Below are 130,899 nucleotides of genomic sequence, written 5' to 3' on the forward strand. Positions count from 1 at the left end.
CATGGAAACATTAAGTACAAAGACTGCTAATGTTCTTCTAGGGTCTGGCAAGCTTCCTGTTGTCTTTTGTCACTCGCATCTTAGGACCAGCCTCAGAGACTCCACGGTAGTCATTTTCTTCCACAGTCTATCTGAAACATTGCAAGTGCTATTTTTTTTTTTTTTTTTTTTTTTTTTTTTTTACTTATTTTTGAGAGAGCGAGAGAGAGAGCATGCAAGAGCATTAGCGGGGAGGGACAGAAGGGGGAGAAAGAAGATCCCAAGCAGGCTCCGCACTGTCAGCACAGAGCCTGATGCAGGGCTCAAACTCACAAACTCTGAGATCATGACCTGAGCTGAAATCAAGAGTTGGACGCTTACTTGACTGAGCCACCCAGGCGCCCCTGTAGGTACTAATTTTTAAATGTTATATGCCCAAACTACTTTGGTAAAAATTAGAAGTATAATAAAAAGAAAATATTCATAGATAAGGTAAATGCATGATTGTTAAAAGAAATCCTTACTTTTATTTATGACATGTATATGAAGGTAGTATGGTCATAGTTAAGAGCAGAGACTCTGGATGCCTGCCACTTACTAGCTCTGTGATCTTGGGCAAGAAACCTTTTTGTGTTTTGGTTTCCTGAAAAATAAATGGAGTCAATAGCACCTACGTGTTAAATGTAAAGATTCAATGAGCTAGTACATGCTCGGCATCGGGAGCTTTGTCTGGCACATAGCAAACACTCGGTGAATAATAGCTGTGCTGCTGCTGCCACCATTGCTTGTGACAGGAAAACAGCACCGTATGTAGAACTTTAACTTCAGAATCAGAAGAGTTGAGCTCAGCTGCCAACTTTAAAAGTTAAGAGTTTTATACCACAGCCACAGTAGTTAATCCTTCTATGCTTACACTTTTTTCAAATGTAAAACAGGAATATGAATACTTTTCTCTTTCAACATCCATCTGTCTATCCACAAACATCGCCTGAGCATTTACTATACACCAGCTATTGTCTAGTGGCTGGAATAAAAATCTGAATAAGAGCTCACAGTCTAGTGAGCTCATAGTCTAGTGAACAATACTCAGGAACCTTAGTTTCCTTTCATGTGAGCATTTCTTAAAGCTCCCTTTGCTTTAGGAGGTGAAGAAAGGACCACAAGGGTAAGTATGCATTTTAGCAAAAGTACTATGATTAAAAAAAAAAAAAAAAAGATAAAAAAAGGCAACATTAATGTTGTTAGCAATTGTTGGGCAAAAAATGTGGCCAGGTCCTGAAATTACTGTGTGGTGGTATTTTAAGAAAAATACTATCGAGCAGTCGGGTCATTGGCAAGTAACTCCTGTAGACCGTATGGCAGTCTTAGGACTGAGGGAGACTGGAGAAAAGCAGAATCGCACTTCTGATCAGAGAAGAGGATAAAACATCTCGGGGAGACTCCTCTGTCCAGAGGCTGGACCATGTAGTAGACAATTTGCCTCTCTGAATGATCTTTTGAGACATGAGTGTCCTTTGAATAAACAGCTCTCAAGCCATTGTCTGAGAGGAGCTACTATTACTGGATTCCTTGTTGACTACATCGGTCCCCTTTGAGAGTGTCCTGCCTTGGCATATAGAGTGGGGGATTAAAGCGGGAACAAGCTCTTGGTATCTCTTCCATGTCGTCACAATAATAAAGACCTTATCCTAAAGCTTCCTGGCATTAAGAGTGCTTGTTTTGATCATCCCAAGGGAGCTGTCTATAGGAAGGGGTGGGACAAGTTGTTCCCCTGTAATCTTTTAGTAAACTCAGGGGGCTTTAGAATGTTTACACTGATAACACCAGACAATCACTAATAAAAAATTAAACACAAAAGAGACTGAATTCACAGGAGAGCCCAAATGCCCATTCTTTATAAAGAAACAGTGCGGGACAACATGTTTTCATCTGTCACCATCAGTTGGCATTTAATAGCTATAATTTAAAATTCTATATTAAAAGCCTCACAGAAATTAGCATCGCATCATACTTGAAACGGTATTAAGTACATTGAGACATTTGGAATCTTTAGAAAGTATGTACTTATACCATTATTAAAAATTAATATCCAGAATATTTTCCTTGATTATATATATATATATTATATATATATATATATAATATATATATATATATATATTATATATATATATGGCGCCACAATGTAAAACAAATTATATGGGTTATTCAAAATCATGTATTTGGCTCATAATTGGCCTAGCTTTATTACAAATTCACTTAAATGGTGGCTATAAACAAGATTCTGGTTTCTTTTGTGTACGTGAAAAACATTCTAAAAACCAGTATCATTTAAATAAGTATTAAATTAAACTAGAGCTAAGTGGAAATTATCTGGCAAAAAGGAATACTGACATCTATATCTTAAAGTTGCAATTGGATAATAAATTATATTTTAAAAATGTACATAAAAACTCTACTACTCCCACCCGTAAATTAAAGTTTATTTATTACCCAATCATGTTTTAGACTTAAAATCCTATCACTTATAGAAAATAAATCCAACAATTTATCCAAACATTGTTACATAAGAAGTTTTAAGAAACTGTAAATAATTCTTAATACTCTCATTTTGATTCTCCGACTTTTCAAGACTATGTTGTATTTCTTTCAAACATACTTCCTGGTGTTGTGCTTTCTAAATAAAAAAAGAAACAAACATAATCAATTATGGCATTCATATCAAAGGATCAATTAATGACATTCATATCAAAGGAGAGTCACAGTGTAAAATTTATATATACAGTAATTAAATACACAATTTTAATTTTGAAGAGAGAATTCTAACATCTGATATGTTCATTATTTACTTATTTTAGAGCTCACTTTTCTTTAAAATTCAGCATGACTAAAGTACATACATGGTTGATCTTTACTGTGATACTATTTTATTGAAACTATCATAATTAATTTTCACTACCTTTAACATGACCTATTTTAATACTAGTTTTTGCCATTTTCTCTGCCTAAAAATCTCTATTTTATACCATAAGACTTCTGCTGCCTTAAAAATTCCAGTTTTTATGATATGAACATTTTTGGAAATCTTTAAAAATAAAAAGAATTCTAAATATTATAGGTGTTCTTTATTTGAGGAAAAAATTCAAAGCCCAATATATATATATATATATATATATTTTTTTTTTTTTTTTTAACGTTTATTTTTTTTTTGAGACAGAGAGAGACAGAGCATGAACAGGGGAGGGTCAGAGAGAGAGCAGGAGGCACAGAATCTGAAACAGGCTCCAGGCTCTGAGCTGTTAGCACAGAGCCCGACGCGGGGCTTGAACTCACAAACCGCGAGATCATGACCTGAGCCGAAGTCGGACGCTTAACCGACTGAGCCACCCAGGCGCCCCTCAAAGCCCAATATATTTTTAAAAATATTCAGCTGCACACAAATTCCCAAATCGATCTGTTCACTGAAAATACTTCAGATAGATAAGTTGCAGATACCATCTAGCTTCCAACTAAAATGTACACACCTTCAAAAGAGAAAGAAATCTTTGCATTCCTTCCTATCAGGTATTCAATGATACCTGACACCTTCTGAAACTGAGTAATGCCCCTTGGGAGAGGGAAGTGGCATGGGATGAAACAATGTGTGAGGATGGGCTACACAAAATCATAGAATGAATATAGTGAATCTTTGCAGAACATCAGTTTTACCCAACAGTTTGGAGGGAAAAATATTAACATGAACACACTTATATTGTAGGGTAGAATGTGAAATGTTTGTGGATTATAGGATAATGCATTAGACTCCAGAGACATTCAGGCTTCAGGAAGGATGGCCTGGGTTAAGGGGGTGGGGCCATGCCTGGGTCTGCATATCCACTCTGCCCCAGGTGAAGCACTTGGGCAGGAAATCTGAAGAAGCCTGCTACCCTGGGCGGGGTGCTGTGGAAGACACCAGGATATAATCAACTATGGGACAGGCTCTCAGGGTGCTTCCAATTCAACTGGAGCTAAGATATGTATATAAAATAAATACTGACCTGCCCACAGAACTGTCCCCTGAAAGGACAAAATACATAGACTCGTTTTTCAGTAATGTCTAAACCAATGTTTAGAATTCTAGATTTTTATCCTGTAAAAATTATCAGATTTAGCAGAACCTCAGATCTTAAACTTCTTTCTTTTGGAAGCTTTAACCAAGTACTGGGAAATTGTAGAGAAACCCAACTTATCTTACTATTTTTTTTAGAACTTTAATTACACATATTTTATAGTATCAAAAATTCTGATGGTGGGAAAAACATTAAAAAAATCAATCTATAAATAAAAGAGATTTAGAATAAAGGGAAGGCCCATGCTACATTAAAACTGAGAAACGTTTGTTCTGATTAAATTGCCATGGCACTTTTGATGGTGATAAAATGAAACCAAAATTGGATGCCAAAAATCATTTAACTTTTGAATCTTTCACGTTTTCAACTTTTAGACACTTGGGAATACAAAAATAGTTTTCGTGGTGTCTCCGGCTCCCAGAAAAGATAAAGTATCATCATTTTCTATGTCACCAAGTAGATAGTTTTCAAGTAATTTAGTCACGACTAGTGCTAGCTCTCATAGTGCCTTATGCCAATTGACTACTTTCATGAATGTTTAGGAAAAGACATTAGAAGATTAATTAAACACGGCCAATTTGGTATTCTCATCTCATGGCTGAGTGGCTCAAAGCACCCGTCTCATATGCAGATATAACAATATGAATATTTACTTAACACAAACTCATCACCTTCTAAAATATAATATTCATTACTCAAGACAGATATCAAAATCTAACTCATAATAGTTTAAATTGTGTATCTTAAAAAAATGAAAAATTCATACCAGAAATTCCTAAGTAGATTATATCTGTAACTTTCATTAAACAGTCGTCATGCAAAAGTAATATTCAGGAAAGGGCCTGATGAGACTTGGGGAAATGTAATAGAAGCTACCAAGGATGCAGTATAATAATTCTTTGGCATAATCATGACATCTTAAATTTTTATGATTTATATAATTTGTTATTTTTAATATTACCAGTAAAGCAATCCCCTCACTTCATACTTTAACTATACAGTAAGAATGTTAAATGCTAATTTACTTCTTATGAAAATATATTAAGCCCTACAAATACTTACACTGTTCATTTTGCAAACAAGTTGACTTTGTTCTTCATTTTTCTTTCTAAGCTCAGTTTCCAGATCTAATATTTTAATCTGTAAAGCCCTCTCTCTAGATGACATTTTCTCTATTTCTTCAGAAACCTATAATTTTCATTAAGAGAGTAAAATAACTAAATATGCTTTCTTTAAAGTATGACTTAAAGACTTGACATAGTTATACTATACCTCTTTTTTCTGAACAGATATTAACTGTATACTAGCTTAATTAGAAAATGTCTAAAGATGTTCTATCTTGAAAAAATACATATAGCATAAGTATGCTTATTTCTCTTTGCATTAAAAATATCTGCAAAATTAGCTTCAGATGGAAGAAGTACACACATTTGCACTCCTCTGTGACTTGGGTAGGTGTTTTTCCCAATACTGTATTTTTTTAACCTACTGAGGCCAACTTGCCAGTTGCCATCCTACTGTATGGATATTCACCGTGGGGTCTAGAGTGCTGACAGAGCATAGAAGGTTCTCATCCAGTGCTGCTCACAGATTGGATGGATGAGATTGGGACAGAGCAGGAGATGTATACACGTCACTCACACACAAGAAACTGTTTTTCATTCATTCACTTACAAAGTGGTCTGAATTTGAGTTTTCTACTTCTACGATGGTTTATTTTAGCAGAAAGTCTAGCTGGGCTATGTTCATCCAATGATTCAGATATGTGGGAGCCTTTCTGCAAGAATTCTGAGTTGGAGCCAGAAGAGTAAGAGTGGAGGCAGGGCTAGTTCAGGAGTAAGGAGCTAGTGGGAAGGACTGTCCTCTAACTATATTCCTACTGTAAATTTAGTTCTAAGTTATTGTAAAGTAATTTACAAAAATTTCTTCTGCACAAATTCCAAAGGTGATTGTGAGTGAGGGATGCTCACAGGATGTAAAGCTGTAGGAGAAAGAGCCCTTGACAATGTCCTCAGTTGTGGACAACGGTGACAGGGCAGTGCTGGCACCCTCACCTGGCAGGAACTAGAGACAGCCCCATGTTCCAGTGCAGCAGGAGAGAAAGGAGAACGTAGACACATCTCTGGGGAACTCTCAACACTTCTGAGAAGGAATCTGAGAACACCTACCATTTCTGAAGTCTACCTAGGCTGAACCCAGGATAAAGGCATTTATTTTCCTCTCAAAGGTTGATGGGGCTGAGAAATCTGGATTACATTCCTACCGTTGGCAATACATTTTGCTACCTAGTTTTTATTCAATGTTGTGCCTTTCAAAGTCAATTTAAATTGGTTTCCCACAATTAAAACAAATCTAGATAGATAGATAGATGACACTTGCAATGTATGAGCCACACTTTAAGGACATCAGATTTTATCTAACTTATGTGGAATTGCCATTCACAAGTTCGTGAAAGACATGGGTGGAAAACAGTTTAGAGGGAAAGATTCAGAATTTTGTAGTGGACATGTTAAGGTTGAGATGTTAAGTAGAGATGTCAAGTAAGTAGCAGAAAATCTGAGTCTAGATTTCAGGGGAGAGAGAAACCTGGGGAAGAGATACACATTTGAGAGTCATCATGGTAAAGAGGATCTCTTTTTAGCACCATTTAATCTGATGAGGAAACACATCCCCATTTTACTAATTAGGAAACTAAAAGTTTAGAGAAGTGACTCACTCTGGGTCAGGGTGTAATGTCACCCTGAATTCAAACCCAGTCAGAGCCAGAATTCAAACCTAGTGCCTGTTGGAATCCAAAGACCACTTTATGCCCTTTCAAGATTACATTTTCAAATCATTTGATAAATGTATTTTTTCCTTAAGACCCTCCTGAATCATTTCCCAACGCCCCCAGTTAAACTAACGACATCCTCTGGTGTACCTTGCACCCTCCCTCTGTTGTAGCACCTACATGCTGGATGACGTTTGTCTGCTTGCCTATTATCTCCCTATTGGACTATGAGTGTCCTGAGAGCTGGGGCGAGGTCTGTTGGAGATGGTAAAAAAGACATGACCTCCAGGTAACCCATGAGCTGGACCTGGGCAATTGGAAGTTCCCCACCTTCTCCCCTGTCCTTGAGGTATGTGTTTTGCTTTCCTTCCCTGCTCCCAGTAGCTGCTCCAGGTAAAGAGCCTTGAGAATGAAATGTGACATTGAGATTTTCTGGTCTGGGTGCATGACTGAACCTAGTTAAAGGGCTTCTTTATAAACTTAAGAGTCTGTCAGGTGGCTGTGGAAATCTACTCATCTTGTGGCTGTCCAAGACAACTCTCATGTTCCCTTGCTTATTAAACCTGCCATTTTCCAACCAGGAATGGTGCATCTCTTTCTACGGTCTCTCTCTGCCCTCCACATGTGGGTTTCTGATTACACCAGGGAAACTGCCGATGAGCTTGGGAACTAACAAGGTCTTATTCATCTTTGCATCTCGAATACTAGCAGAGTGCCCAACACACAGTAAGATATTTATTAAATGCGAACCAAATGGATTTAACTGGAATTCAATTTTTCTTTAATTCTTGTATGTATTTATGCAATAATATTAGGCGAAAAGAAAAGGGAGTAGAGCTTTACACCTCACCAGATCCTAACCAAAATGTTCGATAATTTGCACAACTGCTTTTTATTCAAAAAAACAAAACAAAAACAAAAAGGAGGGGGGAATTCTTTCCATGTTTTCCATCTCTGCCCTCTACCCTGCCACATCATCATTCACCTAGTGAAGTAATTCTGTACCAGTAATACAGCTGTTTAGCTCCAAAAGGGAAAAGTAGGTAAAAAACAAAAATGTAATTGCTCTCTTCACCCTGTCATCAGGATAAAAACAATAACTGTAGGTTTGGTAAGATGAGATATTGTCTGTTTAAAAAGACGACTCTTCGGTAAACTAATTAAAAAGTTTCTAAATAAAGGCCATCTGTACCTTTTGTCTTCCTTCTTCTAAAGCAGCTTCCAGCTGTCTGGCCAATGCTGTATGTTCTGCAGATTTCTCTTCAAACTTAAGATTGCTGTGCTTAAGACATTCTTCTTGGTTTGCCAGTTTCTTTTCAAGCTCTTTATTTTCTGCATCCATCTGTTCTAATTTTCTTTTTGCAGAAAACATATATTTTAAAATTATAGTGTATAGAGAAAAATGTAACACCAATTTTAAGTCAATTTAATACTTACTGTTTAAGGTTTTCACACTTCAACTGAATAAGATAATTTTCCTCTTCCAAAGAAAGCTTTTTTAGAAGATTATGATTTCCATCAACCTAAAAGAAGGGGGGAAAAAGTTTTCTTGGTTATTTTCTTTATAAGCAACTTCCAAAGAAATCTATGTACTTTAGTGTTAGAATAATCATTAATGAAACAAGAAGGCCTAAATATTATTACTCCTACACAGAGAGACTCAAAGAAATAATTACATTTTTAAAACATAAGTTCTTAAATTCCTGATTAAGTTTTTTTAAAAAAAAAAAACTATGCTGTCTCATAGGAAATCATCTACTAGAAGGTTTCTTCTGAAAGATGGCAATTAAAACATTCTGAACAATGCTTTGTTGAAAAAGGGTGTTTATTTTATTAAGTAAATTTGAAGACTAAAAATCATTAATCTCCTATTGTTGCATATTTAGAGTTACTCTTACAGTTTCCTGCTTCATCTCAAGATAGTGAATGATAATTGAACATCTATGAAGTTAACTATGAGTGAAAACTGTATTTGTGAGAAGCAAAATAAAATGAACAAATCAACCAAAGACAACTTGTTCATGCCAAGACCAAATACTCTTCCCATTGCTTCAAAAGCTATACTTATTTTAAGAAGCCTTGAAAATAATTTTTTTCTCATAATTTAATTTATAATTTGGGTTATCTATGTAGATTTGGCATTCTCCTACAAAAATCTCTTTTCGGGAATTTAAATTTAGCAAAGTTTTATTTGCATGTTTTTTTCAAAAACAGGATGCATTTCAAAATTAAAATCCCGGTTACATTTGGAAGATAGACAGGGAGTTGTTTTTGCAAATAAACAAAAAGACTTGCTCCCTCCTTGCATATACTTCTTTGAAAGAGTAATTAATTAAAAAAATATTTGTAACAGCTTACTCTGTGCTAGGTATTGAATTAGAAGATGGTATGTGGATTCTCTCTCTCCGTCTCTCTCTTCCCCTGCCCTGCTCATGAGCATACTGTCTCTCAAAATAAATAAATTAAAAAAAAAAAAAAAAAGGAGATGGCTATGTGGTGACTAACAGGGCATCGATGATCCCTGTTCTGATGGGAGTAAAAAAAATAAAAATAATTGAGAATAATCCAAATGAATTTGATGCACAATTCTAATGAAAATAAATTCTAATTTTTGTATAGTAAATTATAATAATTTAGCTTATCATGATATCAAAAAGGTATATGTAAACATAGTATTGCTCTTCTCATGCTATTACTGTGTTCTCAAATGTCTAAATACAGATTTATACAAATAAAATGAGCTATTTTAGTTACCAATTTTCCACGATAAAATACTATAAGAATAGGTTGCAAAATATTACAGCATCTGCAATAAACTGATAAATTGACTTAAATGGGAGTTAAAAAAAACAAAAAAGCAAAACACATCAACCCCTGACATGAGTGCCCTCAACTGGTGAAATCACTCCAGAGTATTCCTTTAACGTATCTAGAAGACAGCAAAATGACAGCCGGACACCTGGCCCTGAAGCTCCCTAACGGTGTGCACCTTGTCCGCACATCTCTCCCTGTAGTGCTGCACACTCTCCTGACACTCGTGAAGCCTCCGTTCCGCCGCCGTCACCGAATCGCGGACGTGCTCTAACTCCTTCAGATGAGACTCCGTCTGGCCTCTCATCTGAGTTGGAGCATTAGGGAAATAAGTGCAAGGTCATACATTCAGCATTAATGTCTTCACTACCTTACATACTACATATGCTCGTAATACAATGAGTATTTTAGGTATAATCGTTATAAACAAAATGATTCAACCAAATAAATACGAATAAACATGAACTTGGACTCTGCCAACTAAGAACATATAACTCAAAAGCGGGCTGCAATTTAGTTTGCAAAAAGTCTGTTGAGTAACTAATATAACACTGTATGTTAATTATACTGGGATTAAAATTTAAAAAGTAGTTGAAAATAAGTTTGTTGAGTAAATGCATATAATATTAGCCTGCAGGGAGAATGTTTAACGTACTGAGGAAAGCAAACTTCCTGAATCCTGTAATTTATACTCAGGCATAGTTATTACTAGTAAAGCTAGTGTGGTAGTTTTCTACTACCCAGCCATCAGTCTAAAGTAATCGTCACTCTCTGTCATTCAGTCTTGTAACTCAGATCTTTTAGTCAGAACAGCCTTGCTGCACTCATCTTCGTTCAGGTTGGTGGGGTTTACTATATATTATTTGTAGTTAGCTAATGTCATCAGTACTCAGTAGACTGTAACTTCATCCTTAGTGTTACTATGAACAAGTCTCCCTAATTTTATCTACATTCATCCCTTTGGCTAGTGCGGTACCTCACTGTGGCATTTTTGTGGAAATGTGACAAGAAGCAAACCTAAGAAATGCTTACATGGCTAATTAAGAAAAAATAACAAGACATATGGCATTTAGGATGTTTATAGGAAGGAAAAAACAAGAGCCAGACTCTGTCCCTGAGACAGGGAACACCTAGAGCTACCGTGCATCACCTGGCACTCTTGATCACAAAAGGTCAAGCAAGAACAAAGTGTACCTCTGGGTCCCCAAACATCTAAGAGCCCATGAGAAAACCATGAGAGTCAACAGTGGAAAAGGAAAAATCTCATCTTAAAAAATGACTTTTCTAGGGGCACCTGGGTGGCTCAGGCAGTTAGTGTCTGACTCTTGATTTTGGCTCAGGTCATGATCTCACATTTCATGGGTTCAAGCCCCATGTCAGGCTCTGTGCTGACAGTGCACATCCTGCTTGGGATTCTCGCTCTGTCTCTCTCTCTCTGTCCCTCCCCTCCTAGTGTTCCCTCTCTCTCTCAAAAGTAAATAAACTTAAAAAAAAAATGAATGGAAATTTCTTAAAAAAAAAAAAAAAAAAAAGACTTCTGGTTTAATACCAGTTAGAAGACATTGTGACCTCGTGGTATCTGAAAATTACAGGCTTCTGCCCCATCAGCCTTTTGAACAGGTTTTTTTAATAGGATTTTTATTTACAGTGCTGCTTAGCAAAAGAGACCTTTGCAGTGGTATGTCTCATGAGAAAAAGAGACCAGAACACATGAAATGCTAGACATGCTGCTAAAAATAGGTGAAAAGTAATCCCAAGAAAGTAGTCAGTTGCATGTTAGGTGGGCTATCTTTATCTCTGTTTAACCAGCAGAATGCCCACTCTGGCTGACCTCTTCTTCACACTCATGCCGCACTCAGACATCTCGATCCCAAATGTGGGGGCAACCCAGAGATAGTCACCTTATTATACTCAGTTGGAAGTGACTGGTAACATCCCATGATCTCTCCAGCTAGGAGTCAGTGTCCTAGGACTTCCACTGCTTCCTTACCAAAACAACATGACAAGACCCAAAGAGGGATGAGGTTTCACTTAAAAAGTTAAAAATATTCGCAAAAACATCCTAACTTGCCAACACTGGCCTTCCCCTCATTCTGTTGCAATGGGGTGACAACGGGAAATGATGCTGTTTTTTTAATATTATTTTTCCTCCAAATATTCTCTGCATTTAGCAGAGAATATTTACTTTGCTTTTTAGACACAAAAGATTTAGTACCAGAAACAAAAAGGTAGGATTAAAAATGAGAGATATTCAAGTTTGCATATTTATGGTTGAGGAAGCTCAGGGATTACGTGATAACCATTTTTTTTTTTTTTGAGCTATGTTAAGTCTGCTCTTATATCAGAAAAATTAAACATTTATGCTGTTTTCAAAATATTAAGGAAAAAGTAAAAAAATAAAAAAAAATTCATACAAACATTTCAAGCCTGGAAGAAACATTATCTCTTTAGAAAACAAACTCCTACAGAGATTTAAGACAGATAATTCCTAGGTCTAAACTAGAGAAAACAACCACAATGAAAGAATAGGTATAGTACTCATAAAGTACAAAACATATAAATAAAATATTATTTTATTGCTTAAAACATCAAACTCACCTTCTCTAACTTTTTATTTTTGTTTTTTGTTATTAGGTTATTTTCATGTAGCAAATTTTCACATCTGCTTTTCACCATTTCAGCTGCTTCCTGCAACTTTTGTATCTGAAAATAGAGTAACATATTTTATTATTAAGACCACAATGTAAGGGCACCTGGGTGGCTCAGTCTGACTCTTTGTTTCCGGATCAGGTCATGATCTCAAGGTTCGTGAGTTTGAGCCCTGCATCAGGCTTTATGTTCATTGCATGGAGCCTACTTTGGATCTTCTGTCTCCCTCTTTCTGGCCCTCCCCTGATCATGATCTGTCTCTCAAAAATAAATAAATGTTAAAAAAAAAAAAAAGACTATAATGTAAAATAAAAAGCAAATCATTATTTCCCTATCAATACCCTCAGTATCTTTATCTAATGTTATTCCTGCTTTAATATAAGAATAGATCAGTGCTCTATTCCAAACTACAATCCTTTTATGACTTATCTGTCTTTTCCCATCAATACTTCTAGTCTCTCCCCTTAAGACTGAATATTAGAGAGATCTATACTTGCAGGTAAATGAACTTTAAGGAGAACTAAAAAAATAATAATTAAAAAAAATCTGAAGACTAAGGAGTAATTGAAATATGCTGACATGTATGTCCACATGCATATTTATTTGGGAAGAGTCAGATTTATTACAACAAAATAAAATACGTTGTTTTTTTTTTTAAAAAAGAACATTTGATCCAAACTATACCAATTATTTTACCAATTCCATACCAATTATTTTACACTCCAAAATTTAAAAATTCTCAAAAAAAAAAAAAAAAAGAAAGAAAATCTAAGCACTTCATACAAAGCCCAGAGCGTAGAACATGCACAGTATTCTTGCTGAGGGATTAAAGCCAAACACACAGCTGGAGGATCCAGATGTCATTCTCCATAATGTGTCCCGCAGTCCACTATGGCCTCCATCTTACCTCTGGTCTGGTAAGCTCCACATGACTGCAATATATATTCTTTAAGTTTATTTTTATTTATTTTGAGAGAGAGAGAGTGCAGGGGAGGGGTAGACAGAGAGGGAGAGGGAGAGAATCCTAAGGAGGCTCCATGCTATCACCGTGCAGCTCAACGCAGGACTTGAACTCATGAACTCTGAGATCATGATTTGAGCTGAAACCAAGAGTCAGAAACTCAACCAACTGAATCACCCAGGAGCCCCATGACTACAAGATTCTAACTGGATGTCTCAACTTCATTTTCCCATCTAAACCATCCAGATGTACTTCCTTCCTACCTATCTACACAATGCCCTGCTTAAGCTTTTACCTTTAGTTCATTATTCTTTAATTAAAATGCTCTCTCATCCAGTAAAATCAAGCTTTTTATTGACTAGTCTGTTACCATTGTTCAAGGACCTGCATAAGTCTCATCTTCTCATACATATTTTCTTGAATACTACATTTCCAAAACATAAGGTTTTCTATAAATTGCCACTGAACACATGCTGTATTCCATATATATTTTCATATGTTCTTTTCCAGGTCTTTCATGTGAGTAAATCAGAATTTTACTTTTTTTATTGGGAAAGAGGGAGTGTTGAGCTTTAATGACCCTAGAAGGGAGTCATTATTCTACATCAGTACCATTACATATATAAGATGACAAATAAATATAACTAAGTGTAACAAGATTGTACCTAAGGTTTACATTACACCTACGTAATTAATTTTAGATTGACTTTTAATTTTTTTTAATGTTTATTTATTTTTGAGAGAGACAGAGCGTGAGCATGGGAGGGGCAGAGAGAGAGAGGGAGACACAGAATCCAAAGCAGGCTCCAGGCTTTGAGCTGTCAGCACAGAGCCCGACACAGGGCTCAAACTCACAAACTATGAGATCATGACCTGAGCCAAAGTCGGGTGCTTAACCGACTGAGCAACCCAGGTGCCCCTAGATCTACTTTTAGGAATACCCAGTATATACACAGTCAATGTATGAATCAGGAATCAGCAGAATCATCTACTTATAAAAATATACGAGGCGTTAAGAAATAGATGGGACATATATTCTATCACAAAATAATAGCTCCACTTTAATTTAGATCATTAAAAATGCAGTGTTTTAAACTGTCTACAAAATTTAACATTAAAACAAATGCAATAGTCACCTGAGTTTTATATACTTCAATAAGGGCTTTCTGTTGTTTTTCTACTTCTTGCAATTCTAAGAGTTCATTTTCAACAGAAACAACCTCATCCTTCAAAGCAGCAAGTGTAGTCTAGCAAGGAATATATAAATAGATTTTATAAATCATTAGAATTCACTTATACTCTGGTGCTACAGGGTTATAAAAACATAACTCATTTATCAACAAAGTTAATAACATAATTATCTTTATTGCATAAAATTACCATTTAAATTTAAGAAGTTTAAAAAGTTAGTAATAATGAATAACTATAACAAGACTTATGTAAGACATATATTTTTAAAACTTTTAAAATTTCCTGAGAAAGAAAGACTTGGAAAATAGAAAGACCATGTTCTTTGATGGGAAGACTCAATACTAGTGACATATCAGTTTTTTCAAAACAATAACACTTTAAGTGCAATTTCAACCAAAAATACAACAGTTGGGAGGAGGGGGAATATAACAAAATTAATTTTAAGATTCATATGGAAAAATAAATGGGAAAGACTAATACAATTCTGAAAGAAATACTAAGGTAGAGAATCTCAGTACTTACTAGATATTAGGATGTATAAAGAACTAAACTTTTTAAGTTTACTGTGTGTGTATGTGTATGTAAATATACATATACATATACATATATATATATATAATATATATATAATTTTAGAATTTAAAAGTCAATGGAAAAGACAAAGAAAAATACACCAAACTTATATTTAGTATATGATAAAGGTTGAATTTTTAAGTCAATGAGAAAAATGTGGATCACTAAATAATGGTAATAAGACAACTGTTTAATTATTAGAAAGAAAATAGATTAACTATTTAGCTCCAACCAATATTATTTTTTGTATTTATTTTTACAAAATATATTTGTATACTTACTTAAAACAAAGCTTTAAAATTTTTCACAGAAGATACAGCTAAAGTTTTGATTTTAGGATAGCAAAACCCCTACTAAGCATAGAATCAAAAAAAGATATCAAGCATTCTAAGGGTTTGGGATTTTACCTTCCAAGTTTACAGGTTAGCCTGGAACAGTTTCATGGATGCTAGCAAAGGATGTGAGACTCCTGGGTCAGAGACACAAAACTTCATTGCAGCAATAGCAGTAGCCAGATGCCAGATTTGCGGTAGCTTCCTAAGCCCCAGCTCCCACAGGGCAACACAGTGAGGGTCAGATGACACTCACACCTTTCAGGGGAGGCACTAGAGAGGCGCAACCCTGAGTTTAGGGAACCCAGATCTCTCATAACAGGCAGTAAGCATGTCTGCCCTTTGGTAAGGAAAACATTGCTATCTCCAAGGATGTCCATTATACAAACATCCTTGAAAAGATAGTCTGGATCTCAAGCAGTCAGTCCTTTTTACTTGTAAGATATGCAGAAATGTGACAGACTCAACAGAAGCCATAAAAGAAAAAAAATATGTATACATACATATGTGTAAATGCATCTCCCCGAACTTCATTGCCCCCTCGAAAAATTTAAGAGGCAAACAAAATGTAAAAGAGAATAACTAATTATGACAAAAGATTAATACCTGAGTTCTTACATGTTAATTAGAAAAAAGACCTAAAGGATAGTGAGTAGGTAATTCATAAAGGCAGAAATGTAAATCATCAATAAATACATGAAAAAATATATTTACTGGTCATTAAAACCTACTCTGGGCACTGGATATTCTTCTATTAATGAAGAAAAGAAACAAAAAATCCCTTCCTTCATGGGGCTCACATACCCCATGTATAGAAAGACAAAAACAAGGGATAGACGAACGCAAAACAAGAACATGAAGTAAAATACACCATACACGAACTATGGATGGGCCAGGGAGGTCTCCAGAAGGGACTTTTGAGCAAACACTGAAAGTGTGGGTCTTTGAGGGGAGGGAATTCCCATAGAGCAAGGCAACAGTGGGAGAAGCCCTGGGCAGTCAGGGAAAAACTGTAAGAAGGTCAGTGTGGCAGGAAGGGAGAAACCAAAGGGGATAGTGGAAAGATGAGGCCCGAGAAGTAATGGATAGCCAGGTGGAATAATGCTTTGCAGGTATTTATTAACCAGGTATCACTGGAGGGTTTGGGTGGAGCAGTGACATGGTGTGACTTACATTTTTATGGGAACGACTCTACTGCTGCACTGTAATCTGAGTGCAGGTGCAAGGGTGGAAATAAAGAGGCGTTGGGAAGTCACTGTAACTGTGAGACATGCTGGTGGCTTAAACCAGGACAGTAGCAGTGGTGCTGGGGAGAGATGGTCAAATCCTAGATCTATCTGTAGTAGATCTGCTGACAGACGGGAAGCAGATGGGAGAGAAAGGAGTCAAGGATGACATCAGGTAAAAGAAGGGTGATTGCTGTTACCTGAGATGAGGACAACTGTAGGATGAGCTATTTGGGGAATACAGAAGCTCTATTTTTGTTGTTGTTGTTGTTGTTGTTGTTGTTGTTGTTGTTGTTGTTGATTTTCCAGAGGGGTGGGGGGGATGGGCAGAGAGAGAGGGAAAGAGAGGATCTGAAGCAGGTCCTGCACTGAAAGCAGACAGCCCGATGCAGGGCTCAAACTCACGAATTGTGAGATCATGACTTGAGTGGAAGTCTGACACGTAAGGGCTGAGCCACCCAGGTGCCCCTACAGGAAGTTTATTTTAAACATGCTAACTTTGACACACCTATTAAATACCCAAGTGGAAATTTCAAGTAGGCAGTAGAATACTTGTCTGGAATTCGGGGGCAAGGTCTAGGCTAGAGATATAAATTTGAGAGCCCCCAGGATATACCTGGTACTTAAAGCCCCAGCACTAGATGAGATCATCTATCAAATTTGGAGAGATCTCTTTTAAAATTGTCTAGTACTGGAAAAAATATAGGGACCCAATTATGATGGGTAATTTGGAAATATGTAACACCAACACTAAAAATGAGCCTTCCTTTTGACCATATAATTACAATTCTATCCTAAATGTATCCTAAGAAAACAGATACGCAAAAAGACTCAAGGAAACTGTCCACATTTTTATTTATAGCAGCAAAACACTGGAAGTGGTCCAAAATCCCCAAAACTATATGCTAAAATAGTAACTTTAGTTTCAGTTATGAGATCACAAGAGATTTTTAAATGTTTCCCTTTATGTGTTTCTGTTTTTCCAACTCTTTATAATGAACAAATAGAACTTATAACCATCCAAATAAACTCTTGCAATTTCAAGAGAAGAGGTCACTGGGTCTTGAAAGCAATATCAGCTCAATTTTTTTTTTTCATTTGAAACATTAAAATCTAAAATTATTCTGGTCACTAAAAGTAACAAAATACATCTAGGCAATTTTGCATTGCAAATAACATATGCCAAACACACCTAAACTTCTTTCCTTAAACAAAACCCAGAGAATAATCAATTAAAAATACATGTTTGCAAATTATTCAAAGGATGTAAGATGTAAATTTTAACCCAATGATTTTTATACCAGGTAATTTAAAATTAATTCCATTTACCACGTGATTAAAAATTAGATTCATAATGGATGAAATATTGATTATGCTAATCCTTTCTCTCTGAAGACTATCAAGGAAATTAAGGAAATAAACATAATAAATAAAATTGTTTCCTCTTCCAAGAAAAAACATTTTAAACATTCATTCAATAAACATTGAGACCTCAGTGTATGTCACACCTTCCCTGGGCATTCTGGGCACACAAAGATGGGAGCTGAAAAAAGAGATATTCATCCTAATTGAAAAGACTGTGGGGGAAGTAGCATTTGAGCTGAACTAAGGCAGTTCTGAGATATCACCAGGAAAAATAATTGCAAACTGGAAATACAGTAAAACTATAGGAACAGATAGAGGAAAACATGAATAAATTGCAGAAAATAATGAGTATTCATATTTGGCTAGAGCCCAGGATAACCAGAAGACTATATTCCCCAGTCTCCCCTGCACCTAGTTGGGGCCATGTACCTGAATAAGTAGAAGGTAGAGTGGTACGGAACTTACAGGAATTCTCCCTGAGAGGAAGTGAAACAGGAGATGAAAAAAAAGGGAGGGAAATAATTCATCTTTTTCCCCTTGCATCCTTCTGCTCGAAACTTGGCTATAATGACTGGCGCTTCAGCAGTCATTTTGGATCATGAGGGTCATAACCTAGGAATGGCAATGGGGAGAGCTAAAAAGAGGCTGATGCCATATCAGCTTTGAGCTGCCAACTCTGGCCTTCTTTTACATAAAGAGATTCTTTTCTGTGTTCTATTTACTATCCTCCAAAAATTGTATTAAAAAACTGAAAAGGATGCCGTCATCTTTAATCAAGTCTCATCTGGTTACATGTATCTCTAATTGAGAACTCAAACATTTTTTTCTCAGAAAGTATAAAAAAACTTCTCCATTTTTCTCTGGTACACATACAAACCAATCACCCCTTGGATTTGATTAAGTTGGAAAATTCTTTCTGGTTATGAAGCAGCCAAGAACATACTTTCTGGTTTCAAACAAACCAGGCCTGAGGTTACATCCTATCGTAACCATGACACCTAGAAAAAAATCTTACACATTAAAGTTAATGTAATTTTGGATGATTCAACAGATAAAATTGGAGAACAAACAGTTTTTTAAAAAGTTGAAACAGTTGTTCAACCTCACAAGTCTTATTTAATATTGCTGAAAACAACTTTAACACATATCTGTGTATACAACTATAAACACAAATCTATACACAAGTACGTGTCTACATGTGTATGTACAGATATATAGAATATGTATATATCTATGATATATATCTATGATATGAATATATAGTTTTATAAGTTGCATATTATAATGATACTCTAATACCCTGACAAACATAAAGGACAAAATGACACAACAGCACTATCCTAAGCATGCTGTTATTTCCAGCTACTTCTACTATGTTGTCATTAGACAATATATACACATACACACAGGAACACATATTACCTTTAATTTTGTATTCTCAAGATTCAGAGTTTCATTTTCATATTCAACTGAGTGAAGTTTTCTAAGAATTTCTTCACATGAATTTTTACCAACGTCTTCTACTTTCTTTAGGTCTTCCAAAAGATTAGTAATTTGCCTTTGTGAGATAAATGATATATTTCATAAAAGTCACAGAAACTTTCATTTAAATAATGCTTTTTAAGTGTGCTTATGAAATTATTTTGGTAGGGTGCACTGTTTCAAAAGTTAATACAAGCCATGGACCAAGGTAAACAGGAAGCAGTTATCTATCAGGTTACTACCTGAATAACACTGATTAGCAATTATTACCCATCGATGGAGCCAATGAGAAATTACACAACGTTCTCTTCACTATTCAATAAAATGTCTAAACTGTCATCCAAAGGTAGTCTGTCTGTCTCTCATTCACACACATGCACATACATATACACAATCTCAGGGACAAAGTTAAATAAAAGGCTCAAGTGAGGCAATACTTCACCTTTAGAAGCAAATGATACATGCTAGTTTACAATGATAAAACTGAAGAGAACATACAGAACATAAAACATTTAAAAACAGATATTCAGGGTTCATTATTGTTAATCAGTAATAAATTTGAATAAAAGATATGCATTTTGAATCACTGATTTTTCTTTGTTACATAATTCAGGCACTTAAAGGAACAATAACTTTTAGGACTTTGAAACCATTTATGTTTTTATTGTAAACTCCGTTATATATTTTTATACATTCTTGCTCAGTAGAGAAATATTACTTCCATTTTAAGACAAAGCAGTGTTCACATTTACTGCAAATAATAGATGACACATACTCAGATACTAAATATTAACCTACAAAGTTCAAAATGTGAACACCAATGCATTTTTTTTAATGTTTATTTTATTTATTTTTGAGAGACAGAGAGAGAGCGTGCACAAGCGGAAAAGGGGCAGAGAGAGAAGGAGACAGAGAATCCTAAGCAGGCTCTGCACTATCAGTACAGAGCCAGATGTGGAGCTCAAACTCCCAAACCATGAGATCATGACCTGAGCCAAAATCAAGTGTCAGACGTTTAACCGACTGAGCCACCCAGGCCCTCTAGCCAATGCACTTTTTAAAAGGTAATCATTTTATTGCATTTTTGTAATAGAATAAGAAAAGTTTACAAAATTATAAATAGCAAGAATATCAAATCATACGGACAACCTTTACCACATGTAACCCAGAAGAACCAAAATGCAAACCACTTAAAAGAGGAAAGAACTAAAAACACTTATTAAACACTAAAGAGTTTCTAAACTTTTTTCTTACTTTTTCATTGTTTCAATCTGAACTTCCAATTCAGTTTTTTCTATTACAATTTTCTCATAATGACTTTTCCAGGCATTGGAAGCTGAAATTGTTTCGGACAGCTTGGCTTCCTAAAAAAATACATCAAGTACTCATCTTGTAATTAAATAACACTTTGGTTTTGTGCAGAGCCTTAAACACAAATAAACATAAACAAGGAAATGCTCATCTTATAAAGGATGGAACTCTTGATACAGAAAATTTTAGAGTACAACTCCGAACATAGGAAGCTTTTAAAGTAAACGTTGATAGTATCTTTAATTAGTATTGCTTTATATGCGCACAGTGGTAGTTCTAACACATTTTAAGGATGTTAATATAACTATTTTCAAACAATGTTTCATAATTAATGAGGATAATTTCCTTCCTACTTCCTGAACTTTCATTTTGCATTCTATGTATAGAAGATGTTGACAACCACATAAGCATCAGAGGAGAAAGAAGTCCTCAATGGTAAATACAGAAACTCTCTGCAATTCCACAATTCCACAGCATTTAGTAATGCTTATTATGGATAAATAAATGCCTTATTTCTCATTGCTATGATGATGTCAAGCTGTTTGGTAGAGGTCACTCCCATTGGCCTTCAGATACTGTTACTGTTAGCAAAGAGATGAAAATTATAGTGATGGCTTTATCCATTTTGAATGTGAGCTCCCAGACATAGATTTTTGTCTGTTTCATTCATTGCTAGGGCCTTGAATAGTGCCTGCCATAAAGAAGACTCTCAATAAATAGCTGTCAAATGAATCTACCCTTTACAAACCCACCTAGTGAGCTACAGTCTTTGTGCCCCCTGCCCACATTCTATAGAACAACAAACTCACTAGGAAGACAACAGCGCCAATAATTATTAATCAGAAGATCCAGAAGAAGCAATGATAGCCACTGATATTTATTGGGGGCTTTTTTTCTTTACTTCCATCATTCAACTACTTTTTTGGCTTACACTTTTTTTATAGTAATATTGTTGATACACTGAATAAAGCCTAGTATTCTGCTTTCATATTTTGTGTAAAAAGAATTTTAGGTTGCACTATGAAGTTTAAGTTGGACTGTGTGTGTGTGTGTGTGTGTGTGTGTGTGTGTGTGTGAAGTGTAAGTTGGATAATATACTATAACATAAAGATTCTTAGAAATTGTATCCGTAAAATAAATGCTATGAAGAAAATTTAAGACATGATACGATAGTTGGGGGACTACTTTAAACAGAGTGGTCAAGGAAGGCCCCTCTGAAGAGATGTCAATTACAAAGATAACTGAATGATTAAAAAAAGAACCAGCTATTGTGAACCCGAGAAGAACATTACAGCCAGAGATAACAGCAAACAACAAATCTCTATGCATTAGAGGAATAGAAAGTAGGCCAATATGGCAAAAAATGTAGGACCGCCAGGCAGTGTGCTTTGACATGTATTTTCTCACTTATTCCTCCCTACGGTGATATGAGATAATGATATTGCCCACCTCCTATTTTATAGTTAAGGAAACGGAAGGTTAGAGAGGTTGGGTGGCTTACCCAAAGTCACAAGGTTCGCAAGTGGAAGAGCCCTCCTATACCGTGATCTGGAGCAGGAGCGACATGATGCTATTTAAATAGGAAAACCCCGAGGATGTGAAGGGCTTGATTGGCTTTCACCACTCAATAACACTTCAGGTATTCAACTAAGTCTTATAACCTTCTGGATTTTGAACTTATTCCTCAATTCTTTTTGTCTAGATAAATTCTTCTGAATGTAGATCATCCTTAAATGTTAACACCTGAGCTTATAAAATATTAAGCTGCTTTGTTTACACAGAGTATATACAAGTCTGCTTTCAATTCTAAAAGATCCTAATGCTATAAGCCTTAACATAAGTTCTTACGAGGTCCAATACCAGTGAGACATTAAAAAGAGTAAATATTTTATTAACTGCTAATTGAAGAAATATAATAATTCATCAAAAACAACAAAGTACTAAGTCCAATTTTCAACTTCGTACTACACCCAAAGATAACTTTCACATGGTGTGTTTACGTCAGTCAGCAAATGGTTTTAAAAGTGCATTACAGAGTTCAAACGAAGTGAATTACTGAATAAAGTCATATGGTTTAATAACATAAATCGGCATTTCCCAAACTGGTGTTCCTTAGAACCCATTCCAAGAGTTGTTTTGTGGGTAAAACAAGAGTTCTGTGGTTAATAAGTGGTGAGAAACTATGAGTTCAATACTCCTCATTATTGTTTTACTTTACTGAAGGCCTACTCAGGGCCTTTAATATGCTAATGTATACTGTCCGCTTCCAAGGGGGAATATGTATGAAGCATTACCCTTAGTTTGCATTAGATGCTTTGGGACACATTTAATATATCCTTTAATAAAGTTCCCAAGGAAAGACTGATAAATTTCAATATGCAAATGTGATATTCTATATAATCTTTCAAAATAAAGACTAAAGCAACAGAGTAAAGTTTTTCTACTGTCAGTAGCATTAAGAGAAGAATAAGATTTATATTAAGCATTATGACATTAACTACATAAACTAAGAACATAGGACAGTAAACAAAGAATGTATATATACTTACCCGATCTCTAATTTGGGAAGTAAGGTTTTCCATGTCTCCAGTAAAGTGTTTAAGCCTTTGTTTGTAAATTTTAGATGCCTTTTTTAGAGCTATAGTTTTTTGCCTACTTGATTCTTTCATTGCTACAGCTTCATGCTTATTCTTTCTCAGTTCTAAGTTCCATTCAGTTATCTTGGTTTCTAAGCTCTAAAAAAATATATATTAGTAATATTTAAATTATTTTGGAACTTGATCTTTATGTAACATTATAAACATATATAATCTTCCATGGATTTTATCAAAAGGATTAATCATAGGATTAATAACAAGCATAACAGTAAAGAAAGGTAGTTTTACCATTGTTTATTTGTAACCAGTTGTAGAATGAAAATTTAAAATATATAAGCCTACAGAAAACTAATCCTATTCTTATTAAAGGTACTAATATTGGTGATTATGGCACAAGCATTTTCTTAAAACTTTCGTAATTAACTAGAACTTTTAAAAATTTCACATCTAGAATATTATACATAGTACTAGTTATGAAAATCAAAAAAATATAATTGAGCTGGAGACAATTCAAACAAGATACACAAAGCTTAAAGGAATCAGTAGCTCCCTACACACATTAGGACTCTTTAGTTGCAATGATAAAGGCTTAAAGGACATATGATCAAAATCTATAGACCACAAAAGATACAGATGAGATAAACACAGGCTTACTTAGCAAATTTTAATTTACTAGAATTAGGGGGAATGCCTTGACACTTCAAAGAATTACATCAAGGGCAATAAAAGTGTTCCTTTATCTAGTAACTTTGTGGGAGTTATTAATCCAAGACTAAAGAGGCTTAGAAAGGTAAATAACTATCAGATCCATAAGAATTAGTAAGAGTAAAAAGACATCTGAGGGGCTGAGGGATGTGTTTCTGTCCATTGACTTTAATAGTGTTAATTGGCATCACAGTTTCCTTACATATCTCTTGGTGGCATAACTAGAGACAGAATATTAGGATGGATGGATGATGGATACGATTTAGTATAACTCTCATGCTTTTATTTCAAATTATTTTAAGACTTTGTATTTAAAGTAATTGAATACTAAATATCTAAGAATTTAGAGACAAGATTTTAATGCTTTTACATTTTTTCAAAGTTGTATAATACTGAAAAATAGTTAAATTATTACAGAATTTAGGTTTCAGTGTAACATGTTTTGGACAATCATTTTAATAAAAAAAATCAAAGGAGTCACAGTAAAAGACTGGGTTTTCTATTCAACTCCATGATCAATAAAAACTATGCTTCTTAACTTCCACTAAAATTGAGATTAAGAAGTACAACTTGGGGTGCCTGTGTGGCTCAGTCATTTAAGCATCTGACTTCGGCTCAGGTCATGATCTCACGGTTCGTGGGTTTGAGCCTCACGTCGGGCTCTGTGCTGCCAGCTCGGAGCCTGGAGCCTGCTTCGGATTCTGTGTGTGTGTGTCTCTCTCTCTGCCCCTCTCCCCCAGCTCACGATCTGTCTCTCTCTTTCTCAAAAATAAATTAAAAATTAAAACAAAATAATAATAAATAAATAAATACATCTTAAATAAGATTTAAAGACTTGTTTTCTTTGAAAAGTAAACTAGGTAGATTATGAAAAGTAGCAAAACACTCTTAAATAGTCTTTAGAAATGTATTTAAACTAAAAACAAAAAAATCCCATGAAATGTTTTCATAAGTAGTTGGAGGAAAACAAGAATAAAAGCAGTCCAAGTCTACTGAAGACTCCACAGGAAATACAGCTGTCTTCCTCTAAGAAACCACAGGGTGTCACCATCACACCATAAATAATTGCTACACTTTCAGCAGTAAACCATTTTCAACACCAAAGGTGAAATAATTTTTTTTTTTTGGAATAAGGTTCTAGCCAGGACATTCTCACTAGACTTATCCTATCTCACATTTGATCACTATTAGGGAGTATACCAAACTACCAAATTATTTTTATAGTTTCAAAATAAATAACTCCTCACAGTCTTTTGACAAATGGACAGAAACATAAAGTCAACTACTTGTCTTTCCCTATTTCCAAAGTACTATACATGCTGCCCATTATAAAGATACTTATTCTGTGTCTTCTAAATTGTGAAAATATTCTATATCTAATTGTTATATAAAGATCCAGAAAGAACTGGGTTCAAAGGATCTTTGGGATAGTTCTCACAGAACTAAAATACAATTAAAAAATTTTTAAAGACCTACATAACAAACTGACTCAACTGAGTCAAAACTAAAATACTAAATAACTGAAATTTATGTTAACAAAGTGAGTTCATTATCTTTGAATTCAAAAAAGAACCTTGTGAAACCTAATGGAAGAATTCAACTCTGATCCCCCAATTAATGCCTTATATTCCAAAACTGTGTTGGAGGAAATGTAGAAAAATCAGTAACCTAATGCAACCTCTTTTAATTATTTCTAATCAGCGGTATTTTTGTAAAGGAATTTAAACTCAAAGTATTGAGAGAATGTCACAGCAAAATCTTAAGATTTTGTCTTATATTCGCTCTCTAAATTATCATATAAAAATTGCTAAAATTAACTTTAAAAAATCATTTAATATTCCATTTTTAAATTGAAGAAACATATTTTCAAAAACTTCCCCAACTGCTCTTTGAGGACCGAATTAAAACTTGTGAGATAAAGTGTGATAGATGCTTATCTGAGGTGTCAGACCACATGCATGCTATTGTAAATACCATAACAGCGGAAGGCAATATCAACTGCCGCTCATCTGGGATGCCCTAGAACACCACGCAAAGGACAAAGGGGATCCATGTGGGAAAGTGCTCAAAAGAACATGTAGGAGGACAAAAGACAAAATTCGCATTCCGCATAAGCCTGCTTAATGTCCCTTTACTGGGCAAAAGCTCTTCCTCCTTGAAGAAAAAAACCTAAAACATCCCAAGTGAAGTCTTGAAACATGCCACAAGTTGCAAACACCTGCAAAAGCAAACAAATTTAACACAGATGTGCTCACATTCAATAGGGGCTATCTTTGCACACTTTCCTGAAAATGAGAACAGTGTCTTTTCCTTCAGCAAAAAAATAATGACAATAGATCCAGTTAGCTTGTGTCATATCACAGAACCTCAAATTCTTCTTTCAAAATGCCTGTGAGGTTTCCAAAAGAATATTTAAACCAGAAACCAAGTTTAAACCAAAAAGTTCCCCTTGATTACACTGCTAAAAAAACTGCATAACAAGAATGCTACTCAGTTTTCTAAATACCAAAGCTGGGTCAACTGATTTTAAAGTTGTTACCATTAATGACAAAAACAAAATAATAAACGTTTACTGACTGCCTACTAATGTGAAAGTATATATTTATGTGTGGATGTAGAAAATAGATAGAATTCTATATACCAAAACATTAACAATGGTTTGGGTATTTTTAAGTTATTTTAATTTTCTCCTTTGTATGTTACAAATTTTCCACAATAAACATAAATTAACTATATAATGGGAAAGATTTTTAAAGATATTCAAGCTCTAGAAATCCTTCCTAGACTGGTACTAAAGAGAGAGAGCATTTTTATATTGGGATTTGGAATCAAATCTTTGGATGAGCCATAAATCTTAAGATTTGCCTCAAATATGTATTTCCCATGGCAACACTTAGATTGAATTTTTCCAAAACCACCAAATTCCAGAACTAAGGAAAGGCTTTATAGTTGTTCATTAATTTTATCACTTAAACTATAAAAGTGAATGAATATTTATAACCTTTATATATTCTTTTAATTTATCATTCTCTGCTTCCTTTTTACGAATTTGGAGCTGTAGTCGTTCATGTACTACTTTTACTGATTGTGAAAAACGGTTTGCTTTCAAAGCATTTGCCTATAACAGAGAAAACAAACAAAAAAAATGTGTTACTTCTCAAAAATCTTTAACTTTATCCATACTTAGACATGATCTACAAAGTTAATAAAAAGCAAAGTACCACTGTAAATTAACCCTGATCTCCCCCATTATAAATATATTTTATATAAACTATGGGGCTATTTAATCCTCCCCCCTCTTACTTAATGGTTCCTGATAATCTCCTTTTGAAAAGTCCTATCTATCCTAAGTAAATTATATCTAAAATGCTTCTACAGGGGCACCTGGGTGGCTCGGTTGGTTAAGCGTCCGACTCTTGATTTCGGCTCAGGTCATGATCTTATAGTTGTGAGATCAAGCCCCATATTGAGATCAAGCTTCACGTTGAGAGTTGAGAGTGGAGCTTCCTTTAGATTCTCTCTCTCTCAAAATAAACAAACATTTAAAACTAAATAAATAAAATGCTCCTACAAACACCAAAATTCCTCAGTTTATACTAAAATTGAAATACAATACAAATTTATGCATAGTTCCTAATATATAGTGATTTATGCCAATTAATCTGACCTAAGTATCATAAAAATCTTTAAAAAAGAAACTGAAAAAAAAAAGATATTTCATAAAAACTTGTAAAATATCCAAATAATCTAAAAACATTTCTGGGTCTATTTTTGAGGATATGGGCGCCAGAATGTAAAGAGGGAAAAGAGGGAGTCAATATTGAGAAAAATGATAAATTAAGCTCAGAATCTGCTTACCTTTTCATTCTGAAACAAACAAGAAAGTTCTTGAATATAGGTCTCCTTTTCAAGTAGCTTCTTCTTAAGATTCTTCAGCAAATATAATGTAAGAGTTAGAAATATCACAATTTGGATAATGTTGACTAATTTTATAAATACAAGCAGCACATACATAAAAAATGTCAGAGTAGACACAAAGTGTAAAAAGACTTACAGTATTTTCATTTTCATTATCAGTTAGCTTCTCTAACATGCTGGATAAACTGTCCTCTACCTATAAAAAAAAAATATTATAAATCAGTGCTCACAAACATATTTCTCTACATATAAAAGTACAAAGAAGAATAAGCATCACTAAAGAAATTAATATGGACAACTTTTATGCACAGTTTAGATTTTTTAAAAGGTCATCAGATGGATTTTTGCCTGAGTGTTCCAAATCATTTTGTGTCCACAATTTATGAAATTAATTATATACCTAATTTCTAAATAACACCTCAGACAGTAGAAGCCAATGACATAAAAACCACAAAAATCTGGGGTGCCTGGGTGGTTCAGTCAGTTAAGTCTCCAACTTCAGCTCAGGTTATGATCTCACTGTGGGTTCAAGCCCCGTGTCAGGCTCTGTGCTGACAGCTCAGAGCCTGGAGCCTGCTTCGGATTCTGTGTCTCCCTCTCTCTCTCTGCCCCTCCCCTGCTCACACTCTGTCTCTCTCTCTCAAAGAAATAAACATTTTTTAAAAATCTTATACACAAAGACACTCATGGTGCTGTTTACAAATAGGTTAAAAAATATCAGCAAACTTAATTCTATCAAGATTTTTTTTTAAAGAATTACAGCACATCAGTAAAAGAATTCTAAGTAGACATTTTAAATGAGAACATAGGAAAATGTTTATTTATTTTAAGGGTCATATTCCTGCTTGAGAAGGTGAAAAAGCTTTGAATTTCTTTCACCCAAAGGCATTTATGCCATGTACAAATAATGCAAAATTGTACACATACTTTCAGAGGGCTCATGGACTGCATAGAGCCCACTCTTGGATTCTGTAAAGGTACACAGTGGATTGCCTGGCATACAAATATTTTCATTTCTGTTGGGTATATACCACTTGTAAGTGAATGTTCACAGCAGTTTTATGCATTATAGCCAAAAAGCAGAAGCAACTCAAACGTCCATTAATTGAGAAACAGACAAATAAAAATGGTATAGCCATACAATGAAATATTATTCAGCAATAAAAAGGAAGCGCTGACATGTGCTACCACATGGGTGAACCTTGAAGACTATATTAAATGAAAGGCAGTTATGAACAACCACATATTATAGGATTCTATTTATGTGAAATGTCCAGAATCAGTAAATTCATAAAAACAGAAGTAGCTATTAGGGTAAGAAGGGGCTGGTGGGGGTGGGAGATAGACGTGGTGATGAAAACGCTCACAGTGTGGTGACTGCTACACAATTCTGTGAATACACTACAAATCACTGAATTGTACACTTTAAAAGGGTGAACTGTATGGTATGTGAATTATCTCTCAGCAAACTGTTACCCTCAAAAAATAAAAGAATATATAAACACAGTGGTACAAAGTAGCTTAAATTCTAAGAAAATTTTACTGTAATCAGCTGAAATGAAATATAACAAATGAAAAATTTTGAGATAGAAGATACATTTTGTATAAAAACATGCTGCTTTCATGTAGAACAATTTGTGAAATACTAAGAGTCAGGGTTAGTTTAATGACTGCCATTTCAAACAAAAATTCAGGAATTCTTTCCATTTCAAATATACCAAATTTCAAGTTTCAAATCCTAAAACAAGTATTTAGGATATAGGCCAATGAAAAGTATGCTCATAATTTAATTTCTACAGTTTCAGAAATAGTAAACCCATCAAGTGAGAAACAAATCTATTAAATTAGTGCTTAGGGTCCTTACTTGTTGGTATTCTGTCTTTCTAAGAAGATGTTCTAAAGCTTGTTTTACATGTTTAAAAGTGTCTAATTCTTTTGTTAATTTTTCTTTCTGTTTAGCAATCATCAAATTGAATGCAAAAAGATTAGCCTGACAAAATATAAGAACCACATACACATTTTAAGATACAGTATTAAGACACTCTAAAATACAATGTTGCTATTATCAAATAATAGTTTTTTCTAGTAACAAAATCATTTTTGCACATAGTAAATTTTGCCAAGTTTATTAATAGTAAATAGGATTGTATATCATACATTAGAGTAATGAAATCAAAATAGGGCTCAAGCCCTAAAGTATTTCAGGCATTTATTTTAATAAAACTAATAGAATACAGTCTATTTTGTCTCTAATTCAAAATTTAGTACACTGAAATTAGAGAATACAGGTTTCTATTCCCTATAACACTATAGAAAACAGATCTGTTCATCTCTCAGAATATTTTAGTTTACATTTACTCTTGGAAAAGTTGACTCTCTAGTTCAAATTCAGGTAAGTCAAGCACCAAGGTATACATTTTCTAGCTTAGCTTCTTATCAAGGGCATGCTTGAATTATCTTTGAAGGAAAGAATTGCAGTTAATGACACAGGAATAAAGAAGAATCATAAACCTGCAATTTTTTATATCAAATACCAGCATATGAGCATAACTACGTTAATAAGAGGCCACAGGTAATGCATTCTGAGTATTATGCTAGCTTTCCATTTTATAAGATGTTCACAAGTCAAGTACTCACATTTTCAAAACTAATCTCTTCAACGGTATCCTTAAATAATGGCAAAAATAATTCTACAGAACAGGTTGCCAATTCAGCTTCCTTAAATGTTGCTTCCAGTTCAGTCTTTTCATTTAGGATGTCGTGCTTTCCACTAGATGTGTACAAATAAAATTTAAGTTAAATCTGTCACATATTTATGCAAATATAGCACAGCTTGACTAAATATTACAGTTCTACAAACTGCTCTCCAAAATGTAACAGTAAATTGTCACTGAAAATGTATGGAATTTTTCCTATACTCCCCTATTTTTCTATACCTAATATACACAGACAGTTTTTAAAACACTGAGATATGTGAAACACAAAACCACCAACAGCAATGTTTCACTGTGCTACCTGATAATTATTGAACATCTCTTTTCTAGTTTGTAAAATGACTTGTGAGAATGTGTATGTCTTTTTTACTTCCCTTCCTTCTCCCTACTCTAAACCCAAAAGATTTGCCTTACTCCCAAACTGTTTCTTTTAATTTACTGTTCAAAAAAAAAAAAAAAAAAAAAAAAAAAAAAAAAACTCCAAAGAATAAATAAGCTAACCAAATGAAACACAAAAAAACTGAGCTCTCCAGATCTCAAAAACTCCTTCACACTTGACTTTATAATGATCACCATTCAAAACAAAACTGTTAACATTTGCCTTCTTGATTGCATAGGCATTACTGTGCATCACTGTAAGAAACGTTTCTTTAGTCACATTTTACACCCTGAAATCAGGATGCTTCTTGTAATCTTTGTTAGTCGAGAGGCAGTCCTGAGCAGTCTTTCCTGCACATGCCCAGAACTTACAGAATAGATGGCCAGTGCTTTCAAGAACACATGCCAGAGATGGGATGCACACTTTTTAACCCCTAAGAATGCAGGGTCATAGAGGGATTGAAGGAGCTGGTGAAGCAAGAATGCTTAGCAACATTCCAGAAGCAAGACTCTAATACAGGCTTACTAGATAGCATAATTAAGAGCCCAACACCAATAAATTTTATTTCAGTTAAAGATGCTCCTAAGAAATGCCATATGACCAATACTCTCAATAGCAAGGAAAACTCTGAGTCAAAAAGTGACCCAGAAGAGTTGGATTTTGAGTATAAAAAAAAATTTTAAGAATACCATACATTTCATTTTTATATAAGCACAGAGTTACTTGAAGTTAAAAAAAAAAAAATCTAAGTTTGAAGGAGTTTTTTCACGATCTATAAATAAAATTCCATGTGATAAGAAAACATTGTGTCTTTCTTTAATAGGCAGCTTTTTTCTTTCTTTACAAAACATAACATAATGGCTCATCAACAACTGATGGCATCTTAGAGGCTATGTCAGAAAGCAGATTGCGTTCTTAAGCACTGGGCCTAAGGGGTTAGTTATAAATGACAACTGTCCATTATTAAAACCCATGGGCAGAAGAAAGTCAAGAATGGTTATATATGACCAAAGATCATCGTCATTGAAACAAGCTAAACTAGAGGCTGGATTATACTAGCAATAGTCACAATAATGGTGTTTTAAGACTGTCATTTTGGTGAGCAATGAATCATACAAATAACAAGTATATTCCTGCTCTAAAGAAGACAGCAAAATATGACAGCTATTTGTTATATGGCAATGTTCCAAATGACAGTGAATTGATACTCATCAACTACATTTCCAGTGTTCCACAGTATTTATACTTTCATTTACCTTAGCTATAATAATTCTCAATAGGTAAGGTTTTCATTTTCATTTGCTTTCATTAAGATCCCAAAAAACCAGCCAAATTCTGCCAAATGAGTACATTTGTGATGAGGTTAAATAAATACATGAATTACTAGATTTGAAGAAGATACTCTTGGAAGAACGCTGTATTTGATTCAAATAATTTACCCTACAGACAAAACATGAAACCCTGAAATTAGAAAATTAGATATCCCCTGCTAGCATGGAGAATACCAGCTGAGGGGCACCTGGGTGGCTCAGTCAGTTAAGCGTCCGACTTTGGCTCAGGTCATTATCTCGCGGTCCGTGAGTTCGAGCCCCGTGTTGGGCTCTGTGCTGACAGCTCAGGGCCTGGAGCCTGTTCCAATTCTGTGTCTCCCCCTCTCTCTCTCTGCCCCTCCCCTGCTTGCGCTCTGTCTCTCTCAAAAATAAACAAACCTTAAAAAAATTAAAAAGAAAAAAAAAAAGAATACCAGCTGAGATGACTTTCACTGGCAGGCTGCAATAAACGTTCATTCTCTGGGGTACTTTTAAAATGAGGACATAGTTTTTCTGAATGACTTCCATCAATTGCAGATTTCTCCATAAATCTGGTAAATGGATTTATAAGTGGCATCCACAACAACTTCTCATAAACTGAAAGTTATGAAATATTTTAGTCATTAAACTTATCATTTCAGTAGACTCTTTTTTCTGTCATTACCCTGTAAAATAAAAATCCTAAACAAGTATAAAGAGTAATATTTCACAGACAAAATAGAAATTATAACTGCTACTCATTGTGATACTAATTCAAAAAGTATCAAAATTGCATTGCACAACCATTCAACAATTGCCAGTCCCCACACACGTTTTCCAAAAGGCCTGTTATTTTCTACATAACAAGAATGTAGAAATTTTTATTAATCTATTTCTTGAGTATTATAATATTTTAATTCAGTCAAACTAGAAAACAAATATAAAAACTATGGTTAACTCTGGTCCTCAGTTTCATTGTATCTACCCAATAGGAAATGTAGGTCATTTACACCTAGAATAGCAGAAATTTAATATACTTTTAAAGTATTTGCAACAATAGCCACAAGGAAGATTAAGTTATTCTTTTGAAAGTAGATCTTTCAAAATTAAATTTATTCCTATCTCCCAGCTCAATCTAGGATATTCTTTAGTGATAATAGATGACAATACTTCTAAGTTTTACTAAACAACTGTTTTCACTCAAACTTAGAGATGTCATTTTTAAAAAATTTTTAAGTTTATTTATTTATTTTGAGAGAGAGAGAGAACAAGTGGAGGAGGGGCAGGGAGAAAGAGAGGGAGAGACAGAATCCCAAGTAGGCTCTGTGCTGTCAGTGCAGAGCCCAATATGGGGCTCAATCTCATAAACCCTCAGATCATAACCTGAGCCAAAATCAAGAGTTGGACCCTTAACCAACTGAGCCACCCAAGCACCCCAGATGTCATGTTTTTAAATATGAATACTCATGAATATCTTCAGAACTGTTCCATTTTAAGTAATGTTAGTGCTTTAGCAATCATTAAAGCTGTGTTTTCATAACTCCATTATATGATCATGTGTCTCCCTGACTTCATCTGTCTCCCTGATCATGTGACTCCCTGACTTAAATCAAATGTTATATTTAAGATTTTCTGCATGTTTTCAGAAATATGTTACCTCTTTGTAATTTATTTTTATAAATCTGCATTATACAATACATATGTTCAAGAAATTTCAATACTTTGGGTAGATGTGAAGAAATTATAGGTTGAAAATTACTCATAATAAAAAAAAAAGAAAATTACTCATAATATTTCCAAATTACAGGCACTTCTAAAGTGTTTGTAAAAATGCATCTACTTTTGTCTGAAGTTTCTATTTATCACCGAGACAAATATTTAGGATATAGGCCAATGAAAAGCATGCTCGTATTCTTGAAATACCAGCAACTCATGTACGAGTGGAACTGCTAACTAACCTACCGATAGTCCCAGACGATCTACTTAAATGCTGCAAACATGAAACATCTGTTAGTAGGCATAATGATATTGTGAGCTATCTGAAGTCTAGAAGAATTTAAAAATATACAGATACACAAAATCAAATGAAAAGCCAAACGTAACAGTGAAGAAGACTATGATCTGGATAAGGCACTGCAACCAGTAGTACGATCATGTACTGAGTTGTTTGGTTCCAATAGCTACCCCACTCACAGAGGAACTGGTCTTTACTCTCAGCCATTCGCTTGTTTAGAATTTGTCTCTCTGCACATTGGCATCTCAAGAAAGAATACCTTATTTATATTTGAATCCTCAGCACCTACAAGCCTTATAACAGCAAAGCAATAATTGAAGGAGAGAAGACTCAAGGTTTAGAGCAGTTAATGTGATGAATCAAGACAGTTGCTTTTTAGTTATTCACCTCACTGATCCATCTTTTTAGGGATCATTAAAAGAAAAATGTTTCCTATGTTTGGAATAAAAGTTTGAAAATTAATGTAAGAGGATTAGGGGTCTTCAATTTGTAGACATATTTTAAAAGATTCAGTTTGGCATCAGTATTTTAAAAGTAAGTTCTCACTTGGCTTTGTGGGTTATTGGTAGCTACTTATACATTTTTTCTAAAGTTTTATCATAAGATGAAATCATACAACATTTTTCTGCTTCACCTATTAAAAAAAAGTAACCATGTCTTACCTTAAAGAATAAACAAAGTTAACACATTGTAAAAAAAGAGATTTTAGAATGACATTTAGCCCAACATTCAAAAAAAAATGTTACCTTCATTACTGATTCTTCAAAACATAAAGAACTGTGTAAGTCTCAGACATTTCCATAGATGATCAACAATGATATTCTTACAACGTAGAAGTATTTTCTAGGATAAAAATTGTTCAAAGGTTCCAAGGCATTCCGCTATTTTTGTGTTGTGACAGTATTATAATAACCAAAACCATATGAGTGCCGAAAAACAATGTAATAATTTTCTTTAGCATAGAAAGTCCCACCTTTATAAAAAGTGCTATCATTTTAGTGGACCAAACGTATTCTTGTATGGAAAAGCAGAGGTTTCACAAGAAAATGCTTTCAATTACGTGGAATGTACTGCCAAATGACAAATACATTATACTTCTGTACAACTTGGTGGTGAGACAAAGACATACTCTGCACACATATTTAATAATCAAAGCCCTAAAGATTACCAATTTAAATATATTTTAATGTTTAAAGAATTGAATTTCCTATACAAGGATGACTTTACCAGCCCCCTCTCAAAAGGGCATGTACTTAAAGCTTTTTCCAGGCGTGGTCATGGTTTATGCTGACCCAGCCACACTCATTAAACTATGTTCCATTTTGGCCAACAACCAGCATTTGAGGAATGGCTGTTCAGGGACTGTAATGCTGGCCACGGTCAGGGAAAAGAAAGATCCCAGTTCATGACCTTCCTTAGCATCTAGATTGCTCTAAGTAAGCAAACCAGCTGCAGACAAATATGTATTTAAAACTAATCTCTCTGGAGAAAAGCATAAGAATCTCACAGATTTGAATTTGTTTTGCCAAACATTAATTCTTGGAAAACCAGCTCCCATTGGCCTCAAACAAAAGCACACAGCTCCTATTGAAAAATTCACTGAAACAGTCAGCAAAGAACACAAAGTAGATGTAGGAATGCTGCTCGTTTCTCTCACTATATCTACACACTAGTCAAAGTTCACTAGAGAAGAAATTGTAGAGTCCCGCAGAACAAATGTGAGTGTGGCAAAAAGGAAGAGAAAAAGGCATTCTAGGTAGAAGGTGAAGCACAAGCAAGAGGAAGGAATCATGAGGGGACATGATTTGTAAGCACAAGTGACAAAGGATGAGACTGGACACACTGACAGTGGTCACTATATGCCAAGCTCAAGAGCTTGAATTTTTTCCTAAGCGTTCAGACAGACCATGAAATCAGTTTAAGCAGGGTAATAACAGACCAGAAGTACCTCTTTAAAAGGTAAATCCAGTGGTATTTTGGAGAATGGGCTAGGTATATGGAGGGGGAGAAACGTAGAAGCAATGAAACTGGTTACTAGGGTCTCAGAGAGATGAAATTCCAACATTCATTTCCTAGAAAAAATTTTGAAGAAATCAAAAGTTGTTTCCACTGGTGATAAGAACATGAAAAACAATGAAGGAATTAGAATAGCAAGAGGTCAGCACAGACCAAATATAACACCTCATTTACCCACAACCATCTGAATGGATTGTTCCACATATCTGTTCCAGAAAATGACAGCTTATCCCTTTAAATACCACAATTAACCTACTATTTAAAGAAAATCTTCTGGAAGTATTACTTCTTTTTCAAACAGAGTACAAGTAGCCTAAATGCAATTTAACCACTCCTTAATGACTCAGAGGCGGCATATTAAAATGAAAGAATACTGGGCCAGACTCACCCGTTCTTAGTCTTGGGAGCCACCCAACATGGACACCTCTTAGCCACAGTGAGCATTAGTTTTCTCTTCTACAAAATGAGAATAACCTTTGCCAGCCAAAGCTGTGGGGAAGTTTGAACAGATGAAGTAGCACTTACAGGTGGGGGTTTTGTTTGTTTGAATGTTTTTTTAAATGTAAGGTCCCTTTGGCTCACTATTGTGGCTGCTTTTCCCACCAGGTCTTCTTTTTAATTTTTTTTCATCTTGGGGCGCCTGGGTGGCTCAGTCGGTTAAGCGTCCGACTTCAGCTCAGGTCATGATCTCACAGTTCGTGGGTTTGAGCCCCACATCGGGCTCTGTTCTGACAGCTCGGAGCCTGGAGCCTGTTTCAGATTCTGTGTCTCCCTCTCTCTCTCTGCCCCTACCCTGTTCATGCTCTGTCTCTGTCTCAAAAATAAAAAATAAACAGTAAAAAAAAAAAAAAATTTTTTTAAATAAATTTTTTTCATCTTAAAAAAAATCATCCTGACTCAATCACCATTCCTTAAATCACTTGTAGGCCTGAGTTATCTGTATAAAACCAACTTTTCAAAACAATTCAAGATCTATTCTTTACAGAACCATTACAACTCTTCAAGGTAGTCATAATTTGAGTACTACTAAACCAGATCCCAAGGGGGAACAATGGACTTGCAAAAGAACTGAGCCCAGGGGGTAGATGTTACATCAACCTCATTGTTGTGCTCAGTTCCTTGGGTCTCATTCATTTGTACAATATAAACAAAGCCATTTTCTCATACCTTTGGGGTTTTGGTGATACAAAAACTATATTATTTATACACATAAACTGTGAAAGTAGAAGAAAAAGAGAAGCAGAAAATGGTCCCTAGCTGTTAAAGAATTACAAACATGAACATGACATGCTTATTGTAAGCGTAAGGAAATCAAACTAATTTTAAGACAGGTTTTCTGCAATTTGTTCCTTTAACTAACCAAGTGGTGTTTAAAAGGACTCCAAGAACCTCATTCATTCCAAAACACCTGAAGCCTTACTATGAGTGACAGGGAAACTTTGTCTCCGAAATAGACTTTATCCCAAATACCAGCCCCACCGTGGCTTGGTTTTCTCAATCAACAACAAGCACTCCTTACTGACTATACTCAAAACCTGGCATTGGTTTAATCTCCTTTATTACAACCACTCCAAAGTGATTATTTTTACCCTCATTTTCCAGATAAGGAAACTGAACCTAGGAACGTTAAGTGGTCGGTCCCAAGGCCACACATTTTAAGGGGTTTCCTATGGAGTCTGGAAACCTAGAAGGAACATGGAGGCCTTAATTTCCGAGGCTTCCTGGAGTATTCTTCACTTAGGTGCCCCAGGGCCTACTACAGTCTGGTATATTATATAGTGGTCGCTTAAAAGCCAGCCAAAAGAGTAAGAGAGCCGGCCGGGTATGGGCTTAGTTCTGGATAAAACCATCGACTAAAACTTGCCCCTGTGTCCCAAGGATCACACCCTCCCTAGTAGTACGAGCCTCGATGCCTTTTTCCCAGCCCAGGCAGTCAAGTCTGGGGCAAGTGGCAGGTATGGGCAAAAAGGAGCTAAAGTCTAGCGAGAGACTTTCACTTCCGGGACCCACCACAGCCCCGGCCACCAGAAACCCGAAAGGGGCCCGCGGTAACCACAAAAAAGCGGTCCAAGCCCAAGCTTCCCCCTCCCCAAAGCGTGCCTACGCCCCCACCCTTGCGTCAGCACGCCCCCGTGACGTCAGCCCGCCGCCGCTCCGCCATGGAAGGAAGGGGTCCGAAGGAGCTGGCAAGATGAAGCTCAGGGAACGTTAGTGGAAATCACGGCCAGCGTACCTGTGCTCTCCAGCCCTGGGTCGGCTAGGAGAGAGCGGGACGCAGGGGGAAGTGCAGTAGGTGAAAGCTAGAAAAGAAGTCAAAGGACGCGAGGTGGCAAGCAGGCGAATTCCTAGAACCGCTTGCGTGGAAGAGTGCCCATCCAGGTGCAACTGGACGAAAACGGAGCTAGTAACCATCAAGTAGCTTCTCTGGCAACGGCTGCCCCGCCCCTTCCGCCGAGCCGCAGCCGGCGCAGCCAATTGGCTGGGCTCGGGAAAGCAAGTGCCGGCGTCTGTTGCTATTGGTGGGAGTGAGGGAGGGGGGATGGGGAGAGGCGCTTTGTCATTCAGTTGCTGCCCTGGGTCAGATTTTCCCGCCCGCCGCCCAAACCTTTTGTTTTACGAAAAGGCAGCACTTGTGTGTAGTTACCAAAAATCTTAACTGAGTTCAACCTAGAAAGGGAAATAAGGCCGACTGGTTCCGAATTTTTCTGACACTCGGCCTGGAAGTGCTCTGCTTTTGCTTTTTTAAAGAGATTTGAAGAAGCCAAAGCAACCGCGACTATAAGAAACTTAGTTTTAAATTAAATATATGGTACTGCCGTTTAGCTGAGATCCTTCCCCAGGGCTCTTTTATTCTCCTGTTAAATGTGGGAGCCGGACCGTGATCTCCAAGGCGCCTTTCAGATCTCCGATCTCTGACCTACAGCCAACTGGTATGATTTATAAACTCCTGAAGAAGCAAGGCGAGATTTAAATTGAAAAGTAAAAACTCTCCACCTCAACTTAATGCTCATGTTAAGTATGACACACCATCATATGAAGTACACAAATAGAGCAACTATCAACTGAGCAATTTAACCATGACAAGGCATACCTCGTTATTGGTTTTACTGAAGAATCGTTTCCATTGATTCCAGCAAAGCTTTTTTTCCCCCAGTGCTGAACGTCCAGCAAAAAGTTAATGATAGTTAAAAGTTCATAACTGTTCCATATGTGCAAATGCTAAAAAGCACTGAGGACTGGATCCATCTCTTACTGATGGGTCATGATCTCTGTCAAGTCATCTACTCTAGTCTGGGCCAGTTTCCCATTCTTTAAAAAAAGGAGGTAGTTGGACATGTGGAATTGGGGCAAGGAACGTAATTTTGAGGGTCTTTCCAGCACTTACCTAGGATTCTAGCTAACCTTGCTAGCCTGTCATAATAAGAAAAATAATTGTACACAGAAGTTAGACTTCTTTTATTAAAAATACTTAATTAAATTGCATTGGTATTAGACGTGACCACCTTTATTAGCCATTCAAAGGGAGAAACATTCACAAAAATCTCAAGATGATTACATTAGACTCAAATTGACTATTTTAACCAAACTGTCCAGGTAAATATGGTATCCTTCATCCTCTAAATCTAATCTGTTCTAATCTAAATTTGAAATCTGTTGGATAGTGAATTTTGGGGTAGAAAGCTCCCTTATTTTATATAATTTAAATGGAAAAAAAATTTCATTCCAGCGCAACCTAAACTGCCAATCAATTTCCCCAAATATCATTAAATACCGACTACCTATGAAATAATCCATCAAGGATTTCTTCATAATTTAAAGTAGAGGCCAGCATACTTTCTCTGTAAAAGGCCACATAGTAAATATTTTAGGTTTTGTGAATTATACAGTCTCTGTCATACTTTACTCTGCCAATGATGCATAAAAGATGTCATTGGGGATATATAAATACATGGTTTCTCTGTGTTGCAGTAAAACTTTATTTACAAAAATAGATACCAGGATAGATTTGGCCCAAAGGACATTGTGTTCAGACCTCTAATATAAAGCATTTAAAACATCAAGTATGTCATAAACATTAAACTCATTAGTGTGTGCAGGATGCAACAATGCAATATTGGAGAAGTAATTTTGTTTTCCTTCCTCTTGGGAAGAAATATATAACGTAAAAATAGCAAATAGTGAAATATTAAAGATACTTGATAAATACAAATAAAACTTAGCAAAATAAAAAAGCCATTTAAAACACAGTTTGGTTGTGTAATAAATTATTTTCATAGGGTTTATCCTCCATTCTGAATCACATTCTTTCCAACACGTTTTGGCTTTCTTTTGCTATTTTAATGAACTTAGTGGTTTAAAATAACAACCATGTGGCAACAGCTGGTGTCTCTCATCCAGTTGCAACCAGACTGCTGCTGAGGCTGGAATATCCAAGATTATTTATGTTTGGTGACTTGGTGGGTTCAATTGGGAGGCTAAGGCCTCTTGTATTGTATCCCTGTGGCTCTGCATGTGGCCAACTTGAGCTTTTATTCATGGCAGGTGCATCCCAAGAGTGAGTGTCCTAGGCAACAAAGGAAGAAGCTGCAGATCTAAGGCCACACAAGTTACACAGAACCACTTCTGCTGCAGTTTTCTATCTAAAATATATCAGAGAACCAGCCAAAATACAAGGGAAAGAGTAAAAGATTCTGCCTCTTTTAGGACAGTGTCAAAGTCACATCAATGGAAAGAATTTACTGCACACGGCATCTAAGGTATGTGCTATTTCCTGATCATCAAGTTCTATCAGCACGGTATCCTAAATGTAGTAGACTAAAGTGATATCCATAAGTTGATGAAATGATCATGGTCCCTGTACACTAAAGTAGGACAGAGAACTAGAGAACTAACATAGCCCTTATGTAAGGCAATAAATTCTCTGACATTCTCTCACTTCCAGATAAAATCAAACAACTTCCTCTGTTCTGTGCATACTAGGATGAGTAAAAGACATTTGCCAGAGTGATACCTGCATGCTAGGTGTTAAAAATTGTGTTTATTCCGGGCACCTAGGTGGCTCAGTCAGTTAAGCGTCCAATTTGGCTTAGGTGATGATCTCATGGTTCATGAGTTCAAGGCCCGGGTCAAGCTCTGTGCTGACAGCTCAGAGCCTGGAGCCTGCTTCAGATTCTGTGTCTCACTTTCTCTCTCTGCCCCTCCCCTGCGTGCGCTCTCTCTCTCTCTCTCTCTCTCTTACAAATAAATATTGGGGCATCTGGGTGGCTCAGTCAGTTAAGCATCCAACTTCAGTTCAGGTCATGATCTTACAGTTTGTGGGTTCGAGCCCTGCGACCAGCTCTGTGCTGACAGCTCCAAACCTGGAGCCTGCTTCAGACTCTGTGTCTCCCTCTCTCTCTGCTTCTCTCTCTCTCTCTCTCTCAAAAATAAACATTAGAAAAAGAATTTAAAAAAATAAACATTAAAAAAATTAAAAAATAAAAAAGAAGTTGTGGTTAGTCACCTGATAAAAAGACTGCATATGGATCCACATTTTAGATGACCCATTCATCTTCTACCCAGACTGAATAGAAGGTTAAATGGGAATGTGGTGAGAATCACCACTCAAGCATCTTTAAAGTCTTTGATGGTGGCAATAATCACTAGAATTCCCCTAGAAATATGGTATGGATTTTGGTTTACTTTCTCGGTAGAAAAGGGCCATTCGAGGGCCTACTAATTGGCCTTCTGATTATAATAGCTATGAATGAAGAAGCAATGCCAAGATGTTGTAAATATGAAGTTCAGGTCTCTTTTCATCAGATCTAGCAATTTTTCATTTCAAGTATAGGGACACCATAATCAATCACCCACTGCTAAAGATCCCTCCTAGTCTAACAACTATGGTTACTGTTCTGGCCCTGCTTCCTATAATGGTAACCATAGCTATCTCATCCCTGATGGTTAAGTGCTCTCACTTGGCGTCTGCCACTTTGAGAGCCTATTATTTCCCTTAGGGAATTAGGGATCCTATTTAATTGCAGCGTGTCCTAACTTCATCCCTGGGCTCAGAGGACAGCAATATTTTCTCTCCCTTACAATATTTTCTCAATGCATTAGTGAAGAGAAGGTCCTCCAGGCCTTTTTAGGACACAATTGGCAATAGGTGACTGGGTCACACATGATAAATCCATTCCAATCATTCTATCTCCTTAAGTCTTCTAACTCAATCTTCTAAAATATATCATGAGATTTCTAGCATCTCAACTGGATTTAATGCAGGCCACCATTGGACCCACGTTTCAACCAACCAAGCAAACCTTTAACCACTCCCAGATGCTTAGGCAAGCATGGTGAATCCATGGTCTTTGGTAAGTATATCCATACTGATAATTTCGATCTCTTCGAAAATTAAATTCCTTCATCACTAGTCTAACACTCTTGAGATTCATTATCATATTCCATAGGTTTCTGCCAATATAAATAAGCAAAATCTTGCACATTTTTTTTGTATGAAAGACTTCTCCCAGGTCAGACTTTTTACTTGTGCCCTGGAATATATTGAGATCTAACTCTGTAGATCTATGGATCTAATAATACTGGCATCTAGTAGGTAGAGGTCAGGGATGCTGCTAAACATTCTACAATGCACAGAACAGCCCCTACAACAAAAACTTATTCAGTCCAAATGTTAACAGTGCTAACATTAATCAATCCTGCCCCCACATAGAGGCCACTAGCAACTTATGGCTACTGAACATTTAAAATGTGAGTAGTCTTGAGACATGTTGTAAGTGCAAAACATGATTTTGCATATGAAAAAAGAATAAAATATCTTCATTTTTATAATAATCATTTGTTGAAATGATAATATTTTGGGTATGTTGAGTTAAATAAGATATATTATTAAAATTTAAATTTTGTTCTTTTTTACAGCTTTTAAGTTTGCTACTAAAAAATTAAAAATTATGTATATGGCTCACATTGTATTTTTACTAGATGGTACTGGTCTAGAGATGTAAAGAAGTGATAGCAGTGAATTATGGGGAGAATCAGGTACTCTTCACAAGGTTAATTCCTCAGATGAAGTAATTTCTGAATTTTCAAAGAAGACAAGACCAGCTTTATAAGATAGAGAAGGAAGACTTCTTCAGACAGCAAAGAGCTCTTTAGGGTCTATCAAGGTGATAGAATTATCTAAGTACACTCTAACGGGTTATTACAATTCTCAAGATCCAACTTCTCAATCAGTGTCTTAATTTTTTACCTAAAAGACCTAGTGAGTCTGTTTATTCAACTTACCTTGGAGTTCAGTCTTTGACAGCATTAATAATTGATTCGGATGTGTCATTCTAGCAACCCATAGAGATATATTTCTAAGGAAATCATAGAAGCTCTCTGGACCTCTGAGCTTCTAACATTTTTAAGCATCTTAGTGCATTATAAACAGCAAAACCACCCCTCAATCTTTGTATTCTTCATTTCTGCCATTCCCATGAAAGACTTCCATCAGTAGCTACTTAATTCCCGAAGCCTACAGGCCACTTTTAAATTCATGTATAATTTAAATTCAATAAAGTGTGCAGATTAAGTGTTCAGAATATGAGTTTTGACAATTATACACACCCATGAAGCCACTACCTAAAACAAAATCTAGAACATTTACATGAACCCAGTAAGTTTATTTGCATTTCTTTCCAGTCCATTAACCAAAACTACCTTCACCCCCATCACACATGCATACTCTAAGACAACCACTTTCTAACTTCTGCCATTAGATGTTAATTTGCTCATTCTTGATTTTCATATACATGCAATCATACAATACATATTCCTTTGCATCTGCCTCCTTTCACTCAATATATATGTTTTTTTAGATTCATTTATGTTGTTGCCTATTTTGGTAGTTTGTTCTTTTTTATTACGAAGTAGTAGTATTCAGTTATCTGAATATATCACAATTTGTTTATCAACTCTGTTGACAGGTATTTAGTTATTTGCAGTTTGGGATTATCATGATTAAGGCTGCTATAGATATTCTTATGAAAGGTAGTTTATGAATATACACTTTCATTTTCTTATCTACAGTAGATAGATTTTCTTATCTTATCTACATTTTCTTATCTACCCAGCCAGTAGAATTGCTGGGTCATGTACCTTTACACATGTAACTTTACATACACATGTAACTTTACAAAAAACTTTACAAAAAAATGCTATATCTATCTCAAAAATCATTGTACCAGCAGTGTATGAGGGGTTCAAATGCTTTAATCCTTGCCAACATTTATTATAGCCACTTTTTCTGGTTAATTTTAGCTGTTCTAGTAGGTGTGAAGTGACATTCATTATACATTATTTGCATTTCCCTGATAACTAATGATGTTGAGCACCATTTTAATAGTTATGAACCATATGTATATGTTTTATGAAGTGTTATTTTCCCCAATTTTTTATTGGGCTGTCCTTTTATTATTGATTTGTAGGTGTTCTTTATGTTTTCTGAAACAAATCTTTCGTGAAATATATATGATAATATTTTCTCCCACTTTGTACCCTGACTATTCATTTTATTAATGATACCTTTTAGTGAGCAAAAATTTTCAATTTTGATACAATCTAATATATCAACATTTTTCCTTTTATATTTTTGTGCTTTACAACTCTATATTTGTGAATATATTATATTTTTTCTAGACCTTTTATGATTCTAAGCTTTTATATTTAAATGTATGATCCATTCTGCATCACTTTCTTATAAGGAATGAAGCAGGTGTCAAGGTTTACTTGATTTTATATAGATATCCAGTAGTTCTACCATGATTTATTTGAAAGCCTTTCTCTTCCACATTGAATTAACTTATTGCTTTTCCTGAAAATGATTAGACCATTCATGTGTGGGTCTACTTCTGGACCTTCCATCCTATCCATCCAGTAATGGATAATCAAAACATATGCCAACATCATATTCTCTTGACTACTGTGGTTTTATTTAAGTTTTACAATTAGGTTGACTTCATTTACCGTAAGGTAGGTTGTCCACAGGGTAAGTTAAACAAGGACTGAGCAAAGTCTTGGGGAACAAAAGGCATCACTTTTACTAAAGAGAAAGTGGGTGTCTTAGTTCAGGCAGCTATGACGAAAGAACTACTAACTGGGTGGCTTAAACAACAGAAGGCTATTGCTCATGGTTGTGGAGTCAGAGAAGTCCAAGATCAAGATGCCAGCCAATTCAATTCCTGGTGACCTCCTCCTGGTTTTCAAATGGATACCTTTTTGCTGTATGCTCACATATGAGAGAGGGAGGGAGAAAGCGAGAGAGAGAAAGAGAGAAAAAGAGTGCTCTCACGTCTCTTCTTGTAAGGGCACTACTCCCAAGAGAAAAGCTCCACCTTCATGACCTTAATTACCTCTCAGAGGCCCCACCTTCAAATATCATCACAATGGGGATACAAATTTGGGGAGAATATAAACATTTAGTCTATAGGAGTGGGCAACATATTACCTGTTGTTGAAAGAGGTCCTTACCAGAAACCACTGAGACAGGCAACTACTCCAGTTCTGCACTAACTAAGCCATTGTAGTTTGGGCTGGACATAAATGTGGGGTGAGGTTGATATGAGTTGTTATATTAACAGTGGCTACAGCAAGGGCTTTGAAAACAAACCAACCTGTATTAATGTTTTCTAGCTACAAGTCTTGGGCAAGTTACTTTACTTCTCTAAGCTGTGTTTTTCTTAAAAAAAAAAAAAAAAAAAAAAAGAATAGTTCTCCCTGATAGGATTGTTGTGATGATTGAGGTCATATTTGTAGAGCACATAGCCCTGTCTCATTAAATCATAGGTGTCCTATAGGTGGTAGATATTAGTAAACAATGGTTGTTTTAAGGTGTAAAGCACATGATATAAAACCAAGAATTCTATCTCTCTTTTTTTAAGACATTTTTTTAAAAAGAAGTTTTAGGTTCATAGCTAAATTGAAAGGAACACTCAAAGATATGATATATATATTACCTGTCCACACACATACATAACCTCCTCCATTATCAACATCTCTCACCAGATGGAAAATTTTTTACAATTGATGAAGCTAAATTGACACATCATTATCACCCAGAGTATATAGTTTACATTAGGATTCATTCTTGGTGTTGAATATTCTATGAGTTTGGACAAATGCATAATGACATTATAATGCATAATTACAGTATCATAAGAGTATTCTCACTGCCCTAAAAATTTCCTGTGCTCTGCCTTTTCATCTCTCCCTTCCTGCAAATCCTTAGCAACCACTGATCTTACTGTCTCCATAGTTTTGCCTTTTCCAGCATGTCCTATAATTGAAATCATACAGTATGTGTCCTTTTCATATAGGTTTCTTTTAGTTTGTAATATGCATTTAAATTTTCTCCATGTTTTTCATGGTTTGACATCTCATTCCATTGCCTGGATGCACCATAGTTTATTTTTTCATTTACCTACTGAAGAACATCCCAGTTGCTTCCAAGTTTTGGCAATTATGAATAAAGCTGCTATAAACATCCACATAGAGGTTTTAATGTAAACATATGTTTTCAATTCCTTTAGGTAAATACCAAGGAGTGAGACTGCTAGATCTGATTATCTCTTTTCATCCAGATATTTTCCACAGAGTTTGAGGCCTCAGACATGAGTCTTTTTAAAAAAACTGTAGTAGCATAAGTGAATCTACTTTTCCTTCTCAACTATAAATGATTCCTGTAATTACCATAATTTGCAAAAATCCAGGATGTTTGACTAGTTAAATAAGGACTTTCAAATTCAGCCCAAGTTGTAGCATATGTTCAATATTTACTATCACTATAACTATTTCATGTATGGAACATTTAATATATCATATAGACAATTTTTAAATCAAAATAACTTGTTTTAATATCATACAGAAAATAACATTGCTTATCCTTATATTGTAAGCTCAGTATTCTATCCTACAGACATTATCATTTCTTTGGCTGACTAAGGGAAAATGATGCATGAGTGCGAAATTTCCTTCTTAAAATATATTATTATTTGGCTCTGATTAGGTTTTAAAAGCTTTAAGAATAAATCTAAGCAATTTAGTTCTCATGGCATAAAGATGTTATGTGGTCATAGAGAGTAGAGACACTATTTTATTATTCTTGTATTGTTTGAAAATCTATGAATATAACTAAAAGTTTATTTAAGAATTAGTTAACTATTTAAAGAACACACATAATTGCATAGCAAAGGAGAGCATCAATAACAGAAAAATGCACCCTAGTGAATGAGAAAAGATATTTGTAAACGATATAGCCAATAAGGGGTTAGTATTCAAAATATTCAAAAAATTCAAATAATGTATAACTTGACACCAAAAACCAAACAATCTGATTTTAAAATGGGCAAAATAACGGACTAGACATATTTTTAAAGAAGACATATGGATGGCCAATAGACACATGAAGAAATGTTCAACACCACTAATCATCAGGGAAATGCAAATCAAAACCATGATGAGGTATCACCTCACACTAGTCAGAATGTCTAATATCAAAAGACAAGAAATAACAAGTGTTGGAAAGGATGTGGAAAAAAGAGAGCCCTCATACACTTTTGGTGGAAATGTAAATTGGTGCAACCACTGTGTAAAACATTACGGAAGTTTCTCAAAAAATTAAAAATGGAAACACCATATTATCCAGTAATTCTACTACTGGGCATTTACCCAGAGAAAATGAAAACACTAATTCAAAAAGAAACATGCATGCCTATATTTATTGTAGCATTCTTTGCAATTGCCAAGATATGGAAGCAGCCCAAATGTTCATCAATAGATGAAGGTACAAAGAAGGACACACACACACACACACACACACACACACACACACAGACACACACAAAATGGAATATCATACAGCCATAAAAATAATGAAATCTTGCCATTGGTGACAATATGGATGGACTTAGAGAGTATTATCTTAATGAAATAAGTCAGAGAAAGACAAATACCATATGATTTCACTTATGTGCAAAATCTAAAAAAACAAAACAAATAAACAAAGGCAAAACAGAATAAACTTGTGGTTGCCTGAGAGGTAGTGGGTGGGGGATCAGTGAAATAGGTAAAGGGGATAAAATGGTTCAAATTTTCAGTTATAAAATAAATAAGCCACAGGGATTAAAAGTACAGCATAGGGAATATAGTCAATAATATTATAATAATGTATGGTGACCGTTACAACACTTAGGAACGTTGAGTAACTTATAGAACTGTCAAATAAATATGTTGTACACCTGAAACTGACATAATATTGTATGTGAGTTATACTTCAACAATAAAACAGGAAAACAAAAACAAAAAAATAAACAACACTCTGAAAATGATGAACTCCTAGGTGTCAAATATGAAGAAAAACATTCATAAGGAAATAAAATGTGGTCCTTTGGAAACAGAAGATTAATAATGCAGGGATATGATATGAAATTGGCATAGTTAGCACATTTGGTCTAGTATACATTTTAAGAAAAACTTAAGAAAGCTGAAGGATTAGTCCTGTTGTTTGCTTTTTTAAAAATCGTTTTCTTTTAGGGGCGCCTGGGTGGCGCAGTCGGTTAAGCGTCCGGCTTCAGCCAGGTCGCGATCTCGCGGTCCGTGAGTTCCGGCCCCGCGTCAGGCTCTGGGCTGATGGCTCGGAGCCTGGAGCCTGTTTCCGATTCTGTGTCTCCCTCTCTCTCTGCCCCTCCCCCGTTCATGCTCTGTCTCTCTCTCTGTCCCAAAAATAAATAAAAAACGTTGAAAAAAAAAAAAATCGTTTTCTTTTAGACCCGTTTACTTTGGATGGGCTTTTGTCAGTAGGTCTTTTCCCCCTAGTTTATTGAAGTTCAGCGTGATCCTTTTGTATGGAAGAGAAAATTGCTTGGTCAAAATTCTACCTAGAAGATGAAAGTAATATTAATTTTTTATCAAAATATCATATAGTCCACATATTAAACCACTTATATACATGTTTCCAAACACTGATTGGCACTTTTTAGAAATATCAATGCTATTTTTTTAAGTGCCTTTATCAGTTGTAACAGTTTGGGTTGGAAGTAACAGAATACCTGACTAATGTTGGCTTAAAGAACCGGAGCGTTTGTTACCTCACACAATAAGATGTCTGGAGTTAGGCACTCTCCAGATTGGCACAGCTGTCACCAGTGTCATCAGAGACACAGGCTCTTTCTAAAACCTTTCCGCTCTACTACCCTTTACTTTTTGGTTGCCCTCTTCACCTTCTACCTAAGGGCCACAGAGTCTCCCTCAGCTAAGTGCCTTCTTTGGAAAGAAAGGTGGGATTTTCCTAGACATTTTTCATTTATTTCAGGGAAGAAAATATTATCTATAAATGATCTCAACATCACCATCTCCTTCTCCTCCACCTCCCTCCTGCTAGCAGACTAATCCTTAGATCACCGGCTTGAGTCGGGTCACAGAGTTGTGCCCCAATATGAGGGAGGCTTGGAAAAATGAGCCTCAGACATTTTTGACCTCCATCTTGGAAGACAGCTTCTGCCAGCAAGAAAGTGAAGGAGGCAAGCTATTGTCCAGGCAACTAATAGTGCCCATAAAGGTGCCACACACACCAGAGAAAGGCCATAAATTAATATAGTTTAATATTTATTTTCTTAAGTTTATCTGTTTTGAGAGAGAGAGAGCAAGAGAGAGAGCAGAGAAGAGGCAGAGAGAGAGAGGGAGAGAGAGAGAGTGAGAGAGAGAGAGAGAGAGAGAATCCTAAGCAGGCTCTGCACTATCAGCACAGAGCCCCATTCAGGGCTCGATCCCATGAACCATAAGATCACGACCTAAGCCAAAATCAAGAGTAGAGGCTTAACCAAGTGAGCCAACCAGGTGCCCCTGTATTAATATTTATTAAACTTTTATTGTGACCTAAATACAGTTTTAATCACTACATGTACTCTTTTTTTTAATGTTTATTTATTTTTGAGAGAGAGAGAAACAGAGCACGAGTGGGGTAGGGGCAGAGAGAGAGGGAGATACAATATCTGAAGCAGGCTGCAGACTCTCAGCTGTCAGCACAGAGCCTGACATGGGGCTCAAACTCGTGAACTGCAAGATCATAACCTGAGCTGAAATCAGAGGCTTAATTGACTGAGCCACTCAGGCGCCCCACTCCATGTACTATTTAAATTTTACAACAATTTTACAAATGTGGAAAGTGAGGCATGGCAATATTGAATAACTTACCTAAGGCCACACAGTCAGTAAAAGCCAGAGCTGGAATTTCAATCCAGTTAGTCTAATGTCAAAGCCAAACTCTTAACCATTTAATTGCTGTTTCCACATGATCATTGCAAACAGGATTAAAGGTGAATGCCAATAAAAATTTATGTAATTGAAAACAGAAGTGGCAGACATTTTTAACATATTCTTAGACTCTGGAATTTTACTATTTTACTATTTTGCTTTATCCCCTGCTTAGTAAGTAATTTACAAAGTATGACTCATTCCTATTATCTATATTATAACTCATCCAAGTGGAGATAAAACATGTATATGATATAATGACATTTAGGATAAATTATGACACTAAAAAATTCACTCCTTTATTCTTCATTGAAAAATACAAAATGCTTCCCAAAAAGTTTCTTTTAAAAATCTGTCACTTGCTCACAACCATTGCTTTTTTTTTTTTTTTTTAACGTTTATTTATTTTTTGAGACAGAGAGAGACAGAGCATGAATGGGGAGGGTCAGAGAGAGGGAGACACAGAATCTGAAACAGGCTCCGGGCTCTGAGCTGTCAGCACAGGGGCCCGACGCGGGGCTCGAAGTCACGGACCGCGAGATTATGACCTGAGCCGAAGTCGGCGCTCAACCGACTGAGCCACCCAGGCGCCCCCAACCATTGCTTTTAAAATACCCTCGGGGAGAGGGAGGTAAGATGGCAGAGCAGCCTGGAGACCCTGAGCTTGTCTTGTCTGTGAAACACAGTCAGCACCAAACCATTTTGCACACCTAGAAAACTGATCTGAGGATAAACACAATAATCTGCATAATTTGAGCTACAGAGCTCGGCATTTAGGCAGTTACGTGCTGTGGAGAGATGAACTGGGGGAGAGAAAAGCCACAGAGGGTAGGGAGCTGTTTTTGTGGATGGAGGACAGAGAAAGGGGAAGAATGCAACACATCGGGAGAATGCAAGAAAAACACTCCCCTAAAAGTAGCTGGAGTGAAAACACGCAGGGGACTGAATAAGAAATCTGTTCCCCAAAACCACTGACGGGAAGAAAGGAGAGGGTTTCAATACTACCAGGATTCAATAAACAGTGGAGTGCAGAATCTGAAGTTCTGGAGCTCAGTGCCTGGTGGTGCTCTGGTGAGGAAGTAGGATGAATCCCCAGAGCAGGCAGCAGGGTCCGTGTGCCACACGGAGAGAAGTGGTTCCCCTGCTTAGAGAGAGTTTGGTAGAGGCCATACGGCCTCCCCACAGGCAAAGGTCACAGTGGACCTGGAGAGCAGCCACGTTTGCTGGTATTGGGACAAAGACAGCAGAGTGCAGTGAAACCTGGCACTGGCTATGTTGTGATTTGCCATAATCTCTGACCCTCTGCCACTGTGCGATTGCGCAAGCGTTTTCTGGGGCAAGCCAGCACCCAGACATTGCTCAGCGAGACCCTCCCCCAGAGACTCGAGGCTGGACCAAGCCACAGGGGTCCCTGAAATGCAAGATTTTGAAACATAACCCCATCTGAAATAAAACTCTGGAGGGAGGTGCTGCCTGGTAGGTGGGACGGCTTAGACATGAACAGGGCAGAGGCCAGGGGTGGACAGAGGGCTGAAACAAAGGAGAGGTGCTTGATAGTGGGTCGGTGAGAGCAGAAGCTCCTGTGCCAGAGACTAGGGACCTAAGTGAAGCCATTTCCACCTCTCCCACGCATGCGCATATGTGCCACCTTGATTCACCCCACTAAGCTAAGCAGCGCCCCATAGTGGAGAACGGAGCCATTACACCAAGCCCTACTCAACTGTGCCCTCCAAGCACATTCCGCAAGACCAGCACAAGTCCCTCCACCTGCTTAGTGTATGGACTATAGAGGGCTCCATAGTCTCAGTTCTAGGGGAAATGATGTAACTTCATTTGGTTTTTATTTGGTTTGCTGGTTCATTTATTAGTCTGGGGTTTTTTTGGTTTGTTTTTTTGTTTCTGCTTTTGTTTAAGTTGGTTTTTTTTTTCCTTTCTTGGATACAGAAAGAAAATTTTATTTTTGTTTTTTAATTTTAATTTTATTTTTATTAATTTTTTACTTTATTTTTAATGTTTTATTTTTTATTCTATTTAATTTTCTTTATTTCATTTTATTCTATTTTATTTTATAATTTTTAAATTTTTTTAACATTTTCTTACCTTTTTTCTTTTCTTTCCCTTTTTTCTCTATCCTATCAAGCTTCTTGCAACGAGCAGACCAAAACACGCCTAGAATCTAGCTTCCTTTATTTGAGTTTTTGTTTTGTTTTTAATTTTTTAATTTTAATTTTTTTCCTCCAAAATGACAAACTGAAGCAATTCACCCCAAAAGAAAGAACAGGAAGAAAAGACAGCCAGGGGCTTAATCAATACAGATACAAGCAAGATGTCTGAACTAGAATGTAGAGCCATAATATTAAGAATACTAGCTGGGGTTGAAAAAAGCACAGAATCCTCTTCTGTGGAGATAAAAGTAAAAATCTAGCCAGGACAAAATTAAAAATGCTATAACCGGGGCGCCTGGATGGCTCAGTCGGTTAAGCGGCCGACTTAGGCTCAGGTCATGATCTCACAGTCTGTGAGTTCGAGCCCGCATCAGGCTCTGTGCTGACAGCTCAGAGCCTGGAGCCTGTTTCAGATTCTGTGTCTCCCTCTCTCTCTGCCCCTCCCCTGTTCATACTCTGTCTCTCTCTGTCTCAAAAATAAATAAACGTTAAAAAAAATTAAAAAAAAATGCTATAACCAAGATGCAGTTTCAAGTGGATGCCATGACAGCGAGGATGGATAAAGCAGAGCAGACAATTGGCAATATAGAAGATAAAATTATGGAGAATAATAAAGCAGGAAAAAAGAGGGAAACAAGGCAAAAGAGTGCGATACAAGACTTAGAGAACTCAGTGACTTATTAAAAAGGAATAACATCCAAATCATAGGAGTCCCAGAATATGAAGAAAGAGAAAAAGGGCAGAAGGTTTATGTGAGCAAATTATAGCAGAAAACTTTCCTAATCTGGGGAAGGACGCAGACATCAAAATCCAAGAAGCAGAGAGAGCTCCCATTAGATTCAACAAAACCAACCATCACCAAGGCATATCATAGTCAAATTCACAAAATACACAGACAAGGAAAGAATTACGAAAGCAACCAGGGGAAAAAAAAGTCCTTAACCTATAAGGATTACATTCGCAGCAGACAGAAACTTTGCAGGCCAGAAAGGAGTGGCAGTATATATTCAACGTGCTGAATCAGAAAAATATGCAGCAAGTATTCTTCATCCAGCAAGGCTATCATTCAAAATAGAAAAAGAGGGCCACCTGCATGGCTCAGTTGATTAAGCGTCCAACTTAAGCTGAGGTCATGATCTTGTGGTTTGTGAGTTTGAGCCTCATATTGGGCTCTGCCCTGACAGTTCAGAGCTTGGAGGCTGCTTCGTATTCTGTATTTCTGTCTCTTTCTGCTCCTCCCCCACTCGTATTGTCTCTCTCTCTCTCTCTTTCTCTCTCTCTCTCAAATAAGAAAAAATTAAAAAAATTAAAAAAAAATAGAAGGAGAGATAGAGTTTCCCAGACAAACAAAAACTAAAGGAGTTCATGACCACTAAACCAGCCCTACAAGAAATTCTAAGGGGGACTCTTTGAGTGGAGAAAAGATGAAATAAAACAAAAAAGACCAAAAGCAACAAAGACTAGAAAGGACAAGAGAATATCACCAGCAACAACTCTACAGGCAACACAGTGGCACTAAATTCATATCTTTCAGTACTGACTCTAAATGTCAATGGACTAAACACTGCAGTATCAGAACAGATTAGAAAACAAGACCCATCTATATGCTGCTTACAAGAGACCATTTTAGACTAAAGACACCTGTAGATTGAAAGTAAAAGGATGGAGGGGCATGTGGGTGGCTCAGTCGGTTGAGCATCCGACTTCAGCTAAGGTCATGATCTCGCGGTTTGTGAGTTCGAGCCCCGCATCGGGCTCTGTGCTGACAGCTCAGAGCCTGGAGCCTGCTTCAGATTCTGTGTCTCCCTCTCTCTCTGCCCATCCCCTGCTTGTGCTCTGTCTCTCAAAAGTAAATAAATAAATGTAAAAAAAAAACCTTAAAAATAAAAAATAGAAAGTAACGGAATGGAGAACAATCTATCATGCTAATAGTCATCAAAAGAAAGCTGGAGTAGCTGTACTTATATCAGACAAACTATATTTTAAAATAAAGACTGTAACAAGAGATGAAGAGCATTATATCATAATTAAGTGTCTATCCACCAAGAAGCTCTAACAATTATAAATATTTATGCCCCAAACATGAGAGTATACAATTATATAAATAAGTTCATCACAAACATACAGAAACTCATTGATAATAACACCATAAGAGTAGTGGACTTCAACACTCCACTTACAGAAATGGACAGATCATCTAAGCAGAAAATCAACAAGGAAATAATGGCTTTGAATGACACACTGGACTAGATGGACTAAACAGATATATTCAGAACATTTCATCCTAAAGCACAGTACACATTCTTCACAAGTGCACATGGAACATTCTCCAGAATAGATCACATGCTGGGACACAAATCAGCCCTCAACAAGTACAAAAAGATTGAGATCATGGTTTGCATATCTTCACACCACAATGCTATGAAACTCAAAATCAACCACAAGAAAAAATTTGGAAACACCATGAATACTTGGAGACTAAAGAACACCCTATTAAAGAATGAATGGGTTAACCAAGAAATTAAAGAGGAAATTAAAAAGAACATGGAAACCAATGAAAATGAAAACATGACAATCCAAAACCTCTGGGATGAAGCAAAGGCAATCATAAGAGGGAAGTAAATAGCAATCCAGGCTTTCCTAAAGAAGGAAGAAAGGTCTCAAATATACAACCTGAACTTACCCTAAAAGAGCTGGGGAAAATAAAACCTAAAACTAAAACTAAAACTAAAGCCAAAAACTAGCAGAAGAAGGTAAATAATAAGATTAGGACAGAAATCGATGATATCGAAATCAAACAGTAGAACAGATCAATGAAACCAGGAGCTGACTCTTTGAAAGAATTAACAAAATTGATAAACCCCTAGCCAGATTGATCAAAAAGAAAAGGACCCAAATAAATAAAATCAAGAATGAAAGAGGAGAGATCACAACCAATACCGCAGAAATGCAAACAATAATAAGAGAATATTATGAGCAATTATATGCCAACAAATTGTGCAATCTGGAATAAATGGTCAAATTCCAAGAAACACATAAACTACTAAAACTGAAACAGGAAGAAATATGAAATTTGAACAGACCCATAGCCAGTGAAGAAATTGAATCAGTAATCAAAAATCTCCCAACAGGAGCCCAGGGCCAGATGGCTCTCCAGGGGGAATTATACCAAACATTTAAAGAAGAGTTAACACCTATTCTTTTGAAGATGATCCAAAAAATAGAAGTAGAAGGAAAACTTCCAAACTCATTTTCCAAGGTTAGCATTATCTTGATTCCAAAACCAGGCAAAGACCCTACTAAAGAGGACAACTACAGACCAATTTCACTGGTGAACATGGATGCAAAAATTCTCGACAAGATACTAGCAAACCGGACCCAACAATACATTAAAAGAATTATTCACCATGATCAAGTAGGATTTATTCCTGGGATGCAGGGCTGGTTCAATATCTGCAAATCAATCAATGTGATACATCACATTACTAAAAGAAAGGATAAGAACCACATGATCCTCTCGGTAGATGCAGAGAAAGCACTTGACAAAACACAGCATCTTTTCTTGTTAAAAATCCTCAAGAAAGTAGGGATAGAAGGATCATACCTTAAGATCATAAAAGCCATCTTTCATAAAAGATATGATAGAGAAAAGATATGAAAGATCCACCGCTAATATCATCCTCAATAGGGAAAAATTGAGAGCTTTCCCCCTAAGGTCAGGAACATGACAAGTATGTCCACTCTCACCACTGTTTTTCAACATAGTGTTGGAAGTCCTAGCCTCAGCAATCAGACAACACAAAGAAATAAAAGGCATCCAAATCAGCCAGGAGGAAGTCAAACTTTCACTCTTCACAGATGACATGATACTCTATGTGGAAAACCCAAAAGGCTCCACCAAAAAAGTGCTAGAATTGATCCATGAATTCAGCAAAGTCACAGGATATAAAATCAATATATAGAAATCAGTTGCATTTCTATACACCAGTACTGAAGCAGGAGAAAGAGAAATCAAGGAACTGATCCCATTTACAATTGCACCAAAACCCACAAAATACCTAGGAATAAACCTAACTAAAGAGATGAAAAATCTATGTACTTGTAAACTATCGGAAGCTTATGAAAGAAACTGAAGAAGACACAAAGAAATGGAAAAATATTCCATGCTCATGGATTGGAAGAATAAATATTGTTAAAATGTCGATACTACCCAAAACAATCTACATATTCAATGCAATCCCTACCAAAATAACACCAGCAGTATTCACAGAGCTAGAACAAATAATCCTAAAATGTGTATGGAATCAGAAAAGACCCTGAATAGTCAAAGAAATCCTGAAAAAGAAAACCAAAGCGGAAGGCATCACAATTCTGGACTTCAAGCTGTATTACAAAGCTGTAATCATCAAGACAGTATGGTACTGGCACAAAAACAGACACAGAGATCAGTGGAACAGCATAGAGAATCCAGAAATGGACCCACAAACATACGGCCAACCAATCTTTGACAAAGAAGGAAAGATTATCTAATGGAATAAAGACACTCTCTTCAGTAAATGATGTTGGGAAAACTGGATAGCCACATGCAGAAGAATGAACTTAGACCACTTTCTTCACCATACATGAAAATAAACTCAAAATGGATGAAAGACCTAAATGTAAGACAGGAAGCCATCAAAATCTTAGAAGAGAAAACAGGCAACAATTTCTTTGACTTTGGCCACAGCAACTTCTTTCTTGACATGTCTCCAGAGGCAAGGGGAACGAAAACAAAAATGAACTATTGGGACTTCATCAAGATAAAAAGCTTCTGCACTGCAGAGGAAACTATCAGCAAAACTAAAAGGCAATCGACGGAATGGGAAAAGATATTTGCAAATGACACATTAGATAAAGGGTTAGTATCCAAAATCTATACAGAATTTATCAAACTTAAGACCCATGAGACAAATAATCCAGTGAAGAAATGGGCAAAAGACACAAACAGACATTTTTCCAAAGAAGACATCCAGATGGCTAACAGACACATGACAAAATGCTCAAAATCACTCATCATCAGGGAAATGCAAATCAAAACCACACTGAGATATCTATCACTTCACACCTGTCAGAATGGCTAAAATTAACAACTCAGGCAACAACAGATGTTGGCGAGGACATGGAGAAAGGAACCCTTTTGCACCGCTGGTGGGAGTATAAACCGGTGCAGACACTCTTGAAAACAGTACAGAGTTTCCTCAAAAAATTAAAAACAGAACTACCCTATGACCCAGCAATTGCACTACTAGGTATTTGCCCAAGGGATACAGGTGTGCTGTTTCAAAAGGGCACATGCACCCCAATGTTTATAGCGGCACTATCAACAATAGCCAAAGTATGGAAAGAGCCCAATTTCCATCAACTGATGAATGGATAAAGAAGACGTACACGTATACACACATATACATACAACGGAATATTACTCAGCAAACAAGAAGAATGAAACCTTGCCATTTGCAACAATGTGGATGAAACTAGAGTGTATTATGCTAAGTGAAATAAGACAAATATATGATTTCACTCAGATGTGGAATTTAATATACAAAACAGATGAATATAAGGAAAGGGAACCAAAATAATAAAAAACAGGGAGACAAACCATAAGAGACTCTTAAATACAGAGAACACCCTTACTGGAAGGGTATTGGGCTAAATGGGGAAGTGGCATTAAGGAGGACCCTTATTAGGATGAGCACTGGGTGTTATATGTAAGTGATGAATCACTAAATTCTTTTCCTGAAATCGTTATTACACTATATTGTAACTAACTTGGATTTAAATTTAAAATAAAATAAAATACTGTTAATATTTTTATATTGTGAACATCTGATCTTAGCTAAAATGTATCATCCATTGTACATTTTTAGTTTGTAAGATGACTCTATTTCTAGTAACCAATTATATTAAATTTATGTTTAATTATATTAAGGAACTGATAGATTTTTCCTTTTTCCTAGTTACGTGCCTCTAAAGAGACCCTACTCAAAAAAATTCCTATTACTTTCTAATGGAGAAAAAAAATAAAAACAGCTGTGTAGTGAAAGACATACACTGTACTAACCACGTTTTTAAGTTTCTCCCTATTTTTTTTTTTTTTGTAGGAGAATAGAAAAAAGCAGAAGAGAAAATACTCATATGGGAGACACAAAAAGAATTGATGAGTAGTAACCGAAAAGAAAGGAAATCCAAGATGCTCTCAGTTTAAGCAGAGCATTTATTGGAATTTTCAAGCAAGTCACAGTCAAATGTGGAGGTTATTCAAGAAAACTGGGATCAAAGTAAGGGGCTAGGTACTGCAGATAGGGGAAGAGCTCGGAGACCATAGCTATGCCCAAGCTAGTCAAATGGAACATAGCAACTTTAGGGAATAGAAGTGACATATCACAAGAAAAAGAATGTTAGCAGAATAAATACTTTAACATCTAATTTAGAGGAGAAGAAATAGAAATGAGTTGAAGTGGCTTTTGAAGCCATTCAGGATGATCAGTGACTAAGCCAGAAGAGTCTTTAAAAACCCTCCTTGGCCAGAATCCCTCCTGGGCACTATATAACCTTCTGAGGTTGAAAGGGATCCCTTCTAGCCCTCCCAGGCTGCCTGGTTTCTAAGTGGTGCTAAGGACTCTGAGGGGCAGGGCATTGGCTCTGCATGAGACCAGGCAGGGGTTTTGTGGGTGGTGGTTAGTTAGTTGTTAGCTTTTGCTGTTGAAAGTAAGGAAAATAGAGAAAGGAGGAGAGATTAGATCCCTTGGGATAGAAAGAGACGGAGGCGAATGGGGGGCCAAGGGCACTCCACATTTGTGGAAAATTACTTAAGGAATGCCGATGCCCTCAGTGATTGGGAAGTGTTTTATTTTATTTTTCTGTGACATAAATACCTCTCTAGGTCCACCTATAAACTAATAAAGTCTCAATTGTTCACCACCTATGTACATGTTTCTTTGGAAAACTCAAAACATTATATTTGGAACAAAATAGCAAAGCACAGTGACAGCTCCTGTGGCTCCAGGAAACAGGAATTTTAAGAAGTTGTGGAAATCTAGGAGGGGGACCTGTCGTCCTCAGGTATTGAATTGACATGGATAAAAACCAATTACCCATAAGTCTCTGAGGAACAGGGGACCCCAGCTGACAACAGCAGATAATTAAATTAATAATAACTGTATCTACCACTTACCAAACACCTATGGACAAAGCATCAAGAACCACAGCTTTATGTTATAAACTTGGACTATATTTTTTATTTAATTCGACTATAGATAAACTCATATCATTTTCATGTCATTTCTCCTCATTTTATCTCTTCTGTTGTCAGTCAGCATTATGTGAGGCATTTCTGGGCAAAGTATTCTTTGATTCCTCTCTTAATAATCCTACAAACTGAACGACTTTTATTTCACCTTAACAGCAAAAAGGATTCCCTGTAGAGAAGAAAGGAAACTCCTAGAAAGCTGAAGGAAGGCTAAAGAACGACAACCAAGACCATTGTCTGAGGTCCGTCCACTCCATTGCCTCACATGTGGTCAGCGATAAACCCCTCACTGGCCCCTGCTACCACCCTTGGCCTCCTCACAGAACGGAAATCTGGAAGGAAGATTGTGTCACTGGTCCACATCCATCACTGATGGCCCATTTCACAGGTAAACTCCAGTCTTTCCCATGAGCTGCCAGCCTATGTGGTATGTGCACTGGACCCGGCCTCCGTGTCACAGCCCCTCCAAGCTCAGGGCTCCGTTCATGGCCTCTTGTGCCTGGCTCCACTCCAGGCAGCTTCCAGCCCCAGGGGCTTCCCACTCGCCCTTCTCTTTGCCTGTGCCACTTCTCGCTCAGATATTTGCCTGTTTCCTTCCTCACTCCCGATAATCTTATCTGTGAGGCCTCCTGCTCCACCTGATACGAAACAGCAGATTTCAACTTCTACCCTCTCATTTTTTCCTCCCCTTACCTGATTTCTTATTTTCCATAACACTTTCACTAGATATCCCATCACATTTGTGGGTTGTCTCTCTCCCTTTTCCATTAGGACAGAACGTAAACTCTATTTTGTTCACACACATCCAGCAGTTAGAATGGTTCCTGGCACCTAAAACATGATTTTATGTTTTTAGCACCTTTATTGAGGTGTATTTGACACAATTTTGTTTTTGAATGAATAACTGACTGAGGGAGGAGAAATAACAGTGAAGGAAACAGTCCCCTGTTTAAATAAGGTACATCCTTGGCAATTACTTGTTTGAAACTACATTTTGGAGATCGTTGAAACAATCTTATCATGGCTCATATAATGATCAATAAGAAAATAGACTAAATTTGAGGCAGGGGCTCTAATCATAGAAAGGTGATTGTGACTTTCAAGAATCTAAATTCTGTGCTGTTGGTTTATTTTTAAACTTTAACTCTGTACTCTATAGCTGTTTCTTTACAAAGAATATTTAAACAATGGTGTCACCATAAAAAATGCATAATTAATGCAATGTTTTTCTCCTGAGGTCTGAAGAAAGCACAGGCTTTTCCCATAAGAAAGTAAAAAATATTTTTAAAGACTACATAGACTGCTACAATCACAAAGCAAATCCTTGGATATCCCCCAAGAGCTTTTCTGAGGCCAGCTACTCCAGGTGTGGCCCAAGGACCAGCAGCCTCAGTATCATCTGGGAGGTGGCCTCACCTTGCAGAATGTTGGTCTCACCTTGACCTACAGAGTCGGAATTGAATTTGAACAGGTGATTGTTAGGTACATTAAAGTTTGAAAAGTACTACTCTGATAGCTTTTGGTGTACTCTGGGAGGGAGGTCTGTGCAGGTCGATTCTGTTTGCTGCAAGTTTTGTCTGGAGATTCAGAGCCCCAGGTAGCTGCCCCCTGAGAACAGAAGGGGGAGCCCTACTCCCCCAATTGCCAGATCTTTCAGCTGGTTGGAACTGTTCTTTGCAGGGCTGGTGGGGTGAAGTGGAGTAATAGAAACAGCAAAAGGAGAGGAAGGAAAACGCAAGGACGTGCTGCTCCATGGTGGGATTGGGGGCAGCAGGGGAATCCGGCAGAGCCTTGGAGCTTCACAGATGGACAGAATCAGAGCAGAAAGAAAACAGGACCGGAGGCTCGGGAAGAACTATGTAGCGTTTGTGCTTCTCATTTCATTTATTGTTCTCTGAGTCTCCATGTTTATGTTTCATCTCTTTAAACACTTTCCTTTACATGTCTGCTTTCTCTTTGTGTTCTTCCCTGGAAAATAATGATAATAATGAAGATAATATCTTATATCCACATGATGCCATATGCAATCTGGTACATAATACACATGAGTGTTTTATAGAAGGCGCTTTTGTGCCTATTTTGCAAATGAGAAATATTCCATACCCTTTTCTCCATGTTTTTTTTAACTGAGTTATCAGTAAAAGTAGTTGCTGTTTCCCATTCATTTTGGCAAATTTTAGTGGTGGTTTTTTTTCATGCACAAACTCATCTGCAGAGTTCTTGTCACAGTGAGGGTGGGGAGGAGGCTTAATAGCAAAAGTCTGGGGGTGAAAGACCACATAGGGAGAATGAAAACAATGAGAAGTATAAGAGTCTCATGCTCTGACATGGTGGTAACTCAACAAAACACAAATGACTTCCCAGACCCTATCTGTACCATCCACTTCACTCCTTTACTTGAAAATGAGTCTAAGTTTGAAGAAAATGGGATAAGGGAGGTATGAAACGTGCCATCCGAGTCGCTAGCAAACTATGTTTTATTCAAAGTCTTACTTCTCTTTTGATTTATTGCACGAATGTTGCAAAACCAAAGTGGTCCATAAGCTTTGTAGCCCTGCCACATAGTGAACTTTCCTGCTTTAAATGCAATTGCTAAAGAGTTGAAACAAAAGCCTGAGAGGAAATAATCCAAAACTTCCTTGGACTCCTCACGATGCCAGATGTCCTGACTTCTCTGACACCAATTGGATGTTCTAGTCACTTTGACTGTGGGTCTCTACCTGCAGACTCCATGAAAATGGATAGAGAGGCCTTCCAGGGCCAGGATGAACTGCAAATTCAGACAACGAACAAAGATGTGCTTTAGATTCTTCAGTTACTGAAAGTGAATAACTCTTATTTTCTTGAAAGCAGATAAAAGCAGAGCAGGTTCTTAGAATTTATTTATAGCTTGAAATAAATGTCTGAACCTTGTATTCCCACTTTTCTTCACTTTAGGTATATTTCATTTTTCAGAAATCATAAAATCTATAGACATGTGAAATCAATATTTCTTGGATGCAAGGATAAATTGTGGGGTTTTTTTTTTGTTGCTGACAAAGTCACACTTTATCAGAAGTGGACACTCCGCTCAGGAATGACGTTTAAGTCATTTAGACGTTTAAGATGTTCAGAAGACAGTTTTTGAGAGCTTTTTACTTTTGTTTCCTGTGCGGTCAGCCTGGTCAGAGCAGAAGGCGGTAAGAAGAGACCTTTAGTTGGCCTGGCCCCAGGTCTAGTTGCTGACAGCAAAAGGGTGTCGAGAGTACGATGGAACAGAAGTGGGGGAAAGGCCTTCAAGAGTGAATGTGACACTCTGACATGGTCAGAGAATGGGTCAATGACTGGGAATCTTGTAGGGTCAGATGATGAAAGTAGATGCCAGTCGAGTGGCCAGACCTGGTAATCAGGTTCCAAAAGCAATGGAGCAAAAAACAGGTAGACAAGAATGGATGTCATATCTAGGCCCTCAACCTAGGAAGAGCAAAGCCTGAGTGTCCTTGTTCAGGTGAACTGGACAAGACCGTTCACATACGGCTGTTCTTTATAAAGCTACCCACAGTCGCTAGCCAGCATTCCACCTCACATGCTGTGGCAGCTATTGTAGCTGTTGTTAAGGACAGACAGAGAGAGAGAGCCCTCACTGGTACCCTCAGCCAGAGAACAATTCACACAAGTGTGGACAGTGGCGAGAAGAAACTCTTATCTGATTGTTGGTGGAAAGCTACTCTTAGTATGGCTTACGATTTTAATTTTTGAGCATATTGGGTTTTTTTGTTTTAGTTTTTTTGTGTGTGTTTGTTTATTTTTAAGAGTGAGAGAGACACAGTGTGAGCAGGGGAGGGGCAGAGAGGGAGGGTGACACAGAATCCAAAGCAGGCTCCAGGCTCTGAGCTGTCAGCACAGACTCGGGGCTCGAACTCACAGACCGTGAGATCATGACCTCAGTCAAAGTTGGACGGTTCACCAACTGAGCCACCCAGGTTCCCCGAGCATATTGTTTTACTGATGCCAATAATCTCAGCACAAGAGATTGGCACAAGAAAATAAACTGCCAAGAAAAGTTGAAAATAAATTTCACTGTTTATCGATGAGTCACAGTTACAGGCAAATCCTTCAGAGTCACCACACCTCTGGGCTTCCACTCTGTAACACAGGGAGAGGTGTGGGGGAAAAATCCACAGCTGAGCATTAGCCTGGGAAGACAAGACAGCTAAGCTGACCTCTAGCTGTACAATGAGCAACTCTGACAGCTGTGTGGTTACCAGAGACATTCCCTTCTCCTACATACCCTGGGGAGCACCAATACCCGAGCCCCTTCTGACAAGAGGGAGCAAGAGGAAAACTGCTTCAGAGAAGAGGTACCTTCTAGAAGAGATACTTATAGAAGAGATACTTCTAGAAGAGATAAAGTTGCAGGGGGGAGCATTTCCACACTATAATCCAGGGCTCTTTTGCAATCAAGCTTTTATTTTCTTCTCCTGACTCCATTTATTCCTTCATTCAACAAATATTGATTGAGAGTTTACTGAGGTAGGTGCTCAGGAGGTAGTGATAATAACAGGGCATGATACCTTCTCTCATATGCCTTTCATGGAAAGCAGACAACTATGCAAATTACACAAAATGAATGTGACACTGTAACTATAATCACACTTCAAAGGAGAGGCATTTGATGCTGTGAAAGCATGAAAGAGGGGATTTGACTTAGGAAGCTCAGCTCAGGCTTCCAGGGCAGGACTGGAAACAAGTTTCCAAATAGAGAGATAGCAGGAGAAAAATTTCCTTTACTATCCCTCAATGCAAGAAAACATAATATAGTGAAAAACAATGAAATTTGGAGCCAGTCAGTCTCATTCTAGCACTATGACAATGCTTGTACAATCTTGAACAAATTAGATTTTCTAAGCTTTAGCTTTTGTCACCCATAAAATAGACATGGTAGGGGCACCTGAGTGGCTCAGTCAGTTAAGCGTCTGACTTCGGCTCAGGTCATGATCTCACGGTTCGTGGGTTCGAGCCCCACATTGGGCTCTGTGCTGACAGCTCGGAGCCTGGAGCCTGCTTCAGATTCCGTGTCTCCCTCTCTCCCTGCCCCTCCCCTGCTTGCGCTTTATCTCCTTCTCTCTCAAAAATAAATAAACATTAAGAAAATTTTTTTTTGAAAAAATAGGCATCGTAAAACCTATCACACAATAAAAGTTAGTTCCTTCCCCCATTGGCTAATTTTCAATCCTTCTGAGACTCAGTGTCTTCACCAAAAAAAAAAAAAAAAAAAAGAAAAATAGAAATAAGAATCATGCTTGCATCAGGGAATAGATATTCAAATGGGTTCATTTGTAAACTCTAAAGCATTATTTGGTAGTTATCAGGTACTATTAATCACTTGCAAAATAGGTATGATGCTTACTATGTGCAGACCCTGTGATAGGTCCTGGAAAAATGGAAGATTAGACTGATTCACAGCCTTGTCCTCAGGAGAGGGTTGCTGAAGGAAAAATTTATTCTCTTCCCTGGTCCAAAGAGAAAAGGCAGCAAGGGCGGAGGAAAAGGCCTCTGTGGTCCACACAGGCATCCAGGTTCCTGGCACTTGGCCCTCCCTGGGGGATATCTGATACCTTCCCCTCAGCCATCAGCTGAGAGATTGCCCAGACGACCTATTCCAAGGGCCCCAGGGACAGGGCTGCAGGATGAATTTCTAAATATTCAAAATAAGCAGACAAGGGAATCTTGCAACAATCAAAAAATGACTTGAGTGCAATAGAAAAGTTGTTGTGCTGATGGAAGGGATTGTCAAGGATGAGGAGAGAAAAATCACTACGGATTTCTGTGTTTCTGCTGAAAGTGGACCGAACAATCCAATTCTCTGATTTTCAGCCCAACCAGGCCTCCCTCTTTCAAGCGCCTTTTGTCCTATTTCCCCTCTTCCTTCTGAGAAGATCTACAATGAATAAGGAGTAATTTCTTGCCCAACCATGATTTAAAAGGAAGTTCAGCCACAGAACAGGTAAGTGTGGCTTTGCCTAGAGAAAAAAGACATGCAGAGGCAGGTCTCAGGGAGATCCACCCAGGTTTTGCAAAAAAAGGCACCTCCTTCATTGCAAGTTCTGGGACCTTCCAAGTTCAGGAAGAAACTATCCGCTTCCCCACTGACAACCTGGTGCAATGAACCCAGGAAGACCAGTGTGAGTAAACTGGACACTTCTCTACAACATGACCCGTCGGGACAATGTGGGTCCTGTTTGCAGCCTGAAGTTTGTGACTCTCCTGGTGGCCCTAGTTCCAGAGCTCCTATTCCTGGGAGCTGGAGTGCAGCTTCAAGACAATGGGTATGATGGATTACTCATTGCAATCAATCCTCAGGTATCTGAAGATCAGAACCTCATCCCAAACATTAAGGTGAGTGGCAAGCGTGAAGTCAATACCATTATCCTATTAGAACAGGACTGTAGCCTTCTTTAAAAAGCTAACAACCTTCCCTGATTTGTATTTGAGTAGTAAAGAGACCAGCATTTCTTTTAAGTACCCAAAATTATAATTACGGCCAAACCAGTCTGTTCATCTAATTCTGCACAGTCTCGGCTCAGAGTGTTGATCTAGCCCTTCTTGATTTGTTCTTGTTGGTTACTACTAATTTTAGCCTTTTTGTTTTCCTAACATGACTGCTTTTGGGGTAGCAGCTTAAAAAATAACCCATTGTGGTAACAAAGACCAGATGTTTGACTGATGAATAAGCATGATTGTGCTTATTAAAATCAAATTATTGGATTTCATCCTGAGATGGAGAATTCTCAGACAAAAAGGGAATCTGAGAGCAAAATTCTTTTCACCTGAATGTTCTGTAAAGTAATTGACTATTTTCACCTTAATGTGGTGCAGAAGGATCATAGCTCCATTACTTTAGAGCTTCCGTTGGTATTGCTTAAGAGAAATTGGTATCATCATAAGGTGTGGTCTTGAACATGCCCATAGGAGTGACATGAAAGGGATTTGTCTGGTAAAAGCTTGAAAGCCTTTCACAAAACTGGGAAAAATTATTTAGGCAAGCCCAGACTCACTATTAGTGTCCTAAAAATCTCTTCCAGTTAACTATTTGAGGTTTATTTATTTTGCTCCCAAGGTTTTCCAAAGTCTAAAGGCTGTCTCTAAAAGAAATGGGCTCCTTTAAAATCTTTTCATTATGCTTTACTATTACTCACTCAAGTATAATCAGGAAACCAAAACATGAAAGATTTACATGTGCCAAGGTAAGCTTTTCTTTTCTTTGGTTATAGGAAATGATAACTGAAGCTTCTTTTTATCTATTCAATGCTACCAAGAGAAGAGTGTTTTTCAGAAAGATAAAGATTTTAATACCCACCACGTGGAAAGCTAATAATTACAGCAAAGTAAAACAAGAATTATATGAAAAGGTAAGAATTCAGGATTTTCTTAACTGAACTTAACTTGGGAAAAAGCAACCAATATACATGGTGTTCAAATGTTAAAAGTGAGAACTTAAGCAAAAAACAAATAACTGATGTTAATATACAAGTAATATTATTAGGAAGATTGTTGTTCACAAAATACATGGAAGTACAACAAATGAGTGCAAATTATGGAACAAAAAATAAGCAAAATACCATTGCCCAAGTAGCTTCTCAGAAGGTCTCTGCTTTGTAACTTACAGGTTCCTTTCTGAAATTTCTGCTTAAGGCCCAAAAGCAGGTTTTATCCTCCTGACTATGAGCTGTGCAGGGAACAGTTCCAGTTACGACTACCTTCTTTTCCCATCCTGTCTGGGGCAGTAGACACGCATGTCCAGACAGAAACATAAGCCATAAAAATATGACTGACTTCTCCCGCCCTGGAGAAGGATTGATTGCAGCAAGTAATCCGTCACACCCATTGTCTTGAAGCTGCACTCCAGCTCCCAGGAATAGGAGCTCTGGAAATTCACAGAATTTCACATGAGCCCAAGTCCAGGACACTTTTTAGGAGTATGGTGATAAGGAGGAAGGAAGAAAGGGGGGAGGCGAGGAGTGGCTACCTTTTCTTTTCCAACCTAAAAGAACTTAACCTTCGAAGGACTCTCACAGGCTGTCGATCAGAGTCAGGCATCCATGATTATGTCTGCACGCTGTAAACAAATGTTAAACACATTTGGCAACTGGCCGAAGTTACTGTGAACAGCAGCCCTGGCAGCCACGAGGAGGGGCAGGAACAGAGGCAGTGTGCACTTATTTAGCTCAGGTCTTCAGCAACGGAGTGGATTCCAGATCCACAACCACAGCTCAGACAGAAGGGCTGGGACATGTGGTGTAGCTTTGCCTTTTCTTCATGTGTGCCATTTGGCATGAAATTTCCTGAGATTATTTTAATTCTCCGTTCTTCTTTGAAGTCACTCAGTAACCAAATGGACTAGCAATCTAGATAGCATGCTGGTGTCCTGAAGAAGTTAAAGAGGCTCTTCAGACACTCGATTTATGGCCAGGTGAAAGCTTTTGACAATTTGCTTGGCCATGGAGCTAGGAGAAAGAGAGGAACTGGGATAAACTGGAAAGAAAGCTAGTGTTTTGAAGCTTCAACTAAGCACCAGGCATGCTATGTATATTGTTTTGTCCTCACACACCCTAAAATTAGTTGCTATCCCAAATTATTATCACAAGTTAGGAAACAGACACTCAAATAAGGGAAGGATTTTATCCCAAGTCAAACAGTAAATTACAAAGCCAGAATTTCGATCCACGTCTATTTGCTTCCCAAACCCGTGCTCTCTGCACCAAGCTATGCTGTCTCCAGCTATCTGGAGATGGCATTAATCAATTTGACTTTCCGTGAAACAAAGAAGCATTGGAGACAACTAACATCAAAACCAGGTCATACTCCTGTTCCTAATGGAGGGCTGAGAAATAAAGAATTAAAACAAAATGAGAATAATACTGGACCAAAACATTAAAGGAAAGAATAATCATTGAATGCTGTTCATATGTCTATTGGATGCCAATTCCTTTAGCCTCATAATGTCAATTAAGCAAACAGTGAATGATCATCATATACAGGGCCATGCTACGTCCTATAGAGGACACAAGGACAAGCAAGGTAGTTCCTGTCCCTGTGAATCCACAGTCTAATATAGATGGGGGGGGGGCAGTTAGAAAAAGGTAGGCAAGAACTGTATTACTATGATCTATAGTAGAATGGACCCCCAAACAGCCTCTGAGTATTTCATCCCTAGTGGAGCACCCCTTCCTTTTAGATTCAGGACAAATTTTGAGACACAGGAATGAGGTTTTGTCCATATGAAAACTATCCAAGGGCATAAGGGCATGACATCTGTGGCCCTTTTTGCAGGTTCTGCCTTACAAAGGCCCTGGCTTTAATTCTTATCTTTCTAAAAATAAATGTTGATTATTACAAAAATAATTCATGCTCGTTGCAAAAAAAACTCAAACACTGTAGAAATAATGCAAAATAAAACTGAAAATATTACCTTCTACTCAGTGGAATGCACACACACACATAAAACATTACACATATGGTACACATAGTGACAAAGTGATTTATATTTATAGGATCATATTAGATCTATAGTTCTAAAATCAGCTTTTAAAAAAAAGTCAACAACATACTTCTAAGGGAAAGTCTTGAGACAACATGTTATCTTTCTTCCTAAAAATAAAAGAAACAATTTTGTCTGTAAAATTATATTCTCTAGATGGTTATTTGAATAGATATTCACTTTAGTTTTGGACTTAAAATACTGTGTTTTAGCAATAATAACTGAAATTGTCAGGGTACAAGATGAAATGCAACCTCATGACAGTGACTGTTTTGCTGATCTAATGGGAATGGGAATGAAAGGGAAAGGCTTAAAACAAACACATCTTATTGTCTCCTACTGATGAAGTAACCCACAGAAAGCTGTTCACAAAAGGCTATAACACTTTACAGTGCAATTATGAATGACATTTGTTGTTTCTAAACATTTGTGCAACTTTTTGTTACATTTTATAGTGTCTTATAATGTCAGAATTTTACAGTGTTGACTTTTCAGAAAATTTTAATCTGGAAAATGGGAAGGTCAAATGGAAATAATAAAGCTCCATGGGCATTTGCAAAGCTTTGAAAATAGGGATGTTTTTGAAAGTGCCAAGTAATTTTATTGACATTTAGTTGTGCATGCATTTTAAACTCCATCTAATAAGACATACAATTTTCTAAATCTGTTATCAAATTAGAACACAATTCATACAATAAAATGCACAGACCACAGGAGTGCAGTTCAAAGTGTTTTAACAAATGTATATGTTCATGTCACCAACATCACTGTTAGGATACAGAGTGCTATAAAACGTTTCTTTTAATATAGGCAAATGTCATCGTGACTGACTGGTATGGGGCACATGGAGATGACCCCTACACACTGCAATACAGAGGGTGTGGAAAAGAGGGAAAATACATTCATTTCACATCTAACTTTCTACTAAATGATGACTTAACAGCTGGCTATGGACCACGAGGTAAGTGCGACCTATCCAGCAACAGACATTGGGCAGTACTGTTTGCAATATTTTGTGCTTGAGGCTGAAAAGCAACTCAGAGAACCTGAAACCTTCTAAGGTCTTACCATTTGGATGGGGAGATAGGCAACATGCCCATGAAAAGATAAGAGACAAAGTGAGCCAGAAACACTTGGACACCAGATTCGTAGCCCAGACAGTGAGTGCTATGAGAATTCAGTGAAAGGAGAGAATAGTTTGCACTAAGGGCCCTCAGGAAAGGCCTCACAATGGAGGGGATCTTCAAGGTTAATATCATGTTGACAAATGGAAAGATGGCAGAGAACAGTGCCAAGAGTATGAATAAAAACAGTGGCAGCAGAAGAATCTAGAGCATATTTGAGAGATGGGAGCAGTCATGGCCCTGATAGTGCAGAAACCGTGGGGAGTGAAGCAGTGGAAGAAAATGCTGAAATGCACATGGGGATAGGTGACGCGGAGCCTCAAACGCCCAAATTAGCAAGTCACTGCTGAAGGTTTAAGAGCACAGGAGTGAAATCAGTAAAAAAGTGTTTGTGTAAGATGAACCTGGCTGTATGGATGATCTGACTCCTTCAAATCAGTGAGAGGGAAAGTGAGTATCAGGAGAATAACTAGAAGTCCAGGCAAAAAGCAATAAGACTTGAAAAGAGTGGGGGCAGTGAGATGAGGACACGAAAGAGTATTAAGAATGAAAAACATATACAGATATATAATAAATGATAAATATATGATATATATAATGGAATATTACTCAGCGATCAAAAAGAATGAAATCTTGCCATTTGCAACAGCGTGGAATGGAACTAGAATGTGTATCGTGATAAGCAAAATAGTCAGAGAAAGATAAATATATTATTTCAATCATATAGAATTTAAGAAACACAACAGATGAACATAGGGAAAGTGAAGGGAAAATAGTAATAAAAACAGAGAGGGAGGCAAACCATAAGAGACTCTTAAATACAGAGAACAAACTGAGGGTTGCTGGAGGGTGTTATGTAGCGGGGGGGGGGGGGCACTAAATGGGTGTGGGCATTAAGGAAGGCACTTACTGGGATGAGAACTGGGTGTTATATGTAAGTGATGAATCACTAAATTCTACTCCAGAAACCATTATTACACTATATGTTAACTAACTTGGGTTAAAATTAAAAAAAAAAAAAAAAAGAACAATGAGAATTTTCTATGTGCCAGATGCTGTGCTGTTTGCTTCTCTTGTTATTTAATCCTAACAGCTCTAAGTGATGGGAGATATTCCGGGGCGGGGGGGGGGGGGGAGCGGAAAGAAATAGAGGTCTGACTGCTACAGAGTGAAAGGCCAGGGATGGGGTGGGGGGGGGGGTGTATAGCAGCATTAAGGAACACACCAGGTTTATGACAGAAGTAGGAGGGACCTGTTTAAAGGGGAAATTCACAACTCTGGATCTAGGAAAGTTGATTGTGGGGAGCAGTGGACTGTTGTGATAGGCTCAACCTGTGGTGATTGTAGACGGCTGGAGTTTGGGAGAGAAGTCAGGGTCATAGCTTTGGAAACTGGCATTTAGTGGATGAGATCTAAGGGAGAAACTGTACAGAGAACAGATCAGCAAGTCAAGGGCTAACTATCCCATGCTTGTTTTTTGTTTTTGATTTTAACATACAGTAGTGCCTTTCAAATTATGTTTTCACTTTACCCCCATTTAAATATAAATAGATTTTATTATCCTCTGTATAGCGAACAGGAGCTGGAGCGACACACTGTATAAAATACACTTTGTAAAACACTTTATAAAAATGTCTTTTCCCCAGTAACTATGAGGTGCTGATAATCTCTGCACAAATAGATGATGACTTCATCAACACTTCTAAATTCCATGACTAGGCACAAACTTTTCCCTAATACTTTCAGCTTAGATGGTTCCCCTCCCTTCCTTTGTCCCACAGTCCAGAAATTGCACAATATGCTGCAGCCTCAGTCAACTCTGTAAACAATTCCTGGGTTCCCAGAACTTAAAAGAATTCAGAATAAAAGAAAGGGCTTTGGGAGGGAGTTAATCTGGAAAGCTTTTATTGGGGAGTGGTTTTGATTGGGAACAATGAAGGAAATGCAAGATTTAGAGAAGTGGAGATAAAGATATAAAGAATTTGATGCTGAGGATGGGGGTTTCCCGGGCCAAGAGCTGGAGACAAATATAAACATGGAGGATCAGAGATAAAATAAAAGATAAAGGACCATCCAAGCTGGAGAGGACATTTAGGATCTTTTTTACTCCTTCATCCCTCCCTGGCCCCAGAGTTTCAATCACTGCTCTAGAGAGGAGAATTACTTACAAGAAAAAAATAGGCATGCTTGGCTAACCCAGACTAAAGAATAGGAAATCTTTATTTGCTTGTTTGGTATCTTAGTCTGTTTGGGCTGCTCTAACAGAATACCCAAAACTGAGGGCCTTCTACACAACAGAGACTTATTTCTCACAGTTCTGGGGGCTGGGAAGTCCAGAATCAAGGCCCTGGCAGATTTAGTGTCTGGTACCCACTTCCTGATACATAGACAACCATCTCCTCTCTGTGTCCTAACATGGAAGGCAGAGGAGGGAGCTCTCTGGGGTCTCTTTTATAAGGGCACTAATCCCATTCATGAGGGCTCCACCCTTGTGATCTAATCACCTCCCAAAGGCCCCACTTTCTAATACCATCACATGAGGCAGTAGTGTTTCAACATATGAATTTTAGGGGGATGTAAACATTCAATCCACTGTACTTACATATGCTTCTTTCCCTCTCCCCTAAATCCTGAAACTGTAGGCCTGTATGAAGCTAAATATAAACATGTTAGGCAGCTTCACTTGGGGAAATGAGAGAATGTGGGACTCATCACAAGTATCATATAGATGTGCACAAAGTAAATCACTGGTTTGCATCTACAAAGACTAAGCATAATTTCAGACTGCCTCTTTTATGACAGGGGTAAAGTAGGGGATGGAAATAGGTGAGGAAGAGAAAAGCGGGAGGCAATTGCACTTCAACCTTTTGTAGTAAGTGTATATGGTCAAGTGATGTTACATGTTCACTAGTTAGCAAAGCCCACTGCTGAGATTTTAGGAACTTAAAACAAAAGCTCTCTCTTCCACAGGTAGGGTGTTTGTCCACGAATGGGCCCATCTCCGTTGGGGTGTGTTTGATGAATACAACAATGAGAAACCTTTCTATATAAATGGGCAAAATCAAATTAAAGTAACAAGGTTGGTACTTTTTCTCATGTTTAAAATTCCTTGTTTATTTTTTTTACTCTAAAATGAAGTTGATAATGGCAGCTAAAACCTAATTGACAAGAAAGAGATCCTTTTATTTTTAAATTTTATTTCATTTTTTAAAAGTTGGTAAATACTTATGTGGTTCAGATATGAAAACAATATAAAAAGTTATACTCTAAGTTATCTTGTTACCACCACTGTCTTCACCCGGCTCCCTCTCATCCCCTCCAGTAACCATTTTTATTAGTTTCTGGTTTATTTTTTAGTATTTCTTTAAGCAAATCCAAATAAATATGAATATATATTTCTCTTCATTAATTTTTTAATTAAAAATAAGTGCTTAATGTTCCATTGTATGGATATACTATATCTTTTCAACCAGTCTCCTATTGCTGGACAAGTGGGTTGCTCCCAATTTTTTGTTGTTACCAACAGTACTGCAGGTCATAATGCCATATATATATATATATATATATATATATATATATATATATATATATATATAATTTCTCATGTATGCAGGCAGATCTATATGTCTGTTGAGTAGCTTCCAAGAATTACTGGGTCAAAATGTACCCTCTGCTGTAATTTTGGTAGATATTGACCAATTATCATTTGATCATCAATTGGAAGATATTCCTCTTTTGAAGGTTGTGCTGTTTTTCATTCCCTTTGGTAGAATTTGAGATTGCTCATTTAGGAAAGAATCCTTTTTAAATATCCTCATCCCACGTTCATTCTCTTCTGCTCTCTTGTCCAATGGCAATGAGCTCAAAGACACTGTGATTCAGGATACTATTGGTCATGCTGTCTCCTGGGCCTCTAAAAGTTCACGTCCATTTCCTGGTATCTTTTCCTTTGACCCTGTTTAGTTGGTTAAACCTTTGGTGATACAGAATTTCTTATGCAGCTCAAATGCTTTAAAACAAAGTGGAGTGTATTTCTAAATTAATGACCTTTCTTAACAGAATAGTTTTTAAAATGTTTTATGTGTAGCTTGTTGCAAGCTACAAGCCTTGCAACAAATTATTATATGAACCAAATGAAGAAGAAACAGAAGTATTTCTAAAATAGACCAATTTCTCTTTCTATTTTCAGGTGTTCATCAGACATCACAGGCATTTTTGTGTGTGAAAAAGGCCCTTGCCCCCAAGAAAACTGTATTATTAGTAAACTTTTTAAAGAAGGATGTATGTTTATATACAATAGCACCCAAAATGCAACTGCATCGATAATGTTCATGCAAAGTTTATCTTCTGTAAGTATGGCCTTGGAATGAAAATCTCCTACAGCCTTCATCTCTTCCCAAGATGGCCTGAAATGTTTAAAGTGTTTAAACAAAAAGACATTAAGATTCACTATGTTTTAGAGCTTGAGGGCCTTAGAGTTCATCTAGTTTTTATTTCACAGATAAAACAAAAAACACTGAGGCCCCAAAGATGATTGCCAAAAAATATATTCCTTTAGAAAAGTGATTATTTGCTTTCTGGGGAAGGTGATTTAACAAGGGTACTCTGGAAACCTCAAAATAAACTGCTCATATGGTGGTGCTTTCACAGGAAGGTGTATGAGTAAGAGTAATAAAACACACAATTATATTTCTCTCACTTGAAGTAGCAAACGACTCTTATTTTGTTTCCTAGTTCTTTCCCTTGTTTTGCATAGTACAGAAATTAAAAAAGGACTCTCTCGCCCTCTCTCTCTGCCCCTCCTCCACTCATGTGCACTCTCTCTTTCAAAATAAGTAAATAAACATCTAAAAAAAAAGAAATTAAAAAGGAAAACCAGGTATTACCAAGTCAACTAACCCTTAGTTTTGCAGGTTCAGAAACTTACCTTGTCAGTATTCCGCACTGATAAGAGCCTAGTGTATGAATCCAGAACACTATTTTTAAATAGTAATTTATTATTTATTATTAATAATTTATTATTGATAATTTATTATTATTAAATAATTTATTGTTTAAAAATAGTACTCTGTCATGGGGATCCAATCCTTGCATCCTCTAGCCAATTCATTCTCTCTCTAGAGGAAGCAGCATGAAACAGCCAAATTGTCCCCAGAAGCCTCTCTGAGAGAATGGAATCAGAAAGGAGGAAGACTGGTGGTACAGAGGTTTAATGGCATCAGCCTTCATGACTGGATATATCCATCCATCTTCACAAAGACCTGAAACTCACGTCTGTGTGTCATCTCCCTTCCATGGTACTGGGAGCACATGGGCACATGCCCCTGTGAAGTTTTCTGTTTCCACGGCTGACCAGTGTCCCTTAGATGGACACATTCTTTTCTTTAGAAAACTTTTTTTTTTCTTCAGTCTGGTTTTAGTCAAGGCTAGGAGTCCTTCTGTAACTTTAAGGTGATTTTTCACTTTTCTTGTCTGATCCATTATATTTTTAATTTATAGCCTTAATATCTGAACCCAACTTGATTCCATGTATTCATCCACAATGTTTGTGACTAGGCATTATCTTTGTGAACCTTTGAAAGACCTAATCATTACTATCCAATCCAAGAAGTTTCATAGTCATGAAATAAACAGAAAGGAGTTAAAAACAAAGAAATTATGACAGCAAAAATGGGTTCTACTCCTGTCTCCCCATGCTACTGAGAATATCTTTAAGCAATTATTAACCTTCTGAAACTTCACCTTCCTCTTCTATGAAAATAGAGATAGAACTGGAAAGTCTATTAGGTGTCTGCTAGTTCTAAGCTCCCATGTTTCTGTTAGCACGAAGTAGCTACTCTACAGGAATATAGCCACTGGGAGGAGGTGGTAACACATCATTTTGCAATGTGAAACATACCTTTAAAAGGGGTGACATATGTTCAGTATTATTAAATAGACCATATCTATATTTAAAAATGGGGAGAAAGACCAGGAAGTAAGTTTAAGTTTTTTTTTTCCTCATCCTATTGTTACCGAGATCAATATTTGAACTAGATCGATTTATGTTGACTGATCAATAAATAAAGGTGCAGGTGGGTCATTAAATACAATTTCAAGGAATAGGCTGACCAAGACAATATCTTCTGGGGTGTTTTCTTTAACACGTTATCGTACTAAAAAAAGGCGGGAGATTGTTTTGTTTTCCTAAGACTGAGATATATATACACGGTCTGCTCTCTGTTATCCAAGTGCAAATAGACGATAATAGAGATTGATTGCAAGTACCACGAGGTGCCAGTGTTTCAAGCAAAGGATGCCAACGTTTATTTGTAAACTCAAAGTCATTCTTGAAGTAATAAAGGACTGCTATGGCACTTCTAATTTCTCATCTTTCAGCTCACCTTTCCTTTTACCTTTAGTTGCTTGAGAATGAGAAGTATGTCTAATATGGGAAGAGTCCCTTCATTTTCTGATAAGCATTGTTCTATTTATAGGTGGTTGAATTCTGTGATGCACGTACCCACAATCAAGAAGCTCCAAACCTACAGAACCAAATGTGCAGCCTCAGAAGTGCATGGGATGTAATCACAGACTCTGCTGACTTCAATCATAGCTTTCCCATGAATGGGACTGGGCTTCCACCTCCTCCTGTATTCTCCCTTATTCAGGCTGGTGACAAAGTGGTCTGTTTAGTGCTGGATGTGTCCAGTAAAATGGAAGAGGTAACATTTTGGTAATTAATGGCTGTAAACCATTCACCATTTTTTCTATCAGTTTTTAATTCTTTTTATTTCCAGAGGGTAAGGGCAGAGGAGGGGAGGCCAAAGGTTTGGAATCTTCATGCATTTCATCTTTTCTTAGGGACTAGAAGAACAAATTCACAATGTAGGCCAGAAATTGAGATAAAGCAGATAAATGAAAGCCACAGGTAATTCCTAGCCCTGAGTTTTGCTACTAATTGCAACTTTTTTCCAACCAAGACCTTTTTATAAAACTCTGACATGTAACAAAATTTCCTTTGGCCACATTTCACTCACTGGTACATATCCCTAGCGGAGGCAAGAGACTATGGGTTTGCAGAGAGTGTGCATATCCATTGTGTTTATGTTTCCCATGTCACCATGGATGGAAAACCATACCTCAGTCATGTAGTAATCGAGGAGCCTTGCAGAAATCCTCTTTTGAAAATCTCATAGCTCTCAGATAGTGGTTAAAAGCTTAATCTCTGGAACCAGGCAGATGTGCTTTAATTCCTGGCTTCTTCACTTACTGTCTCTATAGTCAAGACAAAAATAACTTTCTTGAACTATTTTATCATCTGTAAAATAGGGATTACAATAGCTACTTTTAGTGTGGTGACAGGAGCAGCTGATACTGGTTTCTTAAAGTCAATAGTTAAATTTTTAGGAAATTTGCAAGCAGTAGTTAAATACAGCCATTATTAAAAATTAAACCATGTAGATTTATAATTAAATAAAATTGTTAACATATAATAAATGCTCAAAAGTCATCACTTCCTAAATATTCTTCTACTATTTTTTACTATTATCTATGCCCAGAGTCAGTAAACAACAGCTCATGGGCCAAATTTGGCTCACTACCTGTTTTTGCATAGCCCACAAGCTAAACATGGATTTTACGATTTAAATGGTTTAGAAAAGGTCAAGAGAGTAATATTTCATGATATGTGAAAGTTACATGAAATTCAAATTTCAGTCTCCATAAAGTTTATTGGAACACAGCAACACTCATTTATTTATATCTTGTCTATGGCCACTTTAGTGCTAAAACAGCAGAATCGAGTGCTTGCAACAGAGAATATATGGCCCATCAAGCCTGAAATAACTTAACTTCTAGCCCTTTTCTGAAAATGTCTGCTGACCCCCAATCTGTGCTCTTAAGATTACTTCCGGTCACCTGTATCTGGTCAACATCTCTTCCCAATTCTGCATTTAGTGACATCACATTGACAACTTGAAATCAACCATGGTGGGAGTAGTTAATCCCACAGAGATTTTCAGTTGCAACAGATCAGGGTGTCTCTCCCTCTTTTGCCAGAAAGCCAGGTTTTGAAAAACATTTACCAGCACACCACCATCTATTTCATAAAGTTGTTGAGGGGGAATAAGTGAAAAAATTAATATGAAGCTTTTGGTTTAAAAGTGGCAGTATTATTTAATCATAGAACTTGTCCTAAGGAAGAGTCTATCCTCTTATATTCTCTGGATCAGTAGTCCTGGAAAATTTGCCTTTTTCAATTTGTCTCTGAAATATTAGGAACACCACTAATACCTTCAGCATCTGGATAATTTTGTAATCTTGCCCACCTACAGTTGACTAGGCCATGATCTTCTAAAGATGGTCTCAGGGTTATTTATATTGGCTAGCTACCTCTATTGAGCAAGAATAGGTAGAATGAAAGGGATAGTTGTACTTGAGAGAAGATGTGAAGTTAGTAGAAGGGAAATAAACCTAAAGTAACACACTCACAGCAAAGCAAACTCCCTTTCCTTTTCTTGCCAATATTGTCCTTGAACCACCATAGCCATTCTTTCATTAGGTGCCTGGACTGTGCTTGCTTGGTGGACACAGAGATGACAGAACATAGTCTCTACTTCACAATGCTCACAATCTAATGATGCTGGGGGAGCAGCAAGCTGAGCTTCAATGACCCCCTGTTCAGTGATGACTGTGGTCTCTTTCTCCAACTCAGACATCTCCCTTGATATCTGGACCTACATTCCGCATTGCTTCGGAAGCATCATTTCCCATTTGGAAAGGGAGCCAATGAACTCAAAGTGTGTAGAGTTTGAGATACCTGTGGGACATGAAATTTGTGATGCTTCTGAAGCAATGTGAAATGTAGATCCAGATATTAAGGGAGATGTCTAAGTTGGAGAAAGAGACCACAGTCCTCACTGAACGCAGGGTCATTGAAGCTGAGCTTGCTGCTCCCACAGCCTAGTGAACCTAGTGAACATCAGTAACATCACATGCCCAAACCTGGTCACTAATATTACTTTTCAACTGGTTAACACTCAGGTTTATCTCTACTGCCATGTATGTATCTCATACAATCCTATTTTAATAAGTAGGAAAAATATTACGTTTCCTCTTACCCAGACTGGATTTTAAAAGAAGCAGTTACAAATCTAGTTTAAACTGGTTTCATAGATCTCGAATTCTGAGTTGGAGAGAAATAGTGGGAATATGTGTTCTTAGAGAGCGGTAAATATGAACAGCTTGTTGGAGGTAGGGTTCTCAACCCCTCTGTCCTCCTTGACAAACATTTATTTTCGAGCCTGCAATTAATAAAACAAGATTCCAGCATAGTGTCATTCTATAAAACTCAAAAAGTTACAATGTGACACTGCTAAATGATTGGCAGAGATATTTGCCAGGTTGCTGAGTCATATTTTTGTCTACCAACCAAAGGTTGTTATTTTTATTTTTTCCTTTTTGGGACACAGGCTGACAGACTCCTTCAACTGCAACAGGCAGCAGAATTTTACTTGATGCAGATTGTTGAAATTCATACCTTTGTGGGCATTGTCAGTTTCAACAGCAAAGGGGAGATCAGAGCCCAACTACACCAAATTAACAGTGATGATGACCGAAAGCTGTTGGTTTCACATCTGCCTTCGACTGTGTCAGCAGAAGCACAAACCAGCGTCTGCTCAGGGCTTAAGAAGGGATTTGAGGTACAGTTGGGTACGCGATGCCCAAATCACCATCACTTTCCTTTCCTTCATTTTATAGCTAAGGTTCCTTCTGATATGGGGCAATCTGTTACAGTGTGGTCATCACACTGATAGGAAAGTAACAATGGGTTATTTTTAAGGTCAGGAACCATGTCTTGTTTACCATTAAACCCCATGTGCCTAGCAAAGTACCTGGCACATATTAGCTGTTCGATAAATGCTAGTTGAAGGAATGACTAAATAAATAAATACGCTGGCCAAGGCCGGGGAACTTCAGCATCATCTGGACAATTTCTAACACTGACCCTCTGCATTCGGTGATTGGCCCAACTGTAGCCATTTTTATGCTTGGGTTTTCCAGTCAAAATCAGTAATGTCTGGCTTTTGCGTATAGTAATTCTAGACCCATCTAACTCTAATGTGTAGCCAAGGTTGAGAACCACTTCTCTAAGGCCTCTTATTGGTCTTTCACCGGATGTCAGAGGCAGAGATAACATACAAGAATGTGCCCCATTTCCTCTATCATGGACCCTCTTCTAAACTAGGGGCATATTGTGATGATTCAAACAGAAAGAGTCTCTCTGTACAAGCAATCCAGCAATGGCATGTACAGTGACAAGTCCTTTGATGAGGTGAGTTGAGGATGGAATGGGGATGGGCTTGGAGTGCAGCAAGCCACAGAGGATCTCAAAGAGGCATATGCCTTACTGATGGGAATTTGGAATGAGTGAATTCTTCCATTCAATGGCAACTTGAATTACATTTCCTTCCAAATGACTGATACTCTACGTTCAGGTGGTTGAAAAACTGAATGGAAAAGCCCATGGCTCTGTGATGATATTAGTGACCAGTGGAGGTGATGAGCACATTGGCAATTGCTTACTTACTGTGCTCAGCAGTGGTTCAACCATTCATTCCATTGCCTTGGGCTCATCTGTGGTCGAAAACCTGGAGGAATTATCACATCATACAGGTAAATATATTTGTAAACACTTATGTTTTAGAGCATTTCCTTTTAAATTGAATATTCAAAGCCTTTTAACTTGAATACTCCCAACCATAAAGCTCATATTATGACAATAGAATGTGTGGCTTAATTGGAAAAAGACAAATAGAAACAGCTATCTTAAGGAAAACAACACAAAAATCATTGCTAAAATCTGCCAAAATTTTGTTGACCTTTAAAGATTTTTCTTAGAAGGTGCCAATCATATACAACCAATGAAAATATAATTTTTATAATTTTTTGTTAAACTAATCTGAGCATGTATAATCACAGAGCTAAAAATATATTTAAGAGTAAACACACTAACTTTCATGATAAGGACACATACCAAATTGTAAGATCCATATCTTTTTTTTGTTCTAAATGAGGCATGGAATAATTTTATCTTATAGTCCTTATAGCCAATAAAAATGAGTATTGCTGACTTACAAATTAAAAGTTAGGTTTTTATTGAATTATTTTTGAAAACAATGTTTTCAGAATGTAAGCATAAGTGTAAACGTATAGCACTGCAGATAGCAATGAACCTAGAGTGTCTAGGAATCACCTTCATTATAAGACTATTCAAATAATATTCATTGAGTTTCTATCAAGTACCAGACAGAGGTGTAGACCTTGACATTACAGCCGTGAACAGAACACACAAAACTACTCACCTCTGCTGCTCACCATGTGGCTGGCAGGATGCCATGCAATGCCAGCCAAGTGCTACACCTCCTTCCCCAAAACTAAGCCTCTTACACAGGAAAGGTTGTTGCAAAAGACCTCACATATTATTCTTTGTTTTATTTTACACATTTTAATGGTTAACATCCCAATCATGTATTTCAGGAGGTGTAAAGTTCTTTGTTCCAGATAAATCAAACTCCAATAGCATGATTGATGCTTTCAGTAGAATCCCCTCTGGAACCGGAGACATTTTTCAACAACGTATTCAGGTCAGAATTTCCTCAATGGGGCTGGGGGGCAGGGAGAAGGAAGCAAGGAAAACAAATGAACTGTGTTAACTCACTCATTAACCTTATTGGAATATGTAACAATTCTTGCACAGAAGGCTTTTAAAAGAGCTTCTTGGTGTCACCAGAGCCAGGATTCATCCTTACCTGATGCCTGTTTTTCTCAACCCTAGTAGTAATTTCCTGAAAATTGCTACCTTGGGCTTTTAAAGTCTGTAAGCAGAACTTGCTCCTTCCTAGTGGCTCAAAATGGGGATGGGGTGGGGTTGGGGGTGGTGTAGAGCTAAGACCAAGATGACAAATAAGAAACTGTTTCTTAGGTTTAGTTCTATAATAACTTTCCATCAATCAAAATCCATTTTACTTTTTTTTTTTTTGCTTTTTTAAAAACTTCTTTGAAGCTCCTCCCTTGTGTTAAAAACATCAACTATTTCATTAAATTCTAAACAAATTTAAATATTTCTTCGACTTCTGCAATTTACTTGACTTTGCTCACAAAGGCTTCCTCTAATCAAGCCATTTAAAAGGGCCAAGTTTTTTCTAAGTACTTTAAAGATATTTTGAACATAACTGAGGGTTTGAACAAAATTTCATCTGCTGTTTCCTCACAGATGGTAAGTTAACCTGCCAAGTTAATGACTTGATGTGAGCAATGAAGTCAGTTAAATTATTCTTAGAAAATATTTAACATGAAGATTATATGTACACAGCAAAGACAATAAGCACAAGTTTATCATTAGAAGTGAAAAAAAGGGGAATCATAAATGAGAACATGTATTTAGAAATTAGATTACATTTGGCTCTTCTGAATAATCTTCCTACCCTGTGATTTCTTCTTTAATGCTATGACATAAAAACAAGCGTTTAAAAATGTTTTCAAAAATTTAACAAAATATTATTCATATGGCTCAAATTTGCCTTATGTTCTCAAACGTGGCCACCTCTCCCCAGCGTATGTCATTAGCCCCATTAGACTATGGACAGAAACTATATCCCCTTCAGCAGCTCAGGCCCAGGGCACAGAATGTGCCCCAGTAGTCAGCAGTCTACAAATACTTATAAGATGGATTTGAACAAATAATCCACAGTGTCTTTGCTGTCATCCAAATGACACCAGTGAATTTTTTATGCTTTCTGAGTTTCAGCAATATTGCAGCGCATTACTTAGTGTATTTATTTAATAAATAAAAATGTCCAAAGTTATTTTTACGCTTGTGTGTGTTGTGGATACACAGTGATTCAACGTAGGGTCTCTTGGTGTCTGCTGGCCTGGGCTCTATTCCCGTGTCACCTCCTTGTATGTGACACTGCACATGTTACTTCTCTAAGGCTCTGTCTCCTCATCTCTGAAATGTGGCTAACAGCAGTAGTCACCTTAAAGCGTTTTCAAAAGGATTAAGTGAAGTAATATATGTAAAGCATTTAGCTCAGTGCCATCACTTGTATGTACTCTGTAAGTGTTGCATGCGTGCACCTACATGCGTGCGCGCGCACACACACACACACACACACACACACACACACGTGTTCACGTGGCTTATTGCAGATGGCTAAATAATTCTTCTAATGTACCCAAGCTCCCTGAAACTCAGTGTTTTATTTCTTATTAAAATATATAAAAGTATCTGGAGAGATAATATATAAATTAAACCACTGAAGCACATTCACAAACAAAAAATTTTTAAAGCCTGTTAATTGCTGATCTGAAGCTAATGTTGATTTGGATAACAGACAGTCTGGGAACAGCTAAAATCAATTGGTAAAAATAATGAAGAGACATTTGTATTAACTATGACAATATTTTATATCTTCTGTACTTCTATAATATGCAATATTTTGCACTGGCGAGGTATTTTGTGAAAAGTGATTTATGTAAATACAGTACCTGTCAGAATTTAGTAATTTTTATTTTTGCCAATGTATTTTTGTTTGTCCTGGAAGTAAAGAAAAAGATGGGATGTTTACGCCTACCACTAGAAACTTTCATGTATATTTGTATTCTCTTGAACAGCTTGAAAGTACGGGTGAAAATGTTAAACCTCACCATCAACTGAAAAACACCGTGACTGTGGATAACAGTGTGGGCAATGACACTACCTTTCTTGTCACATGGCAGACCAGTGGTCCCCCTGAAATTGCATTAGTTGATCCTAATGGAAGAAAATACTACACAAGTGATTTTATCACTAACCCAGCTCTGCGGACTGCTCGCCTCTGCATTCCTGGAACTGCTGAGGTAGATGCTGTGAGCTTTGTTCACAATGACAACATTTGGTCAAGCACATGACTTTCAACTGAATCACATAATTAATTAAATGCATTATGTAAAGAAATGCTATTCTGATACATCACAATTTTACTTTATACAAAGGCATTTTGTGAATGTTAAAAATTTAAGAGAAAAAGGGGTGCCTGGGTGGCTCAGTCGGTTAAGCGTCCAACTTCAGTTCAGGTCATGATCTTATGGTTTGTGAATTTGAGCCCCGCATCGGGCTCTGTGCTGACAGCTCAGAGCCTGGAGCCTATTCTGTGTCTCCCCCTCTCTGCCCCTCCCCTTCTTGCACTCTGTCTCTCTCTCTCTCTCAAAAATAAATAAACAAAAAAATTTTTTTTTAATTTAAGAGAAAAAAACAAGGTTTGTTCAAAACTTTAAATAATGGAGGGGTGCCTGGGTGGCTCAGTCAATTAAGTGTCTGACTTTGGCTGAGGTCCCTGAGTTCACAGACTCGGGTTTGGCTCAGGTTTGATCTCACTGTCTGTGAGTTTAAGCCCTGCATCGGGCTCAGTGCTGACAGCTCAGAGCCTGGAGCCTGCTTCAGATTCTGTGTCTCCCTCTTTCTCTGCCCCTCCCCCACTCGTGCTCACCCTCTCTGTCTCTCTCTCTCTCTCCCTTTTTCTCTCTCTCAAAGATGAATAAACATTAAAATTTTTAAAAAATTTAAATAATGGATACCAAAGTCTTCTCTCTTCAACAGTAGATATTAATATGTATGCAGTATAAATAATTTCTTTTTGCTTACTTTCTTCTTTATAAAGTTCACATAGACATAGTTATCTATAGGCTTGGGGAAAAATCTAGCTAGAATTTATAATATGAATATATGCAATACATACATTTTTGAATATCTGCTGTGTGATGGATCTTGTTCTAGGTGCTTTACAATAAAACACCATGATAGGAATAAGAACAGGGTACTCAGAGCATCCAGGAGGGATGCACAGACTTCTGGGGAAGGTAACGGCCTCCTGGAAGTAAAAACATCAAAACGGAAATATGGAGAATAAAGGGGCCAGAGGTGTCAACGACATTCTGGGCAGAGGAAAGAGCACATAGAAAGGCTCAGAGAAAATAATTCTATTTTATTATAATTAAATTATAATTAAAGAGTTATAATTCTATAACTCTTCATAGAAGAGTAGGTCAACATGGATGAACTATACAGCAGCATGTAGGGTGGAGATTTAGGGGCAGGAAAGAGAGGCAGTGATGAGGCTAAACACATAAACAGAAGCTATGTCAGCAAGGGCTCTGTATGCCAGGAAAGGCAAGAAGAGCCTGAACCCTAAAGGTAAAGGGAACCACTAAAGGGTCCAAGTAGGCTGGGGGATTGCTCAGGCCCACTCTTGCACTGCCTGAGTGCAGTCCTTAGCATCCTTGGCCCTTCCTGCTCCCAGGTCACCGTGGAAACCTGTGCTGTGGCTTCCCTGCCTCTGGGTTTCACCTCTACCCCGGTGATTGTTCTGAAGCATACATCTGACCAAACCTTGTCTCCTGTTCAAAACTCATTGGTGGTCTCAGGATAAAATCCATGTGGTTACTATTACATATCAGGCCATTGACATTCTGATTGTTGCCCAAGCTTATTTCTTAACCCTCTTGCCAAACATCCTCTGCTCTGCTCCTCCTTACTTTTCTCCCGACTCATCGCATTCTTTTTACATCATATTCTTTGTACAAGGGCCAAGAACACTTTACCTACTTTTTGCTCCCTTTGCCTGACCTCTTAGGGGCCCTGTAGCAAAACACATATTACACCCAAAGAGAAGTTTTTGATACAGAGATCTGTGCTAGATGTCTATTACTAATGTTATGATTACAAAAAAAAAAAAATTATTGCGAATCATGACTTCACAAGAAAATGGCCACACACATGAATTCCAGTGAAGAAGGCTGGGTAGGGTGTGGTGATACCTTAACTTTCCACACTGAGTCACAAGTTAACCCCTTGCTTTCTCTCTTTTCCCTCAAGCTCTACTTCATTACTCCTGTTATGTCCAGGGTTTAATAAGATGTAACAGCAAGAATGAGGAAAAAGAAAACATTCATGTATAATCTCATCCAAAGAATAAATTTCTTAGCAATGGTATTTAGAATTTCTTAGAATGGTATTTAGCAATATTTCTATAAATTAACACAGACGTTGTAGGATCCTGACTTATTAAAAATATTGCTCTTTTTCTTGGTCTCTAATAGTGTATGTGGGTTTTGTTGCTTAAGATTTCTGTATATTGGGGGTGGGGGTTGAGGGACATGGAGGGAAGGAAGGATGCTATCGCTTTTTAAATCCAGGCGTTCACATAAATCATAATTGTTTACTTAATTTGCTGTAATGTTCTCAATTGTAGAAAAGGAATAAAAACATTGAAATTTCTTTTGGGTGAAGGGGCTCAAATTAATATTTGCAAAATACCTCAGGCTGGACACTCATCATTATCTTCTAAAAGTATGAATCAAAATGTGTCCTCCCAACAAATAAGTTCATGGTAAAATTCCCTGAAGAGTTACCTAACGATAAAAGTGGGTTGTGCTGTGAAAGCCATGTAAATGGTGAATTGTAATACCCTCACCGATATCATTTTTCCTACATTTGTTTGTAATTCCTTTAAAAAATGCAACATCAACAAAACAAGGAGTAAAACCCTAGAAGCTTAGGCTCATGCTTTAAAACTGAGGGATGCTTTTTTTTTTTTTTTTTTCTTCACACTTGACAAAACAAAAAAGCTTTGTTTTGCAGCCTGGGCTCTGGACCTACACACTGAACAATACCCACCATTCTCTTCAAGCCTTGAAGGTGACGGTGACCTCTCGCGCCTCCAGCTCAGCCATGCCCCCTGCCACTGTGGAAGTCTTTGTGGAAAGAGACAGCCCCCAGTTTCCCCACCCTGTGATGATTTACGCAAACGTAAGAAAGGGGATTTATCCCATTCTTAATGCCACTGTAACGGCTACAATTGAACCAGAGACTGCAGATCCTGTTGTGCTGAAACTTTTTGACGATGGAGCAGGTAACAGGCAATGTCTTGTCATTTTTCATGTTCTCAAGAGGTGTTGTGCCAGGGTGCTGCAGTATCGATCTTAAGCTTATCTGTAAAATTCCTTCAATTATTTTTCCCATCCAATCTTTTAAATTTTTTTAATGTTTATTTACTTTTGAGAGAGAGAGAGGGAGAGAGACAAAGTGTGAGAGAGGGTGAGGGGCAGAGAGAAAGAGACACAGGATCTGAAGCAGGCTGACAGCACAGAGCACGACATGGGGCTCGAACCCACAAACCACGAGATCATGACCTGAGCTAAAGTTGGATGCTTAACCGACTGAGCCAGCCAGGCGCCCCTCATCCAATTTTTTGAGGGTCTCAAGTCCTCAGAGAATCACTGACATACTGAGTAGCTGCAGGTCACATCTGCACAAGGAAAGAGAATGTGAACTTGGGAAGAGTCCCCTTGAGGGTCCTTGGTGTGGCTGTGGCGTGAGCAAAAGGGTGGGAGGAAGTAGCTTGACACCTAGGTCTTGGCTTTTGGTTGGCCAGTGACACTGGTAACACAATGAGGTCACACAGAACAGGCTTATACGTCCTTGTGGCAATTCCCGTATTCCTCTAAGATTCACCAGCTGTATTAGTCACTGAAATAATAGGATCAGAAAATTAAAATAACAAATGAAAACCCACGAAGTGAGATGCAGTAGTAGTCTCCTCAGACCCAGCTATAAAGAGAAAATTGGAAATTGGAACTTGTGACCCAGGAGATAACCCTAGACTATTCTTTAGCCAAATAGCAGGGTTGATAGGAGGGCAGAGCCAGTGTGTTTGCATGTGCGATTTGCTCATGAGACCACCAGGCCAGCAAGCGTAGTGGAATCACACCACAGATTCTCCTACCAACCACTGGGAAAACAAAGTAAAAGAAAACAAAACCCGACTTCAAGCACTCATTCTGCACATGGCGTTCAGAGCCTCATCATCATACATCACAGACAGCACAGCATCAGGCCAGGAAAGAGCAGCACCCGGACTCTTTTTGACTTTTAAAAACAAACTCCTTTGTTGTTTTATCTTTCCTGTTCTGTTCTTTCCCTAAAGAATAAGAATTTTCCTCAGAATGAGAATTTACCTCGAAGTCTATGTTGACAGCTCCAAGTGTTTGATCTACTAATAAAACCATACTCCTGCTCTCCGGTGTTTCAAAGATACATTCTTTTTCAAGAATCTTAGGTTTGGCAACACATTAGCATCCTGCCATGGCAAACTTATATGACATTTATGAAACAAAAGTTCCTTTGAAAGATTTCAATTCAAGTCTATCTCAGAGGGACACCAGAGAAGTCCTCTCATTTTGCCTGTTGGAATGGATCCAAATGAGCTTCTCATGCTCTGATTGCTTATCCATGGCCACACCTTTTAGCTTTTGTATATAGTCCAAAAATGCACTTTGCAGAACACTTCTCCTTTGCTTCAGTCTGTGGGCTGGCCTGGAGAATAGTTCCTGTACTCTTTGGAAAGATCACCTGCGTCAGCTCAACAACTTTTGTATTTATTCCCTGGAACCATTTCATTTATTTGTTGTCTACATTTATGCTCTAATGAAAGAAACAATGGAGAGTATTGCTTAGGCATCAAAGTGTAAATTTAGGGTTTTTTTTTAAACCCAATACTTAAAACACACGTACATAGCTAACACTTCTTTTTATAATGGAAGCAGTATTTACCTGCTTCCAAATTAATGAACAATAATAAAAATGTATACTTATGAAATGCTTTACAATTTAAAATGTACTTTCTCATGAATACTCTGAAATACTCAACACAACAGCCCTGTGAGATGAGTTGTCCCTGTTACAGATGAGAAAATTGAGGCTCAGAGAGGTTGTTTCACAGCTACTGAGTGGCAGATCCAGACCTCAAAATCAAGTCCCATGACACCTGAGCTAGTGTTCTTTCCCATTTCTTTCTGACTCAGGGATTAAGGGAGGTGGGAGTGGTAACTGTGGCAGAGAGATTTTCCTTTATCATTTCTTAACAAAGGTAGACCTGATTCCTCAGTAAACCACTAAATACCAAGATTTCATTTCTTTCCAATAGACAAAAAAAAAATTTCCAGGATGCCTGAGTGGCCCAGTCAGTTGAATGTCCAACTCCTGATTTTGGCTCAGGTCATGATACCAGGGTCGTTGGATCAAGCCCCGCATAGGGCTCTACACTACACATGGAGACTGCTTTAAGATTCTCTTTCTCTCTCTCTCTCTCTCTCTCTCTCTCTCTCTCTCTCCATCTGCCCCTCTGCTCCACTTGTGCTCCCTCTCCCTCTCTCTCTAAAATAAAAAGAAAATTTTCTAAACCTACTATGATAATAAGTTGCTTAGCACTTTGTATTTTAATTAAATATACTCCTACTTTTCTCATGCTAAGGAGCAGCCCTGCCTCCACAGTGGGGATTCAGGAACACTGCAGGGGTGATACAGGGCTAGGGTCCAAAGTGGAGTATGTGGTATGAACTGACTCTAGGATAGGACAAGCCATTTGCCCAGGGTGGTCATCTGCACGTGAAGAGTGAATGTGTTTTGCACTTGGGCTGAGCTCTGCCGTCCACTGCTACCCTGTAGTCTAACTCTCCCAGGCCTCCTGCCTCCCCCATTCAGTCATGGACTTGGTTTGGACATGAACTGCTCTCTAAGGATGAGCGTAAAAGGAAAGAAACCTAGCACTGGCCAAGCTTTCAGAATGCCTCCTAAAGCAAAGCACAGTGGAAACAAAGCCTGTCAACCTCCAAGTCAGCAAGCCCCTTAGAATCTAGAACAGTTCCATGTACCCTGTAATGAGAAAATTAAATAATTTCACACAACTTAATCAACTACCAGAATTTTTTTCCCCAATGAGGGCTGCAGGATGTTCATAAACCCCTTGCAATTTTATGAAATGTGTATATGAGCATCTCTATTTATTTCCTAGGAACAGAATAGCTTTTATCTCAAAAGGGTCTCTCTCATAAACAAAAAGAATATGCTTGGCTTCCATGAAAAACTAGTATTATTTATAACGATAAGGAGAGCTCTAAAGTTGATAATTAAATGTTTTATTAGCACTGAAATAGGGTCCATTCACCTTTAGAGAATAATTTTTCAGAGGTTTAGGAATCACAGGGAGAAATTAAGGAGCCACTGGATTTTAATATTAAAAGTAACTAGAACCACAACAGTATAAGCTAAAATGGGAAGAACCAGGGGAGTAAAGCCTATTTTTTATTTTAAAGCATATTTATTTTAATTAAATATTAGTAATCAACTATGATGACAGTGTTGACATTGAGCTTTTTTTATATATATATATATGCAGGTGCTGATATTATAAAAAATGATGGAATTTACTCGAGGTACTTTTTCTCCTTTGCTGTAAATGGTAGCTACAGCTTGAAAGTGCATGTCAGTTACTCCTCCAGCAAAAGTGGCCTAGCCCACTCTGTTCCCGGGAATCGTGCTATATACGTACCAGGTTACATAGCAAATGGTAAGAATCATCAGCACTGGTGTTTGAATAAACCTCGTTTAATGTATACATCTCTGGTGTGTGTGTGTGTGTGTGTGTATTAGAGAGAGAGAGAGGGGGGAGTGACGGAAAGAGAGAGCTGGAATTTCAAAACTCTTTATGCTTACGTCAATGCATAATTTGTTGGCCATCTCTTCACTTCTCAGTGATTCATGATAGTGGATAACAGGAAGGTAATAGATAATTCCTACAGATATTTTTATGTCTTCATTGCAGCCATTAGTTTGGCCTCTTTCTTGTGGCTGTTTCACCAGAATTACTAACAGATAGAGATTTATTGTGTTTTATCTCAGTTACAGCTCCTGTATCTCCTTTATAGAGGTTTCAGGCAAAAAAAAAAAAAAAAAAAAAAAAAAGGCAAAAGTTATTAGCAGTTGAAAGAAAAAAACAAATGGCCCAGACGATCCACACCAAAAATGAGTTCCTGAATAAGTATGGATTTGGATGTTACAGACAACTGAGTTATTCCTGAAAATGTCCTGTCTTCCTTCAAGATAAAAGCACCAAATAAGTAAAAGATACACATCCTTTCTTAACACCATTATTATAGTTCCTGAAGGGAAGCAGTGGTTAAAGTATAACAGACAGGGGCGCCTGGGTGGCTCAGTCGGTTGAGCGTCCGACTTCGGCTCAGGTCACGATCTCGCGTTCCGCGAGCTCGAGCCCCGCGTGGGGCTCTGGGCTGATGGCTCGGAGCCTGGAGCTTGCTTCCAATTCTGTGTCTCCCTCTCTCTCTGCCCCTCCCCCGTTCATGCTGTGTCTCTCTCTGTCTCAAAAATAAATAAACGTTAAAGTATAACAGACAAACAAAAATATGCTATAATCATCTTAAACAATCTCAGAAAACATTTTTAAACATTCTTATTTCCAAAACTGCAGAATCTTTTTGCTTAATTTTAATGTATTTTATCAGCAATAATTAATCATTTGGACACATGATTCTATATTTTTGTTCTTTAAGTAGAAAATAATCAAGGTGCTCCAGTGAATTTGCATCTCCTGATAATTTTAGTGATGTCTAAAATATAATTTACTCTCTCATATATTTATTTTGGGTTACTTTGAAACCAATGTAAATCAAATTGCAAGGTAATGTGGTTTTACTTCATAGATATGATTTCATATGTAGCTATAATACCTTACTTGTAAATAAATATTCCCTCTTTCATTTATACATTAAACATTTTTGAAGGCTTACTAGGTGACAGGAACTAGGAACTTGGGAGAACAGGTAGAATAAGGCCGCATTCCTACTGAGGAGCTTGAAGGCTACTGTCTGGTCTGCTATCTTTCTGAAACCTGTGAGTTTAAAGGATACACACACATATTAGCATCTAGTGTATAGAGATTAGAAAAGTAATATACAACTGTGCTTCTATCTGTGTATCTTGGAGATGCCCTTAGCAGCATAGAAAGAAAAAGGTAGGTTTCCCTAAGCATTCCTACCAAACATAACATTTATCACATCACTTTTAGATGATCACCTGGAGCACACACCTCGTTAAAAAATGGGAGCTGCTCACGCCACCTGGGTGGCTCAGTTGGTTAAACATCTGACTCTTAATTTCTGCTCAGGTCATGATCTCACGGTTCGTGAGTTCGAGCCCTGCATTGGGCTCCGTGTTGATGCCCTGTGGAGCCTGCTTCTAATTCCCTCTCTCTCCCTCTCTCTCTCTCTGCCCCTTCAGCCCCCTCTGTCCCTCAAAGTAAATAAATAAACTTAAAAAAAGGGAGCTGCTCTATTTTCACACCACTAAATCTCCAGACACAGTAATGTCTGCATCCTTCTTCTCCTCTCCAAAGACCAGTGTCTCTGCTGGCTTCTGCTCTGGATCCCATCTAGCCTGCCCATCCAGAGGCCTTGTGAGCTCACTTTTGCACGGTCCCACTCTTCTGGCCCCTCTGAACCACATTCAAGCATGATTTATTACATCTATTTTAACTGGTCTCCCTTCAGATTCTGTCTACCTCCCTGTCATCTACATCCTTGACATTAGTCTAATCCTGCCATCTGCACTTTCTCACCTTTAATTTACCACTTTCTATTCATCGCAGTCTGACTTCCACCCAAATCACTCCACTGGAAGTGCTCTGGCCCCAGCCACCAATGGCCGCACTGCTGTTAAAGCCAACGAACGCATTTCAGTCCTCATTTTATCTGACCTTAGCAGTGTCTGCCACAGCTGACTGATTTCTCCTTCGTCATATACTGGTTTCTATGATCACCTCTTATTCTCTGGAATTTTTTTGTTGGGCTCCTTTCCCAGTTCCTCCTTTTCTACCAAGCCTCTAACTGTTGGCAATTTTCAGAGCTCAGGCCTAACCTTCTTACCCTATCACCTGTAGCCACACTGCCTGGGTTTGGAACCTTGCTCCTCCATTTACTAGCTTTGTGATTTGGGGCAAGTTACTTAGTTTCTGTGTACTTCTGTTTCATCATCTTGAAAAAGAGGGGTAATAATTGTACCCTCCTTGTAGTGGTGATAGGAAAATTTAATAGTCGATCCACACAAGGTACTTAAATAAGTACTTGGCACGTAGTGAGCCAGGCAGTCAATAAATGCTATTTAACACTATAGTTGACATTTTTATTAGGTAACTTCATTAATCCATATGGCTTTAATAATATCTATATGCCTATATCTTCCAAATTCACAAGTTCAAAATTATTAAATCTAGATAAAACCTCTTTTTTGAGCTTAAAATACATATCTAACTGGCTCCTTGTCATCTTTAATTAGATGTTTTAGAGGAATCACAAACCTTGTAACTTACATGTTTAATCTCCTTCTCTTTAGCCTGCTTTTCCTCTGAAGTTGCATATTTTAGAAACCTGGGAGCTGTTTCTTTTTCTTTTTCTTTTTTCCACCAACTTCCTTTCCTGTACGACTCCATATTCAAATCCAGCACCAGCTTTTATTGATTTATCTCCTAATTACATCTCAAACTGCCTACTTCTGCCCTCCTCCCCACTGCTGTCACCCAGCCCAACCTGCCATCCTCCCCATCTGGACTATTGTAGTGGCTATCTAAAGGGCCCGCTGATTGTTGCATTAGAACCCATTCTCCAATGAAGGCAGCTAGAGTAACCTGTTAGAGAGTAAATGTGACCATGTCACTGCCTTGCTTCCCCACAGTTAAACTCTAAAATCATTACAGTGGCCTGCCTACGTGAGCTTCTCTCTCCTGTCTTATCTCAAACTATTCTCCTCCTTGCTTTAATTTTTTCTTATTTGCAAAGCTCTTTAGTACCTCAGAGTTTTACACAACCTGTTCCCTTTGCCTAAGATATTATTACCTCCGCTCTTTGCCTGACTGACTCCTACTCACCCTTTATGATACTTTTAAATGTTACTTCCTTGATAACACTATAAATTACATACCTGTGTTATTTTTCTTCACAGCACCCTGCCTTTTTTCCTTCCTACATTTATCACAAGTTATAAACATGGTTGTATTAGTATGACTATAAATTCTGTTTTATAGTTTTGAGATACTGTTTTGTCTGTGATTACTGGCAGAGCATATACCCTCAATATACTTATTTAGTGAATGGAAGGATGGGTGGATGGATGGATGGATGGATGGATGGATGAATGAATGAATTATAGAATAAATAAACTCAGTTATTCTAAAGATGTATTAAAGAAAAAAAGGTTTTAAAATGTCTCTCAATAATCTCTCAAAACCAAGCTATTCAGGAGATTCTAATTTGTTGTTTTGGCCATTCTTTTCATGGTCACAGGTAACATTCAGATGAATGCCCCAAGAAAATCAGTGGGCAGGCATGAGGAGGAGCAAAAGTGGGGCTTTAGCCGAGTAAGTTCAGGGGGCTCCTTTTCCGTGCTAGGAGTTCCGGCTGACCCCCATCCTGACGTGTTTCCACCATGCAAAATTATTGACCTGGAAGCTGTAAAAGTGGAAGAGGAGGTGACTTTATCATGGACAGCACCTGGAGAAGACTATGATCAGGGCCAGGGTAGGCTTCTTGGTTTCATTATCTGTTTCTCTACGAGGTAGAATTTCTAATAACTATGCCAGGGGTTAGTTGGGTAAAAATGCTTTGGGGGCTTAGAGCTGACAGAACTGCAGAGAGTTGTTATGAAAAGCTCTGAGTTGTTCATAAGACATTACATGGAACGAGAGTCTAGGGACAAGAGCTTGTCAGCTCCCCAGAATTGAGAAGGCTCTGGTAAACTAACTGACACTCATCATCTAGAACTCTTGATTGGAAACATAAATACCATATGCAAGAGTAGTCTAGTCAACAGAAATGGGTCCTGCATTACAGAGCATGGACTTCCAAATACTGGAGTTATTTAGTTTTCTGAAGATTAGATAGTGAATAATGAATTCGAAGATTTACAAGTCAAGGTTAGGGGAATAATTCCCATAAGTTATGCAAAACTTGGTGCATTTTCTGCCCCCATTTCTGAACCTCACTTTCATCAGGGAAACTAGAACCAGGTCCCTTATTTGGCCTTTCCTAGCCTTGTTTGGATGGACATTGATGAACTTCTTTCTTAACTTTCCTTTTTCTAAGGCCTACGCCAGCCTTCAGGCTTCCATCATCATTCCTTGACCCTCATAGCAACTCAACATAATAACTTTTCTGCAAGAATCGCCTTTCTAAACATCTTTGCCATCACCAAAACATGGTTATCATTGATTACACATTAAATGGTTTATTTCCTGTTGCCTCTGATTGAGATTCCTATAGGAACCAACATTCTCTATTGAAAGGTTTTTGTCATTATCAGTCAATAACAGTAAACACCTTGGGCCTTTGCCAGTCTTGCTTCCAACTTGGGCCATTGTTTTTTGGCTTAAAATTTTCTGTCCATTTACTACATTCACCAGAAAGCATCTCAATTACAAATAATTCTGTGCTACTGAGGAACATCAATATTGTAGCTTTGTCTTCTAATTCTTTTATCAAACTCTGTCTCTTCTTGCCAGAGGAGAAGGAAGTAAAATATATTCTGAATTAAGAATTCAGTTAATTTAAAGATTGGAGATATGAAATGATTGAAACTCTGGGATGGATATGCCCCTTGTATAAAGGAAAAAGCTGTAACTCACATCTCAGGAAAAAAATTCTTCCTTCTGTGGCTTTAAGTCTAGCTGTTTGATCTTTGGCAAGTTGCTTAACCTCTATTGGCCTCAGTTTCCTTATATGGAAAATAGGACTACAAATATTTATTTCATAAGTTATCATAAATAATAAATGAAGTGACACATAAAAATCAGAAAGGGAAGAGAAAGTATGCCAAGTTTCCTGGGCTCCTCGTTTGCATTGCTGTTGTCTTCTGTAGCCATAAACACTCCCATCTGTATTTAAAGGTAAGAGTGGTGCCTGCCACCTAGTGTCCTCACTCTTTCCTCACTGCCTCAGAAATGCAGTGTGCTACATGAGGCAAAAGCTCAAATTCCCATCCCTACTGGGAACTGTTCTTCTGGTGCCCCAGGAGTTTCAACTACACCACTAAATTAAAAGAGTAGAGAGAGGGGTGCCTGGGTGGCTCAGTCGGTTGAGCATCCCACTTTGGCTCAGGTCATTGTCTTGCAGTTCATGAGTTCAAGCCTTGCATTGAGCTCTGTGATATCTCAGAGCCTGAAGCCTGCTTCAGATTCTGTGTGTATCTCTCTCTGCCTGTCCCCTACTTGTGCTCTGTCTCTCTCTCAAAAATAAATTTTAAAAACCTTTAAACATTTTTTTAAAAGAATGGAAAGAAAGTGTGTGGTATTGGTGGTTATTAATGGCTTGGAAAGAAGAAATACAACCATATGGGGTGTTAGAATTGGTATCACAAAGGGCATTAATCAAGGGAATAGAGAGATCTCCACATAACCTCACTGATGAGAGGGATGACTGAAGCAGATCTGGCTATTATGATGTCAAAACCATAAACCACAAAAGATATGTTGGGAGATGGCTGGATGTGTATTAAGTTGCTGAAATCACTCAGTCATAGCGGATTCGGTGGCTCAGCAATGGCAAAATTGACCAATTAGTACTGAATAGACCAACTAGCAAGTAGATTCCTATTTAATTCATAAACATGTGCTTTTATTGACTCCCCCCCCCCAAATTATTGTCTGGAAAGGCGTTGTCTTCACGTCTATGACCAGAGTTAGAAATAATGGGGGTATGTCTCTGGTTAGCAATGATAAAAAATGTGACTATTCTTAAAAACGTTGTTAGCAGTAAAGGAATATCTAATATATGCACAAGCATATCAGTGTATATCCAGGTGCCCATTCTTCACCATACACAATGTCCTAAAAACGATGACCAATTACACGTTATAAATAAAACATTAGCAGATCACCATTATGTCTGGGAATGTATACAGGCTAGGCGTTATGGAAACGGGTTACTTCCTTGGGTTTTCATTATAAGTCTGGGGTAAAATACTTGTTAAAATTCAGCACCAAGCATGTGACATATCTCTGCTATAAAGTTAATTTCTTTTGTATATCTTTCCAGAAATTGAAGTCAAAATATATTTACTAAGTAACTATTAATACTCAGCACAGTGCTAAACATTATATAAACATAATTTAAGATGGTCATTGCACTCCCAAGAATTTATAATCCTATATTAAGGGGAAAAAATAGTCAAAAACACAGTTTAACACCATGCCATCTGTACGGTTTGGAGAGGCCAGGTTCTTATCCCAGGAGCCTGGGCAGAGCCTTTGGACAACAAAAAAAGCACCAATCTTGTGCCTACTTCCCTGCACTATATTCCCTACATGCCTAACAGCCTGACCTGCACACTCTTCCTCAGACATCTTTTCATCATGTTCTTATATAACCATTGTTGAACACATTGTCTTTAAAAATTGTTAAAAATGTGCTGTTTCTGAGGAAGCTGCAGTGACAGCAACTGTTCTTCCCATTATACCCTCCCCTAACCCTCAGTTATGCTTCCGAGCTGGAAGAACACTTAGTAGAAGAAACCTAAAACAATCCTTAGGGGATAGCTTGGATGTCAAATGAAGAGAGGTAGTAGGAATTGTTCTCACTAGTGAAGAGAGAGCTCCCTAAAGATGGGACCAAGTCTTCAACTTCCTCTGTCCTCAGTCTAAGCCCAGAGCTTTCCATACTAAGAATTTATTGGTAAAGGTGCTAATGAAGATATAAGCCTCAGTAACTGGAAAAGAACAATTACTGGGAAATAAGAAATAGGAAGGAGTGTAGTCTAGTGGGAGGCTGCGTAGCATAGTGTTAAGGTACTGGGTTCTAGAATCAGACACAGCATGTTTTACCTGTGTAGCCTGAGACAAGTTACTTAATTTCTCTCACTTTCTGATTTTTAATCTGCAAAAGTAGATAGTAAGAATAGCTACCTCAGAGCATTGCTGAGAATTGAATGAGGTAAAACACAAAGAGGGATTAAAATAGTGCCTTGTCCATATTAATTGCTTAGGAAATACCAGCTTTTGTAACATTTTGGAGACAGAAGGGACCTTAAAGACAAGCTAATCTGACCTTCTTGTTTCAAACGTAAGGGAATGAACGTGAGAGTTTAAGTGTCTTGCCCAAGGCCATAGAACTACTTTCATTGGCTAAAATATACTGTTAAAGCAGAGTTAGAGATGAAACCCAGAGAGATACATACCTAAGAGGTCAAAGATGCAGAAAAGGCCTGATTTCTCTTTCTCACAGCGACAGGGGCAACACAACTACCGTAAACAGAAGGAGCCTCTCCATGAATGTATGGGCTGAGTTTGTTTTCAGTCTTTGCAGTTTCACAGCTGTCCTGCATAAAGTTTAGTAGGTGCTCATGGTAGAAAGTGCATGGGATTTGGAGTTAGAAGAAAGAATTTGGTTCCAGCGATACAAATTTCTAACTGTTGACTGTGTCACCACATTTAACCTCCGACTCCCCATCTTTTTATTTTAAATTTCACAGAGGGGGGCTGTACATGTGGACAATCTTTGTAAATGCTAAGGCTTATGAAATATTACTTGTTTCATTATCCAGGAGAAGACTCTGGGAGAACCTCATGGAGAGCTTTCTCCATAGAGAACCACAGACATAGGAACAATGGACATGTTCCACTGTGAGTGTGGAGTAGATGGTCAGCCTCGCTTCTTATCCATGTCTGTCCACCTGTATATGAACTGCAGCAGGGAGCAACTCAGCTCCAGTGCTCCAACTCAGCTCCCAGAGGGAATTGGCTGATTGATAAATTTGAATATAGAGGCTATTTTCTTTTTACAACCTTCTCTAAGGGTGCTTTCCTTTAATTACTATCCAGGAAATAGAAATAGTCTCATTATTAAAAAGTAGTATAGATTTGGAAACTGTTCAAAACACAGCCATCAGAAAATTTTCATTTTTTAATTAAAACTTGGAATGTCCTATGGTTTTCATTCCTTAGAACAAAATCTTTGTTTGGAGCTGCTTTGTCCATTGTTAAATGTATTTTTAGCCATTTCAGATAAGAATTATGATCTTATTAGAGTGTTAGTACTATAGGTGGTTTCCTTTTTTGCATCTAGTGATTCTTTGTTATTAATTTTATTTTTGAATTGGTAATACATTCACGTGGGTTGAAAATCAAAACAGCACAGCAATGTGAATGTAACACATAAAAACGTACTGACCTGTACACATAAAAAAATGGTTAAGATGATAAATTTTATGTTATGTGTATCTTACTCCAGTTTGAAAACTCAAAATAATATAAGGAACATCAAAACAATTAAATTTCTGCCCTCAGCTACTCCAAATTTGGCTGTTCTATAACATGCAGTTTTCTTAACTTAGCACAGTTTGCCTTGAATTAATGTTTACCATTTCACATATAATGTGAGAATCTTTCAAAAATATAATTCCGTGTACCCTTCTGTCATCTTTTGCGGTCTCGCTGGCATTTATCGTATGTCTACATTTTTATAAAGCCCACAATGCATTGGTATGGTTTTTGTTATAAACAATCACTTGTACTTTTAAGAAATTTTAAAGAGAGAAATTGACCCTTTTTAGTCACCCAGACTGTCAGCATTTCTAGTCGTCTTCCTTGCTGTAGGTCTGAATTTTTATCCAGCATCATTTCCCTTGTTGCTCAGGTCTTTGAGTGAAATTCTCTCAGGACTCATTTATATGAAAATGTGTTTATTTCACCTTAATTTTTTAAAGTACATTTTCACTAGATATAGGATTCTTGGGCAATAGATTTTTCTTTCAGTACTTAAATAGGTCATTTCATTGTCTTGTTTTCAATTTTTTTCTTATGAGAAGGCAACTATCATTCTTACTATTATGTTCCTAAGTGTAAAGTCTTTTTTCCCTTTGACTATTTTAAATTATTTTTATCTTTGGTGTTCAATAGACTGACCATGATGTGTCTCAGTGTGTTTTTCCCATATATATTCTTTTTGGGGATTGCTGAGTTTCCTGGATCTGTGCAATATTCTTTCTGACCAGATTTAGAATATTTTCAGCTATTATATCTTCAAAAAATTTTTGTTCTATTCTTTTTCTTCTTTCTTTCTTGGATAATATTAACATAACATAACATAACATAACATAACATAACATAACATAACAATACCGACACTAAATGGATAGGACAGTGGGTCACAAAGATCATTGAGATTATGTTTGGTTTTTCTCTTTTTTTCCTGAGTGCTACAATTTGATTTCTATGCACTTGTCTTCAAGCTTACTGATTATTTTCTGTTGCGTCCAATCCACTCTTAATCTCCTATTTTTTTTAATGTTTATTTCTAAGAGAAATAGACAGAGGGTGAGTGGAGAAGGAGGCAGAGAGAGGGAGACACAGAATCTGAAACAGGATCCAGGCTCAGAGCCCAATGCGGGGCTTGAACTTGGGAATGGCGAAATCGTGACATAGGCCAGTGGGATGCTTAAAACTGAGCCACAGGCACCCCCCCCCCCCCCACACACACACAATCTCTATTCTTAAAGCATGGCTCTTCCAGTGTATGGATATTTAAGGGCTAATAACCTCCTCTAACTTGGCAACACTCACACTCCAAAATCTATATCTATACCTATATATCTATATAAAACTCTGCTCAGTTTTTCAGCCTTCTAGCTATTATTTGTCTCTTGAGTTCTTAATGTTTCACCCATACATGAATAATTGGACGTCTCCCGATGACTTGAAAAAAGTATATAGAGTTGGGGCTGGTCCTTCTCCAGCTCCTTCAATTTTTAGCCCTTCTGGTAATCTCTTCCTCTGTCCTCTGATTTCCAGATCCAGAAGGTAGCTTTCAGATCCAGCTATCTGTACAGGAGAGGGAAGTGCCTTCAGAGGAAAAGCTGCATAAACATGGATCATTCCTACTCTGGTTTCCTTTTTTTTCTTTTTTACGGATTGTAACTCCTCTTGTTTCTGCCTATTTTTATCTGAATCCAGTGCTTCAGTGGCTTTGTGTCGTTGTTCTGTTTTTTGCTTTCTTCAGAGTTCATACCCACTATCTGCTGGAGAGTTAGTCTAATAGAAGCCACTTAGCCATTACCAGAACTCAGAATTAAACTTTTACCGTTGACTTAAGTAACATATACTTTTGTCACTTAACATTTATGCTTATATTTTTCTTAAGAGGATATTCCCCATGTAGAAGTTTTTCATTTTATGTATTCAAATTTATCAATTTCTTGTTTATGGATACTGAATTTTGAGTTTTAATTATAAAGGCCTTTCCTACTTCGAGACCATACTGGAATTTACCTATTGTTTCCTACTAAATACTTAATATTTTTATTTTTTACTCCCAACTTTTTGATAATTATGGAGTTTATCCTGAAAAAAAAGGTTTGTGATATGGATCCAATTTTATTTTTTTTACAAAATTGTACCCAACTGTCACAACACCATTTATCAAGAAATTTGTATTCCCCCGCCCCATAAATTTGAATTCTGTGTCTATCATATGCTAAATTCCTGGTTGTATTTTGGCCTACTTTTAGATATTAGTTTATTCATGTACCAGAACTGTAGGCTTTAGTTATAGAAATATTATAGTGTTTTTATATCATATAGGTTTACTCCTTCCACACTGCTATTTTTTAGACTTTATATGGCCAACCCAGATTATTTATTTTCTGTTCAAGTTTTACAATAAGCTTGTTAAAATGGAAACTAGAAGCAATTTCAATAGAATCATGTAAAATTTACAAAATAACTTAGGGAAAAATAACATCTTTATTATGTTGAATCTTCCTATTCCAAAAACATAATAAGCTTTTCCTCTTGCTTAGGTTTCAATATGAGTTCTTATATAGTGTTTTAAAGTTTTGTTCATACGCAATTTTTTGTTACGTTTATTTCTAGGTATTTTGACTTTTTGTTGCTATTCTCGTTAGTCATTTATAATAAGCTAGATAACTTACCCAAGTGACTTAACCTTTCTATTTATATTTTTTAATTTCAGCTAACAGCTATGAAATAAGAATGAGTCAAAGCTTACAGAAAATTCAAGATGACTTTAACAATGCCATTCTAGTGAATATATCAAAGCTACTAAGTCCTCAGCAAGCTGGCACCAAGGAGATATTTACATTCTCACCAAAGCTTTTCACAAATGGACCTGACCATCAACCTGATGGAGAGACACAAGAAAGCCACAGAATTTATGTGGCAATACGAGCAATAGATAAGAACTCCTTAAAGTCTGCTGTATCTAACATTGCCCAGGTATCTCTATTTATTCCCCCAAATTCTGCTCCTGTACTTGCCAGAGACCATCTTATATTGAAAGGAGTTTTGACAGCAGTGAGTTCAATAGGAATCATTTGCCTCACTATAGCTGTAACACATTATATTTTAAACAGGAAAAAGAGAGCAGACGAGAAAGAGAATGGAACAAAATTAATATAAACAAATGTATAGAGTGCCTTCCTTCTTAGATATAAGATCCATGGCCTTTGCACTTTATAAAAACATACCAATAAAGTCAAATTGACATCAGAACTATTAAAAATGCTTTGAGTTTTTGTATAATACAGGTCAGATTTTTATAGGCTAAACAGACACCAAAAAATATTTTATAACACTCATTTTTGAAGGAAATTAGGAAACTCTTAAGCTTTGGCTATGGACAAAATAATAAAAATTAGTCACCAAGGTAATGTCTTTAAAAGCAAAGGCAAGGGCAAAGTTGAACTAAAGAATCAAGAAAAGCTTGTTTTATTGTAGAGGAAAAATAGCCCCAAGTAGAGAAAAGGAGTTTGGTATAACTGTCTATATGAAGCAATTGTTCAGTTACTTTGATTAAGTTTTCATTCCTTATCTTTTCAGAACAGGTTGCTTATTTATGACTAAAGATCACGCTGCATTTTATATATGAAGCCCCTGTTGTAAAGTTCTTCACTTCTTGCCATTTGGTTAACTATACTAAGATCAAATCCCACTGCTAATGCTCAGATATATCTTTGTTCACTGTAAGAGTTAACATTAACATGTGGATATTATCCTTGTCCCCTGACAGAGATTTGATAACAGAGGTCTATTGAATTTATTGCGTATAAGTTTCTATTCTCATCAAAGCAGCTTTCCAAGTTATTGCCTTGGGTGTTATTTAATAAAAAAAAAAAATGGTTATAGCTCTCATAAGGCTTTAAGTAAAGAAGGAGACATAGTTCTGAGCTTATTTTAACACATACATGGTCTACACAGTTTTATCTGAGTTCAACCAAAGAAGAAGCCATGGGGCGGGGGGGGGGGGGGGGGGGGGGACATACTGACCTTTAGAAATGATTAACTGATTCTATCTTTTGTTTAAAGAAGACTCTACAGGGGCACCTGGGTAGCTCACTTGTTTAAGCACCTGACTACAGCTCAAGCCATAATTTCACGGTTTGTGAGTTCGAGCCCCACATCAGGCTCTACACTGAGAGTACAGCCTGCTTCAGATTCTCTCTCTCCTTCTCTCTCTGCCCCTCTCTCACTCTCTCTCTTTCTCTCAAAATAAATAAACATTTAAAAATAAATAAATAAAGAAGACTCTAGGAATCCTTTCTCCATCAAAGGTTATTTACCTATGGGGGTCAGAGGTGAATAGAAACACAGGTCACAAGGAAATAAAAATCTTCTTTCATCTAATTTTAATATCCTTATGGTTTTAAGATTATTGAGCAGTAGAATCATTTGCTTTGTATATTAAAGAACTTTAAAAATTTATTGAATAAATACAAACAATAAAGTGGAATAGATCTATTTTATAACCAGGTCCAATTAAGAGTGAAAATTAGATTAAGTTCTGGAGAAGGGGGGAGAAAACTGGGTAACTGGGACAAGAAGAAAGAGAAAGAACACATAAAGCCTGAGTCGGAGACTCAAAGCAGTGCTGAGGGGTAAAATGGCCAGAAAATCTCTCACCCAGGCTGCCTCCTTGCAGTTCATACTACATCCCACGTGTGACCTGTTAATGTTCTAAATCTCGTAGTGCCTAAAGTTTTCCAGATGCAGACTTCAAGTCCCCACTTGGCAGTCAGTCCCTTCTTCCTCTATTGCCATCATGCTTGCTAGTCTGGGATTTTCTTCTCCGTAGCTTCCATGAGCTGGAAATATAGAATGCTGAGATAGGGCATGGTGGGTTTTAAGTCTTTAAGTGTTTTCCTCATTTTACAGATAGGAAAATAAAGGGTTAAGAGAGCACTGCGCAGATTAGCAGCAGAGGTATATAGGAGTAGAGCCCCATTCTTATATTACTCCTTTACTCTGTATTTAAGAAGGTGTGGGAAGATCGTGAGGATTATGCCTAGAAATATTTAACTCTTTTAAGAGCAGTTAACAAGAGAACGAGTCTAGTTTTGAGGAACCGGATTTGTTTATTTTTCCATCTTGTGTGTACAGGAGTCAATAAATGGACTTAAATCCCAAAATTAGTGAAAGAGGCAAAACAAAATAGATTAAAGATGTTAACATGAGTAGCTGAAATGCATTGTAGCAGGGTAGAAAGGGTGATCTCATAAAGCAGGTAAAGCAAAAATGTTCAGTAGTTATGAGGGAATGAGGCATTAGACAACAAGAAAGATATAATAAATGTGGTAAAATATTGATTTAGAGATCGCAGCAATCATCAATAGAATAGAGCCACTAAAAAGGATGTGACATTGATCTTGACCAAATGGTGGGAAATAAAACAGACAAGAGTTGAGCCAAGGAGTATGAGGAATTGTGGTCACTGGTGAACTACCGCATGAATAGTGACATCATTGAAGATTTGATCTGAGATCGTAAGAGGAGGAAAAATGTGAGCCAGTCAGTTATCTGGAGGGGGAAGAGAAGACTAGGTAGATATTATTATTATCTTCCAATGCCAGTATGGTTGTTGTTATTCAATAAATAGAAATTTGTTTTGGAAACTGAGAATATCCCCTCTATTTTTTTCTCTACTCTTAAAAGAAGGATAGCAAAAGAAGTTTAAATCTGAATGGAAGTAAGAGAGAAGTAGGAGGTAGAAAATTTCTAGGGGATGAGTTAATAGAGTCTATGCCCTGAGCAGATTGCTATTTATGTATGCACTGTTGACTGCCCCCCAAATATAATTTACACATGCATGTTAGTATCAGAAAGTCTTCCAAAAAAAAGTTACTTTATTTGCTTTAGGATTTGCCCTCTGCTATAATATAATGATTCGTAGAAGAGTTGATCCTGAAAAATAGCATTCACTTAAAACTTAATGTGACAAATCCAATTGCACTAATGGCAGGGTTGTTCATATGAAATGAATCCTCTTGCTAACAGGTATAATTCTCTCTCTCTCTCTCTCTCTCTCTCTCTCTCTATCTATCTATCTATCTATATCTATCTATCTATCTATCTATCTATCTATCTATCTATCTATATATCACAACTTGTTAAAGGTATTAGACACCAAAAAAGAAAAAAAAAAGTAGGTAGAAACTGGTAGAAACCCTTGAAAAAAGGGAAGAATTCTAGATGAGACCCATATTTAACTAGCTTTTCCCTCTGAAGGCATTCCCAGTTTGCTCACAGCATCTGGATAGAGCCCAAGCAGAAAGCGGCAGTCTTACTGGATTGACAAGCTGAGGTAAGAGTTCTGGGTTGCCAAAGCAGTTGGAAATTGAGGGAGAAATTCCCCAAAAGGAAGCAATTACAAGGGGAAGCTCTCAAATCTGTATCCTCACAATCCTTAGGTGAGTCCTAAGCTGCAAAAGAATCTAATAGAAAACAAGAGCTTGGAGGCTAAAAGAGTTAAACATAGATTTCAGTAACTGCCCAGTACTAGGGAGAAAAAAGTTTACTCAAGTTACAGAGGGTTGGTAAGAACCTTGTGTTTTCATTGAAACTCCAGGAGGACCACATTAGGGATAAGAACCAAGTCCCCAGACTAAGAGTTATGCTGTAGAACAAGAGCAAAACTGAAATAGATCTGCTCTCACAAAGCCTAAAACCAAGTCTCCACAGAATCAAGATGATTCACCAATAATTAACTACTGCTAGAAGAAAACATATACTGATTCTCTACATCACACAGTATATAATAAAAAATTAACAGACATGCCAACAAGCAGGAAATGTGTCCCGTAACTAATAAAAATCAAAATCTGTTAAGAGAAGATCCAAAATTTATCCAGATTAGAAATTAGCATCCAATGAGTTTACAATAACTATTATAAATATAGTAAGTTATAGGTAAAAATAGGAAAAAGTAATGAAAAGAGAAGAAATTTCAGGAAAGATGCCAAAACTCTAAAAAGAAGTAAATGAGAACACTAAAATAGAAAAATACAATGTATGAAAGAAGATTTTTGTAATGGATTAACAACAGACTGGTACTACAGAAGAAATGATCAGATGATTTGAAGAAAGAAAAATGGAAATCATGCAAACTGAAGGAAGCATTTCATTTTTTAAAAATGGAAAAGCCAAAATGATAGGTGGAACACTATCAAAAAGTTTAACACACATAACAATTAGTCCCAGAAGTAGAAGAAGAAAAAAGGGAGCATAAAAATATTCAAAGAAATATTGGTTGAAATTTTTCCAAATTTGACTTAAACTATCAGCCTATAGATCTGAGATCCTCAGTAAACCTAACATAGGATTTATGCAAAAAAAATAGCACCTCAGTATATAATAGAAATAATGACTGATTACTCATCAGAACCAGTTGAGACCAGAAGACAACAAAATGACATCTTTAAGTGATAGAAGAAAAATCTGCCAATGCAGAACTCTCTATTGAGCAAAAATACCTTTCAAAATAAAGGCACATAGATAAAAGCTGCAATCGTGTTCATCAGCAAGAAATACCAAAGTAATTTCTTTAAGCTGAAGGAAAATGTCTGGTGAAAATACAGATCTACAGCATGGAATGAAGATCATTGGAAATGATAAATAGGTAAATGTAATATATTGTTGGTTTTCTTTTTTTACTTTCAATTCCTTTAAAAGGCAATTGACTGTTTAAAGTAAAAATAAAAACAATGTGTTGTGTTATTAATAACATAAAGAAGTAAGATGTATGACAGTAAGAGCAGAACAGACTTACACTGTTGAAAGTTGTATATTCAAGTAGACTGGGATCAATTAAGAAGGCATATTATAATTCCCTTGCCACCCATTAATAATAGAGAAAGGTATATCTAAAAATCTAATAAATGTGATAAAATGGAACACTAAAACTAACCAATTACCACAAAAGAAAACAAGTAAGATAAAATAAAGGAACAAAAAACAGAATGAAATAACAGAAAGCAAATAGCAAGAAGGTAGGCTGAAAGCCAGCTAAATTAATAATTATATTAAATATAAATAGAACTACTAAAAAGCAGAGATTTTTTGACTTGATTAAACAAAAAGCAAGATTCAACTATATGGAATTTATTTTATTTTATTTTTTTCAATATATGAAGTTTGTTGTCAAATTGGTTTCCATACCACAACCAGTGCTCATCCCAAAAGGTGCCCTCCTCAATACCCATCACCCACCCTCCCCTCCCTCCCACCCCCATCAACCCTCAGTTTGTTCTCAGTTTTTAAGAGTCTCTTATGCTTTGGCTCTCTCCCACTCTAACCTCTTTTTTTTTCTTCCCCTCCCCCATGGGTTTCTGTTAAGTTTCTCAGGATCCACATAAGAGTGAAACCATATGGTATCTGTCTTTCTCTGTATGGCTTATTTCACTTAGCATCACACTCTCCAGTTCCATCCACGTTGCTACAAAGGGCCATATTTCATTCTTTCTCATTGCCACGTAGTACTCCATTGTGTATATAAACCACAATTTCTTTATCCATTCATCAGTTGATGGACATTTAGGCTCTTTCCATAATTTGCCTATTGTTGAGAGTGCCGCTATAAACATTGGGGTACAAGTGCCCCTATGCATCAGCACTCCTGTATCCCTTGGATAAATTCCTAGCAGTGCTATTGCTGGGTCATAGGGTAGGTCTATTTTTAATTTTCTGAGGAACCTCCACACTGTTTTCCAGAGTGGCTGCACCAATTTGCATTCCCACTAACAGTGCAAGAGGGTTCCCGTTTCTCCATATCCTCTCCAGCATCTATAGTCTCCTGATTTGTTCATTTTGGCCACTCTGACTGGCGTGAGGTGATATCTGAGTGTGGTTTTGATTTGTATTTCCCTGATGAGGAGCGACGTTGGGCATATTTTCATGTGCCTGTTGGCCCTCAGGATGTCTTCTTTAGAGAAGTATCTATTCATGTCTTCTGCCCATTTCTTCACTGGGTTATTTGTTTTTTGGGTGTGGAGTTTGGTGAGTTCTTTATAGATTTTGGATACTAGCCGTTTGTTCGATATGTCATTTGCAAATATCTTTTCCCATTCCGTTGGTTGCCTTTTAGTTTTGTTGTTTCCTTTGCTGTGGAGAAGCTTTTTATCTTCATGATGTCCCAGTAGTTCATTTTTGCTTTTAATTCCCTTGCCTTTGGGGATGTGTCAAGTAAGAAATTGCTACAGCTGAGGTCAGAGAGGTCTTTTCCTGCTTTCTCCTCTAGGGTTTTGATGGTTTCCTGTCTCACGTTCAGGTCCTTTATCTATTTTAAGTTTATTTTTGTGAATGGTGTGAGAAAGTGGTCTCTTTCAATCTTCTGCATGTTGCTATCCAGTTCTACCAGCACCATTTGTTAAAGAGACTGTCTTTTTTCCATTGGATATTCTTTCCTGCTTTGTCAAAGATTAGTTGGCCATACGTTTGTGGGTCTAGTTCTGGGGTTTCTATTCTATTCCATTGGTCTATGTGTCTGTTTTTGTGACAAAACCATGCTGTCTTGATGATGACAGCTTTGTAGTAGAGGCTAAAGTCTGGGATTGTGATGCCTCCTGCTTTGGTCTTCTTCAAAATTACTTTGGCTATTCAGGGCCTTTTGTGGTTCCACACAAATTTTAGGATTGCTTGTTCTAGTTTCAAGAAGAATGCTGATGCAATTTTGATTGGGATTGCATTGAATGCGTAGATAGCTTTGGGTAGTATTGACATTTTGACAATATTTATTCTTCCAATCCATGAGCATGGAATGTTTTTCCATTTCTTTATATCTTCTTCAATTTCCTTCATAAGCTTTCTATAGTTTTCAGCATACAGATCTTTTACATCTTTGGTTAGGTTTATTCCTAGGTATTTTATGCTTCTTGGTGCAATTGTAAATGGGATCAGTTTCTTTATTTGTCTTTCTGCTGCTTCATTATTAGTGTATAAGAATGCAACTGATTTCTGTACATTGATTTTGTATCCTGCAACTTTGCTAAATTCATGTATCAGTTCTAGCAGACTTCTGGTGGAGTCTATCGGATTTTCCATGTATAATGTCATGTCATCTGCAAAAAGTGAAAGCTTAACTTCATCTTTGCCAATTTTGATGCCTTTGATTTCCTTTTGTTGTCTGCTGATGCTAGAACTTCCAACACTATGGTAAATAACAGCAGTGAGAGTGGACATCCCTGTCATGTTCCTGGTCTCAGGGGAAAAGCTCTGTTTTTCCCCATTGAGGATGATGCTAGCTGTGGGCTTTTCATAAATGGTTTTTATGATCTTTAAGTATGTTCCTTCTATCCCGACTTTCTCAAGGGTTTTTATTAAGAAAGTTTGCTGAATTTTGTCAAAGGCCTTTTATGCATCGATTGACAGGATCATATGGTTCTTATCTTTTCTTTTATTAATGTGATGTATCATGTTGATTGATTTGCAAATGTTGAACCAGCCCTGCATCCCAGGAATGAATCCCACTTGATCATGGTGAATAATTCTTTTTATATGCTGTTGAATTCGATTTGCTAGTATCTTATTGAGAATTTTTGCATCCATATTCATCAGAGATATTGGCCTGTAGTTCTCTTTTTTTACTGGGTCTCTGTCTGGTTTAGGAATCAAAGTAATACTGGCTTCATAGAATGAGTCTGGAAGTTTTCCTTCCCTTTCGATTTCTTGGAATAGCTTGAGAAGGATAGGTATTATCTCTGCTTTAAATGTCTTGTAGAACTCCCCTGGGAAGCCATCTGGTCCTGGACTCTTATTTGTTGGGAGATTTTTGATAACCGATTCAATTTCTTCGCTGGTTATGGGTCTGTTCAAGCTTTCTATTTCCTCCTGATTGAGGTTTGGAAGAGTGTGGGTGTTTAGGAATTTGTCCATTTCTTCCAGGTTGTCCAGTTTGTTGGCATATAATTTTTCATAGTATTCCCTGATAATTGCTTTTATCTCTGAGGGGTTGGTTGTAATAATTCCATTTTCATTCATGATTTTATCTATTTGGGTCATCTCCCTTTTCTTTTTGAGAAGTGTGGCTAGAGGTTTATCAATTTTGTTTATTTTTTCAAAAAACCAACTCTTGGTTTTGTTGAAATGCTCTAGAGTTTTTTTAGATTCTATATTGTTTATTTCTGCTCTGAACTTTATTATTTCTCTTCTTCTGCCGGGTTTGGGGTGTCTTTGCTATTCTGCTTCTATTTCCCTTAGGTGTGCTATTAGATTTTGTATTTGGGATTTTTCTTGTTTCTTGAGATAGGCCTGGATTGCAATGTATTTTCCTCTCAGGCCTGCCTTCGCTGCATCCCAAAGTGTTTGGATTGTTGTACTTTCATTTTCATTTGTTTCCATATATTTTTTAATTTCTTCTCTAATTGCCTGGTTGACCCATTCATTCTTTAGTAGGGTGTTCTTTAACCTCCATCCTTTTGGAGGTTTTTCAGACTTTTTCCTGTGGTTGATTTCAGGCTTCATAGCACTGTGGTCTGAAAGTATGCATGGTATGATTTCAATTCTTGTATACCTATGAAGGGCTGTTTTGTGACCCCGTATGTGATCTATCTTGGAGAATGTTCCATGTGCACTCGAGACGAAAGTATATTCTGTTGCTTTTGGATGCAGAATTCTAAATAGATCTGTCAAGTCCATCTGATCCAATGTATCATTCAGGGCCCTTGTTTCTTTATTGACCATGTGTCTAGATGATCTATCCATTTCTGTAAGTGGAGTGTTAAAGTCCCCTGCAATGACCACATTCTTATCAATAAGGTTGCTTATGTTTGTGAGTAATTGTTTTATATATTTGGGGGCTCCTGTATTCGGCACATAGACATTTACAATTGTTAGCTCTTCCTGATGGATAGACTGTGTGATTATTATATAATGCCCTTCTTCATCTCTTGTTACAGCCTTTAATTTAAAGTCTAGTTTGTATGATATAAGTATGGCTACTCCAGCTTTCTTTTGACTTCCAGTGGCATGATAAATAGTTCTCCATCCCCTCACTCTCAATCTGAAGGTGTCCTCAGGTCTAAAATGAGTCTCTTGTAGACAGCAAATAGATGGGTCTTGTTTTTTTATCCATCTGATGCCCTATGTCTTTTGGTTGGCACATTTAGTCCATTTACATTCAGTGTTATTATAGAAAGATATGGGTTTAGAGTCATTGTGATGTCCGTAGGTCTCATGCTTGTAGCGATGTCTCTGGTACTTTGTTTCACAGGATCCCCCTTAGGATCTCTTGTAGGGCTGGTTTAGTGGTGACGAATTCCTTCAGTTTTTGTTTGTTTGGGAAGATCTTTATCTCTCCTTCTATTCTAAATGACAGACTTGCTGGATAAAGGATTCTCGGCTGCATATTTTTTCTGTTCATCACATTGAAGATCTCCTGCCATTCCTTTCTGGGCTGCCAAGTTTCAGTAGAGAGATCGGTCACGAGTCTTAAAGGTCTCCCTTTATATGTTAGAGCACGTTTATCTCTAGCTGCTTTCAGAATTTTCTCTTTATCCTTGTATTTTGCCAGTTTCACTATGATATGTCGTGTAGGAGATCGATTCAAATTACGTCTGAAGGGAGTTCTCTGTGCCTCTTGGATTTCAATGCCTTTTTCCTTCCCCAGATCTGGGAAGTTCTCAGCTATTATTTCTTCAAGTACCCCTTCAGCACCTTTCCCTCTCTCTTCCTCCTCTGCAATACCAATTATGCGTAGATTATTTCTCTTTAGTGCATCACTTAGTTCTCTAATTTTCCCCTCATACTCCTGGATTTTTTTTATCTCTCTTTTTCTCAGCTTCTTCTTTTTCCATAATTTTATCTTCTAGTTCACCTATTCTCTCCTCTGCTTCTTCAATCCGAGCGGTAGTTGTCTCCATTTTATTTTGCAACTCGTTGATAGCATTTTTTAGCTCCTCTGGCTGTTCCTTAGTCCCTTGATCTCTGTAGCAAGAGATTCTCTGCTGTCCTTTATACTGTTTTCAAGCCCAGCAATTAATTTCATGACTATTATTCTAAATTCACTTTCTGTTATATTGTTTAAATCCTTTTGGATCAGTTCGTTAGCTGTTGTTATTTCCTGGACGTTTTTCTGAGGGGAATTCTTCTGTTTGGTCATTTTGGATAGTCCCTGGAGTGGTGCGGGACTGTGGGGCACTTCCCCTGTGCTGTCTTGAATAACTTGTGTTGGTGGGCGGGGCCGCAGTCAGACCTGATGTCTGCCCCCAGCCCACCGCTGGGGCCACAGTCAGACTGGTGTGTGCCTTCTCCTCCCCTCTCCTAGGGGCGGGATTCACTGTCGGGTGGCGGGTGGCGTGGCCCGTCTGGACTACTTGCACACTGCCAGGCTTGTGGTGCTGGGGATCTGGCGTATTAGCTGGGGTGGATCAGCAAGGTGCACAGGGATGGGAGGGGCAGGCTCAGCTCGCTTTTCCTTCAGAAATCTGCTTCGGGAGGGGCCCTGCAGCAGTGGGAGGGAGTCAGACCCGTCGGAAGGATGGATCCGCAGAAGCTCAGCCTTGGGTGTTTGCGCGGTGCAAGATCCCTAGCAGGAACTGGTTCCCTTTGGGATTTTGGTTGGGGGATGGGCGAGGAAGATGGCGCTGGCGAGCGCCTTTGTTCCCCGCCAAGTTGAGCTCTGTTGTCTGAGGCTCAACAACTCTCCCTCCCGTTGTCCTCCAGCCCTCCTGTTCTCCGAGCAGAGCTGTTAGCTTATAACCTTCCAGATGTCATGTCCCGCTTGCTGTCAGAACACACTCCATCCGGCCCCTCTGCTTTTGCCAGCCAGACTCGGGGGCTCTGCTTGGCCGGCGGGCCGCCCTTCCGCCCCGGCTCCCTCCCGCCAGTCCGTGGAGCGCACACCGCCTCGCCGCCCTTCCTACCCTCTTCTGTGGGCCTCTCGTCTGAGCTTGGCTCTGGAGACTCCGTTCTGCTAATCCCCTGGTGGTTTTCTGGGTTATTTAGGCAGGTGTAGGTGGAATCTAAGTGATCAGCAAGGCGCACGGTGAGCCCAGCGTCCTCCTGCATTGCCATCTTCCCAGGATCCCCCAACTATATGGAATTTATAACAGATACATTTTAAATTTAAAGACATAGAAGTCAAAAGTGAGAAGAGGAAATGGTGTATCATGCAAACATTAAGCATAAGATAGTTGGTGTTAGTATATTACCATAATACAAAATAAGCCTTGAGAAAGGAGAAAAAAGAGGGTCATTTTATAATGATAAAAAATAAATTTACTGATAAGATATAGCAATCCTAAATTTGCATTTACCTGTAAACAAAACTTCAAAATACAGCAACAAAAATTTCCAGAACTAAAGGGAGAAATAGACAAACCAATAATCAAACTTGGAGGCATAAATATCCCACTGTCAAAAACTGTGGCAACTAGATAGGAAAACTCAATATTATGGAACAGTATTCAACAATGGAACAAGAATTTGAACAACATTATCAACCAATTATGGCATTATAAAACACTACAACCAACTAGTGCAGAGTACAAATTCTTTTTAAGTGTCTAATAGTCACCAAGTTAGATCATGTGCTATACCATAAAACATATCCCAGAATATAGAGTCCAGAAATAGACCTGCACACATATGGTCAACAGGTTTTCTACAAAGGCAATCAATGGGGCAAATCAATGGGGGAAGGCAACCCAATGGATAAAGGAGATTTCTTTTCAATAAATGATGATGGAACAAGTAAACATATGTTTGGGAAAGTGATTTTACTCCTACCTTATAAAAATATGAATTCACAATGAATCATAGGTATAAAAATGAATTAAGACATATATTTGTAGAAAAAATATAATATCTTCATAAGTATAGTGTAGAAAGATTTCTTATAACAGAGATAACACTAAGCATAAAAGGAAAAAAATAAGCTGGACTGCATCAACACTAAATATTTGTGCTCATCAAAGGGCACTGTTAATAATGAAAAGACAAGCCACAGAGTGGAAGAAATACTCACAACACATATGTCTGACAAAGAAGTCAGATCTAGAATATGTAAAAATGTTACAAATCAGTGACAAAAGATAAAGAACCCAATAAAAATGGGGAAAATATTTTTTAAAATTTTTTAATGTTTATTTTTGAGAGAGAGAGTAAGTGAGGGAGGGGCAGAGAGAGAGGCAGACACAGAATTCAAAGCAGGCTCCAGGCTCTGAGCCATCAGCACAGAGCCCGATGCGGGGCTCAAACTCACGAACTGTGAGATCATGACCTGAGCTGAAGTCGGACACTCAACCAACTGAGCCACCCAGGTGCCTCAAAAAATGGGCAAAAGATTTAAGCAGACACTTGACAAAGAGGATATATAAATGGCCAATAAGCACATACACACCAAGGCTATCAACACCATTAGCCACCAACAAATTAAAATGATAAATATCACAATATAGTTCTTCATTCCCACCAGCAAAGGTATAAAGATTGACAAGAAAATGTCAACAAGGATGTGGAACAATGGGAAGTTTCGGATATTGGTGAGTGTGCACGCACTTTGGAATACTGCTTGGCAGTTTCTTAAAAGTTATGCATATATCTAACCTTTTACCCAGCAGTTCCACCTCAAGAGAGATGAAACGATGTCCACCAAAAGACTTCCTCAAGAGTTTTATAGCCACTTTATTCATAATAACCCCAAACTGGAAACAACCAAGTTTTTATTAACAGAATGGATAAAACAAATGTTTCTATTTGTATGACTTCACAAGAGAATACCATTCAGCAACAAAAAGAAACAAACAACTGACACATACAACAATGTGCATGAATCTAAAAAGCATTATCTTGAGTTAACTAAGTCAGACTCAAAAGAACACATACTGTATAATTCCACTTATTAAAAAGTTCAAGAATAAGAATATTCTCTGGATATGGAAATCATAAGAGTGGTTGGTTGTCTCAGAACAGAAGGGTTGGAGGTGACTGGAAGGGGCACAAGGAGGCTTTCTGGAGCAATGAAAATTTATATACATTCATTGGGATGGTGGTTACGCATTTGTCAACATTCATTTATCTGTGTACACTTGATCTGTGCATTTTATCAGACATAAACTTTACCTCGAGAGAAACTTAATATGAATGAATTTATTATATCTTTACCTGTTAGCAATCTTTACAGCAATGCTTCTCAAACAGAGGTAACTTTACCCTTCCAGGGGACATTTGGCAATATCTGTGGACATTTTTGATTATCACAGGTAAGGAGTTCTCTAGTGAGTAGAGGCCAGGGATGCCGCTTAAACAACCTACAATGCACAGGACAGCCCCCACAACAAAGAATTACTCAGCCAAAAATGTCAATAGTTCCAAGGTTGAGAAACCTTGCTTTATAGACAGAAGTGAAAGGGGTCATTTGTAGGGATATTCAATACATGAATATAAGAAAAAGTGACTTTAGTGAAGGGGGAAGGGGCAACACAAAACTGTGAGGCAGGGGTGCCTGGGTGGCTCAGTCAGCTAAGTGTCTAACTCTTGATCTCAGCTCAGGTCATGATCTCATGGGTCATGAGACTGAGCCATGAGTTAGGCTTTGTGCTGACAGCATGGAGCCTGCTTGGGATTCTCTCTCTCCCTCAATCTCTCCCACTTCCCTGCTCCCACACGTGCTCACTATCTCACTCTCTCTCTCTCTTTCTCCCTCAGAACAAATAAACTTAAAAAAAAAAACAACCTGTGAGTCAGATTTAAATGAGGTTGAGAAGACAAGAATGAAGAGAAAAAATATTTTAAATAAAGATGGTCCATGATAGAGGATACAAATTCAAAAGGTTGATAAAAATCCAATTGATGAAAAAATTATAAGGAGGAATGAATATAAAGTAGGAGTGTGTTTTATTACATATTAAGATATGTGTGGTCATTTATGAATGTAAAATATAGGGAAACAGGGAATAGAAGCAGCGGGGAAGCCAGATGAGAAGTGGGCGCTAAGGAAATGAGAATCTGATTTATTGTGTATCAGAGGAAACACAAAAGGCACAGATCAGGCCCAAATAAAGAGACAAAATAAGATATGAAAGTTAAGGATACTGATTATATAGTACATAATGATAGAGAGAGGAGCACTCAAGGACATAGAAACATATGTTCATACCCATGGAGGTAATTAGAGCCTGATCCCCAAGGCTCAAAAGAATGCCTCCCTCTTACACTTAGAATATATCTAACTCTTATCAGCAGGATGGTTTCTGGGTAGGGTGGAGAGTGACCCAGCTGGCGGCCAATTTTTTTTCCCACTCCCTCTCATCTACAGGCTGCTGAGTCTTATCAAAAAAAGCTGTTTCTGAAAACAATTGCCTCAAGGGCACAAGGAGAAGGAAGCTATCCAGTACAGTGGGTAATTACTTTCCTACCTCCTTGGCTCTGTGGAGCAGGAGCAGTATAAATTAACAAACAGCCAAGAGGAACTTTTCTAAAATTGACATGACCTCACTTCATGCCAAGATAGGAAACAAGAAGCAAGAGCATGAAAAAGATAAAAGGAAAAGAAAGAGTGGGATAAAAAATAGAAAAGTAAAGAAAAAAATTAGAAATTTAGAGTAAAGAAGAGAGGACTCTTATGTCAATATGTTAAGTATTTCAAAAGGATGGTCTTTAATCCAAAATTTTTATTTTTATGTATAAACTTGTTTCAATTACAAAAGTAATACATGCTATTATAAAAAGTACAGATGGTTAAGTAGGATGTGATAAAGTAGACTTGAAATAAATAAGCTTACTTATTTATTCCTTTATTAAAAGAAATTTGAGTAGTTCAGTTTCTTACTATTATAAAGTAGACTTTTAGGAACAGTTCATATTAACCTTGTGCATATAATCTTATGAGTTTGTCCCTTTCAAGTGTAATCCCATGCACCTGTGTGAGTATATTTGTAGGGTAAATTCCTAGGAGTGGAATTGTTATGTTGAAAGATACACACACTTAAATTTTGATCAACATTTCCCTTCAAAGCAGTTATACCAATTTTACTTGCATCAACAGTATATGAATACCTGTTTCTTGATGGTCTTATTATTACCATTACTAAAAGAGGTAATGAACTAGGAGTTGGAGGCAGGAGTCATATTGGGGTCCTATATGGCAAACACCTTAAAACTGACTCTTAAGTTCCATATCCTTACAATATACTTTGGTCATTCTTACTTGATACAATCTAATTTAATGCTCCAGCTTTCTCTATCCTGTTAGTTTCTCTCCTATCTCTCCCCACAAGGCTAAATTTGGGGTAAGTGGGAGAGAAGGTGAAGTGTAAATAGACTTTGTTTATTAAACAAATTTTATGTGCCAGGCATTGTACTAGCTGTGCGAGCTAGTGTTGTGTTTATTTTGCTTTTATTTTCAGTATTCAAAATACCAGTATACCATAGCAATGTCATTAAAAAAAGTAGATTTGATGCAAGAGATAATATTAGAGAAAATTTAGGTACTACAGAAAAGACATTTTATGATAATGATATAACAACCCTAAACTTATATTCATCAAATAACAGCTTTCAAATATATAAAGCAAAAATTGACTGAACTAAAGAAGAAGAAGAAGAAGAAGAAGAAGAAGAAGAAGAAGGGAAAAGAGAAAGAAGAAAATAAATAGACAAATTCACAATCATAATTAGAGATCTTAATACAACTCTATCAATAACTGAAAGAATAGACAAGAAATTGATAAGAATAAAGAAGATCTGAATAATGTGGTTAACCAACTTGGCCTAACATATTTAGAATGCTATACCTAACTACAGAATGCCCATTTTTCTCAAGTGCCCATGGAAGATTTTACCACAATAAACCATAATCTGATTCAAAAAAGAAGTCTCAACAAATTTCAAGTATTTAAATTTTAGAGTATATTTTCTGACTATAGTGAAATTAAGCTAGAAATCAATAATAGCTTAATTATAGAATTTCCAAAGGTCTGGGAAATTAAGCAACATATTTCTACTTGGCTCATATGTTAAAAAAGAACTTAAAAGTTAGAAAATATTTGGAACTGAATGATAATTAAAATACAACACATCAAAATTTCTTACATGATGAAATGAAAGCAATAGAAGGAAATTTAAGAAAGAAATAATATCGGTTTTAGACAAACTATTCTGGAGAATAGAAAAAAAGAGGAAATTTGTTCCAACTCATTTTTTGAGGCAGATAGCTTTGATACTAATACCTGGCAAGGACATTACAAGAAAGGAAAAGTATAGACCAATCTTTGTCTTGAACATAGATGCAAAAATCCTAAACAAAATATTAGCAAACTAAAAGGATACCACATCATGATCAAATAGAATTTATACTACAAATATAAGGTTGATTTAAGATTGAAAAATCATTGTAAGTCACCATGTTACCATAACAAAGAAGAAAAATCAATCACCTCAATAGATGCATAAAAAGCATTTGATAAAATTCAGCACCTATTCATAATTTTAAAAAAGAAAACTCAGGGAACACCTGGGTGGCTCAGTCAGTTGAGCATATGACTCTTGATTTCGGCTCAGGTCATGATCTCACAGTTCGTGAGATTGAGCCCTGCAATGGGCTCTGTGCTGCCAGCATGGAGCCTGCTTAGGATTCTCTCTCTCCCTCTCTCTGCTCTTCCCCTGCTTGTGTGCTCTCTCCCTCTCTCAAAATAAATAAGTAAATGTTAAAAAAGAAGAAAGAAAACTCAGAGCAAACTGGGAATAGGAAACTTTCTTAATCTGATAAAGATATCTATAAAATATCTCTAGATAATGGCATACTTTATGGTGAAATATAGAATGCTTTTCCACCTAGGATTGGGAACAGAAGAAAAGATATCCATTCTCTCCATCTGTATTCAACATTATACTGGAAATCCTAGCAAGTGTAATAAGTGAAGGAAACAAAGTAAAAGACCTAAGTTGAAAAGAAAGAAACAGGTTATTATTCATAGGTGGCATAATTATACATAAAATCCAAAAGAATCTAGAAATTATTAAAAATAAGAATTTAGCAAACTCACTGAATATAAGGTCAATACATAAAAATCTCTTATATTTCTATACACCAGCAATAAACAAGTAGGAAATGAAAATTTATAAAAATACCATTTAGGATAGCTCACCCCCCAAAACAACCTAGGAGTAGATCTAATGAAAGATTAACAAGACCTCCACCCCGAAAACAATAAGATATTGTTGAGATCAATTAAATAAAACTTAAAATGAGACATGCCATGCCCATGGATTGAAAGTCTCAGCATTATAAAGATGTCAATTCTCCTCAAGCTGATGTATAAATTCAGTGCAATCCTATCAGACCCAACAGATTTTTTTTTTCATGGAATCGAAAAGCTGATGCTAAATTTTGTATTGCAATGCAAAGGACTTGCAGGAGAAGTTCAGATGGCAGAGTATTAAGGGGATCCTAAGCTCCTTTCATCCCTCTCACACAGCTAGATCAGCATCAAATCCTTTTGAACACCTAGGAAATCAATCTGGGGATTAACAGAACAATCTGCATAATTATTTTTTTTTATTTTTTTTAACGTTTATTTATTTTTGAGAGAGACAGAGTGTGAGCCAGGGAGGGGCAGAGAGAGAAAGGGAGACACAGAACCCAAAGCAGGCTTCAGGCTCTGAGCTGTCAGCACAGAGCCCCGTGCAGCCCGAAACCAAAAACCGTGGGATCATGACCCGAGTCGAAGTCGGTCGCTTAACTGACTGAGCCACTCAGGCACCCCAATCTGCATAATTTGAAAGAGAGAACATTGCAGCTATGTGGTTTGAAGAGGTGAATTAGGGGACAGAAGAGCCACGGTGTCAAAGAAGAGAAGGAGCAGTTTTTGTGGAGGAGAAAGATGAGGGAGAGAGAGAGAGAGCGTGAGAGAGAGCAGCACATTGGGTTTGTATAAGAAAGCACTCCTCCTGAAAGCAGCTAGAGAAAGAATGAAAACACCACAGGGGACTGCATAAGAAAACTGTTCCCCATACCATTAATAGGGAAAAAGGAGAGGGTTTCAATACCATCAGTTTTTTATAAACAACAGAGTACAGTCTCAAGTTTCAGAGGTCAGCCCCTGGTGGTGCTCTAGTGAGGAAACAGGGTGGAGCCCTGGGAACAGGTAGCAGTCCAGTTGGAGGATCCCTTGGGTCTCCCAGGGAGAAGTAGCTCCCCTGGGTGGAGTGCATCTGGTAGAGGTGATACAGCCTCTCTACAGGCAAAAGACCCTTTGGGCAACATCAAGCCTCCACATTCACCCATATAGAAATAAAGATCCCAGCTGAGGGCAGCAAACCCTGGCACCATCTATGTGTTTCAATTTACCATAAACTCTGAGCCACTGCCACTGCATGGTGGGATAGCTGTTTCCTGGGACAAGCTAGCCACAGCGTGGTGAGAACCTCCCCCATAAAATCACTGCAGGTCCAAATCGTGGGGGTCTCTGAAGTGCGGGGTTTTAAAACACAGCCACCCAAGATAAAACTCTGGAGAGAGGCACTGTCTGGTAGGCTGACAGCTCGGACACAGATGGGAAATGTAGGGAGCTGATGGAACTGGGGGACACAGGAGGGGTGACTGATCACACATCAATAAGGATGTGAATTTCCTCCTCTGGAGACTAAAGAGTGGGGTAAAGCCATTTTCACCATAGCCTGCCAACACTGATTGACCCCAGTGTGCTAAGGAGTGCCACCAAGTAGAGATGGAGCTGTTAAACCAAGCCCCTTCAGGCACATCTTCAGTAGGGTTAATGGACCTGAGAATTAGAGCAGCAGGCTCCTCCCCCAGAAATCCAACACAAACCCCTTGAAGGCATTAAGTCTACTGATCATAGAGTACTACAAAGTTGCAGCTCTAGGGGAAACTGGATGTAGCTTCCTTTGGGTTTTTTTGTTTGTTCATTTGATTGTTCAAATTTTTGTTGTTGTTGTTGTTGCTTCTGTTTTTGTTGTTGTTTTCTTTTCTTTTGTTTCTCAGATACAGAAATGGCAAAATTTTTTATTTCTTTAATTTTTAATTTGTTTTTCTTCTTTTCTCTTTTCTCCTTTTTCTATCAAGCTTCTTTTAACAAGCAGACCAAAACACACCTAAGATCTAGCTTCCTTTATGTGATTTTTTTAATTTAAAAATTTTTATTTTATTCTATTATTATTGTTGTTGTTGTTTCCTCCTCCAAAATGACAAGACATAGGAATTCACCTCAAAAGAAAGAACATGAAGAAATGATGGCTAGGGATTTAGTCAAGGCAGATATAAGTAAGACATATGAACTAAAATTTAAAACAAGCATACTAGTTGGGTTTGAAAAAAAGGCATAGAAGACACTAGAGAATCCCTTTTTGCAGAGATTAAAGAACTAAAATCTAGTCAGGACAAAACTAAAAATGCTATAACAAAGATGAAAACCCAAATGGAAGTCATAAAAAAGAAGATGGACAAAGCAGAAGAGCAAATTAGTGATACAGAAGATAAAATTATGAAAAATAATGAAGCTGGAAAGAAGACAGAAACAAAGATCAGGGACCATGAAGGTAGACTTAGAGAACTCAAGGACTTATTAAAATGGACTAACGTTCATATAGGAGTCCCAGAAGATAAAGAGAGAGAAAAAGGGGCCAAAGGTTTATGTGAGCATATTAGAGCTTAAAATTTCCCTAATCTGGGGAAGAACACAGACATCAAAATCCAAGAAGCACAGAGACCTTCCATTAAATTTAACAAAAGCCAGCCATCGCCAAGACATATTATAGTCAAATTTCACAAAATACACAGAAAAAGAAAGAATCCTAAAAGCAGCAAGGGAAAAAAGTCCTTAACCTACAAGGAAAGAAAGGTTCATAGCAGCTGTGTCCACAGAAACTTGGCAGGCCAGAAAGGAGTGGCAAGATATATTCAACATGCTGAATGGAAAAAAAAATATGCAGTCAAGAATACTCTATCTGACAAAGCTGCCATTCAAAATGGGAGAGACAAAGAATTTCCCAGAAAAAGAAACCAAAGGAGTTTGTGGCCATTAAACTACCCCTAAAAGAAATTTTAAGGGGGACTCTTTGAGTGTAGATAAAAAAAAAAAAAAAAAAAAAGACCAAGGCAACAGAGACTAATAAGGACCAGACAGCATCACCAGAAACACCAACTCTACAGGTAACTCAATGGCACTAAATTTATCTTTCAGTAATCACTCTGAATGTAAAGGGACTAAATGCTCCAATCAAAAGACACAGGGTACCAAAGGGATAAAAACAACAACAAGAAGATCCATCTAAATGCTACATATAAGAGACTCACTTTAGACCTAAAGTCACCTACAGATTGAAAGTGAGGGGATGAAGAACCATTTATCATGCTAATGGATGTCAAAAGAAAACCGGAGTAGCCATACTTACATCAGACAAACTAGATTTTAAAACAAAGACAGTCACAAGAGATGAAGAAGGGCATTATATCATAATTAAGGGAGTCTTTCTATCAAGAAAATTTAACAATTGTAATTATGTGTGCCCCCAACTTGGAAACACCTAAATATATAAACCAATTAATAACAAACATACAGAAACTCATTGACAATAATACAATAGTAATAGGGGACTTTAACCCCTCTTCCCCCTTACATCAATGGACAGATACCCTAAGCAGAAAATCAACAAGGAAACAATGGCTTTGAATGACAGACTGAACGAGATGGACTCAACTGATATATTCAGAACATTTCATCCTTAAGCTGCAGAATACACATTCTTCTCGCATGCTCATGGAACATTCTCCAGAACACATCACAGGTCACAAATCAACCCTCCACAAGTACAAAAAGATCAAGATCATACCATGCATATTTTCAGATTACAACACTATGAAACTTGAAGTCAACAATAGGAAAAAATTTGGAAAGCCCTCAAATACATGGAGGTTAAAGAATATCCTACTGAAGAATGAATGGTTAACCAAGAAATTAGAGAGAAAAAAATTTTACATACATGGAAGCAAATGAAAATGAAAATACAATAGTCCAAAACATTTGTGATGCAGCAGTCCTAAGAGGGAAGTATATTGCAATTCAAACTTATCTCAAGAAACAATAAAAGTCCCAAATATAAAACCTAACCTTACACCTAAAGGAGCTAAAAAAGGAAAAGCAAATAAAGCCTAAAGCCAGCAGAAGAAGGGAAATAATAAAGATTAGAGCGGAAATAAAGGATATAGAAAGAACAACAAAAACAGATCAATGAAACTAAAAGCTGGTTCTTTGAAAGAATTAACAAAATTGATAAGCCCCAAGTCAAACTTTACAAAAAGAAAAAAGAAAGGACCTAAGTAGATAAAATCATGAATGAAACAGGAGAGATCACAACCAGCATCATGGAAATACAAACAGTTATAAGAGAATACTATGAAAAATTATACAGGAACAATCTAGGCAATCTGGAAGAAATGGACAAATTCCTAGAAACTCACAAACTACCAAAACTGAAACAGGAAGAAATAGAAAATTTGAACAGACCCATAATCAGCAAAGAAATTGAATCAATAATCAAAAATCTCCCAACAAACAAGAGTCCTGGGTAAGATGGCTTCCCAAGGGAATGCTACCAGACATTTAAAGAATAGTTAATACTTATTATTCTCAAATTATTTCAAAAATAGAAACAGAATAAAAACTTCCAAACTCATTCTACAAAGCCAGCATTACCTTGATTCCAAAACCAGACAAAGACTCCACTAAAAAGGAGAATTCGAGCCAATATCCCTGGTTACATAGATGTGAAAACTCCCAAGAAGATATTAGCAAATTGAATTCAACAGCACATTAAAAAACTTATTCACCATGATCAAGTGAGATTTATCCCTGGGCTGCAAGGCTGGTTCAATATTCGCACATCAATCAACATGATATATACCACGTCAATAAAAGAAAGGATAATAACCATATGTGATCTTATCAACAGATGCAGAAAAAGAATTTACAAAATACAGCATCCATTCTTGATAAAAAACCCTCAACAAAGTAGGAACAGATGGAACATACCTCAATATCATATAGGCCATATATCAAAAAGACACAGCTAACATCATCCTCAATGGGGAAGAAAGGAGAGCCTTTCCTCTACAGTCAGGAAGAAGACAAGAATGCCCACTCTCACCATTACTATTTAACATGGTACTAGAAGGCTTAACCTCAGCAATCAGACAACAAAAAGAAATAAAATGTATACAAACTGGCAAGGAAGAAGTCAAACACTAGTTGCAGATGACCCAAATAGAAAACCCAAAAGATTCCACAAATACATGAATACAGCAAAGTCACAGGATGTGAAATCAACTTGAAGAAATCTGTTTAATAATTTGTTTAACGTTTATTTATTTTTGAGAGACAAAGAGAGACAAAGTGTGAGCGGGGGAGGGGTAGAAAGAAAAGGAGACACCGAATCCGAATCCGAAGAAAGCTCCAGACTTTGAGCTGTCAGCACAGAGCCCGATGCAGAGCTTGAACCCATGAATGGTGAGATCGTGACCTGAGCCAAAGTCACATGCTCAACCAACTGAGCCACACAGGCACCCCAAAATCTGTTGCATTTCTATACACCAAGAACAAAGCAGCAGAAAAAGAAATCAAGGAATCGATCCCACCTGCAATTGCACCACAAACAAAATATACCTAGGAATAAACCTAACTAAAGAGGTAAAAGATCTATACTCTGAAAACTATAGAACACTTATGAAAGAAATCAAAGATGACACAAAGAAATGGAAAAGCATTCCATGCTCATAGATTGGAAGAACAAACATTATTAAAATGACTATGCTACTCAAAGCAATCTACACATTTAATGTAATCCCTCCCAAAATACCACCAGCATTTTTTGCAGAGCTACAACAGACAATTCTAATACTTGTACGGAAACACAAAAGACATCTCATAACCAAAGCAATCCTGAAAAAGAAAAACAAAACAGGAGGCAACATGATTCTGGATTTCAAACTATATTACAAAGCTGTAGTCATCCAGACAGTATGGTACTGGAACAAAAACAGACACATAGATCAATGGAACAGGACAGAAAACCCAGAAATGGACCCACAACTACATGTTCAACCAACCTTTGACAAAGTAGGAAAGAATATCCAATGCAGAAGACAGTAACTTCAACTAATCGTACTGAGAAAACTGAATGGTGACATGCAGAAGAATTGGACCACTTTCTTACGCCGTACACAAAAATAAATTCAAGATGGATCAAAGACCTAAATGTGAGGCGGGAAACCATCAAAACACTACAGGGAATCACACTCATAAATCTCTTTGACTTTGGCTGGAGCAACTTCTTACTAGACACATCACTGAAGTCAAGGGAAACAAAAGCAAAATGAACTATTGGGACTTCATCAAGATTAAAAGCTTGTTCACAGTGAAGGTAACAATCAACAAAGCTAAAAGGCAGATTTCAGAATGGGAGGAGATATTTGCAAAAGACATAAGGATTAGTGTCCAAAATCTATAAAGAACTTATCAAACTCAACACCCAAAAAACAAATAACCCAGTTAAGAAATGGGCAGAAGACAGGAATACTTTTCCAAAGAAGACATCCAGATGGCTAACAGTCACATGAAAAGATGCTTAACGTCACTCATCATCAGGGAAATACAAATCAAAACCACAGTGAGATACCACCTCACACCTGTCAGAATAGCTAAAATTAACAACACAAGAAACAACAGGTGTTGGTGACGATGCAGAGAAAGGGGAACCCTCTTGCACTGTGGGTGGGAATACAAACTGGTGCAGCCACTCTGGAGAACAGTATAGAGGTTCCTCAAGAAACTAAAAGTAGAATTACCTTACAATCCAGCAATTGCACTATTAGGTATTTACCCAAAGGATACAAAAATACAGATTTGAAGAGGTACATGCACCCAATGTTTATAGCAGCATTATCAACAGTAACCAAACTGTAGAGAGCAATAACTCTCTATAGAGAGTAACCAAACTATAGAGAGCAGTAACTCTCTCTATAGAGTCAATGGACATTGACTGTTGAGTGGACAAAGAAGATGTGGTGTGTGTGTGTGTGTATACATATACATATATATACGTTTGGGCTCTCTATAGTGTGTGTGTGTGTGTGTGTACATATATATATATATATATATATATATATATATATATATATATATTTATATATTTATATTTACATTTATATGTAATGGAGTATTACTCAGACATCAAAATAATGAAATTTTGCCATTTGCAATGATGTGGATGGAGCTAGAATGTATTATGCTGAGTGAAATAAGTCAACCAGAGAAAGACAAATACCATATGATCTCACTGATATGTGGAATTTAAGAAACAGCCAGATGAACATATGGAAAGGGGGGTAGGGAAGAGAAGAGAGGGAAATAAACTACAAGAGATTCTTAATGACAGAGAGCAAACTATGTGTTGATGGGGGGAGGTGGGTGGGAGATGGGCTAGATCAGTGATAGGTACTAAGGAAGACACTTGTAATAAGTACTGGATGTTGTACGTAAGTGATGAACCACTGAATTCTACTCCTGAAACCAATATTACACTGTATGTTAACTAACTAAAATTTAAATTTAAAAAAGGAAAAGAAAAAAAAATAAAGAAAGAAATGTAAAGGACTTAAAATAGCCAAAATAATCTTAAAGAAAAACAAATCTGGAGTGTTTAGACGACCAGGTATCAAGACATACAAAGCAGCAGTAATTAAGACTATATGCTACTGAGGTAAAGATAACTACATAGACCCATGAAACGGAAAAGAGAGTCCAGAAACAGACCTGCACATTTGCAAGCACCTCATTCAGAATAAAAGCACAACTACAATTCAATGGGGGAAAGTATGGTCTTTTCCATAAATGATCTGGGCCTCTTGGCTATCCATAAAGGAAAACAAAACAAAACAAGACAAAACTTACGAATCTTACCTTACACTATATACAAAAAACACCTTGAGATAGATCACACACCTAAACATGAAAGGTAGAACAATAAAACATAACAGAATACTGTATAATATTTTCATGAACTTGAAAAAGCTGTCTTAAATATGATGCAAAAAACACTACCCATAAAACAAAAGATTAAATTAGAGTCCATTAAAATTAAGACCCTCTGTTCATCCAAGGGCACCATTAAGGCAAGCCACAAACTGGAAAAAGAAATTTATAATACATATATCCAACAAAGGACTCAGGGCCTAGAACATGTAAAGAACTACTATAAATCAATAAGACAACCTAATTAAAAATTGGGCAAAAAAAATTTGAACAGGCACTTTACAACAGATGACATCCAAATGACCAAAAACATAGGAAAAGGTACTTAAAAACATTAGTCATCAGGGAAAAATGCAAATTAAAACCACAGTACAATATGATTACATTCCTCTTAGAGTAGCTAAAATCACAAGGACTGACAGTACTACATACTGGTAGAAAAGCAGAGCAATCAGTATAACTACTTTGAAAAGTGTTTGGCAGGTCAACTAAAGCTAGACATATGTATACCCTGTGACCTAACAATTCCACTCTTGGAATATACCCATGAAATCAATGCTTATGGAAGTTTTACTTACAATGGTCCCAAACAGGAAATAATCCAAGTGTTCATCAACAGCAGTTGGTAAGTAAATAGTGTTATATTCTTAAAATGCAATACAATGGATAAAGAACATATTACTATTGCATGCAACCTGGCTGAATTTCATGCAGTGAATGTTATGTGACAGTAGCCAGATACAAGAGGATGTACTGTATATTTCTATTATTTGAAGTTCAAAAGTAAGAATAATTAATCTATGTGGCAATGGAGGTCAGAATAGTGATGACCATTTGGGGGTTTCTGACTGAAAAGGAACACAAGAGATTTCTGGGTGCTGGAAATACTCTACACCTTTGGCAAAAGTTTGTCTCTCAGGGCGTTAACTCCCTGTACCTCTGGTTTGTGCACCTCTGGCCCACCTGCCCTGCCTCTGACAAAGCCAGATCCCACTTGCCATGGTGCAATGCTTTATCTGAGCCAAAGCCTCTGTGAATCAGTTTAGACCAGACTTGGGCACCAGAGAGAGTGGAGCTGCCACTCCAGCCCAATAGAGGCCATGCTAAACTAGGCCCTCTCCCTGGAGAAGTAGACAAGACGAGGAGGACATGAGGAGGTGAGGTGGTCATGGCAGCAGCATAGACTCTCAATTGAGCAAGCAGCCAAGGCCCAGTGAGCAGGAAAGGCCAAGCAAATCTGGGGAAGCACCTAAACTGAGTTTCTCACAACTTTGTCATAGATAACTGCAAAAGCCACAATTCAATAAGGGCAGGGCAACTAAAGGCTCACACCCCTCAGGAATGAAGGCTCTGGTTACACCAACAGGCGAACAAACAATACAGATCAGCCAAAATGCTGGCTAAAAGTGAGGGAAATTGGTGATAAAGAAAGGAGATAAATATGCATACTGGCTGTGAAAATTAATATAGGGAAGCCTCACTAAAAATGGAATCAGGAGGGTAGAAGCAGAGGCTGAAAGGGGGAACCATACCACTCAATGTCAATTACAGGAAGAATTGTTAATTACAGTCCCCAGTAGAGAATCATCAACAGGAAAGTATCATCCATTACAGGCCTCAACAGGGAAAGATTTACATGGCATCTCCTATAAGAAATCAACCGTACCTGCAACTCAGCCAATTTCTCCAATGGACTTTCCTTTGAAACAAACCCTCTCAATCTTCATAAAATACTGTTCCCTTCCTTTTTTTTTTTTTCTTTGACTTGCCTATGATTTTGCTATAGCTTGCATGCCCCAAATTAAAATTCTCGGTTATGGAGCACCTAGGTGGCTCAGTCGGTTAAGCATCTGACTTTGGCTCAGGTCATGATCATCTCATAGTTCGTGGGTTCGAGCCCCACATCAGGCTCTGTGTTGACAGCTTGCTCAGAGCCTGAAGCCTGCTTCAGATTCTGTGTCTCCTTCTCACTCTCTGCCCCTCCCCTGCTCATGCTCTGTCTCTGTCTCTCAAAAATAAATAAATGTTAAAAAATAAATAAATAAAGTAAAATAAAATTCTCAGTTACTCCTGAATAAACCCATTTTTGCTAGCAAAATGACTGACTTTTATTTTAAGATTAACATGGTCTTGAGACAAGTCCTAGCAGCAGACACTGATTTATTCAGTAACTCTCTTGCTTTAGGTCTTTTAGGAGATTGCAATTGGCCACCACTTTGTAGGAGATTCTATGAATGATTGGACTTGTACATTCTCTTAAAGAAAAAGCAAAATAGCATGGGCTCGCACACACAAAAAAATGCCACCTCTACATTATAATATTAGAGCTAAATATTATGGAAGGAGAAGGGTGGATATGAGCAGTTCAAGGGGTAAATTGTGTTGGATTAATCTTACAGAACCCCCTTAAGATTTTCTTGGCCCCATCTATGCACTGGGCCCTCAGTTACTCACTCCTTCTCAGTACCTACTTGCTCCTTGAGGGCCCAAGTGGTTCCACTGCCGGAGGTCAACCAGGCACCACTGGGAATATAGCTCCTTATACACCACAAGGCATGGAATCGCTCTTTCCAAGCTACTGCTGAATGGGCTGGACAACAAAGCCAGTAAGTTCAGGGGAGCTGATCACCTATAGGAGATGAGAAGCCAAATACTTCCTCTTCCTCCTTCCCATGGACTGTTCCAAGGCATGGTTTCATTCTAGAGCCCATTAGTAGACATCCCAAATGTCAGGGCAAGTACAACTGCAGGGTGGCCCGCTGGGTCTGTTCATTGTACCACAGTGGCCAGTTTAGTAACATTTCACCTTTTATTGCTTCCCAGCCATCCCTGACTATTTCCCCCTTTCCCTCACTCTCACTGCTCTGCTCTGGGATTAAACTCTCCAATTATTAACACATAAGCTTGCCCTAGACTTTATTTTTTAGGGAACCCAGGAAAA

The 130,899-nt window shown here is 37.4% G+C and overlaps 2 protein-coding genes across 18 annotated transcripts; one reads left to right on the plus strand and one right to left on the minus strand.

Annotated features, from left to right (window-relative positions):
- Positions 1 to 2,148: 2,148 nt before the first annotated feature.
- Positions 2,149 to 38,707, minus strand: ODF2L (outer dense fiber of sperm tails 2 like). Of its 5 annotated transcripts, none has more exons than XM_042952487.1 (16): positions 38,625 to 38,707; positions 32,817 to 32,979; positions 30,617 to 30,749; positions 28,116 to 28,175; positions 27,920 to 27,991; positions 27,063 to 27,179; positions 23,309 to 23,494; positions 20,703 to 20,812; positions 19,389 to 19,524; positions 14,416 to 14,526; positions 12,268 to 12,372; positions 9,848 to 9,976; positions 8,296 to 8,381; positions 8,051 to 8,213; positions 5,151 to 5,276; positions 2,149 to 2,656 (listed from the first exon to the last, which is right to left on the minus strand). In XM_042952487.1, exons 2-16 carry the CDS (start codon positions 32,957 to 32,959, stop codon positions 2,528 to 2,530), a joined length of 1,806 nt encoding a protein of 601 aa, XP_042808421.1. In that variant the 5' UTR covers positions 32,960 to 32,979; positions 38,625 to 38,707; the 3' UTR covers positions 2,149 to 2,527. The 5 variants fall into 5 exon arrangements, with proteins under 5 accessions (XP_042808421.1, XP_042808418.1, XP_042808420.1 ...); XM_042952484.1 differs by having other exon boundaries at positions 9,818 to 9,976; XM_042952486.1 differs by lacking the exon at positions 38,625 to 38,707 and adding an exon at positions 36,780 to 37,053 and having other exon boundaries at positions 9,818 to 9,976.
- CLCA2 (chloride channel accessory 2) lies at positions 38,545 to 103,254 on the plus strand. Of its 13 annotated transcripts, none has more exons than XM_042952472.1 (21): positions 38,545 to 38,770; positions 40,934 to 41,148; positions 42,653 to 42,741; positions 58,983 to 59,159; positions 60,287 to 60,518; positions 61,368 to 61,601; positions 65,987 to 66,116; positions 66,215 to 66,508; positions 67,384 to 67,521; positions 70,461 to 70,611; positions 73,745 to 73,853; positions 74,964 to 75,123; positions 77,251 to 77,478; positions 80,227 to 80,457; positions 81,253 to 81,430; positions 82,295 to 82,401; positions 84,431 to 84,655; positions 87,435 to 87,705; positions 91,030 to 91,200; positions 94,985 to 95,218; positions 102,659 to 103,253. In XM_042952472.1, the coding sequence occupies exons 8-21, from the start codon at positions 66,323 to 66,325 to the stop codon at positions 103,102 to 103,104; spliced, it is 2,835 nt and encodes a 944-aa protein (XP_042808406.1). In that variant the 5' UTR covers positions 38,545 to 38,770; positions 40,934 to 41,148; positions 42,653 to 42,741; positions 58,983 to 59,159; positions 60,287 to 60,518; positions 61,368 to 61,601; positions 65,987 to 66,116; positions 66,215 to 66,322; the 3' UTR covers positions 103,105 to 103,253. The 13 variants fall into 13 exon arrangements, with proteins under 13 accessions (XP_042808406.1, XP_042808417.1, XP_042808411.1 ...); XM_042952483.1 differs by lacking the exon at positions 42,653 to 42,741 and adding an exon at positions 101,479 to 101,572 and having other exon boundaries at positions 102,659 to 102,742; XM_042952477.1 differs by lacking the exon at positions 42,653 to 42,741 and having other exon boundaries at positions 95,090 to 95,218; positions 102,659 to 103,254.
- Positions 103,255 to 130,899: the final 27,645 nt, after the last annotated feature.

Source organism: Panthera leo, chromosome C1, assembly GCF_018350215.1.
Source record: "Panthera leo isolate Ple1 chromosome C1, P.leo_Ple1_pat1.1, whole genome shotgun sequence".
Classification (NCBI taxonomy): domain Eukaryota; kingdom Metazoa; phylum Chordata; class Mammalia; order Carnivora; family Felidae; genus Panthera; species Panthera leo.

Bases quoted from the DNA above. Each gene is read 5' to 3' on its own strand.
- ODF2L (XM_042952484.1), bottom strand. From the start codon at position 32,959: ATGCCACTTATAAATCCATTTACCAGATTTATGGAGAAATCTGCAATT. The intron at 19,525-20,702 runs GTAAGAAAAAAG...TATCTCACAAAG, and splicing joins CAGATTGAAACAATGAAAAA to GCAAATTACTAATCTTTTGG. The intron at 5,277-8,050 runs GTACAGATGGCC...TGAAAATTATAG, and splicing joins TAGAAGAAGGAAGACAAAAG to GTTTCTGAAGAAATAGAGAA.
- CLCA2 (XM_042952472.1), top strand. From the start codon at position 66,323: ATGACCCGTCGGGACAATGTGGGTCCTGTTTGCAGCCTGAAGTTTGTG. The intron at 70,612-73,744 runs GTAAGTGCGACC...TCTCTTCCACAG, and splicing joins AGCTGGCTATGGACCACGAG to GTAGGGTGTTTGTCCACGAA. The intron at 84,656-87,434 runs GTAGATGCTGTG...TTTGTTTTGCAG, and splicing joins GCATTCCTGGAACTGCTGAG to CCTGGGCTCTGGACCTACAC.